The sequence below is a fragment of the Protopterus annectens genome, chromosome 17.part0, assembly GCF_019279795.1.
Source record: "Protopterus annectens isolate FY-2018-M chromosome 17.part0, PAN1.0, whole genome shotgun sequence".
Taxonomy (NCBI): domain Eukaryota; kingdom Metazoa; phylum Chordata; order Ceratodontiformes; family Protopteridae; genus Protopterus; species Protopterus annectens.
The window spans coordinates 284,656,252-284,800,430 of NC_056751.1; positions in this window are offsets into that span (position 1 = coordinate 284,656,252).

A 144,179-nucleotide genomic window follows, 5' to 3' on the forward strand; every position below is an offset into this window, starting at 1 on the left:
AAAGTAGACACTGGATCAAAGTGCAGTGTTATATCAGCACAAATGTTTGCTAAAGTAAAAGCTAGTGAGAAATTTGATTCAGAAAATGTGCAAAACTAGTTGCTTATGGTGGTGAAGAGATTCAAACTGATGGCACAGTTCTTTCATGCCATTCTGCTGGAAACAGCTATGACTTGCAGTTTCACTTAGTCAAAAGACGTGCAGTCACTGTTAGGCCTCAAAGACAATCTGAGAATGGGACTGATTTCATTTAATAAAGAGGTCCACCATGTAAGTCTGAATAACAACAATAGATTTACACAGAATATTTTTAGTGAATATGCTGGTATTATCAAAGATGAGCTTGATAAACTTCCAGTCACATGAAGTTAAACCGTGAAGTAAGCCCAGTTGTCAGACCAGCATGGAAGATTCCAGTAGCAATGCAGAGTAAAGTAAAAGCAGAACTAGACAAAATGGTGAATTTAGTTGTCCTTACTCCAGTAGAAGAACCAACATAATGGGTATCCTCCATGGTCGTAGCTCGTAAGAAAAGCTCAAATGATATTCGGTTATGTATTGATCCGAGAGACTTAAACAAAGCACTTAAGTGTCCTCATCATCTAATGCCTAGAGTAGAAGAGGAAGCCCCCCTCATGCCAAATTCTACTGTTTTTCAGTCTTAGATACAAAAAGCTCCTTTTGGCAAATTGTGCTGGATCACAAATCTTCATTGTTAACCACCTTCAGTACACCATTTGGTAGATACAGATTTTTAAGAATGCCATTTGGAATTAGTTCTGCCAGTGAGGTATTTCAATGTACCATGGAACAAATTTTTTTTCTGGTTATCCATGTGCTATTATAGGAGACAACATTATTGTTGAGGGCAATGGTGAAGACGAACATAATAGAAATCTCAGGAAAGTTCTATACCATGCACGTGAAGTAAATCTCAAACTGAATGCTCAGAAATGTAAATTCAAACTGAAAATAGTTACTTATCTGGGACATTTGTTTACCAGTTCTGGCTTACAACCAGATCCATCTAAGCAAACAGAAATTGTTGAAATGCCAGTTCCAGAGAATGTCACATCTTTACAACATTTTCTAGGTATGGTGAATTATTTAGGAAAGTTCATCTCCGACTTGAGTGAACTTTCTGCACCATTACTTGAGTTGACACGCAAAACTGCAAACTGGTCCTGGTTGGAACAATACCAAAGAGCATTTGATATTCTGAAGAAGAAAATTGCCACTCCACCCACATTGAGATATTATGATGTTCACAAACCTGTAACTCTTTCTTGTGATGCTTCAAGGTGCGGCCTTAGTGTAGCATGTCTTCAAGAAGGTGTACCGGTTAGCCTATGCATTAAGAACTTTAACTCAAACAGAGGTGCATTATGCACAAATAGAAAAAGACCTTTTGGCAGTGGTGTTCGCATGTTCGAAGTTCAATGATTATATTTATGGCAGACCTGTCCAAATAGAGACTGATCACCAACCACTAATGACAATTTTGAAAAAGACAATACATATAGCCCCAGCTTGATTGTAACGCATTGTTAAAATTGCAAAAGTACAATTTCAGTATTGTTTACAAAAAGAAAATACTTGTACCTTGCTGATGCTTTGTCACGCACACCCAGACAAATGACAGATCAGCATGAAAATGAAACAGCAGACTTTGAAGTCATGGAAGTCAGAAATATTTCATCATCACAGCTTGATGAACTAAGAAATTATACAGCTTCAGACCCAATTCTCCAGAAGCTGAAAAACGTTATCAGTCAAGGATGGCCAACACGACAAACCGATTTACCACTTGACATTCAGTAGTATTTTCATTACAGAGATGAACTCATGATGGAAGATGGAATCATCATGAAAGGTCCAAAAGTGTTAATTCCTAAACCATTACAACAATAACATATCAAAATTTTGCATCATGGTCACCCAGGTACTGATTCAACCAAAAGAAGGGCAAGAGGCACTGTATTTTGGCCTTCTATGTCTAAAAATATAGAGAAGGAAACTCTAGCATTTTCAATTTGCAATAGCATCATACCACATCAACAAAAATAACCACTTTGGCTACACCATATTCCTGAATTACCATGGTTGGCGGTTGCTATAGATATTTTTGAATGGAATAGTCAACATTACTTGGTGTTAGTAGACTCTTACTCAGACTGGTTTGAAATTGACCTACTTCCTAACTTGATGTCCAGCACAGTCATTACAAAATTGAAGAGACATTTTTATTTTTCTGTCCATGATAGTCCGTACATTCATATTCATATTACCAGTAGTCTTGAGTATCCACAAGCCAATGGTTTAGCTGAACGCAAAGTTCAGAGTGCAAAGTATTTGTTGGAGAAATCCAAAAGAGATGTTACTGATGTTTTCCTTAACTTACTCAATCTCAGAAATATTCCTGGAGACAACTTTCTTGGTTCACCTGCTCAAAAATTGATGCCCAGACAAACACGAACAACTCTTCCAATCAGCAAACAATTGTTAGCACCAGTGTGAGAATGCAAACATCCAAATGTTATGATCGTGTAGGAATTGTGAAGGACATTTGTGATGAACCGAGATCTTACATCATGCAAAGTGAAGGAGTGGCTTACAGAAGGTATCATAGATATGTGTTACCTGTCTCAGAACCAGTGCCACAGCAGATTGCCTGTGCCGGTGACTCTAACTTCCAGAGTGACTTGTCAACTGCTCAAACTCAAAAGGACAGTGTGCTTTCTTCAAACAACTCTGATGTAAACCCCAATGTATCAGTATGGAATGAATCCCTAGATACTGTCCCTGTTGCTAAACCCAGTCAGAACTTCTGTGTAACTAGATCAGGTAGAATTTGCAAACCCAGTCCTAAATATGCAGTGACTTGGACTTGAAATCAGTTATGTTTTGTTGAAATGTTGAAATAATGTCTAGCTCTTAAATATGCCATTTTTCTTGTATTTTGCAATGTCAAACAAGAGAAGATGTAGATCAATGTGTATATTGATCCTAGTCAGCCACTGTAGCTAGACAGCACATGCATATAAGTTACTGACCACGTGCAAGATCAGTCCCATTTTGTGTAGTCAGTCATTGTGAATGTAAGCTTGAATGGGGATGCACATGTATGTGTGTTAGAGGTAACAAGTCAGTCAGTAAGCATATGAAGTAAGGTATATGTACAAGTTACAGCTTCTGATGTGTGTATGTATAATAAATGACTTGAACGCATAATCAGCCTCAGTGACTCATTTGAATACACAAGACATGTGGCAAGAGCCGGAATTTGAGCCTAAATCCTCATCCTCAGCAGCAGCTTAGGTCCTCTGAGGGGTCAGCTGACTCATCCCCTGACAATCCAAAAAAACAGGACATGCAACAGGAAGCATTTAGTCTCCCCTTTAGAATCTCCTACTTAAGATTCTGACACAGAGGTTCGACGGGGCTCCCACAATCCTTCCAGAGGATGCATCCTTTGGCAAGATTTTAGAGTTAAGGCACCAGAGGGGAGATTGGCCTGTAGGCCCACTCCCATAATGAAACAGTTCTAATTGAGGCTTATGGCTTGGCACCATCTACATTCTGGATGATACCTCCAGCAAACAAATTAATTTGTCTTGCAGTCCGGAGGCTGTGGCAGGAACCAGATAACTGTGAAGCAGTCCCCAGAAAACCTGACAGGATTCTTTGCCCTGTGAAGGATAAGCAACATTGGTCCAAAACCCCAATTGGAGCAGCTAGGGCAGCCAGATTGGGCATAATGATGAGACACCACACATGGCTGCTCCTTTGTGACTTTGCAGACAATTTCAAGGCATCTTTCACAATTGCTCCCTTTGATGAATCATCCCCGTTTGGTCCCTCAGTGAAAGAAAGAAAGAATGCAGATCTGTGAACAATATGGTAAGACTGTTTCTGCTACTGCAATAAAGTATGAAGTCCCACAGAGAGTGTATGCTAGGAACCACCTTGTGCTCTCTGGTTTAGGAAGTCTTAATGTCAATAGTTTGATACACTTTCTGGCAGGGGTGGCCATGGCACAGTCAGCCCCTTTAGTGATAGCTGGTCCAGAGGCACAGGGTTCCCACAAAACCAGGGAAGCTGCAGTCCCTTTTCAGATCATAAACAACAGTACTGCTGAAGTTATGCTTGACTGCTCCACTCTGGAGGCATTTGGGAGACATCTCTGCCTCCACCCCTTCATGTGGCAGGCCGTCATGTAGGACAACTGCATAAGAGGGATAATATCCAGAAGCTGTTACATTCCCTTTTTCCTAACACCACCCAACCCACCAAGCCATTGCTGAATGTTGCACCCATTCAGTCAAAAGTGGCTCAAAGAGAGATAAACACTCTTACAGAAAAGAGAGAGAAATCCAAAAGGTCCCACCAGACCAGACATTGTCAGACTTCTGTTCAGGGTTCTTTATGGTTCCCATGAAAACTCAGGACCTAAGGCCATTCAGTTTCAGGATGGTCACAGTGCAGTCAGTTCTGCGTTGTTGAAGGGCAAATGAGTGGATGTGCTCCATATAATTCCACGGAGTCTATCTTCACATGAAGATTGCAAAGGAATCAAAGAAGTAGTTATGCTTCTGGACAGACGCCAACCACTGTTAGTTCTGGGTTCTGCAGCCCACTTAAGTCTCATGGAAACAAGATCTTTTTCATACCTGGACAGTTGGCTCCTAGCTGCTCCTCAGTTGAGTCACTTATTAAAGTCAGTATGTCCTCAATCTTTGTGTCTCCCTGGGCATAACTGTATCTCTTCAGAAATCCCACCTGTCACTTACTGAAATTATCATGTTTATATGATGCAAGCTAGACACTACCCAATCCATGATTCCTCTACCACAGAAAAGGCTTCAGTCCTTGAGAACAGCCATCCTATCACTTATGCTCTGCACTACTCCTTCTGGTACTCTAGTTCTGAGACTCCTTGGGTTCATGGTTTCTTCAATTCTAAAGATTCACTTTACATGCTTCCACATTTCCCATTTTATAGTGGCTTCTTCAAGCCCTGTGATCTTAGCACCTCCATCCTCGGTCCAAAACTATAGTCATCCCAGACTCATGCACTTGCTAAATTCACTACTGATTTTCACGGGAAAACCCTTTGTGAGCTCAGATCCAGTAGCCACAGTGACCATGGACACCTCCTCTATGGGGTGGGGTAGGGGGTGTTATCTCCAAGATATTTACGTGTGAATTGGCATGTATGTCTGACCACTGATGAACTTGCTGGAATTCTCCAGAAAATAAAAAAAAAATCAAAATATTTAAAAAGGCAATATTTCTATGTGAAAGGGACCGTGTGTGATAAAGGGAGATACTGCCAGCACAACTATCTGAAATTTTGTAAATAATCATATGTCATTTGTGACTATCAACATGGAAGAAGTGTGACAAAGGGAGATACTGCCAGCACAGCTATCTAGAATTTTGTAAATAATTATGTTATTTGTGAATATCAACATGATTCATATAAGATGCTTGTGGTACAAGTGTATTAGTATATTAGTATTAGTATAGTATATGTCATGCGTATATCAAACTTGTTTGTACAGACATGTGTGTTGAAAAGGGTATTTGCAAAATGCTTGTATTTAAAGTGGATCCACAGTGTGTCCTACTAGAAGAGAATAGAAATGTACATGCACAATTGTAACTGTTTAAATGTATATATTTTAACAGTGGAAACTAGAACACAGTAGGTTAACTTCAGTCCAGCAAAACTTCAGAAAAATATCTGAAATTAAATTACTTTATGGCAGCAAGAGATAGGATGTCTATACTAGGGAGCTCTTTGTGTTGCATTTAAGGAGAAATAATTACTAGGCTTGAGATGTGGAGGAATGTAATTGTTTTATGACTTCCAGCATCTGACAAAGATCAGAGGTCTATGTATTTTCACAAGTAGATGCTAAATACTGCTAGCTTCCAACAGTGGGGGTTTCACCTGAGATAGAGTCAGATGACAATAAATGATGTCATTCTGCAAGCTATCTCAGCAGTAATATTTGAGATATTTAATTTGAGAATTCTCTAAGGGAGACATATCATTCTGTATTTTGTCTTGGACCTGACAACAGCAACTAGAAGATCCATTCACCACATCTTCCTTGCTCTTAAGTAAGTTAACTAAGGTATAGTAACACTCTTAGATACAGTCAGGAATATAGAAAAGCTTAGTTTAGATATTTTTCTTTCTTTATTTGAGACTGTCCTGCAATGTTGTTTTTAATATTTCCTTTGGTTTTGAACTCTGATATCACTGTGAATATATATTTAGTATTGTCTTGTTCTTTTATTATTTATTATTAAATACATTCAAACCTTTCATTGTGGCTGATCTTTGTGAGAGATATTTAAGTTTTGAGAGTACTTGCATATTTATTTGGTGACACTTTAGGCCACTCCTAATAGCCTTGCTCTTGGTCAAACTACCATTTGCATTAATATTAATATTACACATTAAGATTGGGCACCTTTTGTTAAGGACCTTAAAGTAGCTGATAAGAGTTGGCTGGTAGCAGTGATAACTACCATATAGTCTGAGCAAAAGGGGGCATAGTTAGTAAACCTATGCCATCCTTTCCCAGGTGTGTGTGTGTGTGTGTGTGTGTGTGTGTGTGTGTGTGTGTGTGTGTGTGTGTGTGTGTGTGTGTCAGCTACTTGGGCAGGGACACAAAGCACTGGTTGGAGAGAGAAGGTGCTACAGGTCTTGGCTTGGCCACTCAGCTGAGATCTCACCTCTATAGCTGTGCCAGTGGGGAGTCTTACTGGGGATGTGAAGAAAGAGGGAGAAACCAGTCCTGGACTGACTGTGGTCTCTGTGTGCTCTTAAGAGAAAATGCACTTGATGCAGAGAGCTGCATCTGGAAGTACTGTGTGTGTACCTTGTCATCCTCTCAGTGTACATCCCCCAGTGCTGCCATTAGTGAGGATTGAGGCTCCATGATTACTGGTCTAGTGGTGGGTGATCACACCCTGTATGGTGACTTATCTGCTAGAAATGAAGCCTGTAGCCTACAGCTGCATTTTATATTGCAGGAACTTAAGGACCGCCTTCTTCAGAGCATGATTTCCATCCAAATGGACAACATGGCTGTAGTTTGTTAAATCAGCAAGCAAGGAGGAACCAGAATGTACCCATTATGTTAAGAAAAAATAAAGGATTGGAAATGGGTGATGGCTTCACACCACTTTCTTGTTGCAATACACATCCCAGGAGTTTCAAATTGCTTAGCAGACAGACTGAGCAGGACTGTCCTCATGTTTCACAAGTGGTCCCCAATCCAAAAGTAGCTAGACAGACCTTTCATCATTGTGGCACCCCTTGTAATCTGTTTGCCTCTCCCCAGAACACTAAGTGCAGTAAGGTCTTTGCCTTGATTCCACCACCAAGACAGTCATCAAGGGGCTCTCTGTCTATGCAGTGGTCTGTGTGGATGCTTTATGTTTATCCACCCTCTTGCTAATTTCCAGGTTCCTTCAGAAAGCAAAGAGGTGCAAAACAACAGTTGTCCTCATACCCCCTTCTAGCCCGGACAAATCTGTTTTCCCCCTTTGAAATCCTATCTGTTGGAGCCCTCTTGCCTTCTGCATCCCATTCAGTCATTCAGCTCTCTGGGAGGCCTCACCCGGACATTCTAAAACTGAAGTTAACTGTTTAGTTTCTCCAATTCTAATAATGGCCAGAGATCAAGCTCTCACCAAGGAAGTGGTAAAATCCCTAAAACTTCCAGGAAGGATTCCGCATACAAAATCTGTCATAGCAGATGGAAATGGTTGCCCCCTGGACTGACAAGCAACACACTGACCCTTTCTCCACATCTCTTTCTAATATCCTCAATTTCTCAAGAGTCTGTCTTTCAGCCTGACTCTAGTTACCTCACCATCAAGTTTCAACTAGCAGTGAGCTCTAATTTCCATCTAGGTTTTAGAGATCATTCTCATGCCTCACACAAAGTGTGCAAAGCATTTCTACAAGGAATTTTTATTCTCAGACCACCTATCATCTTGGGATTTAAATCTCATGATGGAAGCTCTTGCTAAACCTCCCTTTGAGCTTGCTTTCTCAGCAAAGCTTAAAACGTTCATCATATTGCTCACTGCTGCAATAGCTTTAGCTATATGGTTTATACCCTGACAAGTGTATAACAGCCGGCCAGCACACAAAGCTTCAGGGTTCTTTCCACACACCCCTACTGACAAGCAGCTCAAGGTGAGCTAACTAAAAGATACATTTGGGTGCCAAGCCCTACAGAGCTTTACTGCTGGTGAAGAGTACAATCCTCTAAGGCTTTTGAGAATTGACAGTCAGCTTGGTGCTGTTCCTTTCTGGACAGATGAGTTCCTTTGGGGATAAACCTTCCATTTTCTAAATTCTGTTTGTGTTTTATCACATGCTGCTTCAGGAATGTTATTTTAAAGCTAGGAGATTTGTGTTTTAACGGACTGTCATGAGACTGTGTCTTACTTTCAAATGGGAGTGCTCGTTTTTCCTGTCAGGTTAAAAGTTGTGCAAAGTAACTGAAAAACATTTTTTTCTGTGGAGAAATTGTATGTATTTTACTTTTTTGGAGGACTGGCAGTGTGTTAAAATTATTTTTACTATGTTTTTCCTGTGGAAAAAAGTGACTTTTAAAGACTTTTTACTGGCATTTCCTGCTTGTCTTCCACAGAAAAGAGGAACCATTTTTGACTTGACCATGGAACAAACTACTAGTTCCATGGTCAGTCCTTCAGGCCACAAAAGAAAAATGTAAGCAAACAACCTTTGCCACCACAGCAAGCTAGCAATTTACAGCTCAGCCGCAGATTCTCCTGTGGCTATTTGTTGAACCTCAGACACTCATCTTTTACCTCAGATCCCTCTGGTGTGGTATCTACAGCCACTATGGACCAGAGGAGAGACGCTCTTGTCATTTCTGGGAGAGAGAATAGGAAAGCCTTCCTGAAACTGCTGATGCCATTAGTAACACAGTTGACCCCATTTTTCCTGTCAAAAAGAGAGAGAACTAAGCATGTCTACTCCTCCTCAAATTTCCTTAGAGAAATGTAGTTTACTGGGTGTGACTCGAGGATTAATTCAGGTTAATGATCTTTTTTGCAAAGTTTCTGATCAAATATATACCTCTTTTCCTGAAAAGATTCAGGATTCTGAATCTAATCAGGAAGATGAATGGAAAGATGCAGGGTTTTCTCCGCAGATTTCTGATTCAAACAGAAGAGCTCAGTTTCTTATTCTCCCTGTGGGGGGTTTTCTTTCTCTTTCTCTGAGATTATTGCTAGAATGTGTCAGTGTTTTCAGTGAGAGAACAGTGAGGTTTCTCAGTCCCTCATAAAACACTGTTGAGTTATTACAGAAGAAATTTCCAGAACCTGCTCCCATTACCTCTTTCCTGTCTGCTTTAGAGGATGTGTGTGTTACTGCCTGCATTTTTCCTGATAGTCAACTTGCCATACCAGGACTTTTGGGACAAACGCTTCTTTGGGAATTGAGCTTTTACTGCTTTGTTGTTTTTAGCATTTGGAACCAACAGATTCTTACTGATTGGCAGAGTGATTCTGGTTTATCTCGACATTAACCTCTGGGCAGATGAACCAAGAAGATTGCCATGAGGTATGATGTGAAGTTGTTCTATCTCGCCGTTCATTCTCGGCTCCAACTCGGCCATCTGCAACAGCTCAAGGTCTTCAACAAGCTCGTGGCCTACTCTCTATCCAATGATGCATTGATTTCCCCAGATCTCATTTGCCGCTGCAACTAGATCGGACGATTTACAGCTCTGGCCAGTGAAAGTATTATTTTTTCTATTTTAAAAAAATTGTTAGATTTGTGTATAGGATTTTAATTAGATAGTTTAGCTATAGGCTTCAGTTACTGCTTTATATAATCATTGTGAGAGTGTTTTTTTTGCAAAATTTTTCACTAGTCTTTTCTCATGGCCGTTTTTCTTAGGCCTTTAGCACCTGTCCCCTTTTCTATACTGTGTACTGTATATTAGAGCCCTCTATGTTATAGGGCAGACATGTTTACATAGATTTACATAGTTAGATAGTTTAAAGTGTTACACATTGTACCTTTCTCTATATAATAGTGAAGTTGCTGTCTCTTCAGTGTGGACTAATCCTATGTTATTTGTGTGTATTGCCCGTTGGTTTGTTTGTTAGGGCATTTAATATACATTTCTGCAGGTTTATTCTACAATTCACTGTGGACTAAATACTAAGCTGTTCTTGTTGTGTGCATAAGATAATTGCAGCATATCTCAAAAAAAAGAAAAGACGAAATCTGTGTTTAAAAAATGCCCCAGATGTGGCCAAAAAATGGTCAGTCACAGATGGCCATGTTGATTGTGTTTATTGTTTGGGAGAATTACATCTCCAAGAGGACTGCTCTATCTGTCACTCCTTTAGCTCTAGAGTTTTACATGAGCGTAGGAGTAAGCTTTTGGCCAGGGGGTTAATAAAAACCTCCTTTCAGACTGAATTAGACATAGGCAATAGAGGTGAAAAATCTTCTTCCAAATCTTCCAAATCCTCAAAGTCCTCCAAGTCTAGTTCATAGGAACCAAGCAAAGTGACATCAACCAGCAAATCCTTGGGAGACATACAAACAACTTCAGCTCCAATAGCTTCGGGGCCTACAGTTGTGACTTTTACGAGCCGGTCCCCAGTATTGGAACCGATCTCTCCCACTTTAAAATCTCCCATCCTCCATCGGTGGCTTCCTCAATCCCTTCTTCTCGGTCCTCGAGATTATCCGATATGGACGTGGACCATGTGGTGCAGAGACTTCTGCAGGCGCCGGTTAAACTACTGTTGACTTCAATTCCTAGCGTTTCAGAACCGATACAAACCTCCTCTGTTTCTTCTGCTCCTCCCAGACACGTACGTTCGGAGCCAGAGTGTGTGGAGATGATGGTTGTGGAACCGTCAAAGCAGACACTTGTTTCGGGACCGTCGGCTCTGGCTACCCAGACGTCTTTGGTGCCAACTGAAGGGTGTAGGACTCAACGCTCTCCAGTTGGATCCAGAGGGGAGTCAAACCGACTTTTTGGTGCCGACTTTGTCTCTTGGAGCCTCGGCTAGGGTGAGTTCTGCTCCTACCTTGGGTTCGGGGGCCATAGCTCTGGTGCCAAGGGAGTCTCCCATTTCTTCAGATCCGGGGATTCTTTCTCATTGGAGCCGGGGTGCTTTCGATGCTATGAGGAGGGTATTGTCCTCACCGACAACCACACCTTCACAACCTACCACTCTTCCCCCTAAAGCACCGGTGTCTACCACTGCATTACAGGTTCCACAGAAGCGTAGAGACCCACAGCCTCAAGCGGCCTCATTGGGCGAGCCCTGTTCTTCTGAGACCTCCCCAGAAGTTCCCACTGAGGAGATTCCCAGGAAGAGGTTGTGCAAGAGGTGGCACCTGGACTCCCCACAGGAATCCCTCACATCTGATACTGATTTGGATGAATCAGAAGGGTCCCCATGGTCCCCCTCTGAAGATATCTCATTCAGAGATATCATGGAAATCTTTAAACAGAGGGGTGACTGGCAACCCACCACCCTTACTGATGATGAATCAGTATTTCTGAAGGCTTTTGGGTCTCAACCCTCCACCTCTTGGGTGACTCCGCCTTTCGATGAACTGATGGATGTTGTTTGTTGAAAGGCTTGGGAGTCCACGGACACTATGGAACAGGTCCCTCAGAGGCCTAATAAGAACATTACTGCTCCCCAAGATAAATCCTTTTTGACTAAAGGAGTACCCGTTGATGCCATGGTGGTGGCGGCGGCCACCAAGAAGGAAATGTCAGAAACTTCTACATCTATCCATCCTCCTAATAGGGATTCTAGGATCATGGACAGATATGGAAAGTGCACCTTTAGTTCAGTGTCCTTCACCCTTCGGTTGCTCAACTACCTTACACATGTCACTAGATTACAGAGAGATCTACTAAAGGAGCTGGGAGATACTCTACAGGGTGCAGTAGTTGCGGGAGTGCCAGACAAGGTATCTTCACAGCTTGCTATCCCTCGTAAACTCTTCCATGCATCTGGTCTCATATGCAGCCAGTGGAACAAGTAGAGCAGCGGCTACAGGAATTGCTCTGAGGAGACACTCCTGGATGCACTTACGTTCCTCTGTGGAGCCCTTCAAGTCTTCTTTCGTGAACACCCCTTTTGATGGTTCAGCTCTCTTCAGACCTAAAATCAAGGAAACACTTACCAAGTGTGAACAAGAAGAAAAGACTCTGTCTGCCATCAGAGTCTGTTTTTCCACCCCTATCAGACCTTACCCTAAAAGGCAGAAGGGAGGAAAAATATGGTTCCGAAAGTCCCAAGGAGCCTTTCAGGTCACATGTGGAGAACCCCCCTCCAGGGGCAGAGGAGAGGGAAATAATGGAAGATGCCGCCCACGCAGCAGAGGGGGTCTGCAAAATCAGGGCGACAGGGAACAGTTCTTTGGGTACCCTATTAGCTCTCCGGAAAGGAGACCCGACTGTCCTGCTCTGGAGGCAGTTGGGGGACGCTTATCTTTGTACCCAGATGCCTGGCTAAGAATAACAAAAGACACTTGGGTACCAAAGCATCATATCCAGAGGCTACTACATTCCCTTTTCCACATCTCCTCCTATAAGAAAAATCCTGGATGTTCCACCCAGTCAACGGGAACAAGCAACTATGGAAATTCAAAAGTTGCTCAAGAAAAGAGTCATCCAACCAGTCCCAGTAGACCAAGTAGGATCCGAAACTTAATCAAGAGTCTTTTTGGTACCAAAGAAAACAGGGGACTGGAAACCCATTTTGGATCTCAGCAGATTAAACAAATCTTTATAGAGGCCAAAGTTTCGGATGGTCACGCTACAGTCGATACTCCCGTTCTTAGGGAAAGACAACTGGATGTGCTCCATAGATCTCCAGGATGCATGCTACCATATAAAAATGGACAGAACATCCATGGATCATCAGTACTTTCAGCTGGGATCCAGCCATTACCAGTTTCGCACACTGCCCTTTGGTCTAACTACAGCCCCCAGAGTGTTCACCAAATGCATGGCAGTAGTCACGGCTCACTTGAGACAACAGGAATTCCAAGTGTTTCCATACTTAGACAACTGGCTCCTTACCACCACCACCAGCCATCAGCTAATTCTAACAAGGAACACCACCATGGACCTCTGCAATCAGCTGGGAATTACTATAAATTTGGAAAAGTCTGCCTTATAGCCATCGCAGCATACTGTCTTCATAGGAGCAGACATAGACACCACTTCTATAACTCTGAAACTTCCTGCAGAGAGAGTATCCTCCCTCTGGCTACAGGTTCAAACCCTCCTCTCAGCACGAAAGGTCCCAGCATCTGCAGTTTTGAAACTTTTGGGCACGATGGCAGTGGCAATCATTGCAATCCCATTAGGCCGCATACACATGCACATTCTACAGTGGCTCCTCTTCACCCAATGGACCTACCAGGAACTTCCAATGCCCCACAAGTTACTGATTACAGACTCCTGCAAAAAAGACCTTCGCTGGTGGCTAACATCACAATCGGTTACCCTTGGTTGCCCCTTTGTGTTACCAGTTCCAATTGCCATTGTGACCACAGACGCTTCCCTGATAGGGTGGGGGGGGCATTATTAGGGAAGACTGGCCCAAGGCACGGGGAAAGAACACGAGGTTCATCTGCATACCGATGTCCTAGCAATGAGAGTGGTACTCCTAGAGTTGCAGTCATTCCAAGACTCTCTCTCTAGGGACTATTGCAATACAGACAGACAACTTGTCAGTAGTCTGGTACATAAACAAACAAGGAGGAACCAAGTCTTACCCCCTATGTCAAGAGGCCCTGAGAGTATTGTACTGGGCAACCTCCACCCAGCGCTTTCTGATAGCACTGCACATCCTGGGGAGGTCCAACGTGATAGCAGACAAACTGAGCAGGGCAATCCCATTGCCTCACGAGTGGCCCCTGAAGAAACAAGTAGCAGAAAGGATATTCCGCAGATGGGGGCCAGCCGTGCTGCGACCTCTTTGCAACTCCAAGAAGCATGAAATGCAACAGCTATTTTGCCCTAATTACCCCTCAGAGAGATTTCCCAAGGGATGAACTCATACACAACTGGCCCCTGGGACTTCTTTATGCTTTCCCACCATTTCCTCTCATACCCAAATTTTTGCAGAAAGCCAGTGTTCTGGGAAGGACAGTCATTCTAATTGCTCCATAGTGGCCTCGTCAGATTTGGTTCCCCTTCCTTCAGCCTCATCTACTGGAAGAACCTTGGATTCTGGACCCAGTTCCAGACCTTCTGACTCATTCATTAGGGGCTCTTCATCCTGCTCTACAGTCCCTCAAATTGAAAGCTTGGCTGTTCCAATTCCATCAATAGCCAGGTTACACAATATCAAAAGATGCTCAGCATATTTTAACATCCTCCCACAAACCAGCCACCAGGAAATTATATCTCAGTAAGTGGAAGAGATTTTCCATATGGGCATCTCAAAATAAAATAGATCCCTTTTTCGCACTTATTTCATCCATTTTAGAGTTCTTGACTAAACATTTTTAATGAAGGGGCAGCTGCAGCTACGATTCGGGTTCAGTTACCTGAAATTTCGAACTTTCATGTTGGTGAACATGTAGACAATATTATGTCACGTAGATTAGCTAAAGCATTCTTAAAGGGTACTCTGCATTTAAGACCACCCATTAAAACCCCTGCATGTTAAGTTGTCAATCTCGCCTTCATTCTTGCTGGATGGGTTCGGCTAAAGCTCGAGAGCTAATTCCACCGGCTCGAGGCTCCCCTATATCCCACAATGCTAGGCGGTAACTACCCAGATCTCGTTTGCCGCTATAGCTGACGAGGTGCTTTTCTACCGGCTCAGGCAGGTGAGTTAGAGTTTTTACCATATTAGGTATTTCTTAACCCCTTTTTGTCTCATACCATAACCTTTTAGTTTAATTAAATAGTTAGATAAATCGACCCCTGTTTTTTTTGGGTCTATATTCCCTTCCTTTCTTCCCTTATCTTATAGGCCTTCGGCCCCTCCCTTCCCCAAGTCCTTTAGTGACTAAATTAGTTGTTTTTTAGTTAAGGGCTTGTGTGTGTGTGTATATTTGTGGCTTGTTAGCCTTAATAATTTAATAATTTTAATAATTTTTTCAGTAGAGGGTGTGTCTGTAGTGTGTTTGTGTTGTTGTCAGGCACTTCTTTTACGATGTCAAAAGACTCTAAGGTCTCAGGCTTCAAGAAGTGTGACTCGTGCTGTCAGAAAATGTCTCTGACAGACGGTCACACTTCTTGTGTGTATTGCCTGGGACCTTTGCACCTGCAGGACTCTTGTGCTGTTTGTCATGGTTTTAGCCCTAGAGTCCTGCAGGAATGCAAGAACAAATTAATCTTGCGGGGCTTATTAAAGCCTGAAGGCCCCGACTCAGTCTGTGTCGGGAAGCCTTCTAAAACTTCCAAACAGTGGGCTCCGGTTTCAGAGTCGACTGCTGGAAAGATTAAGTCGGCCGACATCGCTCCGCCGGAGCCGATGTTTCAAGCCTCATACTGTTACCTCGGCTCGGCTGGAGCCGAGGCTGATAAACTCCATTGGCTCCGATACTCTTATCGAGCCACAGTCTAGGAAGAGGTCCAGATCAACCTCTATTGGCTCCATGCATTCGCCAGGATCCCTCTTCTTTCTGAATGGAGCCATAAAACTCATTCCTCACGGTCTTCCAGGTTATCTGACCACGATTTGCAAAGGGTAGTGAGTAGACTTCTCAAGTCCGAGGCACTGGCCCAAATGCTGCATAGCCCGACTCACCAGTCAGTGGCTATTTCCGTTCCCCAATACATTCCTCCTCCGACTCCTTTGAGTTCGGAGCCAGGGCTTGTCGGAGCCATGACTGTCGGTGCGTCGGATCCGATACCTTCCCTTTCGGCTCCGTCGTCTGCTCCGATCTCCTCCTTGGAGGGATCTCGGCGCCGAGCTTCCCTCATCGGCTCCGAGGGGGTGAGTGGCATCGGACCCTTGTCCGACCCCGCTCTCCCTCTCGGGGCTTCGGCGAAGGTGAGTTCGGCACCGACATCGGCTTCAGAGCTGTCCCTGTCGGTGCCGGGAGAGGTCCTTGTCTCTTCGGAGCGGGGGCCTCTGGCCTTGCCTGACAGGGGTGCCTTCGAGGTCATGCGGAGCGTGCTAGAACCAGGTTCTGCCCCACAGTCGGCTCCTTCAGCCCCCCCATCTACAGTGCCTGCGGTGATTTCTACTCACCCCCTTGTCTTAGACCGCAGAGAGCCAACTCCTCAAGTTTCCCCATTGGGAATTTCCTCCTCTTCCGAGGCCTCTCCTGACCCGGTAGGAGATCCCCCAAGGAAGAGGCAGTGCAAGAGGAAGCACATTGACTCCCCTGAGTCTATCACCTCTGACACTGACTTAGAGGAATCTGAAGGTTCCCCTCGATCCCCCTCTGAGGATGTCTCCTTTGCTGACATCCTTGAGATCCTGAAACAGAGGGGGAACTGGCCAGCCCTTAACCCTTTGGAGGATGAGTCAGTGTATCTTGAGGCGTTTGGCTCTCGCCCTTCTACCTCCTGGGTGTCCCCTCCCTTTGACCCCCTTATGGAAGTGGTGGCAAGGAAGGCTTGGACGGCTCCTGATTCAGTGGAACCCACCCCGAGGAGACCATCTAAATTTATTACTGCCCCTAGAGATAAAGATTTTTTATCCAAAGGTGTCCCTGTTGATGCCATGGTGGTGGCTGCAGCCACTAAGAAGGAGTTAGCTGATCCTTCGGTTCCTGTCCATCCTCCTAATAAGGAATCTAGGACCATGGACAGGTACGGCAAGCGGATGTTCTCATCAGCGACCTTTTCAATGCGTTCGCTGAATTACTTATGCCACTTCACTTGTCTCCAGAGAGATTTACTCAAGGATATGGGTGAACTGATAAAGGATCCTACAGATGAGGGGTTCAAAGACACAATGAACTCCCAGTTGGCAACCCTGAATTCCATCGTTAACTCCTCTATGCGGCTGGTCTCATATGCTGCAGATGGGGTGAGTAGAGCCGCAGGCACAGGTGTTGCCTTACGACGTCATGCCTGGATGCGGCTATGCAACTTTGTGGACCCTTTCAAGGCGTCCTTCACCAATTCTCCCTTTGATGGATCATCCTTGTTTGGTCCACAGGTGAAGGATACATTGACCAGGTGTGAAGTAGAAGGTAAGACTCTCTCTGCCGTAGGAGTCCATTTTTCTACCCCTTCTAGACCCTATCCCAAAGGTCAGAGGGGAGGAAAGATGTGGTTCCGCAAACAATCCCAGGGAGTCTCATCTGACGCACAGGCCGATTCCCTCTAGAGGCAGAGGGGAATAATAATAGATGCGCCCTAGAGGCAGAGGAGGTCCACAAAACCAGGGTAGCAGAGAAATGTTCTCTGACAAACCCTTTCAGCATCCCTGAGGGGCTGCCCAGCTGTCCACCTTCGGAGGCAGTCGGGGGAAGGTTATCCCTGTACCCAAAAGCCTGGCTTTCCCTTACTCAAGACAAATGGGTACAGTCGATCATATCCGAAGGTTACAAAATTCCCTTTGTTCACATCCCATCCCAACCCAAAAGATCCCTTCCAGACGTTCCACCCGGTCTAAGGGAACAAGCAGCATTAGAAATTTCAAAGCTGCTATCAAAAAGAGCTATCCAATCAGTCCCAGCAGACCAGCAAGGATCCGGAATCTACTCCAAATTCTTTTTGGTACCAAAAAAAACAGGGGACTGGAGACCCATACTGGATCTCAGCTACTTAAACAAGTATGTCAGGAAAACAAAATTCCGGATGGTCTCGCTACAGTCCATTCTACCCTTCTTGGGTCAGGACAATTGGATGTGCTCGATAGATCTTAAGGACGATTACTATCACATCATGATGAACAGACGCTGCAGGAGATATCTCCGCTTCAGGCTGGGAGCCAGTCACTACCAGTTCAGGGCCCTGCCCTTTGGTCTCACTACAGCCCCCCGTGTGTTTACCAAATGCATGGCAGTGGTCGCGCTCACTTGAGACGTCAAGAATTCCAGGTGTTTCCATATTTAGACGACTGGCTCCTTTCCGCCACCACCAGACATCAGCTTCTTCTATCCAGGGACTTCACCATCCAATCTTGCCAAGCTCTAGGCATTTCGATAAATTTTGAAAAATCTGCCTTGTCGCCTTGTCAATCTATTACCTTTATAGGCGCCACCTTAGACACACTCAATCTTTCAGCCAGACTCACAGAGCAGAGAGTGTCAGACATTCGAATCAAGTTTCCTTCTCTTACAATGCAACAAAGTCAAAGCCAGACTAGTTTTGAAGGTGTTAGGATTCATGGCAGCAGCTATTCCCCTTCTCCCCTTAGCTCTCTTTCACATGAGGATCCTCCAATGGATGCTGTTTACTCAATGGTCCTTTCAACAGCTCCCGATGTCCCATACCATATTGATAACTCAATCATGCAAGAATCAACTGTCTTGGTGGATCACATCACCTCAACTTCTCCGAGGAAGACCCTTCACTCTCCCCCCCCCCAGTCACCACGTTGACAACAGACGCCTCCCTGATCGGGTGGGGGGGGCATTATCAGAGCAGGACAGTCCAAGGCACGTGGCAACCTTTCGAGTGTCACTTGCACATAAACGTCTTAGAGATGAGAGCAGTGCTTTTAGCGTTGCAAGCCCTTCACGACTCTCTTCCCACTGGGACTATTGCAATTCAAACGGACAACATGTCCGTAGTGTGGTACATTAACAAACAAGGCGGAACCAGATCATACCCTTTATGTCGAGAGGCACTCAGACTTTGGCAATGGGCGATCTCTTCTCAGCGTTTTCTGATAGCAATGCACATTCCCGGGAAATCCAACGTTATTGCAGACAAATTGAGCAGGGCAATTCTCATGCCCCACGAGTGGTCTCTAAAGAAATCAGTTCTAGAAGAAGTATTCCTAAGATGGGGCCAGCCTTGCTGCGATCTTTTTGCTACTCCCCAAAACAGCAAGTGTCACGACTTCTTCACTCTCTTCCCGTTACCAGGCCATCCCACCAGAGACGCTCTAGTCCACGATTGGCCCCGGGGACTTCTATATGCCTTTCCCCCCTTTCCACTGATATCTCAACTAATTCAGAAAGCCATCGCCTTGAGAGTGACAGTGACCCTCATTGCCCCTTACTGGCCTCGACAGATATGGTTTCCCTTTCTTCATCGTTACCTTTTGGAGCAGCCTTGGCATCTGGACCCAGTACCAGATCTGATAACCCACCAATCGGGTCAGCTGCACCAATCTCTGCCTTCTCTAAACCTCACAGCATGGTTTCTCCGATTCCAACCTTAGCCAGGCTTCCCTCAATATCTCGCTCAGTCCGAGATATCTTGATAGCCTCTCATAAATCTTCTACCCGGAAGATTTATAGTAGCAAATGGAAACGCTTCTCTTTTTGGGCAACATCAAAAAACATAGATCCCTTTACTGCACCTATCCAGTCTATTCTAGACTTTCTAGCAGAACTCTTTCATTTAGGATCATCTGCATCTACCATTAGAGTTCAATTGGCTGCCATATCAAATTTTCATGTTGGTGTTTCAGAGTCTAGCATCATGGCTCACAAACTCTGTAAAGCCTTTTTAAGGGGCATATTTCTTCTCAAACATCCGATCAAAGACCCCCCGCCTCAATGGGATTTGAACTTGGTTCTGGCATCCTTAATCCTTCCCCCCTTCGAACCGGCGGCTTCATGTTCTCTGAAGTTGCTTTCTTGGAAGACACTTTTTCTGGTAGCTATAACTTCAGTGAGAAGGGTATCTGAACTCCATGCTCTGTGCAGTCGTCCTCCTTACTTAGTTTTTCACAAAGATAGGGTATCCCTCCGTACTAATCCATCCTTTTTGCCTAAAGTTTCCTCTCAAACAAACCTAAACCAAATTATTGATCTCCCCATCTTTTTCCCTAACTATTCAAACAGGTCGGAACAAAAGCTACATTTTTTGGATGTTCATCGCCAACTTAGATATTACCTAGACAGGACTAAACAATTCAGGAAATCTAATCAATTGTTTCTGTCATATGTGGAAGGGAAATTGAGCCTTCCAGTTACTAAAGTATCCCTCTCTAGATGGCTCACCTCTACTATTACCTTCATCTATGAAATCAGACATCAAAAACTACCCTCAAGACCCAGAGCTCATTCAACTAGGGCATTAGCTACATCCGTAGCTTTTCAGGATAGGCTGCCAATAGATTCCATTTGTGCAGCAGCCACCTGGGCTTCTCCTCATACATTCATTTCACATTACAAATTGGACATGGTTTCCAGAAGCCGTGCCAATTTTGGTTCCACTGTTCTCAAGAGTCTGTTCCGATAGGCCACCCGGGATAAGGTGCTAGGGACGCGGTCCCATCCAGCAAGAATGAAGGCGAGATTGACAACTTAACATTAAGAAGTTATGTACCTACCATAACGTTCCATGTTAGTTGTCTTCTTCTCGCCTTCTTTCTTAAGGCCCCACCCTCCTTCCCCCAAGCCTGGACAGACCGACAGGAATTCAGTTTGTGTTCTTCCTCTGGAAGTCATCATTCCCACACGTTCTTCCACCTCTTTTATCCTTTCTGAGGTCTGCGATACCTTTTACGCAGATTGTTTTGAGGTGGGTTTCCCTACTCCATTCTATGGAGACTAGGGTTGCTTGGTATAGCTATCAAACGAGGTCTGAGTAGTTACCGCCTAGCATTGTGGGATATAGGGGAGCCTCGAGCCGGTGGAATTAGCTCTCGAGCTTTAGTATTGGCCGAGTCGGAGCCGAGGATCAGCTCCGAACCCATCCAGCAAGAAAGAAGGCGTGAAGAAGACAACTAACATGGAACGTTATGGTAGGTACATAACTTCTTATTTCCCATGGAATCTAAATTTGGTTCTTTCAAGAATCATTCTTCCCCCGTTTGAACCTGCCTCATCTTGTGAATTGAAGTTTTTGTCATGGAAAACCATTTTTCTAGTAGCCATCACTTCTGCAAGGAGGGTTTCAGAACTACAGGCCTTATCCTTCAAATCTCCATATTTAATTTTTCATAAAGACAGAGTCTCCCTCAGGACAAATCCTTCCATTCTACCTAAAGTCTGTTCAGTGTCAAATCTCAATCAATCTACTGAATTGCCTGTATTTTTTCCCAGTTATAATAACAGATTGGAACATATGTTACATAAGCTGGATGTGCACAGACAGCTTAGATTCTATCTTGACAGGACAAAAAAGTTTAGAAAGTCAGAACAACCTTTTGTTTCCTTTTCAGAAATTAAGAAAGGAGCTCCAATAGCAAAAACAACATTATCAAAATGGTTGTCAGATTGTATTTCCTTAACTTATAATTCAGTTCACATACCTTTACAACAAAAGGTAAAGGCTCGCTCAACCAGATCTGTCGCCACTTCATCAGCCTTTTTTAGCCAGGTTGCCTATAGATACTATCTGCATTGCAGCTACATGGTTGAGGCCACATACATGTATCACTCATTACAAAGTAGACAAGGCCTCCAGAGACACGGCCTCCTTTGGTTCTACAGTTCTGAGGAATATACTCCCATGAGCCACCCGAGAAAGATGGTGCTTGGGACACTAACCCATCTGTAAGAATGAATGGTGAGATAGAACTTCACATAAAGAAGTTATGTACTCACCATAACGTTCCATGTGAGTTGTTCATCTTGCCTTCATTCTTACGTCCATCCCTCCAACCACCATCCATCTTGGAGACCGAGAAGTTAGGATAGCTACTCTAGTTGCCTTTGTCTATTAGACTCTGATATTCATGGTAGAGATCTCTCTCTCTCTAATTTATTTTAGCTAGCAGCAAACAAGATCTGGGGAAATCACCAATGCATCATGGGATAGGGAGTAGGCCACAAGCTTGTTGAAGACCTCGAGCTGTTGCAGTTGGCCGAGTCAGAGCCGAGGATCGTCTCCGAAACCCATCAGTAAAAATGAAGGCGAGATGAACAACTCACATGGAACGTTATGGTTAATACATAACTTCTTTTTTCTGAAGTTAAGCATATTTAGAAAAACATCAGTACTGTCAAGTTTGGATTTTAAAAACAGCTGTTTTGGGCTTTGAACTGCACGTTCAGCTAGGCCGTTTGATTGTGGGTATTCAGGACTACTTGTAACATGAACAAAGTCCCATGTTTCAGCAAATCTTTAAACTGCTGACTTGTAAACTGTGCACCATTGTCAGAAAAGACTTTGTGTGGACTACCATGGACAGAAAAATGTCTCTTCTACTTCATAATGACAGTATTGGACGTCAGTTTAGGAAGTGGGTCAATCTCGAACCAATTTGAATAAGAGTCTATTAACATCAAATAATATTGGCCATTCCATTTGAAAATATCTATAGCTACTGTCGACCAAGATAGTTCAGGAATCTGGCATAGCTGAAGTGGTTCTTTTTGCTGATGCGGTTTTAGCACCATTACAAACAGAACAAGCTGAAAGTTCTTTCTCAATATCCTTTGACATAGAAGGCTAAAATAATAATCCTCTCACCCTTCCTTTGGTAGAATCAGTTCCTGGGTGGCCACAATGCAAGATTTTAATATACTCTTGTTGCGGGGATTGTGGAAAAATCACTTTTGGACTTTTCATGATGACACCATCTTCCACCAAAAGCTCGTCTCTGTAAGGAAAATACCACTGCACATCTGGTGGTAAACAAGACTGCTTTGACAGCCATCCTCGACTGATAAAGTGGTTGAGCTTCTGAAGAATTGGATCTGAAGCTGTGTGAGTTCTGAGCTCATCAAGGTGTGTGGAAGAAAAATTTCTCACTTCCATGACTTCAAAATCAGGTTTCTCATTTTCATGCTGTTCATTGTTTTTTCTGGGTGATCTGGATAGAGTATTAGCAAGATAAAAGAAGATTGCCTTTTCTGTAAACCAAGTAAAAATTGTACTTTTGCAATTTCAAAATCATGCTTTGCAGTCTCGCAGGAGTGAGAATAAGTGACCAAAGGCTGGTGGTCTGTCTCAATTTGAATAGGTCGGCCATAAATATTATCATGGAACTTCAAACATGTAAACACAGTTGCCAAGACCTCTTTCTCTATCTGAGCATACTGCATCTCAGTTTGGGCTAGAGTTCTGAATGCATAGGCTACTGGTCTGCCCTCTTGAAGAATGACTGTACCAAGACCAAATTTTGAAGTATGAAGAGAAAAAGTTACAGGTTTGTAAACATCATAATGTCTTAAAGTGGGTGGACTGGCAATTCTCTGTTTTAGGACATCAATGTTTTCCGGTGTTGTTCTGACAAGGACCAAGTTACGTCTTTGCATGTCAGCTCTCTTAGCAGTGCTGAAAGGTCACTCAAATCTGGGATGAACTTACCCAAATAGTTCTCTAAGGCCTAACAATGACTGCACGTGCCTCTTGACTACGTAAAATTATAAGTCTTAGCTGCTGCCAGCAGAGTAACATGAAAGCACTACTGAGCCTTCGGTTTGGAGGTCTTCACCACCATAAGCAACAAGCTTCGCACATTTTGCCAGATCAAGCTTCTCACTAGCTCTTACTTTGGCAAACATTTCTGCTGACATAACATTGCACTTTGAACCAGTATCAACTTTGAGCTCTACAGGTCTCCTATGAATCAGACCAGAGCAAAATACTTCATTCTTTTCTCACAAATCTACTGCATTGACTGTTTCATCAAGCACTGTCAACATAAAAAGTAGGGTCGCAGCTTTCTAGTTGAGCAACTTGCTTCTTTGAATGCTCTGTTTTAATAAAAGAATGTACCCCTTTTGATTTACAGAACCTTTTGAAATGATTCCACTTTTTTACATGTGTGGCACTGCTGACCAAAATCTAAGCACTTTTCTCTTTTGGGCTCATGGTTACCTCCACAGTTACGATAGTTGACTATGAGGCTTGCCACAGGTTTTGCTGAGTCACCCCTCTGCTTCACTGAGCATGCTCTGGATTTTACTGGAGCTGTCCTGGAATTTGCTAAAAAGGCTTAGATTTTCACTGAAGCAACCATTCCCTTAGGCCTGTATCTTTCAACCTTGTGCTACATACTATCAACAAGCTTTTCTCATTTGTAAGCCTATTTGTGTTCTTTTCTGTGAGCTTATATATCTGCCAAATCTCTATGGCCTTATTCCAAGTTAAATCACTGTCTCAAAGCAAAATCTTTCTCACTACATCATCTTTAATACCACACAGAAGCTTGTCTTTTGTCAACTCATCTCTTAAATCACCAAATCTACATGTTTTTGCCTTGTTTCTCAAGTCAGTTATATATGCTGCAAAAGTTTCACCAGGCCTTCTGATCTATTGTGCAAAATATGTGCCTTTCCATTGTAATATTCATTTGGGGGTTACACTTTTTTCTAAATTTACGTTTTCAGCAATCAGTGTCTTCCGATGTTTCAGCCGTTACCACAATATGTTGGTCTTCCCCCTCCTCTGCATACAGAGCTAGGACGTACCCAAATGAATGCTCCCTTTCAGTGGCTTCTGAACCAGCTAAATTAAGCAGAATGAATGCCTTTGTATGTGCGTCTTTGTCAGAAAAAGCAGCCTGAATGAAAATACCATACTCTTGCTCAAACACTCTCCAGTTTTCAGCAACATTATTATCAAATACAAGTGCACTAAGTCTGCAAAATCCTTCTGCCATGCCAAAAAAATGCTTTCGTAATTTTGTTCAAATGCAAACACACATACCAGGTACTCGAAAAAAATATTCAGCTGTACCACAGTCCCTTTGAAATTATTGCATTTTACGAAATAACCATAATGTAATACTGCACAAACTTGTGAACACTTTGCACACCTCGGATATCTCGAATAGCTTTAGTTAATACAAAAAAGAAGCACATAGCATAAAATACGGTTGTTTCTGTTTTTTATACATTTTATGCGATTCAGAAGTTATTTCAAGCACTTTTGTAAGCATTTTGAGTATTTTTTATCAATATATCATACTTTTGAACATTTTGTTTAATTAGAAAAATAATTTTTAATGTTTTGAATACTTTGTTTTATATTTGCTGAGTAAAAAATGATTTAAACGAGTTTTAGTACCCGGATAGTTTTAGTACCTAGATTTGTTTTTCTGACCTGTTTGCGAGTCGTTTGAGCAGGGATGATTCACTCCTGTATATTTCTCCAACTATAAATGTGCGCCTCATGGTCTTGAAGAAGAAGTTTTGCTTCGGACCCCTTTCTGGCACCACATCATTTTAGACATGCCACTTCTGACACCATGTCACTCATCTTTATTCAATAAGATGATGAGGCTGGGTGTTCATTTAAGTAGTTTATTACACACAAACACATCAGGATGGATGACTGAAACATTAAACTAAATTAACTAACTGACTGCTACACACATATATGCTTTCACTCTGACTGCTCACTCAAAATGGCACTCTTGCTTGCACGTGCTCAGTACTTATATACACTTGCTCACTGACTGGAATGGCTGTTAAAGGTACAACACACACTCTGATCTGCAGGAGGGAATCTGTTTCACATGGATGGGGAGGCTAGTCCGGACAATCAGAATTCTCTGAGATACATATCTGTGTCTCCAACATATCCTATTTATGTCACAGACAATATTTAGGTCCTTAGATCTAGTAGTTCTGATACTATTCATTTGTGGATATGCAAATGGTTCATCAGAGCTGGATCCAAAGGATGCCTTGTATGCTAGGCATAGGTCACCTCTCAATAGTCTGTAGGAAACAGAATATGGAGACAGGGCTTTGGGGCATGCTGCATAGGCCACTGTGTGTATGCCCTGTACTCTTTTTTTTAAGGAAACTTTGCAAATGTTCTGGTTGATGTATGCACCTCGTCAGATACTTACTGAAGGGGCAGTATACTTAGTGATGAGTCTGATAAGGGATGAATACAATGACATGATGACCTTCTGGACTTAGATGCCTTGCCGCTGCTTATAAACTGAGCAGGATAGAATGATTTCCTTACAACTTTGGACACAAGTTGGTCAAAGGCTAGGTTACTATCTCACTGAGTACCCAGATCCATGACTACCGGGTTTGTCAATGACGTATTTCCTGGGGTAGCCAACTTCCCAAAAGGTCTTATTATGCACTTCTTGGCATTGAGTTGTAGTCCGTGGCTTTGCCACCAGTTATTTGTCTCTGTTAGACCCTCTTGTAAGATGTTAGTGTCTTGGAGGGATTCTATGACTGCTCCTAACTTGTAACCATCTGCAAGCATAGTCAGACAGAGGCTCTTCACATTGGCCTTGACTTCCGAGAAGTATATGCCAAAGAGGAATGAGCCCCACATGGGTCCCTGAGGGACTCTGCTAGTGACTGGTCTCTTTGTGGAGTGGGTTTCACCAATCCTAACTTCCTGGGTCCAATCTGTGAGCCAACTGTCTAGGTTATGGAGGGGTTTATGCCCAGTTCCATAAGTTTGTGTACATTGCCTGAGTGTGGCATTGTATCAGATGCTTTAGCCAGGTCAAAGTAGGCAGTATGCATCATTTTACCCTCATCCATTGCCTTTTGACCTTCTCAAAGAAGTTTACCCAATTTAGGAGGCATGCCCTTCCTTTGACAAAAAACAAACTGTGTTGGGTCCAGTGTCTGAAGAATTCTTTTGTCTCTATTGATCATTTCCATCATAATTCATTCCAAGGTTTTGCATATAAGACTAGTCAGACCAATGGGTCTATAGTTTCCAGAGTCTGTTAATGGTTCACCCTTATGAAAAAGGATGATCAATGCAGTCCTCCATTCTCATGACACAAAGCTTGTTCTGAGACTTTAGTTCAACAGTGACTCCAGTAGCCTTGATCATATTTTAGGCAGTTTAGGAGACATCCTAGGATGTTATCGAGCCCCACTGCTATGTACTTGGCCTTAGTGAGCACTGCCAGAAGCTGCTCCTCTCCTTTTTCACTGGGTCTACCAGACCCTCACTGGGTCTACCTCAGTCTTGAAAGTTTTTATAAAGTATTTCCAAACCTTTCCCAACAACTCTAGCTTTTCAGTCCCACTTCTGCTAAACACGTGGTTAATTACAATACTACTCTTTCTGATCAACATGGGAAAATTATTAATAGGTATGTGGAAAACGTATACATTTCTGCAGCTTTGATTTTCAGGTTTTGAATTGTCAGGTTTGTATGTTAAAGTTTGGTCTGACTAATTGTGAAAGTATTAGTAATGTTTTATCTGCACTTTCTTCTTGTGAGGAAAATGTGATGTAAATAATTCAGTTTCTTCTATTGCACATGTCAAACTCATTGTTTACAGTATGTGTATGACTCTGTTGATACTTCTCCAGGGCTATGGCCTCTGGTATTGTTTTGATGAGGTTTGCATGGCTACATTATCAGAACCTCCCAGATGATATTAGAAATTAGATTTTAAATTCCCCTTTGGATAGTGATTTAGTCTTTGGCCATTCTGCTGCAGATGTGATCAAAAAGTGCGATGAAAGGGGTAAGCTGTTCCAAGAAATCATGAATTTGGAAAAGGATATAAGCCATACTTTTTTTTCAAATTTTCCAAGAGATTCTGCAACTCCGCATCCAGTTTTGGCAAAAAGCAGAAAAAACAGTCTCAGCAAAATACAGGGAGAAGCTTGAGAAGAAATGGCAAAATACTGCCTTTTTAAATAGTTGATGTATGTTTTGTATTTTCTGAAGAATACTGACAATTTTAGTAATATCACAAGGTTCTTGTCAGAAACTGCTGTTTTTAGAAAGGGTCTGTTTTGTGAGAAAGAATATACTGCTTTTGAGAAATTCTAACTGAAGTGTAAGTGTTTTATGAATTTAAAGCAGTGTTTGAGTGTTTTGATTCTTGCATACACTTCTAGGCAACTTATATTCATTATTTTACTGCTTGAGACATTTTGCTTGAAGGTGTTATATTTCAGCATTACAAACTGTGCTTTGGAGCTAGAAATGCATTTTATGTTAGGTGTTTATGTACATTTCTTGACATATTACCTTCATTTCTTGTTTTCTCTCAGTAAAAACGTTTCTATGAAAGGGGCTTAAAAGTTCTTAATGGATTTTTGTGTACTGCCTGTGCTTTTACCTTTGAATTTTGAGGGACTGTGTGGGGAAATGTTAGTGTGTGTGCTGCTTGTGTACACTTGTCTGACAACTAATCTTTAGACCGAATCTTCCTTGCAGCACTTACCAGCATTCAGGCTTCTTCCTTGGCTGCAGTATGAATTCTTACAACAGTCCTGCTGTTTCTTCTCCCACTGTCATACCTCTCAACTGTGTCTTTTTTCAGGGACGTCCCTGATTTTGACTCAAATTTTAGCTCTGTCCCTCCTAATCCCTCCTAAAGTTGGGGAATTTTGGAGAAAAGGTGGTAAATTACATTGAACATACAATGACAATAATTACAGTTACAGACTTCTTTTACTTCAGAAAATGGGTATCAGTTAGGATTCTGTTATTCTGTCAACATCTGAAATTAATAGTATTAATATTTTAAAAGTGTCTCTGATTGTCCCTGATTATTTCTGAATTTGTCCCTGATTTTATTGAGATTTGTCCCTGATTAGTTGAGAGCTATGCCCACTATACCTAAAAAAAAAAAACAACAGCATAAGAGCCTTCGCCTACACCATGGGCTCAGACAGTGCATCAGCTGTTGGTGAGTGACTCTGCAGTGGCCTTTTGTTGTTTCTCAAACCATTTACTGGTTTCTCCACATTCCTGTGGCATAGTCCTTTCTCCCACCATGGACAAGGTTTAGCCATGTCCTCCGTGGCTGTTCCAGTGTCCAGTCCTGGCATAGAAGATCCATCTTCCTTGGATCAGGGAGTTTCTCCAGGAGGTTCTTCTTGAAGGGGCCAGGGAAAGGGACCTCTTGGTTTGGATGAATTGCCATCTGTCATTTGGTCTCCTTCCAGGCATCCATCTAGAAAAAATAAATTGTTTAGTGATTGCTCATGTAAATACATTTTGTCTGTTTATAAGGAGGATTTTCTTACCTTAGCCAGGAGTTTATTGCAGGCTTTCTATTCTGGAGAGCTGGAATCTATCCCAGAAGATGGTACTTATGTATTATAGCAACCAGATTTCGAGTCGTATGAAACGCTAACCCACGGCTTTGATGACGGCTTTGATGACTGACTGCAATGGTCATTGACTTAAATGAATGACTGCAATGCTTGAGGATTTAGGGGAAAGAACATTGTATGAGGGACAGGAGAGGTAAAAAACGAGGAGTGTGGGGAACTTCCCTTTTCACAATCACTTTTCAAATTGTATGAAACATGGACACATGTCTTTGTTGACTGACTGCAATGCTCGTTGATTTAAATTAGTGACTGCAATGCTCGGTGATTTAGGGTTAAAAGCTATTTTTGGAGGGAGAGCAGAGGTAAAAGACGGGGAGCATGGGGAGCTTACCTTTTCACTGATATGATTTTACAGTGATACAAGCAAGCTACAGCAGAAGAATAATTGCCTAAACGCACCATCACCACTCCACGTTATGCTGAGCTGTACAAACTATCAAGCCAAAAGTTAAATAACTGACTACTATGAACTGTAAGAGTCCTGAAAGTCACAGTCCAACAACCAGGAGTACTGCTGTCTTGCTAGATGTCATTTTGATGAACGAGGACTTCTGTTATGTTCTATCAGTAAGGACATTGTTGTACTAGCAGCCATCTTCATTTTATTTCACACTAGCTCATGTTGGTAATGTGCACTAAGCAGGAAGAGGATTTTTTTCATTATTCCTGTTCCTGCTGCCTGACCAAAGTGATACAATAGTAGTTAGCACTTGGAAGACACCTTTTCAATATTACTTACACTCCTTTCCTGACAACACTGATAATTATGGCTCATTCAAAATCTGGTTGCGATAATACGTAAGTACCCAGAAGACTAACTAGGTCAGTGTAGTCCTGGGGAAAATATGTCAGAGGATTCTGACATAGACAGAGACAGGGCTTTTCCTTTGTCTGATTCTCAAGCCCAATACTTTGAGTCAGGTCCTCTCCAGCTTCATTAGAGGAGTTTTCCCTTCTGAATTTTTCTAAGTAATTTACTCAAATGAAATCATGAATGGTTGCTGCTTTGATACTTGGGGGTTTTTTGTTTTGTTTTACTATGTATTGAATATAACACACATTTATTTGGAGATTATATTGATAGTGTTTACAACTCTGATAGTTTTGAATACATGTTTCTGAAGAATATTGATTAAAAATCTGTATAGCTTTGAGGTCAATATGTTTTGTATTAACTGTAATGTGATGACATACAGGGTATACAGCATTGCTGCAAATAGAATACTAACCTTTTGCAGGTAGACACCATACTTGTACACATTAATAGTGTTTCAGTGTGGCATGGATAACTGTAGAAAGATGATTTTAGCTTCACGTACTACCTGTTAAAAGATCGTTGTTGCTATACACATTACAGTTCTTCTGTTTGCATGCTACTGCTGGTTGATGGTCGTAATATTTTTAAATTGTTTATGCAAACCACATTAATTATTTTCAAATTTGACAGTTTTTGTAGCGATATGACAGTTAACTATAGATAAAATATTTTAAACAGACACATTTACAGTTATTTTCTTTGTATGATATTGATGGCCGATTGTCTGACAGTGCATTCTGAAGTCCTATACCGATTGTTTCACCCTGCTCACTTTGTCTTTTCTTAGTCTACCTGAAGTACAGTCTTATAAGTGAATTAAGTTACTGTTCTTGTACCTTATCATCATTTTTCCTCCAGTCTACTGCTCACCATTGCTCCTCTACCTCTTTTCTCTATTTCACTACACAGATTTAAACCTGGAAACTCCATAATAGGAAAGGACAGTAAAGAGATACCAACAGAACAATTCTGATAGCATTGAACAACCTCTGGTTGTCCTACACAGTGTCATCCATGAAACAAGGGCCAGCAAATCTATCTACAGTTGTAGATTAAAAGAACAAATTTATATGCAGTTCTACTTTTTTTTAATACAGTCTAACTGCTGGAGGGCAAATAAGAGTACTTGTACAGTGTTATAGACTGCTGTCCCACCTTATAACCACTGTCCATTTTTACTCTTTGTTTGGCAACCCAGAACAGCCACAGGGGTTGAGAAGGTGGCCTAATGGTTAAGGTGTTTGCCTTATAAACACAAGGTTTAGGGTTTGAATCTCACAAGGGATAATTGTCTAGGCTTAAAATGGCTCACAAGGGCAGTTAGCTTAGTACTAATCTATGAACCTATATATAGCTACTACAGAATTTAAATACGGAATAGTGTGAATAAAATATTGGTGAGATGTCTTGACTTACTGGGGGTGTCTTGAATTCTGTAGATTGTTTTTTTTTTTAATTGCACGTTCTTCATATTAATCACTGCTGCAGTAGCCTAAGATATATATAGGTTATATCCCTCATAGGAAATGACAGCCGGCCAGCTTCCAAGGCTCCAGAGCACCTTCCAAGTGTCCAAACCATTAAACAACTTGAGCTGAGCTGACTAAAAAGACTGGTTTGGGTGCGAAGTCCTTCAGAGCTTTCCTGCAGCTGAGAAGGGCAGTCCTCTGTGGGCTTTCAAGGATTGACAGCCTGCTAACATTGTTCCATTCCATTTTTTTTTATGTTTAAGCTACATTTTTGTAAAACAATTATTTTACAATTATGGAAAATATTTTTATTGACTGTCACATTGCTTTCAATTACTTTTAAATGGAAGTAAGCTTTTTTTTCACTTTTGTGAGAAGAATTTTTTGTTAAAGTTGTTGAAAGCTACTTTTTCTGTGGATAAACTGTTTGTTTCACTTTTTTGGCTGGAGTAAGTGTTTAAAGTGCTTTTTACTGTTTTTTTTTTTTTTTTTTACTGCAAAGTGACTTTTTTGAAATGTTCCCGTTTTACTGACTATTGCTACTGAGCTTCCATTGGAAACAAGCATCTTTTTGGCTTAAACAAGGAACAGACTACTGGTCCCTTTATCAGACCTTCTTTCAGCCACAAAAAGAAAAAGTTAACAATCAGTCTTTGCCACCACAGCAGGCTAGTAATTTGCCTAAGCTACAGATGAGTGACTCTTTTGTGGCCAAAGCTGGTTTCTCAGAACACAAATCTTTTTCCTCAAATCCATATGGCATTGTCTATCCAGCCACCATGAACAAGGGTTTATCCATGTTCTCTGTGGCTGTTTGTGTCCCCTTAGTGGGCAAGGAAAGCTATTCTTGTCAGTCATGGGAGAAGGAGCAGGGAATGTGCCCTTGCTTAGCCAAAATGTTGTGCCAATCCCTGGGGTAGCTGTTGCTGGCAATACTAGGCTTGTTTGTCCCGACTTTCCTGTCAAAAAGAGACAGAAAACTAAGCATTTAACTTCTCCTTTGTCAATTTTTGTTGACAGAAGTAATTTATTGGGCTTGTACAGGCTACTGACCCTTCTTGTAAAAAAATAATTCCTCTTTCCCTGAAAAGCTTTAAAATGTTTAATCTGTAGGGGAATGTGAAGGGACAGATGTATTTTTTTTCTCTTCAGGTCTGATTCATATTTGGAGGGCCGCATGGTATCTGAATCTCCTTGTGAGGGATTCACTTTCTCTGACACTGTTTCCAGAATTTGCTAGTATTTTCATTAGGGGACCACTGAGGTTTCTCGTCCCCTCAGAAAATATTGTGAACTGCTACAGATGGAATTCCCAGAACCTTCACCCATCCCTACAGTGCTGTCAAGATTGGAGGATGCGTTTGTCACAGTCTGTGGTTTCCTGATAGCCAACTTGCTGCACATAAATAAGCAGATATAATGTACAAAGTTCATAGTTTTTCAAGTTTTTTTATACACTCATCACAGACATGACCCAACAGCTTAGTTAATCCAGTTTCTGCCTTTCATTTTGTAAATTCTAATCCTTTTCCTTCTGACAAGGATAGTAAATCTATTCGTATGTTTTGGAAAATAAGTGCATGATTCTGCAACTTTTTTTAAAATTAAGTAATTGCCAGACTCATATGCTAAAGTTTATTTTGACTAATTGTGAAAGTATGAGGAATGTTTCAGCTGCATTTTCCCATTGTAATGCTTCGTACCTACCAACTATAACATAAGAACTCCACTACACCACTCTGTCCAGCCTCTTATTTTGCAAAATATCGCAGTACCATGCCCCATAACCCCTTCATCTACAAAACACTCCAAACAATTCCTGGACATCTCTCACCCACTCTAAACAAATGGCCACCTTCTCTTCTCTGCATTGTTTCTTTCCTGAAACTTAATGGTGACATATATCCTCACCCAGGACTCACAAATACACCACATCCTAACCCAAGACCCAAAAAAACCCCTCATAAGTCCACTACTATAAGCATGTTGAACTCCACCCCACACCCTTTCCCAAATAGACAATCAAGCATACTGTTACTCAATATAAATCATCAAAGTTTCTGTAATAAGTTACATGATATTCATGCATGTATAGCTCACTACTCCCCAGATATATCAATAGCCAATGAAACTTAGCTAAAGCAAGCGACAACAGATGTACTCCATCCAGGATGCAATATCCTATGATTAGACAGACAAAAACAAGAGAAGGCAAAATAGCCATTATTTTTGAAAATATGACAGAGGTATCACTTTAACCAAATGCTATCCTATACTTCTGGAAGGCAGAACTTCTAATCTCCTACCTCAAAATAAACAATTAAAAACCTACATGCATTGCACCTACAGTAAACTCTCAGTTAACTGGCACCCATAGGGACGGGCAGATGCTGGATAAGTGCAGTTTCTGGCTGTTTGAGAGTTGCTTTTAAAAATAGACCTGACAAATACTGTTCCCTATACTATACCATACCATACCATAAACACTGTATTGATTTGATTTTAATATTGAAATACAGTAATTAAAAGCCTGGCTGGAATCATAATATTCTAAACTTATATTTCCACTAGAAAGCATGGCACATGGAGCGGTTTTCAGTGGCAAGCTGAGTGGACTAAAATTGAATGAATTGAATAGAGAAAAAGTGAGTGAATGCATGTATGAAAGCAGAAGAGCAAGTGTGTGAGAGACTGGAGAGATGTATGAAAGCAGAAGAGAGAGTGTGTGAGAGATTGGAGGGAAAATTTGCAATCTGATGCAAACTGAGTTTGAAGCAAATGACATTTTAGCGATTTGACTTGTTTGGTTTGACTTGTTCTCAGGTTGGGAAGAACAGTAATTTATTTGTATCTTCCTTTTTAAAACTCTAAAACTTTAAAAACGTAAGGTATGTTTCTGGGGGGGGGGGGGCAAAGTGCAACACATGAAAAACTGAATTATTCATACTGTACTATATTTCTTCGATTTTTGTCTGGTTGCTTGAATCACGGTGAACTGAGAGTTTACTGTATTTGCATTCCCTGGCAATAACACAGCAATAGCCAAAGGCTTCCTGTGCTGGTTCTCCAAAACCATCTCTCAACAAACGATTATATTAAGAGATCTTAGTATAGACTGGCAGCATGAAACAACACTAAACCAAATAGATCTATATGGTTTTACTCAGGTTATAAATATGCCCACTAGACTACATAGAAGCAGTGGAAGTCAGTCTGCACTAGATTGGATTCTAACTAATAATCATGATAACATCAGGAATTCTCGTTGCTTACCGAACATCCTAAGCAATCATCTGCCCAGTTATACACTTGGCACTATAACAGTATAAACGAAGAATTAGTTTACAACCAAGTACATAACCTAGTCTCTTCCAGTAAAGACTAAACAAATGTAACTGGTTCCCTGTAAAAACTCTTAACCTGGACAATGTAATCACATACTTTAATACTATCCTACTAAGCACTTTAAATGTACAGAACCCACTGAGAACAAAGAGAATAAAATCCAATCCAGCACCTTGGCTGTCAAAAGAAACAAAAAGCTTCGATAACAAGAGACAGGGCTTGTAAATTATGTTTAAAAGCAATAACTCAATCCTCTGTAGAAAAATTCAGACAGATGAAAAACCTATCCAAATGTAAGTAAAACATTTATTTTACATTTGTTTACCAGGAAAGTCTGAGTGGACAACATGTCCTTTTTCAGTGGAGACCTGGGGAGGAAAGCTCCACATTTATAAATAACCGTAAAATACATATACAACGTACAGATGCAAATATTGATTCAATCTCAGATACAAGTACATAATGAAATTACATAATTTGATATTGTCAGTTATTCATCTTATCCTTACATATGGTGCCAAATCCAATCCATCGGATCTGACTCGGCCATTACTAAGCTTGTGGCAACCACAAAGCTCATGTTTACCTCCCCTTACCCACAATACATTTCTCCCTGTTACCTCAGATCTTGTTTGCCACTTAGAGATGACGTGGTCCGATCAGCTAGCTCTTGGATTTTCAGGTCATATTATTATAATATATCCTTCTATAGTTGTATTTCTTTATCTTTTCTGTGTATTTAGCCTTTTTGTATCTCTGCCTTGTTTCTAAAAACCCTTATTTGATAGTAACCCCTTTTTTATTAGGTTACTCTCACTTTCTGTCTGCCACTCTCCCTTTTTCCCCACTAGTCACCTTTTTTTTATCGGTTACTTCCCCTCTCTTTTACTTTTTAAGGTATATTTGTGTGTGTGTGTGTGTGTGTGTGTGTGTGTGTGTGTGTGTGTGTGTATATATATATATATAGATATATATATATATATATATATATATATATATATATATATATATATATATATATATATTTATTTATTTATTTATTTAGCATTTGTTGACTGGGATGGTCCGACTGGATACATGTCCATTTTCAGGGGAGGCCCAGGGAGAAAAGCTCCAATAGTACATACAGAAAAACATTAAAATAATTGTAGTCAATCATAGTTCAAGCTAAGGTTTTCTTTAAAGTACTGCTTAGTGTACTATAGTATGGTAGGAGTTAGTCTGGATTGTGACAGGGGCATAGCCAGCGTGTCATAAAATACTGTTTCAGATTTTTCTTGAATTGGTTTAATGATAGTTCTAAAGTTAGGTCAGCTGGAAGTGAATTCCAAATTTTGCCAACAGAGTTAGAAAACAAGGAGTCACCAGCTGAGTTATTAGTTTTGAGTGTTTGAATTAGCAGTTTGTTAGAAGAACGAAGTGGCCTGGTGTTCCTGTAGGGATAGATAATGTTTTTAAGTGCAGGGTTATTATCTGGTTGGTTGAGAATTTTTTGGGCTACTATAAGTTGATTGTACTGAAGTAAGCTAGGCAATTCTATCCATCCTAGAGGTTTAAGGTTTTGACAGTGGTGTGTTCTGTAAGTAGAGCCAGTGGCAAATCTAGCAATGTGATTGTAACAGCTTGAGAGTTTGCAAAGTTCAGATTTGTTCAAGTTAGTGAATATGGAGGAGGCATAGAAAAGGGTGGAAAGAAGATGAGTGCAGACAATGGCAGTCCTAGCTAGCGGGGTAAGGAAAGGTTTAATTTTATATAGGGAGCACTTTTTTTATTAATGGTTTTAATGGTTTGATTAATATGCACGTCAAATTTAAGGTTATCAGTTGTTACCCCTAGGAGTTTAGTATGGTCATCTGGGGAAATAACAGTTCCATTATTAGAGGTTATCGTAAAGGAAAGTGGAGTGGACCTGTGAGTGGGGAAGAAAAGTAGCGTTTTCTTTTTTTTTTAGCATTCAAGAGCAAATGACATGAGAGCCAGTTCTCAACTGTGTTAAATGTTTTCTGGGATAGTGTAAACAGGTCAGATGGGGTGGAGGCTGAGCAGATCAATGTAGAATTGTCTGCATATTGGATGCATGTAGCATCTGGAATGGCAGAGTAAAGGTCATTAATAAAAACTGAAAAGAGAAGAGATCCTAAAATAGAGTCCTGGGGAACTCCAAGGGTGAGGGGTAGTAGAGTAGATAATTTTCCCTGCCATAGTACTGCCTGTTGTCTGCCATTCAGATAGGATTGAAACCATTGAACAGCATGGTTATTCAAGGAAATGGATTTCAGAGTGGCAGTGAGTAGTTGGTGGCTGACCATATCAAAGGCTTTGGATAGGTCGAGGAAAATGGCTGAGGATAGTTTGTTGTTATTTCGGTTATGATTTATGACATTGGAGAAAGAGAGGAGGGCAGAGGAGGTACTGTGGTATGGCCTAAAGCCATGTTAAGAGTTAGCCAGCAGATTGTTTTGCATGAGATAGTGCAAGAGTTGCTTATGGATACATTTTTCCATTATTTTGGCCAGTGGCGAAAGTATGGCAGTGGGTCTATAATTTGATAGTTCTATGGAAATGCCACCTTTGTGAAGTGGTATGACATGGGAAGTTTTCCAGATGGAGAGGATGGAGGCTTCTGTTATAGTTCTGTTGATCAAGATTGAGACTGGATAAGCTATGGCATCTGTGGCTTTTTGTAGGTACTCTACAGAGAGGAAATCTGCAGATAGGGATATATATATAAACTTTTCCATTTGTTTTCCCTGCCTTTTGACTTTAAGTGTGCGTGTGTAAGTGTGACTGTTTTTCTCTGTCCATATCCTTTTTTCCACATGGAGACAAGCTAGCAGGATTAAAAAAATGCCTAACGAGTGGTCATAAGATTCCTTTTAGTGACTCACCCTCCCTGCGTGTTTATTGTCTAAGGCCTCTTCATCTACAAGAAGATTGTGTGATATGCCATTCTTTCAACCACAGAGCATTGGTTGAAAGAAAAAATAAGCTCATTTTAAGGGGCATGCTGCCATCTGCTTTTGAGGAGGCCATTTCTGGTAGTCAATCAAAACCTGTGACTTCTACCAAATCTAAATCAGCTCATTTGAGCCCGGCTTCTTCCCTTTCTTCTAAAAGTAGTGACAGAGGAAAGTACGGGCCTTCCTCAGCTCTGATAGACCCTTTCAGAGCCGAAAATGAAGACTTCTAAATCTCCCAAGTCTGTTCAATCTGTGACTCGGTCGAAGACTTCAGCACCAAGCACTCCTAGTTGGATCCAGCTTCTTCGGCTCCAACATTATTGAGTAAAGATAGATCAGATCCATTGATGTTGGATCTGATAACAAGTCCATTTAAACCTATTTTGGCACTTCCCAGGACTAGGTACTCCCTGACCTTTGATCCTTTTCCTTTGAAGGTACCATCTACATTCTTAAATAGACCAAAATCTCCATCAGCGTCCTCTTTCCATTCAACCAGGAGCCTTACTGAAGAAGACGTGGAAGGGACAGTTGGTACAGAAGATCTTGTGGGTGCAGGGCATCTCTAAGTCTGCTTGGCCTTGACCCATGTGGTTCCAGGTCTATGCAATCCATCTACTAACCCCAATTTCTCCTCCTCTGACGTCAGGGCAAACTTTGGAGTCATTGGATCTAATATGACTGGTACCTTTCAGCTCTGATCCAAAGATGTCTTTTTCCTTGGATCATATATTTGCTCAGAGCTCTTTGGTCTTTTTGCAGCCAGAGAGTTCCTTTCCTGGAGCCACAGTGAACCACTTGTGCTCTCAACTCCCAAGTCCCAAGTCTTCAGAGCAGTAAATGTACCTTGGCGCTTCGACCCAGGTAAGCTCGGCTCTGGCTTCTACCCCTGGCAAGCTGTCTTCTGGAGTGGTCAGCCTTTGGGACTTTGGAGAGGGCTGTAGCTGCCACTGCATCTAGAAGGTCACCTGCCCCCTGGATCCTTGATCCCATCAACATACTCTGTGTTCTTCATCTGACCAGGATGTTCCACAGGGACAGCAGGACCTCAGGCACCATGATACCCATCTGGGTACCCCTGCCTCTTTTGATACTCCTCAGAACACCCCACTGAGGAGGTCCCTTGGAAGATACTTTGCAAGAGGAAGAATTTGAACTCCATGAAGGAGTCAGCCAAGAAAGACACCAACCTCAATGAGGGAGAAGGATCCCCACATTCACCTCCTGAGGATGTTTCCTTTGGGGAGATTTTGGAGATCCTGAAACATCGAGGCAGTTGGCAGTCTAGTAATCTTTTTCCTGAGGAGCTGGTGTACTTGGCGGCCTTTGGTTCCAGACCATCTACCTCCTGGGTGACTCCACCCACCAATGAGCTTGAGCTCATAGGTTTGATCTCTGTGCAGATGTGGAGGACCCCAGATTCCATCAAGTCCATTCCCTGGACACCGAATAAAACAATTGCTGCCCCATCTGACAAGGCCTTCTAGATGAAAGGGGTTGCAGTAGATGCCATGGTCATAGCCGTGGCAACCAAGAAGGAACTTTTGGAGGAGAGTTCAAATATTTATCCTTCTAATAAGGATCCCAGGATGATGGATAGATGTGGGAAGTTATTGCTTTCTTCAGTGACCTTTGCCTTGTGATCCCAGAATTACCTTTCTCATTTCACCAGATTGCAATGGGATCTGATCAAGGAGTTGTCAGATACCCTTGAAGGAACAGTAGCTGAGGGAGCAAGAGAAAAGGTAGCGCCCCATTTAGCAACCCTACATTCTGTAGCTAACTCTTCCATGAGGCTCACTGTGCATGCAGCCAAAGGAATGAGTAGAGTGGGGGGTTCCAGCATTTCTATGAGGAGGCATGCCTGGATGCTCCTATGCGATTTTGCAGAGCCTTTTAAGTCTTCATTCATTAATGCACCATTTGACGGCACTTCACTTTTTGGTCCCAAAGTCAAAGATATGCTATCCAGGTGTGAAAAAGAAGGTAAGACTCTTTCTGCCATGGGCATACATTTTGGCTACTCAGAGACCTTATCCTAAAGGTCAGAGAGGCAGTGGAAAAATGTGGTTCAAAAAGTCTCAGGGGTCTTACCAAAATACATGGGAGAATTTTCCCCCAGAGATAGAGGGGGCAACAATAATGGAAGATGCTGCCCTTGCTGCAGAGGAGGTATGCAGAATGAAGAGCCCTGGGAGTCTTTCTTCAGGAAACCCTTTCAGTTCTCCTGAAAGGAGGCCCAAATGTCCACCTCTGGAGGGAATCAGGGGTTGATTATACCTGCACTGGAGAGCCTGGCAAAAGATAACTTCAGATATGTGGGTGAAAAGGATAATATCCAGGGGTTACCAAATTCCCTTCTCTCAACAAGCCCCCCACATAGAAAAATCCCAGATGTTCCACACAGTCAAAGGGATCAAGCAGTCATTAAAATTCAAAAACTGCTGGAAAAAGACTTATCCAAGAGGTACCCTGAGACCAGGCAGGATTCAGAACTTACTCTCTGTTCTTTTTGGTTCTAAAGAATACAGGGGACTGGAGACCAATTCTGGATCTCAGCAGATTAAACAAGTCAGTTCGACGTTGCAAGTTCCGAATGGTTACAGTGCAGTCCGTACTTCCTTTTCTGGAACAGGATGATTGGATGTGCTCTGTAGATCTTCAGGATGTGTACTACTATATAAAAATGGACAGGCATTCCAGAAGATGTCCATGCTTCCAACTGGGAGCCAGTCATTACCAGTTCAGAGCACTGCCCTTTTGTCTCAGTGCTGCCCTCAGAGTGTTCACCAAATGCATGGCAGTGGTTCATAGGTTCATAGGTAGGTACTAGGCTATCGGCCCAAGGGCCTACGTAAGCCTAGCCAACAAGGTTCCCTGGCTTATGCCACCCAAGAAAGTTATTTTCCTGTGCCACTGTCAAGCAGAGACACAGAAGTGATCCCCGGGGTGTATTTCCTATTTCCCATCCACTCATCAAGATTTTTCTTGAAGAGTGCTAATGAAGAACTTTGCTTGACATAGATGGGTAGCCTGTTCCAGAGTATGGGAAGTCTCTGGGACAGGAATCTATCCCTCCAGCATGTTCTGTTTATTGTGGTGACAAGGTTTAGGTCCCTAGAGCATGTAGCTCAGAGGGATTGGGATTTCTTTAGGTGTAGCATGTCCAGCAGCTCTGGGTTTGACATAGCTTTATATGTTAGGCAGAGATTACCTCGGAGTAGGCGATATGCTACTGAGTAAAGCTAGAGTTTATTGAGGCTGTCAGTGTAGGACATTTGTTTGAGGCCAGTAATCCTCTTTGTGAGGTACTTCTGTGGCCTTTCCAGCTGCTGCAGATGTCTTGTGATGTACATTCCAAATGGGGCGTTGTACTCTATAATGGGTCTAATGAGTGTCGAGTAGAGGGGAACAATGACCTCTTTTTTCCTGGATGAGAACCCTTTTATGATGAGGTGTGCCACGTAGAAGGACTTCCTGACTACTGTGGTGATGTGACTATCAAAGGAGAGACTACTATCCACCTGGGTCCCAAGGTCTCTTATCACGCATTCAGTGTTAAGTAAATTGCTGCCTATGTGGTAGTTTATGGGTACAGAGTTTTTACCAAAGGGGATGACACTGCACTTTGTGGCACTGAGCTTGAGGCCATGGCTCTGACACCAGGCATCTGTCTCAGCGAGGCCCTTCTGTAGGATGTCCACATCATTTGGGGACTTGACTATGGCTCCTAGTTTGCAGTCATCTGCGAACTTCGTTAGCCAGAGGCCTTCTGTGTTAGCCTGTACTTCAGAGAAGTAGATACCAAACAGGGAGAGGTCCCAGGATGGAACCCTGTGGTACTCCACTTCTGGGTTCTGTCAGTGAGCCAGTTGGCAACCCATCTTGTGACGTAGGGATTTATACTTAGGTTAGTGAGTTTAGCTATAATTCCAGAATGGGGGATGGTGTCGAAAGCCTTGGCGAGGTCAAGATTGGCTGTGTGAACCACCTTACCCTCATCTACGGCTTTGGTGACTGCCTCAAAGAAGTCGATCAGGTTCAGGAGGCATGATCTGCCTTTCACAAACCCGAACTGGGTGGGATCCAGAGTTTGGAGGTTACCAATGTCTTTGTTTATGAGTTCCATGATGATACGTTCCATGGCCTTGCAGACCAGGCTCGTCAGGCTAATAGGTCGATAGTTCCCGGGATCAGTGGTGGCTTCCCCTTTGGGAGTGGGATAACTGTTGCTGTGCACCATTCAGTGGGCACAAAGCCTGATGTGAGGCTATTATTGAACATGGTGCTTAAGTGGGGAGCCAGTTTGTTCTGAAGTTCGTGTAAAATGCAGCCTGGGATGTTGTCCGGTCCCATGGATGCCTTGTTTTTGGCTTTAGAGAGTGCAACTTTTACCTGCGTAGTTGTGATTACAGGGACTCTGCATTCTTCCTGTATAGATATGGGCCCTTTAGGGGGTGAGGGGGGGGTAAAGTTAGCACTGAACCTATCTGCCAGGATGTTGGCAATATCAGTTGGTTCTGTAATTTTTTTGCCTTTGTGCTGTAACTCAGAGCAGATCTGGGTGTTGCCATCGAGATTCTTGACATAGCTATAGAATGTTTTGTGGTTGTCCTTGGAATTAGTGGTGATTTTGTTTTCGTAGCTAGCTTTGGAGGATCTTATAAGAAATCTCAGCTTCTTACTGAGGCTGACCAGGGAGCTCCTCTACTCATGGGATTTTACTGTCTTTTGCAACAGTTTCTTCCTTCTGTTGTACAGTTTGTTTATGGTCTGCTTACCTAAGACAACAAGGATTCTGGGTGTTTCCTTATTTAGACGACTGGCTCATATCCGCCCCGACCAGGCATCTACGTATCCATGCAAGAGATTCTGTTGTTCAAATATGCTCAGAACTGGGCATAACCATAAATTACCAAAAATCACGTCTGGACTTTTCTCAAACACTAGAGTTCATAGGAGCACTACTGGACACTACTCAGATGACTGCAAAACTTCCCCCCTCCAGAATGTTAACAATCAGGCATCAAATGCAGAGATTAATCAGAAACAAAAAGGTAGCCACTTGTTATGTTCTACAGACTTTAGGATAAATGGCAGCGGCGATAGTGCTAGTTCCATTAGCCAGATTTCACATTCAATACTTCAGTGGCTTCTATCTGCACAATGGTCAATTATCCACCACCAGTGTCTCACCAAATTCTCATAGCGGACACATGCAAAAGGGCCGTCTCATGGTGGATTCAGTCAGAGCAGTTGATGCAAGGTCAACCCTTTGTTCCCCCTCAGTCACATGCCATGGTGACCACAGAAGCTTCCCAGATTGGGGGGGGGGCATTATCTGGGGAAGACAGTCCAAGGAACTTGGTCTACAGACAAGGCCAAGCTATATAATAAACATATTGGAGATGAGAGCAGTGCTTCTAGTGTTGCAGGCATTTCAGACTGTTCTTCCTCTGGGAATGGTGGCAATTCAACCAGACAACATGTCATTGGTCTGGTACATAAACAAACAAGGAGGACCCAGATCATTACCTCTTTGTCGAGAAGCACTCAAAGTGTGGGAATGGGCGATCTCATCTAACCACTTTCTTGTTGCAATGCACATTCCCAGAAAGTCCAACATGAGCAGACAAGTCAAGCAGATCCATTATTCTCATGCCTTACAAGTGGTCCCTCAACCAGACAGTAGTGGAGGACATTTTCCGCAGATGGGGCCAGCTTTGCTGCGATCTCTTTATTTCTCCCCTAAACAATAGATGCAAAAGCTACTTCCCCCTAACCTCCCCACTGGGGGAGTACCCGAGGATGCTGTCATACACGATTGACCTGCTGGTCTATTGTACACCTTTCCCCCCATCCCCTTGATTCCCAAATTCCTTCAGAAAGCCAACAGGTTGAAGAGAACAATAATCTTTATTGCCCTGTATTGGCCTCTACAAATCTGGTTTCCATTCCTCTGGCCTCATCTACAGAAGGAACCCTGGATTCTGGATCCCTTTCCAGACCTTCTGTCACATCCGACAGGAATGCTTCATCCCAAACTTCACAACGTCAAACTGACTGCTTGGTGCCTCCAATTCCATTGATTGCCAGACAACTTATACTGTCCTCACCAGTCCATCATATTTTGATGTCTTCTCATGAGTCATACACTCAAACACTTTATAGGAGTAAATGGAAGAGGTTTGTAATTTGGGCTCAACAACATAATGTAGAGCCTCTCACAGCTCCTGTTCACTCTGTTCTAGAATTTTTAGCCCACCTTTTCACTAATGGTGCAGCTGCTTCTACAATTAAGGTGCAATTAGCAGCCATTTCAAATTTTCACATCGGTATGGATAACTTATCCCTAATTTTCCACAAGCTTTGCAAAGCCTTCTTGAAAGGGACCCTGTTGTTAAGCTTCCCCACAAGGATCCTTCTCCCTCATGGGACCTTAATTTGGTACTACTTCTTATTGTTCAGCCCCCATTTGAATTTGCAGCAACTTGTGATATTAAGTTTCTAACTTGCAAAACTATCTTTTTAGTGGCTGTCACATCTGCAAGAAGAATATCAGAAATTCAGGCACTATCTTCCCATTCCCCATATTTGATTTTCCATAAAGACAGAGTCTCTTTGCATACCAACCCCTCCTTTCTGCCCAAAGTCATTTCACAAACAAATATTAATCAGACCATACATTTGCCCGTTTTCTTTCCTAACTTTAGAAGTAAAGGCGAATATGTTTGTATTTGTTAGATGTCCATCGACAGTTACATTTCTGTTTGCATAGGATTAAACAGTTTCAGAAAGCAAGTCAATTGTTCATTGCCTTTGCAGGCCCTAGAAAAAGGCCTACCAGTATCCAAGGTTACTTTGTCAAAATGGCCCTCTGATTGCATTTCTCTTATTTACACCTCAAAAGGTATAAATCCTTCCAAACCTATTCAAGCTCACTCAACCAGGGCCATGGCCATATCCGCAGTCTTCCAGACCAATGTATCCATAGACAAGATTTGTGCAGTAGTCACATGGGCAAACCATCATACCTTTATCACTCATTACAAGTTGGATTTGGTCTCCAGGGGAAGAGCGTCCTTTGATGGTTCTGAGAAACACCCTCCCATGAGTCCACCTGGGCTAAAGGTAGCTGGGGACTTGGTTCCATATGTGAGGACAAGATGAAAAATTGACACTATCAGATTAAGAAGTTATGTACTCACAATAAAGTTCCATCTGCATTGTCATTTTTTTTTCTCTCTCCTAACATCCCCTCCCTCCAACCCCCTTCTTTTAGGTTTTCTACTAGGATAGGAAGCAAAATTCTGGTCATTTTGTATTATCTCCAATACTCCAGAAGTGGTCTCCTTAAAAATCTTTTCAACATTACAGTTAAATACTTTCTTCTATGGGAATAATTCTAGCAAACAAGATCTGAGGTAACAGGAAGAGATGCATTGTGGATAAGGGGAGGTATCCAAGAGGTTTTTGGTTACCACAAGCTTGATAACGGCTGAGTCATTTCCGATGGATTGGATCCGGACCCATATGTGAGGAGAGATGAAAAAAAATCAACAATACAGATGGAACGTTATGGTGAGTACATAACTTCTTATTATACATTTCACTGATACACTCATATAGTCTAGATAAGAGACAAAGAATAGTAGTACTGTGATTGTAGGTAAAAGAACAAGCAGTTAAGTATACATATGCTTAGTAGGGGTATACTATTCAAATACAAAAATAAAAGGTTGTTTTCCTTTAGCTGCCTTAAGACATCTATTTCCTGACCAGGATTTTTGCAAGAGCAGGTCTATGATTCTGATACATGTGATTTGAGAAGTTTTTTAAAGTTGGAAATGTTAGTAGTTCTGATATTTAATAGCAGGGAATTCCAAGTTTTGGCTATGCAGTTGCAGTAAAGGGACACTCCAGCTGCATTGTTAGGTTTGGATATATTTAGGAAGGATTTATGACTGGAACACAATACTCCGTTATTGGAGTAGTATATTAATAGATTTTGAAGTACTGGTATTTTTTCTGGCTGATTTAGTATTCAATGGGTGAAGGTGAGTTGACTATAAGCAAGTAGATTTGGTAATTTGATGCAGGATAGTTGTTTTAAAGCCAAACAATGATAGGATCTGAAAACTGTTATTGTGGAAAACTTTCCGATTTTATTATAGCAAGTTTTGAGTTTTGCTAGGTCAGATTTTTAATGTTTGTAAGAATTTGTGAGGCATATAGCAGCATAGAAATATGATGGGTTCTTGCTCCAGTGGCCTTTGAAGATTTATTTAGAAAGTGTCAGTTTCTGTACAGGGTTCCTATTTTTTTGTGAACTTTTCTATGGTCTATGATATGTGTATGTCGAATTTTATATTATGATCAATGACCACTCCAAATAATTTTGTTTGCGAAACTGGAAAAATAATTGTATGGTTTAGTGATGAGGTACTGAATGTTGGATGGGCGTCTGCAGCTCTAGTTGGATAGAACAGCATGAGTTTTGTTTGGTAGGGTTAAGTATAAGTTGTGCATTGTTTAGCCAAGATTCCACAGCATTAAATGACAGCATTAAGTTCCTGTAGTGCTGGGTGGCACAGATCAGGGTGGAATCATCCTCATACTGAACTACGGAGGCAAGTGGGGTGGCAGTATGAAGACTGTAGTAAAGATAAAAAGGAGCGGGCCCAGAATAGATCCCTGTGGAACTCCCAAGGTTACAGGCAGTAATGAAGAGAGATTTTGTTGCCATTTTCCAGCTTGCTGACATCCAGTTAGATATTGCTGGAACCAAGTAAGTACAGAATAGCTAAGTTTAAGTTCTGAGAGTGTAGTAAAGAGTTTAGAATGGGAGACTATCAAAAGTTTTGGACAGGTCAAGAAAGATGGAGGAAACTAAATTGCCATCATTGCGATGGTGGTTAATAATGTTAGTAAAGTTAACAAGAGCAGTGGTAGTGCTATTATTAGGATGGAAACCATACAGAGTGTTAGATAAAAGATTGCTGGTTATTAGATAGCTCAAGATTTGTGAATGGATGCACCTCTCAAGGTATTTTTGATAATGGTGATAGTATAGCTATTGGCTGGTAATTTGATAATTTTGTCAAGTTTCCACCTTTATGTAGCGAGATGATATGTGATTATTTCCAAATTTTAGGGGCTTGTTGTTCTGAGATGGATTGATTTATTAATATGGATACTGAATAGGATATTGATTCTGCAGCAATTTTTAGATATTCAGCAGGTAGATAGTCGGCAGCAAGTGTAGTAGGTTTAAGCCTTTTAACATATTTAACTATGATGTTTATTGGGACAGGTTGGAAGGAGAAGCTATAGGGGATATAGTGTTGGTACTATGTGAGTCTGGGTAAGGGAAGAACAGTTATTGTTTATGAGGGCTAGTACAGATTCAGTGAAATATCTGTTAAATTGTGAGGCTATATTGTCTTTAGTATCAGTGAGTGTTGGCGAGGGAGTCCTAGTTAGTCCTGGCTGTAGAATTTTTTTGATGGTAGGCCAGAATTTTTGTGGGTTTCTTGACTGGATACTGCTACAGTAATTTATTTTACCCTAATATGTTTTTAACTGTATTTCATAGTTCTAGATATGTTTGTTTGTTAGTAGTAGTTTTGTCATTGAGCCATTTCTCCCAGGCCTTATATCTAGTTTTTAACAGAGATCTTTGTTTCTTTGGTTAGCCAGGGGACATAAATGGATTTTATCCTTGTTGTTCTCGGGGGCCAAGATGTTTAGGATATTGAGGAAGTTTGAGTTAAAGTATTCCAACTGCAGTATCTAAAGGGAGATTTTTTTAAACTAGTTATGAAGTCTTGCGGGATATTTTTTTTTCTTATCTCAGATCTGGTGGTAGTGGTAAGTTTATGTGGATTTATTTTGTGTCAGAGAATGTAAGTTGGAATACAGTCACTGAGGCTGTCTGGGAGACAGACAGAGTGTAGGGATAAATTTGGCCTGTTTGTAAGGATCCAGTCTAGGACTGAATGTTTATTTAATGTATTGTCTACTCTAGTACAAGTATGGATTATTTGTGAGAAACGGTGTAGGTTAATGTGGTCAGAGGGATTTTCAGAGTTGCAGGAGAGCCGGTCCACATTAAAGTCACCCATTATACTTGTTCTTGAGGAAGGGGTGTCGCTGTCCAATTTAGGATGTGTTCTAGACAAGTCAGATTGTTTGCAGGTGGGATGTAGGCACCAACTATGCTCAAGTATTTCTTTGGATTAATTGTTAGTTTAGTAAACAGTATTTCAGTGTTGTTAAAGTTTGGGATGGTTAGATCTAGAGTTTCTAAACTGAGATTGTTTTTGTATAGAAAGGCAACACTATCACCTCTTTTTTGTTGTCTATCTAGCCTATGTACGTTGTATCCTGGGGGAAGTATTTCTTTGTTAGAGATATCTGGTTTTAGCCAGGTTTCTGTTACAAGGGCTATATCTGGAGTATACAGAGCAAGGGTGGCATGTAATTATTGAAATTTGTTCATGATAGCACCTTTAAGAATTTATTGATCATCTCTGAAATCACTGTCTTCCTGACTACCATCACTCTAGCTACTATCTTACTAATCAAAATATTACCATCACCTTCATAACTCTATCGCTCTAATAAAACAACCCCTTTAGGCAAAACATTCTTCTAATCTGTATAAGTACTGTACCCATAATTTCTTACTATTGTTCTACCTTAAACTGATTCTAGCTGTACTTTGAACCTTCTGCTTGACATAATCATACATTTCTTCTGCTTATCTCTGCTTCTAACCTTCTGTTTCTGCTTTTAACTACCTTTCTGTTTCTGTTTCTCTCCTATGACACTTTAAACCTGACAAAATACTATTATATCTATTCGTATCCTACTCAGATTGTTACACACCTAATCTGCTACTATGCTTGTATAAACTGAGACATTTTTTTTTATTTTTTCTCCTTTATCTATTGTTATAAGGCTTTTAATTATTGACCAACTTGTAAATGTTTTTTTCCCTATTTTTTATCTATTTTATGTTGGAGCTTTTCTCCCCGGGGCTCCGCTGAAAATGGTCTTACACCCAGTCAGACTTTCCTGGTAAACAAATGTAAAATAAATAAATAAATGATGCTCCTGAGATTTATATTAAGTAGTAGTAAGTCCATACCTTTTCTGAGGAGAATTAATAGTTGTTGGGGATGAGGTGGTGTGTGAAGATCTAGATGGGTTGGATTTGTTGTTGGGGCCAGGGTTGGGGTGAATGTCCCCACTAAGTATGAGTTGTGTGTGATGCAATGTGAACTATACATTTTAAGTATTTTGATATAAACTTAATGTATTTCTGTGTAAATTTAGGGTAAGATTGTTGTGTGAGTAAGGTGAATGGTGCATGGTTTGTGTTTGTGGGATTATAGATAGTTGGTGCTATTATTAAATTTGTATATTTTAATTGTAATGGGTCTGGGAAGAAGGTAGTGTACATAGATTATGTGTTGTTAAGTTCTGTATGGTAAGAGGTTATGTGAGCTGTAATAGATAGAAATAGCAGGATTGATGGGTATAAAGTTATCATATTGCTTACTACTAATGTTTCAGATATGTCTAAGTTAAAGTAATAATGTTATTGGTGGGTAGGAATAATTGTTATTTGTAACTGAGTTTTGATATACGGGAAATTTAAAACTATTCTTTTGTCTGGTTATGACTTATTGCACTAAAAGATGTAAAGTAGCAGACAGTTAAAGTAAGTGGAGTGTGATATATGAGCGTTAATACAATGCAGTTTAATTGGATAATTGGAATGATATAAATTTGGATTTATCTTAGCTATGACAGGATTGCTTTACTTCAAGGGAGTGGCTATTTGGGAATATGTTTAGGCATAGCAGGGTGAGTGGGAAATGTGGGTAAGGTATGGGAGCGGAGAGAGTCCGGTGAAGCGAGAGTGAACGGAGTGGGTACAGCCAGTCAGTGTGCTTGTGACCAGAAAAAAGCAATCAACAAAATGGTCTGGGTTTAAGGTAGGTAGGAAGTTAGAGGAACTTGGTGATCTTTATTTTTAAAGCAAGTACATTTTACTTATTTGTAAACAACACTCTGGGGGGAGTGTAAAGGACTGCAGTAATCACAAAACAGCTATAAGGTAAATTTGTTTTTCTTAGTTTTATAGACTAGCAACAGCTCTAAGGAGAAAAACTACAGCTATAGGTAATTAAGATTACTATTTTACCCAACAACAAGTAAGGGGAGCTAAACACACTTAGAGTTATTTATCAGATTTTGGATGGTAAATAAAACAGAAACTACATGCTATCGTCCCTGGTGGTGTGCTCTCCAAATACCCTAATAACAAGCTAGTTAATTAATCAGAATCTCGACCGTGACCTACGTTGATTTTTTGATGCTGTAAGTTTCTTTCTTCCATCACTTTACAGTTCCCGGTAGCTTGAGTGGGTTCACCGAGAGCAGTTAAAAGAAATTACAGCTGAAAAACTAGATATTTTCAGGGATAATTGCTAGAGTTAGTGATTTTCAGGGATAGTTGCTAGAGTTAGTGTAATTGATTTTTTGATGCTGTAAGTTTCTTCCAGCACTTTACAGTTCCCAGTCACTTGAATGGGTTCACCAAGCTCAGTTAAAAGAAATTACAGTTGAAATACTGGATATTTTCAGGGATAGTTGCTAGAATTGGTGTAATGGGGAACACACAGGACCAGCAAAGAAAGAGCAGTATCTGGTATATTTTTTAAAACATGACAAGCAATCTCATTATTACATCCTCCAACAAGCATACTAACTACAAGAATCCCAAACTTTTGAACTCCATTAATAAAATCCATTAATCCAGGTGAGTCCAACACAGAAGCTCCAAAAACTTTTTTCAACTCATGTCATTCAAACAGTACTTTCATAATCCAAAAGAAAATAACTTCCATCTCTACTGTTCTACCATTACAGCCGGAAACATAAAATGATCTATTCCATTTCCAACACATTCCAGTCTCAACTGTGAAAAACACATCTGATAAAATTAAAACCAACAACCCTTGCAGGTGACAGCCTACCAGTAGAATGCCTAACAATCACAAGAAATGCCTTAGCGTATCCCATACCCATCCCTACTAACTATTATGTCAGTGAAAGTTACAGCCCTTTCTTGTGGAAAACATCATATATTATAGCCCTATATAAAGGAGGGACAGCTATGGATTTCTGTAACTATAGACCCATAGCTATCCTATCCTCACTAGCTAAACTTTTTGAGAAATGTATACACTCCCACCTAATGGTTTACCTAACTAAAAACAACCTTATCACAAATGCACATCACAGTATTAGACCCAAACATAGTACCAACCACAGCACGTCTTAGCATCACAGATATCATCCTAAACAAAAAGAAAAACAAAGGCCATCTAGTTTCCTCCATTTTCCTAGATCTGTTCAAAGTAATTGACATGGTACCACACCAAAAACTGCTTGAAGAACTAGCTTCCCTAACTCTCTCCCACTCAATGTTCTCCTAATTCTACAGTTACCTTTCAAATAGGAAACAGGCAGTGAAATGTCAACAAACATAGTCCTCTTTTCTACCCATCTCAGTAGGTACACTTCAAGGCTCAATCCTAGGTCCCCTGTATCTATACCAACACTTCACAAAACCTTTAAACATGCATCTATTGTACAGTATTCAAATAATTCCACCCTGTTGCCTCACAATTTAACAGATACTTCACTGCCCCAACCTTCAACAAAGCAGAAAAAAAATTACTACAAAATCTTTGTCTTCTCTTGAAACCTGGCTATCAGACACCCATCTCCTTTTCAACCCAAACAAAACAAACTCATGCTTTTCACGTCAAAACACCGAACAGGTCAAAAACTCTGTTTTACCATTACCTGAAAAAGTAATACCCCACTTCAGATCATAACAAACTAAATTTCTCTGTCATAATAGATGAAAAATGAAATTTGACTAACACACTGCTCAAGCAATAAAAAAGAACCTACCAAAAAATGGAACCCTGTATAGATCCAAACCCTACCTAACAAAAACACACAAAAATAATAGCATCCACCTATCTACTGTCTCAGCGTCTGTATGCACCTTCCATACTTGCAAATCTTAGATCAGCATTAAAATCTAAATTTGATTCATATTACAATAAATTTGCTAAATTTCCAACAAACTTGCTTTCATACTTCCATTATTCCCTGACACTAAAGAAACTAAAACATCTTAAGATTCTAAATCAACTAATCTATTTACAGTTATTGAACACTTATACTCTAATCCATGAGCCTGATAACTGTCCATCCCTTCAAAATAATTTACACAGCTACCAACTAACTAGAAATGTTTGCTTCACTAACCAATATCTCCTTTTAACAACCAAGACAAAAAATTCAGCAGGTTATTCTTCATGTTTTAACTATGCTGCAAAGCTATGGGACTCCGTTCTGCTCTATCTAAAGCAAATAGAATAGCTATCCAGTTTCAAGTTACAGCTGAAAGAGCACTTCAGCTAGACATGGCTTTGCTCATTCTGCACCCCTGATTAAATATTACCAGTACAACATAATCAGATCCACATATTTCCTTCTAGAAGGTTCCTCTAGATTTTCCATTCAGGAAATTTCATTAGGTACTTACAGACTCCCTGCAGTAATGTCTTGACGCAAAAGATAACTCTATGGTATTTTTGTCTTAATACCTTATATGGTGTTGTGTAATTTTCTACACAGTTTATTCAATTAAGTCAAAATTATTTATCTTGCCATGCTTGCTCCGAATATATATAGAGAAATAACTGCTACATTAATACTGCACCAACAAGCCTGTTAAATGTTATGTCTGCACTCTGTTATTTGCTTATGTATGTATGTTGCTTTTCTTCCCAAGCCACACACTGAAAAGCAGGGAAAGCCTGCCATCCCAGTGGGACTATCTTGGTAGTGAAATGATAAATAAATAAATAAAATATATATTATGATATTCTACAAGTGTATTTACCTCATTCTGCATCTACTCCTTCTATTATGCCAACCTTGGGGATGAGTTAAATGCTGCCTGCAATAACATTGATCCTCAGTCTTCAGTCCCCAAAAACAGAGATGCAGAACACTTATTAATGCCAACCCTTCCCATGCAGACAAGAAGGTAAGGTTTTAGACAAATTTCATTAGAGAATTTCCTTCGTCCAGTTTTTTCTATTAAGTGTTCACAGCTTGAGTGATTATTCTGCAATGCGTCCTTCTGAAGGTAGTCCTGTCTGAATCCTACAATCTCTAATCTGTCTCAGGTGTCTAGACATGCTTTGAAGAGTGTGTATGATTGTGTAGATACTGTGTCGAGGGCAATTACTTCTATTTTGAGAAGATATGCCTATATACTTACTCAAGAGTTTCTGATTAGATAATGTCCGAGACTTTAAAACTCTGCTTTGGACAAGGAGGTTTTGTTTGTCCATGCTGCTATTCATGCTCTTAAATAGTTTGATAATACAGGGAAATTAATTCAGAGAATTGCTAAGATTTTCAGTCCCCTCATTGTAAATCTTACAAACTCTCTGCTTTTTTTAAAAAGTCTAAATTATCAATCTCTGTTATTTTCTGCCATAGAGGGAACAAAAAAACAGATGTCAGAAGGGAAATGATAAAAAAGGGGCCCTTTCAGAAAAAAGGGATAGACTCCGCCTTTAGAATGACTATGTCAGCATTTATGCCTCCCCTCCCCTCCTGTCCCCACATCTGTAAGTCAGTTCTGTAGACTGTCAAGGTGTCCCTTTGGTAACATTGTTTCAGACTCTTGTGCATGAATATGCACTTGTGAGGGTTACAGCTGGCACTGGGTACACATACCTCCATTCAGGGGGAATTCTTGCCTCCCACCAAACCAGAGTTTTTTCCTCAAATTCTTCAACACATGATTATGCAAGGAATCTTACTATCAGTGCCTTTAGCCCAAAGGGAGAAAGGCTTCTACACCAGAATGTTTCTTGTTTTAAAGAACAAGCTTTCTGGAGACCAGTTCTAGATCTTTCCTTTCTTGAGCAGTTTGTGAAATTACCAAAATTCAGAATGTTGACTCTTCAGAGTCTGTTACCAGTCATTCCTTTACTGAGTTTTATGATAACATTAGACCTAAACAATGTTTGCCTTCTCATTTCCATAGTCACAAGTTTCAGAAAAATTCTCAGATTGGGTGTCTGGGTCAAAGTATCAGTTTTCTACATTACCCTTTGACTTAGCTACAGCTCCTATGGTGTTTACAAAATGTGTAGCTTCAGGGCTAGCTCACTGCAGACTGCAAGGCATTCACATATTTCTTTATTTAGATGAATTACTGACATTTGCAGAGTCTTTTGTCTGGTGTCAGGAGTCCTTAACATGGGTTTCTTCACTCCTTAACAAACAATATGGGATTCCAGATAAATGTTAAAACATCCTCTTTGATTTGGTCACATATGATTGTGCTTTTAAACTGCCTTCTAGATACATCTCTTTAGAGACATCCCTAAAACAGGAAAACATTAATTTGAATTTGAAAACTTTCCCGATTTTCTCCAATCAGTCTGATAATTTAGCTAAATAATATCTCAGGATTCTGAACTCCATGGCTTCTGTGATTCTCATGATTCCTCTTGCCAGGTTATAAATAAGAAAAAAATCAATGTTTAAAAAAAAACATATGGACCCAACATATTCCTTCTCTGGGATTTTCAGTTTCCAGTTTGAGGCTTTATCAATAAGGAAATGCATTAGTGGATGCAGTAAGATAAACTTAGTTTTTGCTTGGAGAGAAGTTTCTATGGGGATAAAGGTGAAAGGCCTTGGGACAGTTCAGCCAGACCAAAGCACATAAATGTCAAAGCGATATTAGCTGTGATCCATGCTATAGAATCTCTTCATGACCTTTGTTCCCTTGGACCATTATAGGTGATTACAGACAATACCACAATGATGTGAAACATAAACAAACAGGGGCACCAGGTCTTATCCCCAGTACAGGTTGACTGTGCTGGATTAGGAATCAACTCTACAGCATTGTATAATCCTACAATTGTCTTAATAAATCAGTTGTGGGGAACACCTCAAACAGTTCTGCTTGTCTCCTTTCTAAACAGACAACTAAGTAAATTCTGCACCAGGATTCCTTACAGCAGGCCTGGAAAACAGATGCATATTCATTCTTGTTTTCAGGAGTGCTCCTGCATGCAGTTCCACATTTCCACTGATAGCTAGGGTCATTATAAAAATTCAGAAGGACTCTTCAAAAATTTCTTGTGGTTCCCTTCTGGACCAGGCAACATTGGTTCTCCCTTCTTGTGGAACTGGCCAGGGAAAATTACCACAAGCTTCCTCACTAGATGAATCTACTCAGTATGATATATCCCAGTGTCAAACAGCTTTAATTGACTGTCCGGATGATTCAATTCTAATACCTCTTTGGCACCTTTATCATGAGGACATGCAGCAGGTACTAAAGGAGGCAAGAAACCCTGCTACTAGGAAATATTATGTTAACCAGTGGAGAAAATTTTCTAGTTGTTGCTTCACCTACAACCAGGACTTATCTGTGATTATTACCCTTGTTCTCAAACATTTATTTGAGTTTCTATCCTATGATCTATTTACTCCTTTGACAAGTGGTATTTATCAGCCATTTCGGCATGTCTGCCTGTGAATTCTCCTCTTCATTTCAGACTTTGCTCAAGCTATTTTATCAAGAGATTTTTCATAAGATCACCAGTTATTCAGGTAACATTTACCTGGAATCTTTACATTTTGTGGGAAAGTTATTTCTGTTTTCATTTGCACCAGCTATTCTGGTTGTTTTTAGTTCATTTTTTTGGGTAGACTAACTAGTTTGTTGATCTGGCATCTGCAAGAAAGTATCCAAGTTGCAGCTACTCATGGTTGGTTTTGTTTTTCCATGAATATCATTTTATATGTAGAAAAAGTTCCCCAGAAATACCCTTACTATTTTCAGTGTACTTAGGGTTGCCACCCCTCCGTTATTTTTCCAGACTATCCGGAAATCAAACTGATTCTCCAGTAGTCCAGAAAACACTATACAAACTCCGGTATTCTGTTTCAAAAAGGAAACAGACTATCAGAGTTTACTATGCTTTTTTTTTTTTTTTTTACAGAAAAGCATACTAAATCAGCCGAAAGGAGGCAGCAGGAACAGAAAAAGAGGGCATTCCTCACCAAGTTATGTCATCGTGACATCACAAAATGGGCGTAACGTGGGCGGGGAAAGGGTAGGATGGGCAGGGTTACTGATGATGCATGGGTTGTGGCTTTACTCCGGTTTTAGCCATGATGAATGGTGGCAACCCTAGGCGTACTTTAAATATAGTCATCTCTTTCCCTTATTTCACTCAGAATTTGAATAATATGGAAAATAGATGTTGCAGGCACTTGTCATTCTTTTGCAATTTAGGTATTATCTTGTGAGTACCAAGTCCTTTAGATAAGCTATACAGTTGTGCAATTCCTAGTATGGGACTGGAGAAAGACAACTTGTGTCATTTCAGACCATTTCAGTTAGTTGTTCCTTATTATATCTTTTCTTGTTATTGCCTGCATGGTAAAACATTTCCACGCAGGATTAATGTACATTCCAATGGAAGATTGTTTTTTTTTGGTGGCATATTGGAAAGGGGTGGACTCTAGAAGTATTCTAGAGGCAACTACATGGTCATCTGTATATACATTTTTACAAAGCATTACATACTGGATTCCTTTCCAGGTCCAGGACTGGCTTTGATCGGGGCACTTGACTTCCTCCTCCTGGGTTGGATAAACTTTGGTAATCAATCCAAATAGCCACAGGCTACTGCAGCAGTGAGAATGATGAACATAGTGCAGCTGTGTTAGTTGCACTTAACATAACAGTAGATGTTCCGTTTCCTGACTGCTGCAGTTGCCACACCCACCTACCATGCCCATCTACTATTTATAGTTGTTTGGATAAAAAAATATATTTTTCAGGCTTCAGCACAAGTAAGCTTTTTCTTTTTGTTTGAACAAGAGAGTCCAGAAATTGTCTATACTCTGACTGCTGATTTCCCTCTAAGGGGCTAGCCAATCAGCAGTTAGAGTTTAAGCGTGTGAGGGAGACAGAGCTTTTTGAAGACTGGGTAGGATGGCAGGAATGCCATTGGCAAAGACTTTCTACTAGCACAACTTGAATACAGACTTCCACTGATTGCAGCAGCATCTGAGAAAAATTCCTCCACCATCCAAACTATCAGCAACTCTATCTGCTGTTTCAGTACCTTCTCCCCTAGAAACGGGCATCATTGTATCATGCTTAATAAAGCCAGTTGGCTACCTGTCCAACAATGTGCTTACCTGCTTCTTGGATCACAGCTCTACAGGCTTCTCAAAGAACACTCATGTCCTTCCCTTGCCCCCAACCTATTCAGATGACCCCAGTTACAATCTAAGAAGTCTCAGTAACTCTGGTCCACGTCTTCAATATCCCAGAACCAGACTTCATTGCAGTAACCTTGCCTTCTCCAGCCTAGGCTCCAAACTCTGGCATTCCCTCCCTATTAATCTTAAAGACCTTATCTCTTACCTCTCATTCCATGCCTAGCTTAAAGATCATTTCAAGTGTGAGTCAGTTTGCAAATGCTGTTTCTCTGGACACATCACCTAATCCCCCACTCTTCACTTCACCACTTAGGCACCTTTGTCTGTCATATACTATACCGCAGGTTTGTTTTTGGTTGACCTTTGTCTTCTTCACATTATTTCCATACACTGATATGTGATATCTCTTCCACATTGTACATATTGTACATAGTTAATTTTTGTGCCCTTACCTTACTTTTGCTGTCTTTTACACTTTTGGCTCTATCCCTATCCCTTCACTATTTCATTTTCTACTTCTAATTCCTTCCTTTTCTCAAACCATATCTTCCTGTGTTCCTCATACTCTGCTCCTTGCTATTATTACTGTTATTTATTCATTGCTATTTTCACACATTTTATTTGTATTCATAATACTTCTTGTTAACTTGCTTGTCTACTGTCATTTTATATTTGTGTGAGCTGAGACTGAAAAAGAAACGTTTGGATCAGTGTTCTGCCCCAGTTACCAAAGTGAATGACTGAATGAATGAATGAATGAATGAATAGCTGAAGACTATTGCAGTAGTGCAGGAATTTTGAACATCTACTCTTATATTAAGTGCAACTTACACAACTACTTTCTGACTGTCACTTCTTGTTAGGGGAAAGTTAATTGTGAATGCTTTTGTGTAAAATTAGTCTATTTTTGGATGATTTTCCTACAAGTTGTGGTAGGTTTTTGATTTACTAGGGGCATGACTTGTGTTTGTGCAAATTGTCAGAGGTTTATCTACCTCAGTACCACCTTTAGTCTGTTTGACACTTTACCAATTCCCTCATGCTATGCTTCCTGTCTTCAGTGCTTCAGCTTTGGCTGAACTTATGGAACAATTACAGTCTCCATGGTTCTTCCTTCCACTGTCTGCAAAAAGAAAAAAGTTTTCAGGGTGTGCTTTGGTGTCACTCTAGCTCCAGTTGTGGCTCAGTCACTAATGTATGGCTCTGCTGTGTCCAGCTTTGGTGTCAGTCTAGCTCCAGTTGTGGCTCAGTCACTGATGTATGGCTCTACTGTGTCCAGTACTGGCTCTTCAGACCACTCATTTTTTTTCACCCAGTCCATGTGGTGTAGCACCTTCAGACAATAAGGACTAGAGGGCAGACATGTCCTCTGTCACTGAAGGATTGCCGCCCACAAGCAAAAGGGAACCACTATTGTTGGCCTCAGGGGAAGGTGCTAGTGTTTTACCTATTAGCTGGGATAAGTAGCTTGAGTCCTGGAAAACTATGCCTGGTTTGGGGTTGGTCCTTTTCCAACATGCCCACACAGAAAATGAAAAAAAAAAAATAAAGTAAAAAATGTGGCTTCTAATGTGTCAATTTCTATGGACCGGAAAAAAAATGTTGGGGTTGCTAGGTAGTTATTTTCATCTTTTTCTGCTTACAATTCCTTTGCAGGTCAGTAAAAGAAATATTTCCTCATTTACTGACTGAATTTCAGCCAGACATAGAGGAATTAGAGGATGAAGCTTGTTCTTCAAGATTTTATATGTAGGTTGAATATTCTGAATCTGAGGAAAGTATTGATACAGAATTCCCTCCAGTGGACTTTTCCTGAAACTTTATCTAAAATGAGAGATTTTTCAGTGGTATCAGAATGAAATTCCATGAGTGCATAATAATTTGTTAGTCAGATGTTCCTTAGTCAGCAGCTGTTCCTCCTGTTTTATCTGATTTAGAGAATGTTTTTCTCACAGCTTGCAGTTTCTGACTGTCAACCTTTTGCTAGAAAGTCTGACAGGTTATACAAGGTTCCTCAAATTTACAAATTCTTGTTTTCTAATCCTAAAGCAGACCCTGCAGCGATTTCTATTTCCAAAACTTTGCTATACATATTGGTAATTCCAACCCCATTCCCTTTGCCAAGGATGGAAAAGCTTTTGACAGATTTAGAAAGAAAGAAAGAATGTTTATTCTGCTTCCACTTTGACAGTCAGAACTACCAAGCTCATATGCTGAAGTTTTTACGTCTGTCTTTGGACAACATTGAGAAACTTGCTTGTAATCCCTCTCCAGATTCAAAGAACTCTTTGAATGATTTTTTTATTTCTGTTTCTTATGCCAATCATTAGCGGACCGGAGTACCGCTGTGGCAACCCCTTACCGGGAAAAAACCGAAAGACAAACAACAACATGGTATGAAACATACCTGAAAGGTAGTCTTATGATGTGGCAGAGACTCCTCCAGAGAAGCTGCTTCTGGATCAGACATCAGAAGTGTTGCTTGGGTACATTCTCAAAATCTTCCTGAACATGTTAAAAATGGCATTTGAAATTTTCTCTTGGACAAGGAAATTCTATATGACCCTTGTTCATCTGAGATGCTTAAGAGGTTTGATGACAGGGGAATACAAGAGGCAAGCCAAATTTTCCATCCTTCCTTTTTTAAGGCAAATAAAAATTTTCCATCCACCTCAACTCCCTTTTTCAATAAGCAACTGAAGCAGCAAGTTGCCTGTAAACATGGCTTAAAAAACAACAGCATAGAAGCTCCAGAAAGAGGAAAAGCCCCTCAAAATCAGTGAAAGTCCAAAATGTCAGAATGACTATCCATTTTTTCATGTCCCCCCTAAACACACACAAATATAAATATATATATATATATATATATATATATATATATATATATATATATATATATACACACCCATACACTCTGGCAGCCACTCCCCAAGTATTTATCTTCCTTTGTGGCATCACATTCTGACATACAATTAGGTTCTGAAAATCATTCAACAGGTGTACAGTTTGCAATGGGATTCCCTCCCTCTTTTCCAAGTGAATCCTTCTTGTCCAGTAAACCAGACATTCCTTTTTCCTCCTCTTCTGGATCAAATGTTATTTCAGGGAGTAATAGAACAAGTGCCTGAAAACCAGAGGGCAAATGATTTTATTCCAGGATTTTTCTAGCACCAGAGATAAGGAACTTGAAGGCCTGTGCTAGAGAACTTCTTTCTCATTCTTTTTGTAAAGGTTCCAAAATTCAAAATGCTGTCTCTTCAGATTTTGTTACCTCTGGTTTCCTCACTAGCTTTCATGTCATTGAAAGCCAGAGTAAAAAAAAAAAAATTACCATCACATTCCCATTGGCAAGCACTTCAGACATTTTTTTTAAAAATGTTCCTGTATCTGGCTCACATCATCAGTTCTCTACCTTACGCTTTGGACACTCTGTGGCTGCAAGGGTATTTACAAACTGGTTGGCTCCAGTAACTATTTACTGCAGACTCCAAGGCATTCACATGATGATTGTCTTATATCTGCAGACCCTTTTTTTTTGTAAATTGTCAAGAGTCTTTAGTAAATGTTCAGAATTTTCTACTCAGTCCAGACTTTCAAGTGAAATTACAGAAATCTTTTCTCATCCCTTCTCACAGAATATTTTATCTGATATTGTTAATCCTCATTCATTCCTTACATATGGGTATCGGTTCCGACCTCGGAACCGAGCCAGCCATTTTCCAAGCTCGCGTCAGCTACAAATTCTTGAGCTAAACTCTTAACCATAATTCCTCTCTCCCTGTTACCTCAGATTTCGTTTGCCGCATTGCCATTCGGTCGTGTCAAGCTGCTTCTCTTGAGCTAAGTATAGTTATTTGTTGTCAGAATAGTCATTTATATAACTTTTTCTGTCAGAAAAGTTTCTATTTTGTTGTCTCTTACCCTATTGCATCTATCGAATATATTTTCTTGTGTTTTCTTCTCTTCTCTCTACACCTTTTACCGCGAGGTATTGCCCCTACCATCGTTGGTAATCTTCCTTTCTTCATACCTTCAGGTATTCTTTTGTACCATTGCTGGTACCCTTTATACTATCCCTTTTTTCTACCATGGCAGATTAGAAAGGTAGTCCGGATTTTAAAAGGTGTTCTGATTGTGGACACAAATTACCTACATCTGATGCACACTCTTTGTGTGTTTATTGCTTGGGGGTGTCCCATTTTTTTGTTGACCCGCCCTGTACTATCTGTGAAAAATTTTCTAACAGAACCTTATTAGAAAGGAAAAATAAGTTGTTGCTAAAGGGACTTCTTAAATCTCCCTTTTCAGAGGCTATTTCTGGGTCAGAGGCTTCAACCCCTCCTAGAGCCCATAAGAAAATTTTGGATGTTCCTACTATGGCCAAGTCTTTGCCTTCATCCCCGGCTGGGGACTCTCGCCAACCAAAACCTAAAAAGGCTAAAGTTTTCGCTCTGGAGCTCACTCAGTCAGCCCCAGTGCTTTCGGTGCCTAGACTTTCGGCACTGAGGCCTTCGGCTCCATTAGTGATCTCGGCTCCGTCTTCTCCTGCAGCCTTCACTATATCGGCACCGAGGGGCTCCTCGGTTCAGAATATTACGACTACTGTATCGGCACCGACCACTCAGTTGTCGCAGACCTTGACCACATCGGCTCTGACATCTTACTCGGAACTGATGCCTCAGTTATTGGCTCCAGTTTTGTCGGTTCCAGCTTCGGTACCGACAACCACTTCTGCACCAATTCGTGTGTCAGTGCAGACCGTGAGTTCGGCACCAATGATTTCCTCCGTGCAGACACCCATAGTCCAGTCTCTCTCGGCACCGTTGTTCTCGGCGCGGACTGGTGAGGTGGGCACCAAGCTTGTCTCTTCTGTGGACAGGCCTGTTTCTCCCTCAGTCTCCGTGAGGTCCACTAGAAGCCTTTCCGAACACGACGTGTTGTGTCTTGTGGATCAAGTGCTTTTGGCCAGAGGTATCCCACACCCCAGGACATATCTTTCCTTGGGAGGTGATCACCTATCTCCAAAGACCCCTTCTTATTCTCCTCCTTCATTGCCTTTGAAGTCCATTGATATAGCACAGTCTTCCCCCTCTGCGGTTCCCTTTATGGATCTCACTAAGGAACCGCAGTTGCCTTCATGGCAGGAAAGTTTTGCTACGACCCAGGATGTGACACGCGTAATTTGCTGCTCCACAGCTGTCCAGGGACTCCAAGTTGGCAGGCTAAGCCACTTTGGGGAGCGGTGACCCCTGTCCTGGACACTCACTCCTCTTCAGGTGGACCAGCCTTTTAACTGATGGAGAAGGCTTTCGCTTCTGCTGGCGATACTGGGCTGTCTATCCCTCTGCCCTCCTCTGGTACACTGGTTTCACAAGTCGCACCTAGTGGACACTAGGTGCAAGGGTCTCAGGACATATTCCCACAGGAAACCCCTTTTCTGCTGTCTTCCCCAGATTCTCCCTCTGAGGAAGTCCACCGGAAAAGTTTGTGTAAGAGGAAGCACATGGACTCTGCAGAGGAGTCCCCCACTGAAGACACAGACTTTGATGAGGGGGAAGGATCCCCTCGGTCACCCTCTGAGGTATCCTTCGGTGATATCCTCGAAATCCTTAAACAGAGGGTGACTGGCAGCCCTCTAATCTGACCTCTGAAGAATCTGTGTTCCTGCAGGCTTTTCACACCTGGCCCCCTACCTCCTGGGTTACTCCACCTGCTGATGAACTTGTCTGGCTCATCATACAGCATGTGTGGAAGGCTCCTGACACCGTTGAGGCTATTCCCCGGAGGCCAGATAAGATTTTGTCCTCTCCTGCTACGGATCCCCATTGGTCTAAAGGTCTTGTGGATACTCTGGTGGTGGCGGCCGCAACAAAAAAGGATCTGGCGGAAGAAGAAAGCCAGACTGTCCATCCGCCTAACAAAGCGTCCCGGGCCCTGGACAGGATAGGGAAGCACACCTTTGCATCATCAACCTTTACTATCAGGTCCCTGAATTATATGGCACACTTTACCAGGCTTCAAAGGGATTTGATTTCCGAGCTCTCTGAAACCTTAGCTGGTGCCGTGTCTGATGAGGTCCATGACAAAGTGGCCTGTCAGCTGGCCACCATTGAGTCAATATCTAACTCCTCTATACGACTGACATCTCACGCATCAGAAGGAGCAGCTAGAGCGGTGGGTTCAGCTGTGATCTTGAGATGACACGCCTGGATGAGCTTGTGCAATTTTGCGGAACCCTTTAAGGCTTCCTTTCTTAACGCTCCCATTGAGGCCTCTTTGTTGTTTGGACCCAAAGTTAAAAGCACACTGGCCAGATGTGGACAGGACGGTAAGATCCTTTCTGCCATAGGTGTCCGTTATTCTTCCCCTCAACATGCTTTCGCCCAAAACCAAAAGAGTAGAAAGATATGGTTCAAGAAATCTCAGGGTCCTTTCCGTGACACACAGGCCGAGTTGTCCCCTAGAGGCAGAGGGGGAAACTCACAGGGAAGACGCTCCTTTCGGGGCAGAGGGGGTCCATGTAACCAGGGTTCCAGGGACTCTTTCCCTGGCCATTCCTACCAGCGCTCCTGAAGAGCAGCCCAACTCCTTTCCTCTGGAGGTGGTTGGTGGTCATTTCTCCTTGTACCCTTCTGCCTGGCTAACCATCACCACCGATTCTTGGGTACAAAGGATTATAACCAGAGGTTATCATATCCCCTTCGATATTTGTCCTGTCCCTTCAAAACCCTTCCCGATGTTCCACCCAGTCAAAGGGAAGAAGCAGCACTAGAGATAGAAAAGCTGCTAAGAAAGAGAGTCATCCAAATAGTCCCTCCAGACCAGATAGGATCCGGATTCTACTCAAGACTATTTTTGGTGCCAAAGAAAACCGGGGACTGGAGACCAATTTTGGATCTCAGTGTATTGAAGAAGTTTGTGAGAGTACAAAAATTCCAGATGGTCACAATACAGTCTATCCTCCTGCTTTTGGAAAAAGACGATTGATGTGCTCGATAGATCTTCAAGATGCGTACTACCACATAAAAGTGGACAGGCCATCAAGAATATTTCTGTGCTTCCGTGCGGGAGCCAGTCACTACCAGTTCAGAGTGCTGCCCTTCAGACTCTCTACAGCCCCCAGAGTGTTCACAAAGTGCATGGCAGTCGTCACAGCTCACTTGTGACTTCAAGGAGTCCAGGTATTTCCATACCTAGACGACTGGCTCATTTCCGCCCCCACCAGAAATCTACTGGAAGAAGGCCTGACATACTCTCTCCTCGCTGCACAAAGGCTAGGCATAACCATAAACTGGCAAAAATCCAATCTCACCCTATCTCAGTCGACAGAATTCATAGGGGTTATCTTGGATACAAAGAACTGCAGAGCTGCCATTCCAGAGCACAGAATTTTAAGGATAAAACAACAACTGATTCCATTCCTTTCAAGGGAGAAATCCACAGCTCACTCTCTTCTACAGCTGTTGGGTTCCATGGCAGCCTCCATCACCATTGTCCCCCTGGCCAGATTTCATATGAGGCTTCTACAATGGCTACTGCTCACCCAATGGTATCCTTTTCAGCATCCTCTTTCAGCCAAGATTCGAGTAGCCCAGAGGTGCAAACAGGATTTAAATTGGTGGATGACACACAATCTGTCACAATGGTCTTGCCCCTTCTCCCCCCAGCAACTCAAGGCCACAGTGACCACAGACGCCTCCCTGATGGGGTGGGGGGGCTATGTCAGGGACAGACAGTCCAAGGCACTTGGTCCGAACTGGAGGCCCAACTGCATATAAATGTTCTGGAGCTGAGGGCGGTGCTTTTGGCGTTGCAAGCATTCCATCCCCTGCTGCCATCTGGGACGATTGCGATTCAATCAGACAACATGGCGGAGGTCTGGTACATCAACAAACAAGGTGGAACCAAATCTTACCCCCTTTGTCTAGAGGCCATGAGGATATGGCAATGGGCGTTGGCTACCAACCGTTTTCTTCTAGCAACGCACATTCCCGGGAATTTCAACGTGATAGCAGACAGACAGACTCAGCAGGTGCATTCTACAACCTCACGAGTGGTCCCTGAATCCCTTGATAGTGGCGGAGATCTTCCACCGCTGGGGCTGTCCTTGCTGCGACCTCTTTGCATCCCCGACCAACTACAAATGCAGCAACTACTTCACTTTGATTCCCCCTCCGGGACAGTTACCCAGGGATGCTCTAGTCCACAATTGGCCCTTGGGTCTCCTTTATGCATTCCCACCTTTTCCCCTCATTCCCCAGTTTCTGAAGAAAGCCCGTCGGTTGAAGAGCAAGGTGATCCTCATAGCACCGTATTGGCCTCATCAGATTTGGTTCCCCCTTCCTTTGGCCTCACCTACTAGATCGACCATGGATTCTCCATCCAACCCCGGAGTTGATCTCACATCCACAGAACCTGATTCATCCCAACTTGAACAGCCTGAAGCTCACAGTTTGGCTACTCCAATTCCCTTGATTGCCAGGCAGAATAATCTTTCTTTACCAGTACGTGACATTCTCATTGCATCTCATAAGTCTTCCACTAGAATTACTTATCTATGCAAGTGGAAAAGATTTACCTGTTGGCTGAAAGATAAACAAGTAGATCCCTTCTCATCACCAGTGTCGATAATACTAGACTATCTGACCGACCTTTTCCAATCGGGTCTATCGGCCTCTACCATTAGAGTTCATTTGGCTGCAATTTCTAATTTCCATGAGGGTATCCAAGATTTCTCTCTTATGTCTCACAAATTGTGCAAAACCTTCATAAAAGGTGTGAATCATCTGAAGCCACCTTTTAGATAACCTATTCAACCATGGGATCTATCATTAGTCCTACAGGCTCTGACAATGCCAACCTTTGAACCAGCTTCTTCTTGTGACCTCAAGTATTTGTCAAGGAAAACCTTGTTTTTGGTCACCATTACTTCTGCCAGACATATCTCTGAGCTTCAAGCTTTATGTATCAAGAGTCCATACTTGATGTTTCATAGAGATAGAGTGTCTTTGAGAACTAATCCTTCATTTCTGCCAAAAGTGATCTCTGAAATGTCTATTAATCAAACCATTGAATTACCAGTTTTCTTTCCCAATCATTCAAACAGAGGAGAGTATTGCCTACATACCCTAGATATCCACAGGCAAATCCATTTTTACCTAAACAGGACTTGTCCTTTCGTAAATCTGACCAGTTATTTTTGGCCTATTCTGGACCTAGATTAGGATCTGCTGTTGCTAAGGTCACATTAGCTAGATGGTTGAAGGACTGTGTGACCTTCATTTATACACAATGTAACAACCCATTGCCTACTACCATGAAGGCTCATTCGACAAGGTCGGTGGCAACTTCTGCTGCCTTCCATGCCAGAGCTTCTTTACATGACATCTGTGCAGCTGCAACTTGGGCTACGCCTCATACCTTCATCAATCATTACAAATTGGATTTGGCCTCCAGGGGAAGAGCATCTTTTGGTTCTATGGTGCTCAGGAATGTCCTTCCATGAGAGCCTCCCAGGAATAGAGGTAGCTGGGGACTCTGTCCCATACGTAAGGAATGAACGAGGATTAAGAATATCAGATAAAGAAGTTATGTCTTACCATAACATTCCATCTGTATTGTTGATCCTCGTTCAGTCATTACGACCCACCCTCCTTCCCCCTCCTGTGGCTTCTAGTGGATGTCTCTTAGGTCATTTGACCAGAGGTAGCCTCTACCTTCTTTTGACTTGCAAACTCAATCTGAGGTAACAGAGAGACGGGGATTATGGATAAGAGTTTAGCTCTAGAGTTTGTAGATGACGAGAGCTTGGAAAATGGCCAGCTCGGTTCCGAGGTCGGAACCGATACCCATACGTAATGACTGAACGAGGATCAACAATACAGATGGAACATTATGGTAAGACATAACTTATTTTTCTGGGATGTCTGCTGGATTCATCCCTAGTAATATCCTTTCTTCCTCCAAAGTAGAAATGTTCCATAAGTTCTTCCTGAGTTTTTCCATATAAAACCTAGTATCTGCCAGGGAATTTCTCATGATCATGAAGTACATTGTTTCTATGATCTCATGACTCCTCCAGCCAGAATTCACATGAGAAAACCTCCGTGGTACCTCAGGTCTTTCTGAACTCAGCATCTTAAACATCTGTCTTTTTAGATCCCCATTTTGGGATTTGTAAGAAGAGAGGTTCTGTGGTAGATAGAAAACTTCTCTCAAAATCCAAGTCTTCTATTTTCCTCTGAAACTTCTCTTAGGGACCAGTCTTAAAAGGGATGCAAGTGCAAGGTATGCAGAATAAACAACACAGACAGAAGCACATAAATGTCAAAGAAATGTTGGCAGTTATAAATGCTTTGAAAGATCTAAACAATCTGTAGTGTCCAGGACCTTTGCAAGTTTTCCCAGACAACACCGCAGTAATGTGGCATGTAAACAAACAGGTAGGTACCATATCTTTATTTTTAAACACCTTTATTGAATTATCACTTGTGACATAGGGAAATATACATTTATATCAAAGTCATCAAACTGCATTAACAAGTTCACAATTACAAACATTATACTTCACATATATTGCTATATACCATATAATCCAAGCAACATTACATAAATTATTAAATTCCTGCCCTTTTTTTATACAAGAAACATCCTTATTAAACCATCACTTATGACATAGGCAATCATACATTTATATAAATGAAAACAATAAAGAACAACCACACGCTGGAGCTGAGAGCTGCTGAAATTTAATGTCTTCTGGTACCTCGGCTATACAAGCCTTCACAGGAATGAATTCACAACATACAGTAGTACTTTTTTATAAGAACATCAATTACACAATTAATCAATTAACTATTTTTAAGAAAATATTTTTAAAGAACCATGATACATTACATTTCCATACATTCAATTTTATAAACTCAAATTCATTTCTAAATTCATGCCCCTAGGAGCAAGTGTACCAAAATTCAGTATGAATCTACTTTCCAAGTTTAATAACTTTTGAAAATAATTACCACCACTTGCAGAATCAGGTTTAGCCAATACACAGAAAAAAAGAGATTCAGTGACTCCCCCATGAACTTTATGAAAATGTTCAGAAATAGAGTTATTCAACCTACAATTCCTAACATTCCCTCAAGTCAAGAATACGTATTTTCACTTTCCATCTAGTTTGACCACTGTACCATCTTGGGGGTATACAGCCACAACCCACAATGTATACTACCCCACAAGATAGACAACTGAATCTGTCTGTAGCCACATATTTCACACCATTTATCACACTCCCTGATATATTCTTCACCTTCGAACATACTTTACACATACCGCACGTAAACATACCCACATTTTTTCCCTTAGAACCAATGTTATATCTCAGACTAAGTAATTCTTTCAAATTTGGGAACCTCCCATATGAAAAGGTCACTTTCTTAGGAAATAAATGGCCTACTTCATCATTAAAACAGACAATAGGTCATAAATTATCCACCACTCTTTTCAAAACTTCAAAGAAAGGTGAAAATTTAGTTACAAAAAAGATTTTTTTGGTCATCATCATCACCATGATGGCTCATCACAGATCTATAAGATCTTTGAGCATACCTAACATCACCTTGACCAATATTCTTATCTAACTTACTTTTACCTCTATCAATAGAAGTTTCAGAGTACACACGAGCAATAAGTCTTGCCTTGACATCACAAAATTCTTGTTCCAAAAGATAATTCTCAGAGGTATGCTCAAAAATATGCTTTAACTCACCATATGGAAGTGCCTCAATAAGATGAGGTGGGTGTGCACTACTAGCATACAAAAAGTTATTAGTGGCTGTCTTTTTCCTAAAAGGTTTATACTGAACTTTATTATAAATATCTATGTACAATTCAATATCCAAAAATTGTATAACACTCATGTTAACATCAAATGTAAATTCCAAACCGAACCTATTTTGGTTTAGTAAATGAATGAATCTACCAAATTCAAGAGTGTTTCCTTTACATACAAAAATCAAATCATCTATATATCTATGATATAGGATGACTGATTTATGAAAAAATTCTAGAGTGTACATAAATGTAGTTTCAAAGTAAGACATAAACAGAATGGCATAAGTGGGGGCGAAATTCTCCCCCATTGCTGTACCTTCTTAATGTAGGAAAACTTTATTGTCACATAGGAAGTAATTATGGGTAAGAGCAAATTCAAGCAGCAGTATCAGGAAGGATGAAGGTGGTCCTTCCCCTAAAATTTTACTAACTGCTTCTAAGCCCCAAGAAGTCTTAATGCTCATATACAGAGCCTTAATGTCAACTGTAGCCCAGTAAAAGTCTTCACCCCATTCCAAATTTTTCACTAATTTACAAAGGTCATTCATGTTGTAAATATGTGAAATAACATTTCCCAACTCTTTCTTCAAAAGACTATCCAACAAAATCCCAACATGTTCCAAAAAGCAACCACAGCTGGAAACAATTGGTCGACCAGGAGGATCTAATATATTTTTATGAATTTAAGCAAGTGCATAGAAAAATGGGTCTCTAGGAGAAGTAATATACAAATTCTTCACATATTTCTGAGTTAAAAAAACCAGTCTCTCACCCCTTTCCAGTAATTCTAGAAGTGCTTCATTAAAGTCAGAGACTGGATTATAAGATAACTCAGTATACATACGTTCATCAGATAACAGATCAAAAACCATTTTATAATAATGTAACTTCCCCATGATCACCCAATTTCTCCCGTTATCAGCCTGGGTGAACACATAACTATCAGTTGCACTTTTCATTTCCTTAATGGCTAACCATTCTGATTTTTCTAAATTAAACTTTTTGTATTGTTTCATGAATTCAGCATATTCAAATTCAACTTTTTTACACAATGCATTTTCAAAAACAACCAAAGAGAAAGATTTTTTAGGTGGATTAAATTTACTTTTAATAGGCAGCATAGGTAAACTAAGTTTCCCATAACCAGTAAAAAAAAAACGGCTTTCATCAGGATCAGCAGAATCCACATTAACAGCTTCATTTTCAAGACTCTCATAGTCATATATAGAAAGTCTGTTTTAATGATGAAGTAGGTCATTTGTTTCCTAAGAAAGTGACCTTTTCATATGGGAAGTTCCCAAATTTGAAAGAATTACTTAGTCTAACATTGGTTCTAAGGGAAAACATGTGGGTATGTTTAAGTGCAGTAAGTGTAAAATATGTTCGAAAGTGAAGAATATATCAGGGAGTGTGATAAATGGTGTGAAATAAGAGGCTACAGATATATTCAGTTGTCTATCTTGTGGGGTAGTATACATTGTGGGTTGTGGCTGTATACCCCCAAGATGGTACATTGGTCAAACTAGACAGAAAGTGAAAACACGTATTCTTGAACACTTGGGGGATGTTAGGAACTGTAGGTTGGATAACCCTATTTCTGAACATTTTCATAAAGTTCATGGGGGAGTCACTGAATCTCTTTTTTTCTGTGTATTGGCTAAACCTGATTCTGCAAGTTGTGGTAATTATGTTCAAAAGTTATTAAACTTGGAAAGTAGATTCATACTGAATTTTGGTACACTTGCTCCTAAGGGCATGAATTTAGAAATGAATTTGAGTTTATAAAATTTAATGTATGGAAATGTAATGTATCATGGTTCTTTAAAAATATTTTCTTAAAAATAGTTAATTGATTAATTGTGTAATTGATGTTCTTATAAAAAGTACTGTTGTATGTCGTGAATTCATTCCTGTGAAGGCTTGTATAGCCGAGGTACCAGAAGACATTAAATTTCAGCAGCTCTTAGCTCCAGCATGTGGTTGTTCTTTATTGATACTGCTTTTATGGTTTTTAAATACAAATGAAAACAAACCACACCAACACAAAACTAGTTGCAAGCATTTTACATCACAAACCATACTGACACACTCCCAGCTGCAAACATTATACATCACTTATAATCTACCCAATCATTTTCAGTCCTGCATAGCTCATTTAAGTCCTACCTTCTTTTAAACCTCATTCTTCCCCGTATGTATTGTTCCCACAATTCCCATTTTTCCCTATGTAGTTTGCACCTACTCTTTTCTAAAGATCTCAGTTCCAGTTGTTTTATTTTTGTTACTATGTTCACTACTTCTAGTATAGTTGGTTTAGATGTTGATTTACATTTTCTGGTAATTGCTTTTTTTGGCAGCCACCATAATTAGACACAGCAAGGTCTTACCATGTCTAAGCAATTCCAATTCTGTATCATAGCTCAGAAAAATCATCTTCCTCATCACACCAATCTGCCCACTCAGCATCCCCAAAAGTGCATCTGGCAAGGAATCCTTAAAACATCTTATCTCCTTTGCGGACTTGCTATGATAGCTTGGAAGGTAGCAACTGAGCTCAGTTCAACTCTTCAGGCTACATACATTCCATGAGAACAAACCATCACAGAATGCAAGCTAAGCAAGACCAGAACATACCCCCACAAATGGAAGCTGCACCCCAGGGTCTTCCAAGAAGTGATCCATCTATGGAGAACACCTCAAGAAAATCTGTTTTCCTCCTCTCAGAACATACAAATAACAAACAAACAAAAAAAAAAACATTCTGCTCCACAATTCCTTGCAAACAGGCCTGAAAGACTGATGCCTTTTCATTCCCATGGATGAGAATGTTTCTTTATGCTTTTTCACTTTTCCTTTTTTGATGTCAATGGTTCTTCTAAATATTCAGGACTCCCTGAGGACCAGGTGGTGACCTCTTTTTTGTCCAATTTGTCCAAGCAACAGTGATTCTCCTTTCTTTTTAGGTTGGCAAAAGGCAATTACCAAAAGCTTCTCCACAGACAGGATGTACTCACACAAGACAATGGTTGTTTGATGCATCCCAGCTTGAAAACTCTTCAGCTGACTGCCTGTAAAAGCTAAAGTTTCTAAAATTCTAACCTACCTGGAGTCACTACAGATCTGTAGTTCAGGGTCATAGGACTAAGAGAACTGTGACTTGCTACAGTTTCTGAACTGACAGAGTTCTAATATTGGCTTTATTCGATTGGATCCGTTATCTAGCTAGTCTGCTTCTTGCAGCTTGAATTGTTTCCTAACCTTCCCACCCTTTTCCTGTTGTGGTTTTAAATGCCTGTGTCTAAGGCTTCTACCCCTTATGGTAATCTGACTTCAGATGACCTTTCCTCCTCTCTTTCATGGCTATTGTCAATTGAGTAAGCTAATTAAGTACTTTTCCCAACTATTGTTTTCCATAGAGCCATAATACTGCGTGCCCACCCAGCAAACCAATATTCCTCTTGAGTGAACCTCCCTTACTACAAATTGTCTCCTGCTCACTTTTCCACAACTCCTGTCTGCTTGGCATCCCTGCCACACTCTGAGATGGCCCTGAATTAATCCTGCTCCATCCTTCACAGATACGTGATTTATTTTATTGGTTTATACTTCAGTTAACCATATTAGAGTGCTACTACTTTATTTGTTGATTTGGCTCTAGGTGATTTGGTCGTGTTGACTGATGTCACCAAGTGGGTATGGATATTTGCTGGTGATAAGTGGGTAGAGGGCCCGGCTACTCTGACCTATGCTAGGGACCCATGCTAACTGTGGGAGGGGTATATGTGCCTCAGGTGGCTAGTGTGTGCCCAACAAAAAGCTCAGCAGCCATGAGTCAGTAAGCTACTGGCTGCCTGGTGTTCATTTGCCCAGCTTGGGTTACCTAGGATAGCTGTGTTGATTGAAAACTGGATGGAAAATCAATCAGCCTGCCAGTCATGAACTACGAATTGCTACACTCAGTGTAGTTTTACTGACAGGATGCAGCTCTGAAGTGAATAACATGATGGTAAAAAGGAGTCTGGAATGTTATGCATCCAGGACACAAGATGGAAGGGCAGTACATCAAAGCCACTTGGCTTGGGGTCCAACGTCTTCTACACAGGAAGGGAAGGATAAACTAGAAATGGTGTAGGAATTGTGTTGAGGGAGAGGCTTCAGAAGACATTGACGGATGTCACCTGAATTAGTGACAGACTCATGGCAATCAGACTACAGTGTAAAGAGGGTTCCTATTACATGAACGAACTTTTCAAAGAGTGAATGTCATATGGTCAACACCATATGATCAAATTTGAAAAGTTCGAAGGTTAAATGTAACGGCGCCGTACGGTGCAGAATGGGAGAATTTCCCTTTTCTGCACTGAAGTGCAATCATGGAGTTGGTGTATTTAAGTAGGGGGGGTGTGGGGGTGCAGGGGGCTTGCCCCCCTGCTCGGAGCATTAAGGTAGGTTTTATTTTTTTTTATGTTTTATTATATATTCGAAGTTTCAAACTTTGATCATATGTTGTCGAACATATGGGATTTGAAGTTCTGAAACTTCAAATATATAATATAGACCCTGTAAAGATAGGCCACTATTCATAATCTGAACCAATGTCCCACAGCAGGGTTGTGATAGTGAAGAAAAGAGTGCATTCACACAGCAGTTGAAGGACCTACTACATAAAACGGGACAACATGAATTGGTGTTGATAATGGTGACCTGCATGCACATATCAGGACAGAGAGAACACAATATGAGCATGCCTTGGTCCATGTGGGTGGGGCAACAGGAATAAATAAGGAGAAGCCACTATAGACTTCTGTCTGGCAAATGGCTTGATGCTGGCCAAGATATGGTTCAACAACAGAGACAGTCACAATATCAGATACAAGAGTGGCCAACAAGCAACTCAGGTAGACTTCATACTAATAAAGAAAGGCCACTGGGGTAGAATCAACAGTTACAAAGTCATCCTCAGTGAAACAGTTGGCCCACAGTATAAACCACTGGTCGCCACAGTCAGCAGCAAGCAGTGGTCAGAGAAGTCTCAAAGGTCAGCACAGACTAGGCCTGGAAGTTGACTGGACAGGAAGAACAAGAGTTCAAGGAATTACTCAGTGCTCTAACACCTCAAGAAGAAGAAGAGAAAGTAGGTGACGTTGAAGAAGAATGTTGGCGCCTCAGAAAAGCATGTGTGAAGACTACAGAACAGGTATGTGGCTGAGCCAGATATGGAAATAAGGTACATAAGGAAAGCTAGTGATGGAATGCAGAAGTCCATGAAGTCAACAAAAGAAAGAAGGAGTGCAAGAAAAAGTGGCAGACAGAAAAGACCAGGTTAAGAAGGAATATTGCTTGGCTAACAAAGAGGCAAAGAGAAGAGTAGCAATAGCAAAAAACAAGGCATCAGAGGTACTCTACCAGTTTCTGGAAAGTGACTTTGTAGATGGCACGAAGTAACTCTGTCAGGGTGAAAGGCAAAGACAGAAAGATACAAAATATAGTCAGACACCCTTTGAAAGGAATGCCAGCCACAACCTGCTCACCAGCCCACAAGAAATCAAAGGCAGATGGAAGGAGTACTTTCAGCAGCTTCTGAATGAAGAAAACCCTACAGAAGCTGTACTACTCCAGACACAGCCTACAATGAAAGTGGAGGAGGTACCCACCCTAGAAGAAGTAAGAACAGCACTAAAGAAAATGAAGTCAGGGAACGCAGCAAGTTCAGATGAGGTCACAGCAGATATGATCAAGATGTTGGGTGAGATAAGGGAGAAATGGCTCCTGAGGGTATTCATAGCAATATGGAGAGAAAAGCATATCCCATATCACTAGAGAATAAGCATACTAGTGGCGGTGTACAAGAACAAGGGGGACTCTGCCACTTGTATGCCAGTGTACAAGAACAAAGGGGACATCCACAAAAGTAGCCAGCACAAAGGTATCAAACTCCTATCACACTGCATGAATCTTCTGGATAGGGTGATTGATAAACAAATATGCAGAACAGTAGAAAATAAGATGGGAGATGAGCAGTTTGGATTCAGATCAGGATGCAGCACAACTGACTCAATGTTTGCAGTGAGACAGATGGTTAAGAATAAGCTAGAGATGATGAAAACATCCAGCTGGGCATTCCTAGATTTGAGTAAAGTATATGACAAGGTCTCAAGAAAGCTGCTGTGGTTCAAAGTCCCAGAAACATTAGTAGAATCAGTGAAAGCTGTTTACAAAGATCCAATGACTCGAGTATGAACAGTGTTCGGTATCAAAAAGAGGTGTTCCCAGTGGGAGTGAATGTGCATCAGGTTTCATCTCTGAGCTGACTGCTGTGCATACTGATGATGAACTACATCAGTAAACAGGTTGGAGGGGCCAGATCAACAGGATCTAAATCAGAACATTGAAGTATTAAAACTTTGAATGTTCTAATATCGAACACTATTCAGCGAACGCTAATAACGAAGCTGCAGAACAGCAAATTTTTTCCTTGGGAAAGAATTCGGTTGGCCGTTTCTGTGGCTTCGCTATTCTTAGCACTGTGGTGGAAAGTTACAGGTTGGGTTCAGGTAAGTGTGCAATTGTTTGTACATTAGGGTTAGGGGCAGGTTAATTGAGTTAAGGTTAGGGCGCGGGTTAGGCATGTGTGCGATAGTGACAGACTTTAGGGTTAGGGGCGGTTTAAGTGAGTTAGGGTTAGGGCGCAGGTTAGGTGAGTGTGCGATAGTGACAGACCTTAGGGTTAGGGTTTGGGTTAAGGTAAGTGGGTAGATAGTAGTGCATGTTTAGTTTAGTGTAGCGTTAGATGTAGGAATTTAAGTGTATGTGTGTGGTTGCTGTTTGTTTGATGTGCTTATGTTGTGTGTATGTGTTCCGGAACAGTGAATTTTTTCCATGGGAAAAAATTTGCTGTTCTGAATGTTCGATATTTTCATGTTTAGATGTTTTGGGGCCGATGAAATAGCGTTCGCTATTTTCATCTTTCGATAACGTGATATAAACGCGATCAACAAACTTGCTGTATGCAGATGATGTAGCATTGCAGGCAGACTCTAAGCAAGAACTTCATCAAAGATAGGGGAATGGAATGCAATACTGATGGCACATGGGATGAAACTGAGTACAGATAACACAGATGTAATGGTAGCAAATGAGGAAAATTGGAAGAAGCTGAGAATTGAAAGAGAGGGGGAAATAGTGAACAGGTTAACAGCTTCAAGTGTCTGGGAGGGACGGCTGAGGAGAAGGGAAGTCTGGATGAAGAGGTTAAAGCTAGATTCAGAGGGGCTGCAGATAACTGGCACAGAGTGTCAGGGGTAGTATATTTCAAAGAATGGCAAAGAAGCTGAAAAGTGAGATGTAAAAACAGTGGTGTGACAAGTACTATTGTATGGTACAGAAACCTGAGCAGTAAAGGCAGAGCAGTTGAGGAAGCTGGAGATGACGGGGATGAAGTTGTTGAGATGGGTGGTAGGATGCATACTATGGGATAGATGAAGAAATGAGGACATCAGAGCAGAAGCCAAAGTAGCTCCAATTGCAGGGAAGGTCAAAAGAACAGATTATAGTGGTTTGGGTACATGAGCAGAAAAGCAGAAGACAATCTGGTGAAGTAGAGGTAGAAGGTAGAAGGCAAGAGGAAACAAAGGCATCCAGGAAAGTGATCGATGGATTATGTGACAGAAGACCTGTTACAGGCATGACTGTTGATGAAGGTGGGAGAGTAGCATGAATCGATGGCAGTAGTTGACACAACACCCCGATCCCATGTTGAAAATGGGAAAAAGGGTGTTGATGACGATGATGATGATGTTGATTTTGCACTTTAAATCATTTTAAAGGCCCTTAATATTATATTGTTTGCTGATTGCTGAGATCTGCACTTTTGAGAAATGTTTAAGACAGCATTGCTGTGTAATTTGCTACTTTGTATTTGTTGCTGCTGATACTTAATTGTTGCATTCCTGCACTTTTGGCCTGGGAAGACTGCCCTTATACTCAGTTGCATGAAAAGAAACTAGTTCGGGCAGGGGCAAGCTGTACCCCACATGCTTAGGAGTCAACTACTACTCTCCACTCCTGCAACAACTTACTGACTACCAAATAGGGCAGGAAACCATGGACATGAACTTTCCTGCTATTTCCACAGCCAGCTTGGTGGATATGGGCATCCTGAGGCAAAGTAGGAGTTGCCTTATGTTTGGTGGCAACCAGCTTATTCTCAAAGAAATTCATAAGGTATGTGAGAGGGATGTATCTACACAATGTCACTGGAGGGAAGCTCCCACATACAAGCACACATAAACATTAACCAGGTTGTCAGAAATGCACACACACAGTATGGATCAGACACATAGGCCTACATATGATGAGGCTCTTAAAAGTAAGCTTCCGAACTGTATTTTACTATATTTTTGCTGTTTCCTGCACTTTTAGCCTAGCATAGACGGTTCAGATTTTCTGAACCCAGTCTGTTTTTAAAGTTTCTGAGCACTAACCCAGCTTTCCTCCACAAAAGAGGGCCACCCCCTACACCCTAGTGAGAGTAGAGTGTAGCTAAGGATCTATCTGAGTGGTGATTGTTGGCCCAGGGCCTAGTCTAGTATGCTACTATTGGTTAGAGTGTTTGAAATCAGTTTAATTTTGTTGCTAATTGTTGCCAGCGTTAGCATGGGTTTGAATGGCATGCACTATCATGCAGTGAAGGATACCATTGTCATTTATAGATGCAAACTCTTAGATAGATAGTTTTCCCTTAGTTAAGTGCTTGTGCTCCATCTGAGATTTTTGCTGTTGTGCTTCAATGCCCGGTTAGACACTCAGCTGAGCCTCTGAGATTCCTCCACAAGTCTTAACTGTTAATCCCCTCGCAGTTTAGAACTTCTTCTTGTCCGTTAGCCATACCTGGTCCTTCTAGTCCCCTCCCTGTTACTGACCACAGTACTTCACCTAGCATCATGAATGGACAATTTCCCACCATTTATCCACCCACCTGATTGACATGGGCATCCTGAGGCAATGTAGCAATTGCCTCAGTACACTGCCAACCCACTTCTTCTAATTCATACAAATTTGATGTGCGAGAGATGTATATATTAAGAATCTAGAATCTAGGCTGTGCCACTCACAAATCAGTACATCAGATGCTAAGCAGGTCGTTAGCTCACACACTTCACCTCCTGTACCATCCATGCGTACAACACCTAAACCTCCATATTTAGAGGTTCTCACTAGAAGCCTACCTAAAGATCAGAGACCTGACAAACATACACACACTTCACTTAATACATTCCCAGCAAATCATGGTACACATACAGACACATGCATCAGTGTCTCACCAAACATGCCCCTATGGCAAAACATAAAATCAAATGTTTTAGTTATTGGTGACTCCATTGTGAGGCGCACAGTGCCCTACTCACCAGGCTGGATAAGGAAAAGGTCACAGTCAGCTGTCTGTCAGGTGCCAGAATCTGCCATATCACACATTCAAGCCTCTTAACAACAGGCACTGTTATGACTCTTTCATAGTCTATGTTGGTGTGAACAACTTGAGACATACCTCACTGGACTATATAAAGAGACATGACTGAGCTCTCTGATTATGTGTCCCAGGTGGGTATGTTCTTAGCCTTAAGCAACATTCTACCTTCACCTAGGATGATGCTTCAATACAGACAAAAACTGATTGACTTCAGTAACAGCTTAATTTCTGGTGTCATTCTAAGGGGATCCAGTACCTGTCAGCCTGGGATGATATGTTTGCTAGAACACAATGCTTTGCCAGAGATGGTCTCCACCTGTCACATCTGGAATTTTGTCTACTGGCTAAAGCTCTTGCCTCCCCATAGTGCCTTTTTTAGGCAATGTCACAAAAACAAAATTCTCAACGTAGAAATATCATCAAAAGACAACCTTAAGGTTATGCTGCTAAACACTAGGAGTCTAAATCTGAAACTGCACTCACTGGAAGCACTCTTTACCTTGTAAGATCCAGACATCTGTGCATTCACAGAGACCTGGTTCAAGGCTATGGAGAGCACCCAGGTCATACCGGGATATAACGCCTTCCACACGTACAGACCACAAAATGAACACATGAAAACTAAAGGAGAAGTATCAATATTCATCAAAAATAAATACACCTCCAGAATGGTTAAACAGAGTTACTACATGTGCAGATAACTATAGGAAAGACCCCTCTCCAAGTTATCATCGGCTATAGATGCCCCCTCCATGAAACATGATATCTACACTGCCTACTTGGATCTACTTGAGTCGCTCAAAATACAGCCAAACACCCTGGTTATGGGTGACTTTTACTACCCATCCATAGATTGCGTAAATTATATGTGTACAAATACACTCGCCCAAAGGTTCTTGGACTTCATTAACTCAAATGCCTTGGAGCAGATAGTTGGCACCCCCACAAGGGGCCCATACTTTCTGGATTTACTACCAACATGGTAGAACTGTGCAATACCACAAGTGTGTGGCCCTCCCTGGTGAAGTCTGATCATAAATCAGTGTCTTTCTAAGTAATAATAGCATCAGCCCCCCCCCCCGGAGAAATTAGGCTAAAAAACTTCTCCAAAGCCAACTACAGCCTCTTACAAGAAGTCATTAATAGCTTCAAAGCTCCTGTTCCCACTGATGGTAAGGCCACCTATACTGGGATATATATATATATATATATATATATATCTATATATATATATATATATATATATATATATATATATATATATATATATATACACATACATACATATATACATATATATACATACATATATATACATACATCTATACAATTGTACTGACTCAGCCGTTCTTGATAGGACCAAAGCAAGATCCTCAAGAAAAAATAAGCCTGCGTGGTGGACATCCACCATAATCAGGTTATATAATAAGAGGAAGAAATTGCTGTCTGGTTGGTGTAATGGTTAAGATGCTTACCTCAGAAACACAAGGGGCAGGGTTTGAGTCTCATATGGGGTAATTGGCTAGGCTTAAAATGGCCCCCCGAGGACAGTTAGCCTGGTACTATGAATCTATGAATCTAATCTAAACAACAAGAAGGAATGATACAGAATTGGAAGCACACCCTTCTCAGCTTGAACAAGCAAGTAAGACATCTTGTAAAGTCCTATAAAGCTAACTATGAATCTAGATTAGCATCCGTAGCTAAGGATAACCATAAGGCATTCTTTAGCTACATCCAAAACCTTAAAGGAAAAGCCCAGATTTGCACTGAACTTTTAGTGGATGGTACCACATTTACTGAACCAGTGGAAATAGTCACCCTGCTAGCAGACAGATTCAGTGAAACTTTTCTCCCCTCCTGTCCCCACCACATATACCCCAAAACATTCATATCGCCTACTCTCCACCTAGTATCACTAAGGAGCAGGTCTTAACTGCTCTTTCCAGGGCCAAAAACACAGCCTGTATGAGACATGATAACATCCCAGACTGCGTTCTCAATGGTTTAAAACAGGAGTTAGCAACACCATTGGGTACTCTTTTCAACCATAGCCTAAGCACTGGCTTTGTCCTTGCTGAATGGAAGACAGCTACCGTCATCCCCTTGCACAAAGGGGAGGGTGCATCCACCAAACCTGGGAACTCTAGACCCATTAGCCTAAAAAGCCTTATCTGCAAGGCCATGGAGAGAATCATCATGGACCTTATCACCTACAGTGTCCTGCGCACAGAGAGACACAAAGTTATAAAATATCAGGATTTGTAAGCAAAAACTAGAGCAATATGGAAGAAGGATACCCAAATAGTTCCTATAGTAGAAGGAGCAATGGGTCTTATAAAAAAGAGTCTAAAATCTTATTTAGGTATGCCACCAATACATGTAACTCCATACAAATTATAGAAGGAGTTATTACTGAGCACACTGCGGGTACTGCGAAGAGCACTTTTGGCTGACAACAAAGAGTGAAAGAATACTAATTTTATGAACTTTAACCATACTTTGACTTAGGAATGGGGTCCATTCCCATCATGGTATTAGAAACCCAAAAGATTTGGAGAAATTAAAAAGGGAGAGACCTTATCAACAAGGATATAGGAGACCTTCAAACACTTAACCCAACCCAGTTTGGTTTTGTTAAAGGGAGATCCTGCCTGTTGAACCTGGTGGACTTCTTCAAGACTGTCACTAAAGCCCTGGACGAAGGTAAATCTATGCATATGGCCTACTTAGACTTGGCCAAGGCCTTTGACACAATCCCCCACTCAGGCATCATTGAAAAACTCACCCAGCTGGTGGTCAACCCATATACTGTGAGGTGGGTTGGAAACTGTCTCACTGACTGAACACATACAGTCAAAATAGGGGACTCCACCTCCACCAGCAGACCCGTTACCAGTGGTGTTCCACAGGGATCAGTGCTGGGGCCCCTATTGTTTGGAATCTACTTCTCAGAATTACAGCCAAAAACAAAATGTCTGTGTCTGACAAAGTTTGCTGATGACTGCAAACTGGGAGCAGTCACTGAGTCCCCAAATGATGTCAGCATTCTACAAGAAGGCTTTACACAAACCAATGACTGGTGCCAAAGTCATGGTCTTAAACTCAGTGCAAAAAATGCATTATCATCCCCTTTTGCAAAGGCAATGTCCCTGCTAATTACCATATTAATAACAACACCCTAAGTTCGAAATCAGTGATGAGAGACTTGGGCACACAGGTTGACAGCAACATTACTTTTGATCACCATGTCTCTCCAGGGTGGTAAGAAGGCCTTCTACATTGCTCATCTCATATTATTGATGATGGTTGAAAAAAAAGGAACAGGCTTTAAGCAGTGTGATCAGTGCAGCAGAAAAATGCTGAATTCAGATAGTCACTGCACCTGAAAGTTGAACCCCCATGCGACATATGTAAGGGGTTTAGTGCCCGTACCTTGACTGAAAGAAAAAATAAATTAATACTCAAGGGTCTTCTAAAAACCCCTTTCTCAGGGTCTGTTCCTGAGATGAAGGGCTCAACCCCCTCCTAAAAGGGAACACAAAAAGAGGAGCCAATCTGTACCTTCTTCTCCACATTTTAGTGACTCAAAATCGGTTTACTCTATGGCACCTAAAGCAAAACTTCCTAAATTGACACCAGCAATCTCGGCACTGTGGCCTCAAACCCCTTCTACCGTGCCGTCTTTAGTACAAGGGCCTCAACCATCGACTATGGTACCGTCCTCGGCAGCAATGCCTCAAGCTCCCACTACGGTACTGCTCTTGACTACTGAACCACCCAAAATGTTATTATGGTACAAACTACTGCTACAGTACAGATGCCCCTTTTGGCACCAAACATAGTTTTCCCAACTCCGGTCACTACCCTCCCTCCTATACATCTTACTGGTCCTTTGACCACAGTGTCGAAAGGTGAAATATTGCCTCGGACCCGATACTCCCTGTCGGCAGATCCCTTTTTTGGACAACAGTGCAGTCCATTTCTAGAACGCCCTGATTCTCCGTCGGAAATGTCAACCCGCTCCTCCAGGAGCCTTTCTGAATTCGACGTAGTGAGACTTGTGGATCAGCTATTAGCAGCCAGAGGAATTCTAACTCCTTCCAAATCCTCCCTCCCACCGGATGCCAAGGAATTTTCTCCACAGACTCTGGCATATATTCCTCCTTCGACCTTCTTGGAGGTATCGGAGCCCCAACACCAATACCTATTCCAGTACCAGCTTCTTCGGTTCCATTGGTAGACCTTACCATGTCTCCAGAGCCTACTCTATGGCCATCAACTCACTTGGAGCTGAGCCATCCTCAGGATCGCGACTGGCCTGTTGGCACCATGATCCCAAGTATGGCACCTATTTTTTCTACGGTGCCATCTACTACTGTGCTGGTGGTCTTTGTGGCACCAAGTCCTCTTGTGGCTCCTTCCCTGGGGGTGGGCTCATCGGAGCAGGGTGTGACCCCGGTCCCAAGGTTGTCTTTGTCTGTTCGGGGCTCCCACCTTTCTTCAGGTGGGCCTGCTTTCCAGGTGATAGAGAGGGCAATTGCCTCTGCAGGCTCACAGCTGGCACCTTCGGCACTGGAGACCCATATATATATATCTGTCCTCTGAACTGCAGCTGACACAGTCCATTACTCTACGGCATCGAGCACAGGAACCTCAAGATACCCTTCCACAAGGTACCCACTCTTCAGAGTCCTCCTCGGATGTCCTCGCTGAGGAGGTACCAAGTAAGAGATTGTGCCAGAGTAAGCACGTGGATTCCCCCGAAGAAGCACCTGGATTCCCCCAAGGAATCCCTTACCGAAGATACAGACTATGATGAAGGGGAAGGGTCCTCACGGTCACCCCCTGAGGATGTCTCTTTGGAGACATACTGGAAATTTTAAAGCAGTGTGGAGACTGGAATCTCACCAACCTTTCCTCTGAGGAGTCTATATTTTTGCAGGCTTTCCATGCTCGACCCTCTACTTCTTTGGTGACCCCGGCTGCAGATGACCTAGTTCAGCTTATCGTGTAGTGCACTTGGAGGAATCCTGACACCGTTGATCCTATCCCCCTGAAGACCAGACAAAATTCTTTCTCCACCAGAGGAAAACCCACATTGGTCCAAAGGCCTACAAGTAGACGCAATGGTGGTGGCGGCGGCCACTAAGAAAGAGCTCGCCGAGGACAGCTGTACTGTCCATCCCCCAAACAGGGAGTCTCGGACTATAAACTGGTTAGGGAAGCATGTGTATTCTTCTTTGACCTTTGCCATTTGGTCCTTAAATTACTAGGCACATTTTACCCAGCTCCAGAGAGACCTAATCTTGGAACTCTTGGGCACCTTAGCAAGAGCAGTTTATGATGAGGTACGCGACAAAGTTGCCTCACAGCTTGTCACCCTGGAATCTATATCTAACTTGTCCATGCAGTTGATTTCTCATACTACCGAAGGGGAGGCTAGAGTAGCAGGTGCAGGCATTGCCATGAGATGTCACAGCTGGATGCGCCTATGCAATTTTGCGGACCCTTTTAATTCTTCCTTTCTCAATGCTCCTGTGGAGGTCTCTTCTCTTTTTGGCCCAAAGGTAAAAGACACTTTAGCCAGGTGTGAAAAGAATGGTAAGACCCTGTCTGCCATGGGCATGTGTTTTTCCACCCCCCCCAACGATCCTACTCTAGGAATCAGAGGAGTGGAAAGATGGGGTACAAGAAATCCCAGGGTCCTTTCCATGACACACGTGATGAATTTATCCCCCCCCCGGGCAGAGGGGGAAACTCATCTGGAAGATGCCCCTACAGAGCCACAGGGGGTCTGCATAATCAGGGATCCAGAGATTCTTTCTCTGGACAGCCATATCAGTGCTCCTGAAGTGCAGCCCAATTGCTTACATCTGGAAGCAGTCAGGGAACAATTTTCTCTGTACCACTTTGCCTGGCAAATGATAACCACATATTTTTGGGTGCAGACGATAACTACCAGAGATTATCACATACGTTTCAATCTTTACCCAAGGCCGCTAAGGCATATTCCTGACATTCCACCCAGTCAAAGGGAAGCAGCAGCTCAAGAAATACAAAAGCTGCTCCTAAAAAGAGTCATCCAAGCAGTCCCACCAGACCACATAGGATCCGGATTTTACTTAAGGTTCTTTTTAGTGCCAGAAAAGACAGGGGACTGGAGGCCAATCTTGGACCTCAGCATCCTAAACAAATTTGTCAAACAAACAAAATTCCAGATGGTCATAGTTCAGTCTGTCCTACCTTTTCTAGAGAAAGATAATTGGAGGTGCTTGATAGATCTTCAGGATGCGTATTACCACATAAAAATGAACAGATGCTCCAGAAGATTCCTCCGCTTATGGCTGGGAGCCAATCACTACCAATTCTGAGAGCTGCCCTTTGGTCTCTCTATGGCCCCCAGAGTGTTCACCAAATGCATGGCAGTGGTAACAGCTCATTTGAGACTGCAGGGATTCCGGGTGTTTCCGTATTTAGACGAATGGCTTCCTTACCGCCCCCCCAAGTCACCAAGTGTCTACTGGCTACAGCCTTACATTACACCCTTAAGCTAGCAAAATCCTTAGGGATCTCAATAAATGAAGAGAAATGCAAATTAACTCCTTCTCAAACTCTGGAATTCATAGAGGCAACTTTCAGTACTCAATTTTGCTTAGTCTCCCTCCCACTTTACAGATTAGAAAGACTAAGGTCTCAACTCCGGATGATACTCTCTCAGGACAAAGTTTCAGCTTGGTCAATCCTTCAACTACTAGGATCAATGGCAGTATCAATTACAACAGTTCTCCTGACAAGACTACACGTGAGGCTTCTACAGTGGCTTGTACTAATACAGTGGTCCCCTTTGACTCATCTTATGTCCTTTCAGATCCGCATAACAAAATGATGCAAACAAGATTTATTGTGGTGGATGAAGCCAGAAAAAGACCTATGGAGTCATCCTTTCTCCCCCTGTCAGCCCAAGGCCATAGTGACCATGGACACTTCCCTGATGGGGTGGGGAGGGCACTTCCAGGGAAAGACAGTCCAAGACACTTGGTCACCTGTGGAGGCCAACCTGTATATCAGTATTCTAGAACTTAAGGCAGTGCTTCTAGCACTGCAAGCATTCCAATCTGTCCTCCCATCAGGGACAATTGCTTCCAGTCTGACAACATGTCAGTAGTCTGGTATATCAACAAACAAGGGGGAACCAAGTCCATTGTGTCAAGAACCCATGAGAATTTGGCAATGGGTGATAGCTTCCAACTGCTTTCTGATAACAATGCACATTCCTGGGGATTCCAACGTAATTGCAGACAAACTGAGCAAATGCATTCTCCTGTCTCATGAGTGGTCCCTCAATCCTATCACAGCGGTGAAGATCTTCAGTCGCTGGGGCCAGCTTTGCTATGATCCATTCGCATCCCCGAAAACCACAAATGAAGCAGCTACTTTGCCCTAATTCCCCCACAGGGTGAGTTCCTGAGGGATGCCGTAGTACACGACTGGCCCACAGGACTTCTTTATCCTTTCCCTCCCCTCCCTCTGATCCCACAATTTCTAGAGAAGGCTCTTCAGTTGAGAAGCAGAGTAATCCTCATTGCACCCTATTGGCCCCTACAAGTTTGGTTGGCCTCACCTAGTACATAAACCATGGATTCTGAATCCAACTCCGGAATTGCTGTCACACCCCCAAGGGTTGATACATCCAAACATATTGAACCTCAAGCTGAAAGCTTGGTTACTCCACTTCCAGTAACTGTCAGGCAAAATAACCTATCCTCCCCTGTACATCACATTCTTCTGGCTTCACATAAACCATCCACCAGGAAACTTTATCTTAGCAAGTGGAGAAGATTCATAATATGGTCTCGAGAGAAGGGAATAGACCCATTTTCAGCTCTGCTTACTTTGGTACTAGACTATTTATCAAACCTCTTCCATTTGGGAACGGCAGCTTCAACTACTTGAGTACACCTGGCGGCTATCTCTAACTTCCACACTGGCGTCCAGGACTCATCCTTGACTTCTCACCATCTTTGTAAAACCTTTTTGAAAGGTGTCACACACATTAGGCCACCCTTCAAAGAGTCAATCGAGCCCTGAAATTTGACACTAGTTCTACAATCCTTGACTCGTCCTCCTTTCAAACCTGCTGCCACTTGTAATATAAAACTTTATTCTTGGTAGCTATTACCTCAGCAAGACAAATATCTGAACTACAAGCCTTGTGCATAAACCATCCTTACATGGTTTTCCGTAAAGACAGAGCATCACTCCGGACTAATCCCACTTTCTTACCCAAAGTTATTTCCAATTTGACTATTAATCAAACAATTGATCTGCCAGTTTTCTTTCCAAATTTTTCTAACAAAGGAGAATATTCACTACATTTACTTGATGTGCATAGACAATTGCAATTCTACTTGGACAGGACTAAATCACTACGAAAATCTGACCAATTATTCGTATCTTTCTCAGGACCAAAACTGGGAAGATCTCTTCCCAAAGTGACTCTATCTAAATGATTGAGAGATTGCATTTGCTTTATCTATCAACAAAACAAAGCTCTTCTACCATCTAAGGTCAAAGCGTATTCAACCATATCAGTCACAACGTCTGTTGCCTTCCATGCAAGAGCTTCCATGGATGACATGCGTGCAGCAGCAACATGGGCCACCTCTCATTCCTTTATCATGCATTACAAATTGGATTTAGTCTGCAGGGGTAGAGCTTCCTTTGCTTCAATGGTGCTCAGGAATTATCCTTCCATAGGGCCTCCCAGGAAATAAAGTAGCTAGGGACTCTGTCCTATCAGTAAGGCATGAATGAAGATTAACAACATCAGATAAAGAATTTATGTTCTTACCATAATGTTCCATATACATTGTTGATCTTCATTCATTCATTACAACCCACCCGCCATCACCCTCTGTAAGACTCCTGGAGGTTCGGATTTGGTCCTACCTTATGATAGGGAAGTTGTCAGATAAAGTCTCAGCTTTCTCTCATTTTTTCTTACGGGCAAACTCGATCTGAGGTGATAGAGAGAGGGGCACTATGGGTGAGCTTAGCTCAAGAGTTTTTTGGCTGGCGCAAGTTTATTATTACAGCTGACTCTGTTCCAAGGATGGAACCGATACCCGTCAGTAATGAATGAATGAAGATCAGCAACACAGATGGAATGTTATGGTAAGAACATAACTTCTTTTTTGACTGTTTCTCCCACATGTTCAATGTTTGTAAACCAATGGGTACGTAGTCCACTGTCTTGGGCCACCAATATTAACCTTTTGTCTTTTGGTTTAAATTCGGTTTTCTTTAACCATTTATATGTTTGATTCTGATCAACATGAGGTTGTTCCAAGAGTTTTCAATACTTGCAACTGTATTTTTGCATTTTCCACATTTTTTTGCCTTCTCATCTGATCATTCACCTTATATTCTTTCTTTTGTTTTTTGGCACATTCAGTTGCTACCTGATTTTTATCTACTTCTAGTTTAATTTCCATTTCCGCTTGACACCAATATGCTTCTGCTAAACCAAGCAGGGAAGTCATATTAGACTTATTCTCCTCATGTTTTAAAACTTTCACTGTGTGGGTCTTGTGAGGTAAGCAGATATGTATGCAGTCCCAATATTGCAGATCTATACATGTAATCAACTTCAAGGAGACCCATAACTCCATCAGAACAAGGAATGTATAGTCTAGGGATACAATGATTTGTATAAATCATTTGATGAGCATGAAGCATCCTTCTTGTTTTCCTGTCCAACTGATCCAACACCTTTTGGGGCCAATCAGTCACTCCAAAACTGTAAGCTAAGACAGGAAAAGCAAATTGGTTTATAGCTTGCACTTTATTCCTAGATGTCAGCATTGTTTTCAGTATTAATTTTAGTCTTCTAAAATATTCTTTACTAAGTCTTATTCACATTTGTTAATGTTTTATTGTTGATCCTTCATCAATTCCCAGATATTTATACACTCCTTGCTCAAGTTCTTTTATATCACATTCCTGTCCCAAACTGATGATCTGATGTTGTCAATCTTCAGTCATTCTTGATCGATGGGTTCGGTTCTGAATCCGCGGAACCGACTCGGCCGTTATTCAATGCTTGCTCCAGCCGAAAACTTTCGAGCCAAGGCTCTACCCATACTGCCTCTCTTCCCTTTACACTAGATCTCGTTTGCCGCATAGAAAATTGGACACGTCAGCCGTTGCTCTCAGCTAAGTGCTCAATTTTTTGCTATTTAACTATTTTTCACTTCTTCTGTAGTTTTTTTGTCTGTAGTATTTCAGCTATATAGTTCTTTTTGTGGTGTGAGTGACACCCTTTGAATCTTTATTCCATTTTTTTATCTCAAAGGTATCTCTTTTATAGCATTGTTGGTATAGGCCTCTCCTCCCTCCTTACTGCTGGTAATTCTTTGATACCATTATTGGTATCCCCCCCTTCTGTCTTCCTTTTCTCTTTACCCTTTTTTGGGTAGTCTTTAGATATCATTGTTGGTATAATTAAAAAAAAAAGCTTTATCTTTATCTTTGCAACTGATTTTTTATGTGTGTGTGTGTGTGTGTGTGTGTCTGTGCGCGCGCGTGCGTGCCATTTACTTATAGACAAAATGGCAGAAAAACAAAAAGGAAACTCCAGGCTCAAACAATGTAAAGACTGGCAGAAAAATGCCCAATTCAGATGGGCATCTTTCATGGGTCTATTGTTTGGCTGTCTCTCATTTGGAAAGTCAATCTCCATGCAAACTCTGCAAGGATTTTAATGCTCAAATTCTTGCAGAAAGGCATAATAAGTTGATTCTTAAGGGCTTACTGAAATGTCCTTTTGGTGATACTCTCTCTGAGGCAGAGACTTCAAAATCTCCAAAAATGTACTCTAAAAAAACAAAGCCATTCAGTTTCATCTTCCCCTAAGGTACACGAATCCAAGACTCAAAATTCTCAGGTTCTGACTCCTTCCTCGGAATCGAAACAAAAAGTTCCTAAGACTGCTTTGACTTCTGCGCCAGCACCGAAACCGATACAATCTTCTTTGGTGACGTCAACCATTGAAAGTATTCAGTTCACATCTTCAGAACAGACCATGTCTTCGGCACCACTGACCTCAATGGCACCGATAATTGCCACCTCTAATATTTCGGTTCCATCTTCATCTGCCAAACAATAGTCTATGGTGCTGAAGGTCGAGATCCTAAGTACCCCCAGGACTAGATACTCCCCTTCAATAGACCCCTTCTTGGGTCAGCAGCTGAGTCCCTTTGTGGAAAGACCTGAATCTCCTTCGGGAATGTCCATCCATTCCTCCAGGAGTCTACCAGAATTGAATGTAGTTAGACTGGTGGATCAGCTCTTGGAAACCAGAGGTCTTCCTGCTCCCTCTCAGACCTCCCTGCCTCCTGGAGCTGAGGCTTACTGTCACAGGACTCCCACATATAGTCCTCCTCCAACCTCTCCACAGGACTTGGAGCCCACTACTTAGACAATCCCGGTGCCAGCTACTTCAGTAATGATGGTGGATCTCACCTCGGTACCAGAACCTGCTTTGTGGTCTTCGATTCCATCAGAACCATCGCACCCATGGGACTGAGATTTGTCTGCCAGCTCTGAGATCCCTGGATCAGCTCAGATTTTTTCCATGGCACCGTCTATGGTGGCTCTCGGTGCCTTGGTAGTTTCAAGTCCTCTCTCAGCTCCTACTCTGCATGGTGGCTCATTGGAGTGGGGTGTAACCGTAGTTCCGAGGTTGTCTTTCTTGGTTCTGGGCTCTCATTCCTCTTTGGTGGGCCTGCCTTCCAGATTATGGAGAGAGCTCTAGCCTCAGCAGACTCCCAGTTGGTACCATCCCCATTGGAGTGCCAAATTTCTGTTCCCTCTGGTTTGTAGCTGCCACAATCTGCTACTTCAGGACAGAGGGTACAAGAGAAGCAAGATACCCTAGTGCAGGGTCCCCTCTCTTGGAGTCCTACTCAGATCTTCCCCCTGAGGAGCCACCCCATAAGTGATCATGCAAGAGGAAGCATTTGGATTCTCCAGAAGAATCAGTCACTGAGGATGCAGATTACAATGAAGGGGAAGGGTCTCCACGGTCACCCCCTGAAGATGTTTCCTTTGGCGACATCTTGCAGATTTTAAAACAGAGGGGTTACTGGAAGCCCTCAAACCCATCCTCTGAGGAATGTGTCTTCTTGCAAGCTTTTTGTGCCTGGCCATCTACTTCTTGGGTGACCCCGCCTGCTGATGAACTAATTAAACTAATTGTACAGCATGTGTGGAGTGCTCCTGACACCATAGAGCCTGTTCCCTGGAGACAGGACAAAATTCTTCCAGCCTTGGAGGATCAGCCCCATTAGTCTAAGGGTTTAGCTGTGGATAAAATGGTGGTGGCTGCAGCCACAAAGAAGGAACTTGCCGAAGAGAGCTCAGCTGTCCATCCTCCTAACTGAAAGTCCCGGGCAATGAACAGATTTAGAAAGTGGGTCTTTGCTCCATCGACTTTCGCTATTCGGGCCTTGAATCTTTTTGGCGCACTTCACTAGACTCCAAAGGGATCTGATAACTGAGCTGCCAGATACCCTGTCATGAGCAGTGCCTGATGAGGTTCGAGATAAGGTTGCCTCCCAGCTTGCCACCCTGCAGTCTATCTGTAATTCGTCTATGCGCCTTACTGTACATACAGCCGAAGGGACGTCTAGAGCAGCAGGTACAGGCATTGCCATCAGGCGTCACACCTGGATGCACTTGTGTGATTTTGCAGACGCCTTTAAGTTTTTCTTTGTCAACACTCCTGCTGACGCTACTTCATTCTTTGGCCCAAAGGTTAGAGACATGTTAGCCAGGTGTAAGAAAGCCCTGCTGTGGGCATATGTTTTTCCACTCTGCAACAAACTATAGGACTCCGAGGAGTGGAAAGAATTTTTTCAAGAAAACCCAAGGGCCTTTTCGGGACATACGTGGTGAGTTTTCCCCCCGGGGCGGAGGAGAGAACTCATCTGGAAGACGCCCCTCCCTTGGCCGAGGGGGTACATGCAGTCAAGGCTCCAGAGATCCCTTTTCTGGACAACCCTACCAGCACTCCTGAGCAGCGGCCCGATTGCTTACCTCTGGGACCATTCAGGGGAAGATTTTCTCTGCACCACTCAGCCTGGCTCACAATAACATCAGATTCTTGGATGCAGACAATAGTTACCAGAGGTTACCACATTCCCTTCAATCTGTTTCCCAAACCACAAAAGCGAATCCATGATGTTCCACCCAGTCAGAGGGATATAGCAGCATTAGAAATTCAAAAGCTGCTTCAAAAAAGAGTCATTCAAGCAGTCTCACCAGACCAGATAGGATCTGGATTCTACTCAAGATTCTTTTTAGTGCCAAAAAAGACAGGGGACTGGAGGCCAATCTTGGATCTCAGTGTTGAACAAATATGTACAACAAACAAAATTCCGGATGGTCACGTTTCAGTTTATCCTTCCTTTCTTAGAGAAGGGTGACTGGATGTGCTCTATAGATCTTCAGGATGCGTATTATCACATAAAGATGGACAAATGCTCCAGAAGATATCTCCACTTCCAGCTAGGAGCCAGTCATTACCAATTTTGAGAACTGCCCTTTGGTCTCACCATAGTCCCCAGGGTGTTCACCAAATGCATGGCAGTCAGAGCAGCTCACTTAAGGCTAAAAGGATTCCGTGTGGTACCATATCTAGATGACTGGCTCCTCACTACCTCCACCAGGCATCTACTGCTTTGTGCCACATAGTCTTTTCTACTCCTTGCCGAGTTCTTAGGCATTTCAATCAACAAAGAAAAAAATCACAGCTATCTCCCACACAGGACCTGGAGTTCATAGGAGCAAAACTAAATACAAAATCTTGTGTGGCCTCCCTTCCTCATCACAGATTGTTAAAGTTGAGATCCCAACTACAAGTAATTCTCTCTCAAGACAACGTTCTGGCTTGTCTGGTTCTGCAACTTCTCGGATCCATGGCAGCAACAATTACTTTAGTCCCCCTGGTGAGGTACCACATGAGCCTGCTTCACTGGCTCCTAGCATCACAATGGTCACTTCTAACTCACCCCATGTCTCATCCAATCTTAATAACAAACCGGTGCAAGAAGGATTTATCTTGGTGGATGAAGACAGAAGAGAATTTATGGAGTTGTCCCTTCTGCCCCTCTCAGCCCAAGGCCGTAGTGACCATGGATGCTTCCCTGATAGGGTGGGGGGTCATTTTCAGGGAAAGACCATCCAAGGCACTTGGTCCCCTCAGGAGGCCAATCTGCACATCAGTGTTCTAGAATTGAGGGCAGTGCTTTTAGTGTTGCAAGAATTCCAGGCTGCTCTTCCTTCAGGGGCAATTGCTATCCGGTCAGACAACATGTCAGTAGTCTGGTACATCAACAAACAGAGGGGAACCAGATCCTACCCACTATGTCGGGAAGCCCTAAGAGTTTGGCAGTGGGCAACCACCTCCAACCGCTTTCTAATAGCAATGCATATTCTGGGGAATTCCAACGTGATTGTGGACAAACTAAGCAGGTGTATCCTTCTACCTCATGAGTGGTCTCTCAATCTCTACGGAGCAACGAGAATTGCTCATCGATGGGGTCAGCCTTGCTGCAACCTGTTCACCTGTCCCATAAACCACAAATGTAGCAGCTACTTTGCCCTAGTCCCTCCTTGCGGGGAGTCCCCGAGAGATACACTTCTCCACAATTGGCCTCTGGGACTTCTGTATGTCTTACTACCAATTCCTCTAATTCCCCAATTTCTGTGGAAAGCCCAACGGTTGAGAAGCAAAGTGATTCTCATTGCATCTTATTGGCCCCATCAAGTCTGGCTTCCCTTTCTCTGGCCTCACCTGGATCTTCCCCATGGACTCTGGATCCAAATCTGGACCTGTTATTTCACCCTCAGAACTTGGTCCATCCCAACCTTCAACATCTCAAGCTGATAGCTTGGCTTCTCCACTTTCAGTAATTGCCAGGCAAAACAATTTGTCCTCCCCAGTACAAAAGATTCTTCTGGCTTCTCATAAACCATTCACCAGAAAGATTTACCTTAGCAAATGGAAAAGATTTTCTATTTTGTTAGATACAAACAGCTTTGATCCTTTCTCAGCTCCAGCCGATAAGGTGCTTGAATATTTAGCCACCTTATTTCATTTAGGGGCCTCAACTTCTACCATTAGAGTTTATTTAGCTGCCATTTCGAATTTCCATAATGGATATGATGATCATTCTTTGATGTCTCACCATCTTTGCAAAATTTTTCTTAAGGGCGCTCAACATTTGAAGCCACTTTTCAAAGATCCCACAGCACCTTGAGATTTAACCTTAGTCTTGCAATCTCTGGTTTGTCAGTCCTTTGAGCCAGCAGCCACTTGTGATCTCAACTTTTTATCTTGGAAGACCCTCTTCCTAGTAACTGTCACATCTGCTAGAAGAATTTCAGAGTTACAAGCTCTGTGTGTGAAACATCCATATGTCATCATCCACAAAGAAAGAGTATCTCTCAGAACTAATCCCTCCTTCTTTCCTAAAGTGGTGTCAGACTCCAATATCAACCAGACCATAGACTTACTAGTTTTCTTTCCAAATTTTTCAAACAAAGGAGAGTACTGCTTGCATATGTTAGACATTCACAGACAATTACGTTTTTACTTGGACAAACAAAATCCTCTAGAAAATCAGACCAACTTTTCCTATCCTTTTCAGGTACCAGATTGGGCAAACCAGTTTAAAGGTCACCATGTCAAAATGGTTAAGAGACTTCATTACATTTATATATAATCAGAATGAACTCAATCTACCAACAAAAGTTAGAGCTCATTTGACAAGATCTGTTTCTACTTCGGTGGTCTTCCATTCCAGAGCTTCTATAGAAGACATATACGCAGCTGCAACTTGGGCTACCCCACATACCTTTATCACTCATTACAAATTGGACATGGTCTCCAGGGGAAGAACATCCTTCAACTCTATGGGTCTCAGGAATATCCTTCCTTAGGGCCACCCAAGATCTAAAGTAGCTGGGGACTCTGTCCCATCAGTCAAGGATGAACGAAGATTGACAGCATCAGATAAAGATGTTATGTTCTTACCATAACGTTCCATCTGTCATAGGTTCATAGGTAGGTACTAGGCTATCGGCCCTAGGACCCATACAAACCTAGCCAAAAAATGTACCCTGGCTTTCGCCACCCAAGAAAATTATTTTCCTGTGCCCCTGTCGACTAGAGCCACAGAAGTGATCTCCAGGGTGAATTTCCCATTTCCCATCCAATCATCAAGATTTTTCTTGAAGAGTGCTAATGAGGAGCTCTGTTTGACATAGATAGGTAGTCTGTTCCAGAGTATGGGAAGTCTCTGGGACAGGAATCTATCCCTCCAGCATGTTCTGTTTATTGTGGTGACAAGGTTTAGGTCCCTAGAGCGTGTAGCTCGGAAGGATTGGGATTTCTTTAAGTGGAGCATGTCCAACAGCTCTGGGTTTGACATAGCTTTGTATGTTAGGCAGAGATCGCCCCTGAGTAGACGATATGCGATGGAGTAAAGCTGTAGTTTTTTGAGACAGTCTGCATAGGGCATCTGTTTGAGGCCAGTAATCCTCTTTGTGAGGTATTTCTGTGGTCTTTCCAGTTGTTGTAGATGTCTTGTGAGGTACATACCAAAAGGGGCATTGTACTCTATAATGGGTCTAATGAGTGATGAGTAGAGGGGAACAATGACCTCTTTTTTTCTGGATGAGAATCCTTTTGTGATGAGATGAGCCACATAGAAGGATTTTCTGACCACTGTGACGATGTGATTATCAAAGGAGAGACTACTGTCTACCTGTGTCCCAAGGTCTCTTATCTTGTCAATCTTCATTCATTCTTGACATCCCACCCTCCTGCCACCCACCTTGAAACTCCTGGAGCTTTGGATCTAGTTCTGGGGTTGTTATAAGGTTGTTGCTCAAACAGAGCTTCAATTTTTCTTAATGATAGGCAAACTCAATCTGAGGTAAAGGGAAGAGAGGCAGTATAGGTAGAGCCTTGGCTCAATAGATTTTGGCTGGCATGTGCTTTGTCTAACGTCTGAGTCAGTTCCGAGGATTCTGAACCAAACCCATCAGTCAAGAATGAATGAAGATCAACAACACAGATAGAATGTTAAGGTAAGAACCTAACTTCTTTTTTCCTTGGTGCTGCAGCTTTTCTGCTTTAAAGGTTGCTTTTGCACATTTGTGAAGACCAAATGACATTCTTACATCACATGAAAAAGTTCTGACCACTTGCAGCTGTGCTTTCAGTTCTTCATCTGATGAACTAACTATAAAGTTTTAAATAATCCATAAAAAGAAGATGAGAAGTCTTTACACTTTGTTGTTTTCTGGGAGCCAAATTGTAGCCATGACCTAAACTGTTAAACAGATAGCTTAGCAGGTTAAGGGCAAGATTAAAGAGCAGCAGTGACAGAGTTACCCTGGAATATCTCACTTTGAATTTTTATCCCTGGAATAATAATTTGTCCTTTCTAATGGTTTAACTGCAGAGTGGTTTGCCACTGTTTTATGGTCGCTGTAATGTAATCAGTCAGTGTAGGGTGTATCTTATACATTAAGCACTCTTTTATCCATCAGTGTAGAATACTATCAAATGCTTTTTTATAGTCTACCCATGCCACACTTAATTTTTTCTCCTTTTTACAGTTCTCCATTATGACTTTTTAACAACAAATGATACTTTGTTCCGTATGACTTTCTTTTGTTACCCATTTGTTCTATTGGCATGAATGAGTTTTCTTCTAAATGACTTAAAACTCTGTTGGCATCAGTTCCAGTGTATAGTTTATATGTTGTCAGAAGGCAAGTTACTGGCCTATAGTTTTTAGGATAGCTTGTAGGTTCACTCTTAAGTAAGAGTTTAATTTTTCCTGTTGTTGACCAGGTTGTTGACTGTTTGGAGTGCGCATATAAATAGATCTGAAGTAGTTAACTTCATTTGATCAGTAACCTGTGGGTTATGGATCCGATATGGATCCGAGCTGGCAGCATACTAAGCTAAAGATCCGAGCTCCAAGCTCCACCCCCTTACCCATACTACCCTGCAACCTCCTTCCAATCCTCAGATCTCGTTTTCCGCGGCTTTGCCAAGCATGGGATTCCTCGAGCTCCAGGCGAGTTAAGTATTTTACAGTTTTATAGAAAAACTTTGGGTACTTAATTGTGTGTGTGTGTGGTATTTTTCTCTTGGGATAGATATTCTTTTTTATTACTTTACTCTATATCCCTCTTATCCTTCTATTCTCTATCACCAATAGGCCCCAGGTATGCGTGTGAGTGTGTGGTATGGCTGATAGCCAAAAACTTACTTTTTCTAAGTGTACTGAGTGTGGCCCTAAGCTGTTGTCAGCAGATGGTCACACTCAGTGTGTTCTTTGCTTGGGGGTGGCCCATCTTTCCACAGGCTGCCAAATTTGTGCAGCCTTTAACCCCTGGGCTTTGAGAGACAGGAAGAATAAGCTGATTCTGGCGGGCCTTCTACCTGCAGAATCGGCTTCTTCTTCCTCCTCTCCCTCTGTAGCGACAACCGCGGCTGCGGTTGCCCAACCATCTAGCCCTCCTCCCCTGGCTGGGAGTCACCCTCTCACCTCGTCCCAGGGAGATCAAGAGGCGAAAAAAGACAGGAAAGAGAGAAGGGAGAGAGAGAGAAAGAGAGAGAAAGGGACAGAGAGAGAAGCCACAAATGGCAGGCCGAATTGGACACCTCGGCCCCTCCCACCAAGGTTCTCCCTTCCCCATCAAGAACTTCCAAGCCTTCCTCCCCACGGCTCCGTTCTCCACGCTTTTCTCTGTAGCCGGAGGCCCGACCATCTTCGAGGTCGTCGCATCGGTCCTCCTGACCGGCTTCGGCGGCCTCATCCAGATCTACTAGAAGCCTCTCGGAGGCAGATATGGACCGGATGATGCATCGCTTTTTACAGACTCAGCTGCAGATGGGAATGTTGCTGCCCCCCCCCGGGGGGGGATTTCAGCTCCACTGTTTTCCCCGATAGCTCCTTCTCTGATCCACTACTGGGTTTCGGAGTCTTCGGATCAGAGGAGCCTCGAAGTCAGGGAGTCTGCGCCGATGGTTATCGCTACCTCGACGCCAGCCATGCCCTCGAGCCTATTGGATCGCCGAGAGACGGGCATCGGATCCGAGGGGGTGAGTGTATTTTCAGCTCCGTTGCGGTCGGAGCACACTGTCCACTCGGATCCGAGCTCTTCGGCTCCAACTCCGATCCCTTCGTTGGATCCGAGGGTGCCTGCCACCTGTCTTAGAGAGGCCAGTTCCCCTTCAGCATTCCATGTTGTGGAGAGGGTTCTCTCTAGAGGATCGAGACCCCTCGCTCTGTCCTCAGGATCCACCCCGTTCCCTCGCAGCTCGGTTTGTCCTCCATCACCCAGTCCCAGGGACAGCCTGTGTCACTGACGCCCCAGCCAGTTCCCCTGGAGGAACACGAATCCGTTGGTGAGCCCCCCTCAGACAGTCCCCCCGAGGAGATTCCTCACAAACACCTGTGCAAAAGGAGGCACTTGGACTCCTCTGAGTCCCTTACTGAGGATACCGATTTGGAGGAAGGGGAAGGTTCCCCCAAGTCACCCTCGACGACGTCTCTTTCGGAGACATTATGGAAATGCTCCGCCAAAGGGGGGGGGTGGTCCGCCAAAAAGCCTCCCACGGACGAGTCGGTATTCCTGGAGGTGTTTGACACAGGCCCATCTACCTCTTGGGTGTCCCCCCTGGCCGACCCTCTGGTCGACCTGATTACTAACAGGACGTGGAAGGAACCAGACACTGTAGAGCCTATCCCCAGGAGGCCCAACAAGATTTTGAGCCCCCCTACAGACAAAGCTTTATGGAGCAAGGGTTCCCCTGTAGATGCCATGGTGGTAGCAGCAGCCACCAAAAAGGAACTAGCTCAGGACAGTTCCTCAGTCCATCCCACACGGAGTCACGGGCAATGGACCGTATTGGAAAGCGGATGTTTGCTTCAGCTACCTTCTCTATTAGGGCGCTGAATTACTTGGCCCATGTTATTAGACTGCAGCGGGACCAGGTTAAAGAGTATGCTGAGTCTCCCCCAGAGTCCATGTCGGCCGAGGATAAACGGACTTTCTCGGCAAGTATGGCCACTCTCAAATCAGTGTCAAATACATCTATGTGGCTAGTCTCCCACGCCATGGATGGAGCTGCTAGAGCTAGCAGGTCTGGTTGCGCCTTAAGGCGTCATGCCTGGCTTCGGCTTTGTGATTTCTCGTAACCTTTCAAGGCGTCCTTCGCGATGCAGCAGCCCTGAGGGGTTGCCCGACAGCTCCCCTCTGGAGGCAGTCGGGAGACGTTTCTCGTGGCCCCTTGCTCAATGGGAGTCCATCACGACAGATCGCTGGGTGCTTCAGATAATATCCAGAGGCTATTCAATCCCCTTCATAAACAAGCCCTCTTACTCAAGGCACCTCCCAGATGTTCCACCCACTCAAAGGGAGGCCGCGGCTTTGGAAATAAAAAAGCTGTTAGAAAAAAGAGCCATCTAGCATGTGTCCCCAGACCAGTCTGGATCAGGCATCTACTCCAGGTTCTTTCTGGTGCCAAAAAAGACGGGGGACTTAAGGCCGATTCTCAACCTGTCAACAATGAACCTTTTCATTGCCAAGGATAAATTTCGGATGGTCACACTCCAATCCATCCTGCCCCTCTTAGAGGAGGAGGACTGGATATGCTCCATAGACCTCAAGGATGAGTACTACCATATACTCATGGACAGATGGTCCAGGAGGTTTCTCCACTTTTGGCTAGGGGCCAGTCATTACCAGTTGAGGGTCCTACCATTCGGTCTCACCACAGCCCCCAGGGTGTTCACCAAGGTCATGGCAGTTGTAGCGGCCCACCTGAGGCTCCAGGGCATACAGGTCTTCCCGTACCTAGACAACTTGCTCCTCACCGCCCCCACCAGGCATCTACTCTCTCTAGCCAGGAATTTCTTCCTCCATTTATCATCCCAGTTGGGGATCACTATAAATGTCAAGAAGTCGTTCCTCCAACCTGTTCAGGTTATAGACTTTATAGGGGCCAGGATAGATTCCCTTCAGGTCAAAACTTTCCTAACACCAGACAGACTTCACAGCATGACTCTACATGTACTAGCTCTTCTTCAGTCTCCTGCTCCTCCAGCAGAGTTAGTCCTGAGAGCTTTGGGGTCTATGGCAACAGCAATCAATTTGATCTCTTACGCTTGCCTGCACATGAGGGTTTTACAGTGGACTTTGCAAGTCCAGTGGTCCATTCTACATCATCCACTAAACTTGCCGATCCCCCTCAGCAGGGTTTGCAGGAACTCCCACATGTGGTGGCTCCAATCCCGAGACCTTCGGGAAGGATGACTGTATGTTATGCCCCTACCCCAGGCCACAGTGACCACGGACGCCTCCCACCTAGGGTGGGAGGGCATTGTGCGGGCAGGACTGTTCAAGGCACGTGGACTCATACAGAGACCGTTCTGCATATAAATGTACTGGAGATGAGGGCAGTCCTTTTAGCATTGCAGGCCCTTCATGACTTCCTTCCTCCGGGGACTATTGCAATCCAGTCAGATATGTCAGTGGTCTGATATATCAACAAACAGGGGGGAACCAGGTCCTACCTTCTCTGCCGATAGGCCATGAGAGTTTGGGAATGGGCAATCTCCATCAACCGCTTTCTGTTAGCAACGCAGATTCTGGGTCGGTCCAACATTCTGGCGGACAAATTGAGCAGAACTATTCTCTCCCCTTACGAGTGGTCTCTGAACTCTTCCATAGCAGAACAGATCTTCCTCAAGTGGGGTCAGCCTTGCTGCAATCTCTTCGCATCACCTTCCAAAGCAAAGTGCAGCAAGTTTTTTCCTCTAATTCCTCCTTTAGGGGAAACCCCCAGAGATGCTCTGGTCCATGCTTGGCCGCCCGGTCTTCTTTATGCGTATCCACCACTTCCGCTGATGACAAAATCTTTGCAGAAAGCTCATCATTTGGGGAGCAAGATTATCCTCATAGCCCCATTCTGGCCTCAAGTCTGGTTCTCCTGCCTAGGGTCTCATCTCATAGCTCCTCTCTGGATCTTGGATCCCATTCCAGATCTGATCTCTCACCCCTCAGGAATGACCCCTCTGAATCTGGTCGAGCTCAAGCTCGCAGCTTGGCTGATCCAGTTCCCTTAATTGCCAGGACTCCCGGTATCTCTTCCCTAGTCAAGTCCATTTTGGTGGCGGCACATAAGCCCTCTACCAGGAAGATTTACAATAGTAAATGGAAACGTTTTTCCATTTGGGCTTCACATAAGAACTTGGATCCTTTTACTGCTCCTATTCCAGCGGTTCTAGAATTCTTGTCTCATATTTTTCAGCAGGGGGCCAGTTCATCTACTGTAAAAGTTCAGCTGGCTGCTATTTCCCATTTTCATATTGGGGACAACTTTGGTTCTCTTGCTGCTACCAGAATTTGTAAGGCCTTTCTAAAAGGTACCTTTCTTTTGAGACTTCCTATCAGAAATTCATCCCCACCGTGGGACCTGACCTTAGTTCTTCAGGTGTTAGTATTGCCTCCATTTGAACCTGCAGCTTCCATTGATCTGAAGTTCTTGTCATGGAAGACAGCCTTTTTGGTAGCCATTACCTCAGCCAGGAGAGTCTTCAGGCTCTTTCTATCAAACCTCCATACCTTGTATTTCACAAGGACAGGGTATCTCTCAGGACTAATCCCTCTTTTCTTCCCAAAGTGGCTTCCGAGACGAACATTAATCAGTCCATTAATTTGCCAGTTTTTTTACCCAATTACCAGAACAAGGGGGAGTATAAACTTCATTTACTGGATGTTCACAGACAGTTATGTTTTTATTTACACAGGACAGCTGTCTTTCGTAAATCTGACCAACTTTTCGTCTCCTTTGTAAAACCCTTTCTAGGGAAACCAATTTCTAAAGTAACTCTCGCCAGATGGATTTCGAGTTATATTCTCTTAGCTTATAGAGAATTTGGCTTGCCAGAACCAATGGGAGTTCATGCTCATTCTACGCGTTCTATGGCAATGTCTGCTGCTTTCTGGTCTAGAGTTTCCCTGGATGACATTTGTTCAGCGGCTACCTAGGCGTCCTCTCACATCTTTATTTCTCATTATAAGCTAGATTTGGTGTCTAGAGGAAGGGCTGCTTTTGGCTCTGCAGTGCTCCGGAATGTTCTTCCTTGAGGACCTCCAAAGATTTCGGGTAGCTGGGGACTCTGTCCCACAGGTTGCTGATCAAATGAAGTTACTTCAGATAAAGAAGTTATGTACTCACCATAACGTTCCATCTCAGTAGGTAACTTCATTTGTCAGCAACCGTCCCTCCCTCCTTCCCCCTAACCGGAATAGTTATTTCGCTGAACTCGAGGTATGGATGCTCGAGTTTTGTTTGTCTCTGAGTCAGGTTTTCTCAGCTTGTTAGTTTGTTTTGTTGTTTGTGCAGGTGGCAAACGTGATCTGATGATTGGAAGGAGATTGCAGGGTAGTATGGGTAAGAGGGTGGAGCTTGGAGCTCGGATCTTTAGCTTGGTATGCTGCCGGCTCGGATCCGTATCGGATACGTAACCCACAGGTTGCTGACAAATGAAGTTACCTACTCAGATGGAACGTTATGGTGAGTACATAACTTCTTTTTCTTACACATGGCTAAATCTTCATTTAAAGATGTTAATACTTGTAGCCACAAGACAGGCACTGCATCTAGACCTTAGGTTTTTCCAGTTAGGAGTTTGTCTTAACTTTGTTTCAATCTCTTTGGCCGTTACTTCATCCCATTTCATATCCTGAACATTTGAACTTCTTTTGTTCTTTTACTTCTTCTTTCCATTTAGCATCTTTGTTATGTTCCACAGGATCTTTATAGATATTTCTCCAAAATGTATCCATTTCTTTTTTTTTTTTTGGTGTTTCAGTTCCTTTTGCCTTGTTTCCCAAGTCTCTATAAAACTTTTTTGGGTCATCCATAAATTGCTTATTTTGTACTTTTCCGTTATATTTATCTGCATATCTTCCAAGTTTTTTCTGCCTGTGCTAATATTTTTAGTTTATTATTTGAGATAGTGTATGACAGATCCTGATCTGTTCTGATACTGTGCATTGCTTTTACCACGTCTATCTTTCTGAGTGTTTTTGTTTATCTGTTCCCTCTTCTATAATCTTCTAACAGTGACACTTCTTGCCTTAACTGTGTTATAGTTTTTTTTATTTGATACTTCCATGACTGCATTTGATTTCTCCCCTTTCTTTCCTTTACTGCCCTGTGGTTTTGTGGTAAGAATTTGTAATTAATTTAGCTGTACAGTAATTTATTTACTTCTGTTATATCGCATGAATCTGTATGAACAGTTCTAATTACTGGGTTCATTTGTTTTTTAGACTTCTAGCTTTTGGGGTTTTATTAACTTTCTGTAGTCTATTTCTTTCATTGATCTTATAATGTCTGTCCCTCTCTATTAAATCAACCAACTCTTCTCTTAGATCATTTTCTTCGAAAGTGTTCTCCATTTCCTACGGGCATTTTATAGAAAGTTTCAGAGCGTCTTCTTGTGCTAATTCTCTTCAGTTTCATCCTGTGTTCTGTTGCTCTTTCATATAGGAACTCACTGGCCTATCACTCCACAATACTGACTGTGTCAGAGTTGCCACAGGTTCCTGTTCCTTTCCTTGCTGTGCAGCTCCAGCTGAACTTTTGTACTAGTTTCCTAAGGAAGACTCCAGAATATTTTCAAATGGCAAGTGAGCAGATGTTTCTCGCTCCATTGGTTTCTCCTTAATTTGGGGATCCATTGCTGTATCCTGCTGTGATGTTATCAGAGTTACTATCTACACTAAATCCTTCACTTTGCAGGTAATCCATAACCTCAGTTTCTATTTCTTTAATCATTACTAAACTTCTTTTCTACTTTTCTTCTTTGTTTTTTTATTTTTTGTATTGTAAGATTTTTCATATCTGGATGTCTTTGCCTGTATTTCTCTTCAAATGTATTCGGTGATGCTCTTTTTGTATTGATTAGTTTTGCTTTCTCATTTGTATAAATATTGCAGCATATTAAACCTCTTTTTCTTTCCCATATCTGTATTCTTCAGATGTCTCCTGCTCCTCCTGCTTCTCTTTACTTGGAGGACTCATTGTTCCACCATGCTGTTTCTACACTAAATCCTTCACTTTGCAGGTATTCCATCACTTCAACTTCTATTTTTTCAACTTCTTTTCTACATTCCCTCTTTGTGATCTTATTTTTTTATTGTGAAATTTTCCACATCTGGATGCCTTTGCATGTATTACTCTTCAAATATCTTTGGAGTTGCTTTTTTTTGTATTGATTAATTTGGCTTTCTCCTTTGCATAAATATTGTACCATATCAAATCTCTCTCTTTCCCATGTCCATATCTCTTTTTTATACCTTTCAAAAATAGCTAGATTTTGTTCATTTTATTTTCGCACTTACTCAATCACTTCTTTTTCCAAACGGCCCAAGGTTTCTTGGTCTGTATAATGTTTTTCATAAATCTGTTGTATTAATGAACACAATTTTTTATTTGAAGTTCCTAACAGTTTTTCTTGTGCAAGTATTTTCGAATCCTCTAATTTCTCTCGTAATCTTTTTGTATAACTTCTGCCTGCAAATTCCAAGCTTCTTGCAACTATATGTCCCCCTCTATGATCCAGGAAATGGATAAGTCATACTTAAATTTATTGGAGGAAGTTACCATTCAACCCTATACCATATTCATTGGCACCTTTAACTACCCTACTACAAATTGGGAATCATACATGACCTGCATGCTTAGAGATTCCTGGATTTTGTAAACACTAACAGCTTGAAGCAGACAGCCTACATGCTCACTTAAAGAACAAAGATACAGGACCTGGTCCTCCATAAAATGAGGGACACTGCACCTCTCCCAGGGTAATGTCCTTTCCAGTAAGGCTGGATCATAAAGCTGTCGCCTTTGAAATATCACTAACACATTGACCACAGCTAACCTTGTAGCATTTAGAAACTATTGTAAAGCAAGCTTCCTATTATTGAATAACAACCTGATAAAAGTCCCCTCAAACACTGAAAACACATTTGTCAATGTGGAATTGTTCACAGATACTCTATATAATCATGTTAATAAATGCATAGAGACAGTTGGCCTGCCAGAAATAAGATAAGAACAGACTCAAAGAAAAAACAAGCCACCATGGTGGAATCCAAACATTAAAAGGGTGTACAACATAAAGGAGAATGTCATAGCAAAAGTCAAGAAATATAATGCCCAGCAGGATAAAAAAACTTTCTCATAAATCTAAACAAGCAACTTAGTGGGCAAATCAGGTCTACCAAAGCCAATTTTGAGGTATAAAAATAGCCTCCCAGAGCAAGGACAACCACAGGACTTTCTTTAGCCATGCAAGCATGTACCCTCAAAGGCTGAAAAAAAATGTGCAGAGCTAATTGTGAATGCAGCCACCTATATGGAACTGGAAAATATAGCAAACCTACTGAATGACAAATTCAGCTCCGATTTTACCCTCCACTCCCCCCACCAGTCAGCACTCTAGCAACACCACCGAACATAATCCCCCAACCATCACTAGGGAACAGGTCCTAAATGCACCCTCCGAGGTTAAGAAAACCACACTGATGGGCCCTGATAATATCCCAGGATACCTCCTAAAGAGCATGAAACACTACCTATCAGGACCACTTTAGTCACTATTTAACCATAGCATCTAGTCGGACTTTGTGCCACTTGAATGGAGAACTGCAACAGTCATCCCTGTGCACAAGGGTGGGCTTTCTGTGGATCCCAAATATTACAGACCCATTTGTCTGCTAATGAAAGAAGATGTGGAGAGATTAGTGAGAAGAATTCTCTCAGTGCAGAGCCTGATAGGTGTCCCTTTGGCTTCTACCCTTTGGGTCAGGAGGTCTAATCTTTCATTACCTCTCCTTACCAGTTCCTTCTCTGACTCCTTCCATGGGCTAAGAGTCCTTAGATCTGTGCCATCTGGCTCCGTCCGCCTTGGATCTGAGATGTTGGAGTTGATTCTGAAGTTTCTGGGGCTTTCTCTGCAACTCGGGGCCACGGCACAGGTTAGTTTGGCTCTGACTTCTGCCTTGGGGGGATTGTTCTTGGAGCAGGGAGGGACTACTGTCCAAAAGCTTGCCTTTTTGGATCCGGGGTCCTATCCCTCTCTGGGGAGGTCTGCCTTTGAGGTTATTGAGAGTGCCTTGTCTGCCTTGGCAACACAGACTGTTCCTTCCTCCTCAGATCCTCAATCCACAGCCTTGGCATCTCTGCTGTTGAGTCTCACCTCTCTTCTCCACAGGGACAGCTGGTACCGATACCCCAGGCTTCCCAACAGGGTGGCCTGACTTCTCTTGATACCTCCTCAGAGCATCCCACTGAGGAGGTCCCTAAGAAGAAGAAAAAGTGCAAGAGGAAGCACTTGGATTCCCTAGAGGAATCTTTCACAGAAGATACAGAATCTAATGAAGGTGAAGTGCCCTCATGATCACCTCCTGATGATATCTCATTTGGAGATATCCTTGAAATCCTGAAACAGAGAGGTGGCTGGAAGACCAGCAACACTTCTTCCGAAGAGACTGTATTCCTGGAGATGTTTGATACTGGCCTGTCTACCTCCTGGGTGACTCCACCCGCCAATGAACTCATTGAGTTGATCTCTCGGTGGGCATGGAAGGATCCCAACACTATTGAACCAATACCTTGGAGACCTGAGAAAATTATGTCAGCACTGGAGGACAAGCAGTTTTGGGGAAAAAGAGTGCCTGTTGGTGCCACAGTCATGGCGGCAGCCACTAAGAAGGAACTTACTGAGGAGAGTTCCACTGTTCATCCCCAACAAGAAGTCTCGGGTGATGGACAGGCTTAGGAAGCATGTCTATGCTTCAGCAACCTTCGTCTTAAGGTCAGTGAATTATCTGTCTCATTTCACCAGGTTACAGAGAGACCTGATTAAGGAACTTTCTGACACCCTCTCAGGATCTGTTTCTGAAGAAGTACAAACATCTGTGACTTCTCAGTCGGCTACCCTGCAAATGATTTCCAATTTTTCCATGAGGCTCATTTCTCACATGGCTGAAAGAACCTCAAGGGCAGTGGGTTCACACAGTTCCATAAGGAGACACACCTGGATGTGCTTATGTGATTTTGTGGATCCCTTCAAGTCTTCATTCATCAGTGCTTCTTTTGATGGCACGTCTTTGTTTAGCCTCAAGGTAAAAGAGACATTAACCAGGTGTGAAAAGTACAAAAAGACCCTGTCTGCCATGGGAGTACATTTTTCCACCCCTCAAAGACCCGTTTCCAAGAATCAACAACGTAGTGGAAAAATGTGGTTCAAAAAGTCCCAGGGACCTTTCCCGAACACCAGTGGAGGAGATTCCCCAGGGATAGATGGGGAACTCCAATGGTACACACTGCCTCCGTGGCAGAGGTGGCCCACAAAACCAAGGGTCCAGAGATTATTTATTTGGCAGACCCTTCCAGCACTCCTGAATGGAGGCCTGATTATCCCCCCTATAAAGGCAATGAGGGGTCGATTATCCTTGCACTGGAGAGCCTGGGTAGAGATAACAGATACTTGGGTGCAGAGGATCATTTCCAGAAGTTATATAATGCCTTTTTCCCTTCTTCCTCCTCCTTCCAAAAACATCCTCGATATTCCACTTAGTCAGAGGGAAGGGGCAGCAATTCAGGTACTAAAGCTGCTAGAAAAAAATTGATATCCAAGAGGTTCCCCCCAGACCAGACAGACTCTGGAACTTACTCAAGATTCTTTTAAGTGCCAAAGAAAACAGGGAACTGGTGACTAATTCTGGATCTCAGCAATTTAAGTCAGTTCGACACACCAAATTCTGGATGGTCACAGTTCAGTCCATTCTTCCCTTTTTGGAAAAGGATGACTGGATGTGCTTGATAGACCTTCAGGATGCGTACTGTCACATAAAGATAAACAGATGATCCAGAAGGTTTTACGGTTCTGGCTGGGAGCCAGTCATTACCCGTTCAGGCTGTAGGGATTCTGGGTGTTTCCATATCTAGACTGGCTCATTTCTGTCCTGACCAAGCATCAATTGATAATAACAAGAGAAAAGGTTCTCCTAACATGCAGTCTTTTGGGGATAACCATAAACTACAAAAAGTCTCATCTAGTACCAGGTCAAAGAGAGTTCACAGGAGCACTTCTCAACATAAAATCAACCATAGCTTCACTTCTCCCCTATAGAGTTCAGATAATAAAATCACAACAGCAAAAAAAACAGAGTGTACCTGAACCACAAGTAGTAGTAAATCTGCTTATTCCACTTTACTTTTAGTAGTAAATCTGTTTATTCCACTAGTAAAAACTTTTGTGTAGAACTGCTTCCTCAGGCATGAAGTAACAGAATAAAACGCAAGTAAAAAACTCATCTTTATATAATAAAACTAAGACAAATAGAGCATATCACAGGATCAATTAAACCATTATACAATTAAAACATTTAAATGCCTAGGTATTTTAAAATATACTTAAAAACTATCTGTTTGGAAATATATACAATCATGTACTATATGCATGCAAATAGCACTTTGTACATATACTAAAAGCTTCAAGTATATTCATATACATGAATATATACATATATAAAACTGTACTATCTAATTTTATTTCTAACATCTATTAACTCTGGATTGAGAGTATTAGCATCATTCAGGCTAGGTGGATATTGAGCTCTAAATCTTAGTATCCTTTTTTTTTTCTTGTCTTTCTGTAAAAATTTTCAGCATATCAGATATTAAATTCACATCAATATTTCTTAATACGGTTTGTCTCAAAATATAGTCTCAAACCTTTCTTACACCTTCATCATTAGGGATACAAATAAAAAAGTGAGTCAACATCTAAGATAGCCATATAACAAGTAACACTGGTATGATCTAATGTCCACTTGTATAACTGTTGCAAAAAGTCAGTACTCTCTTTAATAATGGTATATGATATACTTAACACCTGCTTAAGTTGATTTTCCAAGAATTTAGAGATGGGCTTTGTCACCCACACCCTTACTGACACTGCAGGGTGTAATGGAGGGTCACTAAGGCATTTATGCACCTTAGGAATACCATAAATAAAAGGAATTATGGGTGTTTCAGCATGTAAATAATTCAAAATATCTTGTGCTATACACCCCTGCTTTAACATATTAGTAACCTGCATTTTTACATATTTGCTTTTTTGCCTCTTCAAAATTGATATACTTATAGTCTACAGTATCTAACATTGAATACTTACATACTTAGCTTTATCCAATACTACAACACCCCCTCCCTTATCAGCAGGTTTAACCACAATATTCTCATTACTACATAGAGACTGTATTGCTTGATACTCTTCTTTATTTAAGTTATGAAAACCTTTTTTACTGTCAGTACTACATAAATCATACATTTCTTTTTTTTACAAGCTTCTTAAAAACAGTGGCAATAGAATCTGAAAACGGCATTAAAATATTATTTCTATGATTTTGAACAATTCCAGTTTCATTACAGTTTGTTTGCTGAAACAACACTTTTGAATTTGGCTTTCTTACAAACAATTTTAGTTTAGTTAAAGCTTGCGCTGTACTATCAGCAAGCATAAAGTACAAACCTTTGTTTAGAACTTTAATTTCAGGTTCAGTTAGGTGGTGTTTTGATATGGTAAAAATGATATTTACTGCTTCTGAACCTGATAAGTTATTTAATTTACCTCCATGGTGTTGCTCCATTTCCTTCCTTGTTGCCTGAAGCTTCTCTTCCATTTGGGAGGCAGTGGAAAAGTTTCCATTTGGTTGAATAAAAAACAATGTTGAAAGACTAGATCTTCTACTGGATCCAGTGCTGTAATGTCATTTGCATCCACAGTAGTACTAGAATTATTAGTAGAACTTGTAGATAATTCCACAGGCCTAGTAGTATGTTGTTCATGAGCACCAAACACACTGTTAGACTGCTTGGTTACCAATAACGTCACAGATTGGGAACTCAGTGTGTTGGCTGGATCTTTTATCAATTTCTGATTGATTAGCTGTGGAGATGTAACCTGTTGCTTAGTAACTCATTTTGGATTTGGCCAGGAAAAATACCTCCCATTTTAAAATCAATAAAGTCACATCTCAACTTTCTATTCTTTTCTGCTATAAGTTTCTGTTCAAAAACAATAGCATCAATATTTTGAATCAGCAGAACTGAATGAACATTATTTTCCACAGTATACAGGTAGTTTTCTAAGTATATTTAAAATTACCTAGGCATTTAAATGTTTTAATTGTATAATGCTTTAATTGATCATGTGATTTGCACTATTTGTCTTAGTTTTATTATATACAGAAACATTTTTTACTTGCGTTTTATTCTGTTACTTCATGCCTGAGGAAGTAGTTCTACTGCAAAAGTTTTTACTAGCGGAATAAACAGATTTACTACTAAAAGTGGAATAAACATATTTACTTCTACTCATGGTTCGGGTACACTCTGTTTTTCGCTGTTGTTACTACGTTTGTGGAAAGGCCAGATTTGCTGCCAGTTTCTTTATCTTTGCTGTATAATATGATCACAAGTCAGAAAGATAATCTGCAGTACAAAGATTTCAGATTGCTTGGTCCTTCAGGCTCTGGGATCAATTGCGGTGGCAATAACATTAGTATTATTACTCAGATTTTACATGAAAACTCTTCAGTGGATGCTTGCCACACAATGGTCATTACTTTGTCAATCCATGTCTACTCCAATTCAAATCACCCACGTATGCAAGAGAGATCTCATGTGGTGGATTCAATGAGATCAAGTTCTACAACGCTGTTTATTTGTTCCTCCACAACCCAAGGCCATAGTGACCACAGACGCTTCCCAGCTGGGTTGGGGGAGGCATTATCTGGGCTAGAATGTCCAAGACAATTGGCGCCCCAAGAGGCCAATTTGCATATCAATGTCCTATAGATGAGAGCAGTGCTATTAGCTATGCAGGCACTTTAGGATGCTCTCCCATCAGGGACAAATGCAATTCAAATGGGCAACATGTCAGTAGTTTGGTATATCAACAAACAAGGAGGTACCAGATCTTACCTCTTGTGTCAAGAACTCAGGGTGTGGCAATGAGTGATCTTTGTTATAACAATGCACATTCCGGGGAAGTCCAGCATAATAGCAGACAAACTAAGCAGGTGCATTATTCTACCTCACGAGTGGTGCCACAACAAGAACATGCCAGAACTGATTTTTCATCAGTGGGACCAGCCTTGCTGAGATCTTTTTGCCTCTCACCTAAACAAGAAATGCATCAGCTACTTTGCCCTCATCCCCCCCACAGGGGGTAATCACCAAGGGATGCTCGTCTCCATGACTGGCCCCTTGGTCGTCTTTATGTGTATCCTTCAATTCCACTGATTCCAAAATTCCTGCAGAAAGCCCCCAGGTTGAAGAGCAAAGTAATCCTCATTGCACCTTACTGGCCTCAACAGATTTGGTTCCCCTTACTTTGGCCTCACTTACTTCACCAACCTTGGATTCTGGATCCAACTCCAGACCTCCTGTCTCACCCAATGGGCATGATCCATTCAGATATACCAAACCTCGGGCTTATGGCTTAATTTCGCCAGTTTCATTAATAAACAGACAACCTATGCTCTCTTCGCCTGTCTGACAAATACTGTTATCTCCCCATAAACCATCTATTAGGAAACTTTATGCCAGTAAATGGAAAAGCTTTGCTTACTGGGCACTTCAAAATAATACTGACCCCTTTACTGCTCTGTTACATGGCATTCTCTAATTTTTGGCTTCACTTTTTAATGAAGGAGCTAGCTCATCAACAACTAAGGTGTGGTTAGCAGCAATTTCGAATTTTCACAGTGGATTTGATGGTTCTTCAGCCTCTTCTCATAAACTTTGCAAAGCCTTTTTACAAGGCACACTTCTCTTAAAACCTCCCTTCAAAGATCCTACTCTCCCATGGGATTTGAATCTGGTACTGCAAGCACTTACCCTCTCCCCTTTGAACATGCAGCTAAATGTGATCTTAAATATCTTTCTTGGAGGACTATATTTTAGTAGTCATTACTTCTGCTAGACAAATTTTGGAAATTCAGGCCTTATGTTCAAAACCACCATATTTGATCTTTCACAAGGTTAGAGTCACATTAAAGACTAATGCTTCCCTCCTTCCTAATGTAGTCTCAGAATCTAATATCAATCAGTCCATTAGCTTGCCAGTGTTCTTTCCAAAATTTGCAAACAAGGCCAAATACTTGCTTCATTTACTAGATGTTCACAGGCAATTACATTTCTACTCACAAAGAACAAAAGACATCAGAAAATGTGCCCAATTATTTGTTTATTTTGCGGATGTCAGATTGGGAAAACGAGTAACCAAAGTAACCCTAGCCAGATGGCTTACCAATTGCATTTCATTTATTTATAACAAATTGGGGGTCACCTTACCAAAACCATTATGAGTTCACTCAACCAGGTCCATGGTGACTTCCTCAGTTTTTCATGCTAGAGTGTCCATGGATGACATATGTAAAACAGGAACTTGGGCTGCTCCACACACCTTTGTTACTCATTAAAAATTGGATTTGGTCTTCAGAGGAAGAGCATCATTTGGTTCAGTGATGCTCAGGAATATCCTTCTTTGAGTCCACCCAGGATCTTAGGTAGCTGGGGACTCTGTCCCATTAGTTGAGGACAGAATGAAAATTGACAACATCAGATAAAGAAGTTATGTACTCACCATAATATTCCATCTGTGTTGTCCATTTTCATTCTTCCTCAACTCCCCACCCACCAACCCCGATCATGAAAACTTCTGGAAGAATGAGGTGTTAGGAAACATCACTGTTCTTTATACTGGGCTCCAGATAAGGTCTTCTTCCTTGTTGGCTAAAAATATTTCTTTCTAGTAAAATCAGCAAACAACATCTAAGGTAATTAGAGTTGGTGCATTATGGGTAAGGGAGAAGCTCGAGAGTTCAAAGTTGCCATGAGCTTTTGCAATGACCAAGTCGGATCTGAGGGATTGGATCTGAACCCATTAGTTGAGGAAGAATGAAAATGGAAAACACAGGTGGAACGTTACTGTAAGTACATAACTTCTTTTTTTCTGCTTGTGCTATGTATAGGAACCGTAACTGTGTTGCTCTGAAATACCCCTTCAGCTTGGGTAATCCCAATCCACTCTGTTCTATTGGAAAAATAAGCTTATCCCACTTGACTCTTGCCATCTTCCCCTCCCAGGTAAAATCCTTCAGCTCTTTATTAATTGGTATCCACAACTTTTCCTCTGGTTGATAAAAATATGCCTGACCAGTATATAAGACTAAAGGAACTAAAAACATTTTAACTGCTTGTATCTTACTACTAACATCCATATAACAGAGCTTCCACTTTCTCAGTTTTGAATTATCTTTTCTTTGGTCTCTTCACACATGTCCTTAGCTGCCACACTGATATTTTTAATCTATACTCCTAAATACTTCAATGTGAAGTTGTTCTATCTCGCCGATCATTCTTTACTGATGGGTTCGGAGACGATCCTCGGCTCCGACTCGGCCAACTGCAAAAGCTCAGGGTCTTCAACCAGCTCGAGGCCAGCTCCCTATCCCATGATGCAACCTGATCCTCCCTCATATCTCGTTTCCACTGAAACAAGAACAGACGTTCACCAGCTCTGGCCAGTGTAAAACTTTTCTTCTTGAATATTATAGCTATAGTTTTAGTAAAAAATTAATAACTTAGTATTAATATTGTAGTTAGTGTGTGTAGCTTCTTCTTATAGTTGGTTTTAGATTAGATAATTAGCCTTTAAGGCTGTTTTTTGTACTTAGGCCTTCTATTCTCTCTGTCTCTCTTGAATTAGTATAGTTAGTGTGTTTAGCAGAAATTAGTGGCCGCGTTTTTTATTAGGACCTTTATTTCTCCTTTATCCTTAGCTTAAAGTCTGTGTTAGCTCTTTCTTAGAGCATATAAATATATATTCTAACATAGTGTGCTTAATAGTTTTAGCCCGTAATTTTCATAGGGCACAGAGTTTCTTCCTTTTTAGAGTGTGTATTTAGCCCTCCTTTTTTACAGGACGTATACTTACCTTTACTTCCTGTTTAATGAAGTTAGTGGCCATTTTTTCTAGGCCATTGGGTTTCTATTTCTTATTAGTGTTAGTATTCTGTGTGTACTGATTTGTTTAAGACTTGAATAGTTGTGTTGTGAATATTGTTTTTGCTGTTCTGGAAGATGTCACACCAGGAAAAAGAGAAAGCCAAGTCTGGCTTCAAGAAGTGCCCTAGATGTGGGCAAAAGATGTCCATTACTGATGGACACATTGAATGTGTTTACTGCTTGGGTGAGGTTCACCTGCAGGAAAGCTGCTCTATATGTCACTCCTTCAGCTCAAGAGTGTTACATGAGAGGAAGAGAAAATTGATGGATGAAGGTCTGCTTAAATCATCATTTCAAGAATCGTTGGATAAGCCAAACACTCAGAGAAGACGGAGTCATCAAAATCTCCATCAGCATCGACATCGGTTCCACAGCCTTCGGAACCGACTGTTGTTATGGTTCGGAACCAGTCCCCAACCTTGGAGCCGGTATCTGTGGCCTTGTCACATTCCTCATGGGCCTCAAGTAGACTGTCTGATCTGGATTTGGACCATGTGGTGAAGAAGCTCCTGCAGATACCAGCGCTAGCAAAAATTTTATCGGCACCGACCCATGGGGCTTCGGAGTTGATCTTAGTTCCTCCTACATTTTCTGTTCCTCCTCCGACTCACATGGATGTTTCAGAGCCAGAGAGCACAGAAATGATGATCGTAGACCCTTCAGGTCTGACACCTTCTATAGGTTTTTTGGCCCCAACTGCCCTGATACCCTCGGCACCAACCGAAGAATCTCGGGGCCGACACTCACCGGTCGGGTCCGGGGAGGACAGTCAGACCGACTTGTCATTGCCGACTTCACCTCTCAGGGCTTCGGCTCGAGTGAGCTTGGCCCTGACCTCTAGCTTGGAGCCCTCTGTATCAGCGCAGATGATTTCCATCGTTTTTTCGGATCCGAGGGAATCTTCTCGTCAGGACCGAGGGGCCTTCGAAGCTATGAGGAGGGCTTTGTCCGCCCCGACAACCACTCCATCAGTTCGAGCAACTCCCTCCCTGAAAGCACCGGTGTCTGCCTCTTCATCACATGCTCCTTCGAAGCGTAGAGATCCTGAACCTCAGGAAGCTCCACTGGGTGAGCCATGTTCTTCTGAGACCTCTCCAGAAGCCCCCACTGAAGAAGTGCCTAGGAAGAGACTCTGCAAGAGGAAGCATTTGGACTCCCCACAGGAGTCAGTCACTTTGGATACTGACTTGGATGAGTCAGAAGGGTCCCCTTCAGAAGATATCTCCTTTGCAGATATCTTAGAGATTCTTAAACAGAGGGGTGGCTGGAAATCCCTTAACCCTTCTGATGATGAGTCAGTTCTCCTGAAGGCTTTCGGATCTCAACCCTCCACCTCTTGGGTGTCTCCACCTTTCGATGAGTTGCTGGAATTGCTCACTCGAAGGGCGTGAGAGTTCCCAGACACTATAGAGCCTGTCCCTAGGAGGCCCAACAAATTTATTACCAGCCCATAAGACAGACTTTACCTTACCAAAGGAGTACCGGTTGATGCTATGGTGGTGGTGGCAGCCACCAAGAAGGAAATATCGGAGACTTCTTCATCTGTTCATCCTCCTAACAGAGAATTTAGGATTATGGACAGATACGGGATGCGTATGTTCAGTTCAACAGCCTTCATTCTTCGATCGCTGAACTACTTTACACATTTTACTTGGTTACAAAGGGATCTCTTGAATGAGCTAGTAGATACCTTACAGGGTTCAGTAGCTACGGGAGTTTCGGACAAGGTAACTTCCCAGCTCTCCACTCTTAATTCGATAGTGAACTCTTCCATGTGTCTGTTGTCTTATGCAGCTGATGGTACGAGCAGGGCAGCGGTACAGGAATCGCTCTTTGGTGACATTCCTGGATGCGCTTATGTTCCTTTGCGGAACCCTTTAAGTCTTCCTTCATTAACACCCCTTTTGATGGTTTGTCCCTTTTCAGACCTAAGGTTAAGGAAACGCTTACTAGGAGTGAGAAAGACGGAAAGACCTTGTCTTCCGTCGGTGTACATTTTTCTACCCCGAACAGACCCTACCCCAAAGGGAGGGGAGGTGGAAAGATATGGTTCCATAATTCTCAAGGATCTTTCCAAAGCACTCGTGGTGACATCCCCTCTAGAGGCAGAGGAGGGGGTAATAATGGAAGACGCAGTCCACGCGGCAGGTGGGGTCCACAGAACCAGGGCAACAGAGGGCAGTTCTTTGGCAAGCCCTATCAGCGCTCCTGAGAGAAGGCCTGACTGTCCATCTCTGGAGGCAGTCAGGGACATCTATCTTTGTACCTAGATGCCTGGCTAAAAATAAAAAACAGCTGGGTACAAAGTATAATATCCACTGGATACTCTATTCCCTTTGCCACCTCACCCCCTCTAGTAAAGAAAATCCCAAATGTTCCACCTAGCCACAGGGACCTAGTAGCCTCAGAGGTCCAAAGTTTGCTGGACAAAAGAGTCATCCAGCCATTCCCAGCAGACCAAAGAGGATCCGGAACTTACTCAAGGTTATTTTTAGTTCCAAAGAAAACAGAGGACTGGCGACCTATTCTGGACCTAAGCAGACTAAACAACTCAGTGAAAAAGACGAAGTTCCGGATGGTCACACTTCAGTCAATACTTCCCTTTCTGGGAAAAGACAATTGGATGTGCTCTATAGATCTTCCGGATGTGTACTACCACATAAAGATGGGCAGACCATCCAGGGATCATCTGCACTTCTGGCTGGGAGCCAGCCATTATCAATTTTGCGCTCTGCCCTTTGGTCTCACTACAGCCCCCAGAGTGTTCACCAAATGTATGGCAGTGGTTACCTTTCACCTGAGATGGTAGGGATTCCAGGTGTTTCCTTATCTAGATGACTGGCTCCTCACTGCCACCACCAAGCATCAACTCATTCAAGCGAGGGACACAACCTTACACCTATTAAATCAATTTGTGATTACCATCAACTCAGGAAAATCTGCCTTATCACCATCAAAACAGACCGTCTTCATAGGAGCAAAACTAAACAGAGTATCTGAAGTAGTTAACTTCATTTTTTCTCCAACCTGCGGGTATTCGGATCCATATCGGATCCGAGCCGGCAACTTTACAAGCATCTGCTCCGAGCTCCAAGCTCCTACCTATACCCATAACACACCACCATCTCCTACCTTCCCTCAGATCTCATTTGCCGCTTTGTGCATCAGCACTGTGATCTCCGTAGCTCTGAGCCTTAGGGTTATTGTAAGTACTTTTGGGGGTTTTTTTGTGTTGAGAGAGTTTCTCAGTTAGTTCCCTTTTCCTCCCCCTAACACTTGTTTGTCAGTTGTTACAAAAAAAAAAGTTTATAGTTTTGTGAGGTAGTTGTTGTGTAGGCCCTTCCCTTCCCTATAGCCTGTGCGTCGTCAGTAGGTGTGGCTCCTATTGTGGAGAAATGTCTGAACAGCCAAAACTGACTTTTAAAAAATGCACAGAGTGTGGTCATAAGCTTTCACCAGCGGATAGTCACACTCTGTGTGTTGTTTGCCTGGGCGTAGCTCATTTATCCGCCCAATGCAGTGTTTGCGTAGGGTTTAATTTGAGGGCCCTGAAAGATAGGAAGGCCAAACTGGTGGCAAAATGTCTGCTTCCAGCTTCCACTTTGGATACTTCAGCCTCGGCCTCGGCTTCTACAGCTCCCGCCCAACCACCCCCTCAGGCTGGGACTTACCCTCCCGCTAGACCTGCAGAAAGGGATGCCAAAGGGAGAGACAAGAAACATAGGATGCAGACAGAGAGAAGAAAGGGGATAGGCCCTATAAACAGTCTCCAGATCGGGAGTCCTTCCCTAGCCTGACTTCCAAGATCTCAAGAACTTATTCGGACCCAAATTCAGATGGGAGTCTTGCCAGGCCCCTGTCCCTCTGGAGGAGGGACCTCCATGCCATTCTTTCATCCAATTTCTTCTTCCCCGATCCAGCCTGCGGTTTCGGGGTTTATGGATCCAAGGTTCTTTGGAGCTGGGGATTCTGCGCCGATGGTTCCTCCAACCTTGACACCGGCGATTACCTTGAGTTCCTCAGATATGACCAGCTCAGATCCAAGCAGCTCTCAGGGCCGAGGACGGGGAGTTGGACCCGAAGGGATGGATGTGTCTTCGGCTCTGACCTTGTTGGATCCGAGCCGTTTCTTTGGAGCTCCGGCTATCCTAACCTCGGCCCTGATCCTCACGGTGGACCCGAGGAGAACTTCCTCCTTTTTAGGTTCTAAGGAGGTGCGCTCTCCATTGGTACTTGACGTAGTGGAGAGGGTTCTCTCCCAAGGATCGAGACCCCAGCCTATTTCCTTGGATTCCACCCAGACTCCCTCGGATTTGGTTATGACTCCCTTCAGCTTGTCTCAGGGACAGACCGTGCTAGAGGAGCCCCAGGCGGTTTCCCTGGAGGAACCCCCCACGGCTCACAAGCCCTCTTCAGAGAGTCCCACTGAAGAGGTTCATTGTAAGCACACATGCAAAAGAGGCACTTGGACTGCCCTGAGTCCCTCACAGAAGACACTGATTTAGATGAAGGAGAAGGTTCCCCCAGGTAACCTCCCGAGGATGTCTCCCTTGGAGACATCATGGAGTTCCTCCCCCAGAGGGGAGGTTGGTCAGCCCCAAAACTTGCTATGGATGAATCAGTGTTCCTGGAGGCTTCTGGCATGGACCCATCCTGCGTCCTGGGTGTCCCCGCCGGTGGATCCCTTAGTGGATCTTATCACCACGTGGGCATGGAAGGATCCTGACACCATAGAGCCGATACCTAAGCGCCCGGACAAAATTCTGTCTCCACCAGCGGACAGACAGGCATGGTATAAGGGCTCCCCTGTGGACGCTATGGTGGTTGCAGCAGCCACCAAGAGGAAACTGGCTCAAGAAAGCTACTCAGTCCACCCTCCGGATAAGGAGTCCAGGACAGTGGATCAATTTGGGAAGAGAGTATATTCTTTAGCGACATTTTCCATCCGAGCTCAGAAGTATTTGGCACACGTTATACGACTGCAGCAGACCTAGTCATGGAATTAGCTGAGTCCCCCCAGAGTCTTTGTCGCAGGAGGACAAGCATCTGTTCTCTGTGAAAATGTCGACTCTGAAATCAGTATCAAACACGTCCATGCACCTCTTTTCTCATGCTACGGAAGGAGCAGCTAGGGCGGCTGGGACCGGCGTAGCTATGAGGCGACACACTTGGCTCAGACTGTGTCAGTTTGCAGACCCCTTCAAGGCATCTTTTACGAATGCTCCCTTCGATGGTTCTTCTCTTTTTGGGAAGACTGTACGTGACACCCTTGTCCAGAGTGAAAAAGATGGGAAGACTTTGTCTGCCGTCGGAATCCGCTTCTCCATTCCTCAAAGATCCTTTTCCAGGAATCAGAGAGGGCAAAAGAAGATGTGGTTCCTGAAATCGCAGTTTTCCTGGGACTCTCAGGACAACTTGTCCCCTAGAGGCAGAGGGGGACATGACAGACACTGTCCCAGAGGCAGAGGGGGTACGAGGAACTTTGGGTCTAGGGAGCCCTTCTCGTACAGACCCGCATAGCAGCCCTGAGGGGTTGCCTGACTGTCTTACTCTGGAGGCAGTCGGGGGAAGATTATCATTGCACTCAAAGGCATGGGGGTCCATAACTGCAGATCGTTGGGTGCTTCAAATAATATCCAGAGGTTACACCATTCCGTTTGTTACCCCTCCTATCCAATCAAATCACCTCCGAGATGTTCCACCCACTCAAAGAGAGATGGCAGCGCTGGAGGTTTCCAAGCTGCTTCAAAAACATGCCATCAAACCGGTCCCCCCGATCAGTCCAAGTCAGGTGTTTACTGCAGGTTTTTTTTTAGTGTCAAAAAAGACGGGGGACCTCAGACCCATTTTGGACCTGTCAACCTTAAACCTGGCTGTCGCCAAACAGAAATTCCAGATGGTCACCCTACAGTCCATTCTACTTTATCTTCGAGAACGCGACTGGATATGCTTGATAGACTTCCAGGACGTTTACTACCATATCAAGATTCACAGAAGCTCCAGGAGATTCCTTCGCTTCCGGCTGGGAGCCAGTCATTTCCAGTTCTGAGCCCTACCTTTCGGTCTCACCACAGCCCCCAGGGTGTTTACCAAGGTAATGGCAGTCATAGCGGCTCACCTGAGGCTTCAGGGGATTTAGGTATTCCCTTACCTAGAGGATTCAGGTATTCCCTTACCTAGATGATTGGCTCCTCGCTGCTTCCACCAAGCATCTTCTTTGCCAAGCCAGAGACTCCTTCCTTCATCTTCCAGACCTGTCAGGGATTACAATCAGTGTTCGCAAGTCCCTCTTGAATCCAGTACAGATCTTGGACTTTATTGGGGCACGGCTGGACACCCTTCAACTGAAAGTCTTTCTAACTCCAGACAGGGTCCAGATTCTAAGGGCTCATGTATCAATAATTCTTGGCCCCAGGTTACTGAAGGTGGTGGACGTTCTCAGAGCCCTGGGCTGTATGGCTGCAGCAATTTCTATCCTCCCCTGTGCGCATCTTCACATGCGTGTTCTACAATGGACTCTAGCCGTACAGTGGCCTTGGCTAGATCTCCCCATGGAATACCCAATTCAAATCAGCAAAGCCTGCAGGGCGTCGCTTCTCTGGTGGGTCCAGTCTCCAGAGATTGCAGAGGGACCCCCATTTATTCCATCCATAGCCCAAGCCACAGTGACCACGGACACCTCCCAGCTCAGGTGGGGGGGCATTATCTGGGGAGGACGGTTCAAGGCACATGGTCCCAGATAGAGGCCAGATTGCACATCAATGTTCTGGAGATGAGAGCAGCGCTTTTAGCGCTGCAGGACTTCCACACTGTTCTTCCTCCAGGGACTATTGCATTTCAGTCAGATAACATGTCGGTTGTCTGGTACATCAACAAACAAAGAGGAACCAGCTCTTACCCTCTGTGTCATGAGGCCATGAGAGTTTGGGAGTGGGTGATCTCCACCAGTCAGTTTCTGATTGCAATGCACATCCTGGGACACTCCAACATTTTAGCGGACAGACAGAGTCGGGCTATTCTAATGCCATATGAGTGTCTCTGAAACAGTTCTATAGCAGAGGAGATCTTCCTTGCATGGGGACAGCCTTGCTGTGATCTCATCGCATCTCCTTTCAACATGAAGTGCAACAAATTCTTCGCTCTGATCCCCTCACCAGGGGACCCCCCCCCCAGAGGCGGTCTAGTCCATGCTTGGTCTCCCGGGCTACTGTACACTTATCCCCTGTTACCACTCATTCTGAAGTTTCTTCAGAAGGCTTGCTGACTGGGGTGTAAGGTGATCCTCATTGCCCCGTTCTGGCCTCATCAGGTTTGGCTTCCCTTCCTCTGGTCTCATGTTCTAGCTCCTCCTTGGATTCTAGATCCCTGTCCGGATCTCATTTCTCATCCTTTGGGCGCCTGTCTGCCCAACCTGGACAGCCTCACGCTGACAGCTTGGTTGCTCCAGTTCCCTTGATTGCCAGGACTCCCGGTCTTTTGTCTTCAGTGAAAACTATTCTAGTGGCAGCTCATAAGTCCTCCACTAGGAAGATTTACCGTAGTAAATGGAAATGATTTTCTATTTGGGCTTCTCAGAGAAAGCTGGATTCTTTTATGGCTCCTGTCTCTGCGGTACTGGATTTCTTAGCCAGCATTTTTCAGCAAGGGGCCAGTTCTTCCACTGTGAAAGTGCAGCTGGCAGCTATTTCAAATTTACATGTCGGTGAAAACAGGAATGCCCTGGCCTCGACTAGATTGTGTAAGGCTTTTCTTAACTCATTCACTCCAGAGCAGCTCAGGAAGAGCTGCCTGCTGAATTCCACCATAGGAACAACAGAGCAGCCTGAGCTCATTTTCAGAAAATCCATTTGTAATACTATACAGAAAACAAATGCTCATAACTCTTTAACTATAAGAGCTACACTAAAAATGTAAACACGAAAGTTGTTCAGCAGACACTGACCTTTCCAACAGTGTAAATGTTGATAGTGCATATCAAAGTCATAATGAAATATTTGCCAAGGAATGCTGATATTGTGCAATTTTTTTATTTTTTTGGAAAAGCAAAGCACAATATCTTGGTCTATGTACCATGCAGACCCATACAATTTGAATTTAATTTGTTAGTATGAATGTCAGCTTTAAAATGATACTTTAACCATAACTGTGTGACACTCCTTTCATGAGATATTCACAAAAATATGATTAGTATATTATTTCTCATAACTGATAAATAAACAAAGCATAATATCTCATCACCTGTAACAGACAGAGCCTACATATCAGTGTAGAAGTTGTGCATCTGAATGTCAGCTTCAAAATGACGCATCATTTGTGTAATTACCATGCTAAGATATGGGCATAATAATGAGAAGTATTGTAAATGTATAATTTTCATATTTGTACAAGACTAAACAAACTGTGATATCTGTACGTGTGTACAGTGCAGAGACACAGTTCTTTTACCATGTTGTAAGGAGTAACACTGCCTTCAAACCGAGGTATTACTTCACACAATGCGGTGCTCCCTTGCAAAGTTATTTACCAAAATATGAAAAAAATCATAATTTCCATAACCTAAGTTGGAAACAAACTTTGATATCTGCCTATGCGTGCAACATACAGATACCATTCTTTTACTATGTTAGAACTATAAATAATCTTTTTAAAATGAGGTATTACTTAGCACATTCAGATGCTCCCTTGCAATATGCCAAGGACAGGCATGGGGCTCCAGATGTTGGTTATCTGTAGTGTCCCATAGCTGTGCCGGCTGCCCACTCAGACTGCTGATACCACTATGGTCTCATGACCTCCTTCAGTGTCAGCAGTCTGCCTTACCTCTGCCTTTTCTCTTTACATGTGCCCATTCAGCAATGGACCTAAGGGATAAGGGACTGAAGTAACTCACTAATTGCTGTCCTGACCTTCATACATTTACTACTCTCACCTACATACGCTGACTACACCTGAAGGCAGGGAGAGCTACATCAAGGCAACATGTCAAAAGGCCAAGACTGACCCAGGCTGTGTCTTTTTGCATGTTTTTGCATTACATCACAGTGGCACACCCAAGCCCATGCTTACCGAGGACAGCAGCACTATGGGACTGTGCTGTAGAGTCTCCAGGTTCCCAACTGCGATCCCGGTGGTTCACAAGATCCATGCTGGCTGGGTATGCCCCCTGTGATGCACCCACCAACCTAAGAGCAGTTGGCAAAACAAAAGTGAAGAGGGACCTTCCTGGCATTGGTGCTGAAGGGCTTGGCTGCTAACTGACATGGGGGCACAGAAAGAGCACATGTACACTGAAAAAGCAGGTGAGGCACTCTGCTTTACCTCTGCCTTTTCCATTTACATGTGTCCTTTCTGCAATGAGTAGAATGGAGTAGGTAATGTAAGCCCTGCTGTCCTGACCTACATACGCTGACTACACCTGAAGGCAGGGAGACTGAGGGGAGAGCTACATCAAGGCAACATGTCAAAAGACCAAGACTGACCCAGGCTGTGTCCTTTTGCATGTTTTTGCATTACATCACAGTGGCACACCCAAGCCCATGCTTACCAAGGACAGCAGCACTATGGGACTGTGCTGTAGAGTCTCCAGATTCCCAAATGCCATCCTGGTGGTTCACAAGATCCATGCTGGCTGGGTATGCCCCCTGTGATGCACCCAGCAACACAATATTTGGCAATGGGACAGCGTAAGGTTTTTGGCTGCTCCCTTTCCAGTGACTCCCAGAACAGCAGAAGACAGTCTTATCTGAAATAAAGCATGGGTGGACACTGACAAGGGTGCACAGCCAGGGCACATGTAAAGAGAAAAAGCAGGGTAAGGACTGCCGCTCCACTAATATGCCAAGGACAGGCATGGGGCTCCAGATGTTGGTTATCTGTAGTGTCCCATAGCTGTGCCGGCTGCCCACTCAGACTGCTGATACCACTATGGTCTCATGACCTCCTTCAGTGTCAGCAGTCTGCCTTACCTCTGCCTTTTCTCTTTACATGTGCCCATTCAGCAGTGGACCCAACAGCCTGGTCACAACTTTGATGTATAGTGTGCTCTGCACATCTTACTGCTGTCAGCAGTCTGCTAGACTCTTATGGCCATGGTACTCACCAAAGCATTCCATGCATAGGTTAATCTTGCAGGTCGGGCATCCCCATGATGGTTCAGCACGTTTACCCTTGATGGCACAGTTTTTGCATCGTGCCTTCCGCCATTTCACTGGAAAGTGTGAGCCTTCTTCAAATCGTGTCATGGACTCTGGGATGGTAATCTCTATGCATCGTTTCCTCTTCTTGTAGGTGGTCAGGAGGTGCATGCCTAGGTGTCTTCTAAACTGTAACTGGCTTGCCGCAATAAAACGGTCAGAACATGAAAGCTGCCGGTGGCTAGCACTCTCACAGAATAAAATGTAAGCATTCACTATGGCCACATCCCATAGGAACCAGAACAAGTACAGCCACCACTTCCTTGCCTTTCGAGCAGTTGGATACTGCGTCCTGAGCTGATCTGCTCGGTCCACCTCATTCATATATGTGTTGTACATGTTTACAACTGGTGGACATGGCACTGCAGCTTTTGTTCCATCGTGCTGTCTCCTGCGTATGCTGGAGACTGCCAACGTTGGGTTACTATTAGTTGACAGCAGAAATACTGGGTTGCTATCCTTCCATTCAGTTGCAAGCAATGGTCCACTCTGCAGCTGCTTGTAGAACCCTCGAGGCGCTTTACCAATGGCTTGTCGGTTGAATGTTACAGGCCATCCAGACCTATTGGTGCGCATGGTTCCACAGCAGTACAGACCGTCCTGCAGAAGTTGCTGTGCCAGAGGGACAGATGAGAAGAAGTTGTCAAAGTAAATGTGATGCTTCTTTCCAATCAGCCCCCGTGTTAGGTCGACCACAACTCTGTGTGCCAGTCCAGCCTCTGTGGTCTGCTCTGCCTTTCCAGTGTATACCTGGAATTCATGCACATAACCATTATGTGAGTCAGCTAGCACCCATACCTTAATGCCATACCTCTCCGGCTTGCCAGGCATAAACTGTCTAAATGTCAGACGTCCACGGAAGCCAACCATGGCTTCATCTACTGCCACCTCACGATGCACATTATACTGTGTCCTACATGCATGATGTACGGCATCCAGTATTGGCTGTACATGATGGAGCTTGTCATGACCCACACAGCCCTGTGGTCGTCTGAGGTTTTTGTCATTGCAGTGAAAATACTGCTGAATTTTTTCAAACCTCTCCCAGGTCATGTACTCGGCTATTGGGAAATGACCATACAGATGGTGCGTTTTTCAGTACTGCCTGTATTTTGGAACATGTACAATAGACATGTATATTCTGACACCTAGAAATGTGCGTATGTCTCCAGGACAAACTGGACTCCACCGCTTATCAACCTTGCCTGCTGCAGCCTGCCTCTGTGCAGCATAGCGGTTAGTTTCATCAGCAATAATACAGTTCCTCTGGGAACATCAAATTGAGGAAGTCCACCTCTGTGCTGTCCGAGTCCAGGTTGGTAACTGGGCCGACTGGACACACAAAATCATCGATGTGAACTGGTGTTAGGCATTTCTCCCATGATAAGTTTCATGGTGGGCATGATCGCCGTGCCTTTTTCATTAGCCTCCCAGAGTTTTGAATGCAAGGTACCCTGTGATCAGTTATATTACCCACTGGTTTGTACTGACTACTGACTGGAGTACTCGCACAAATTCCATATTGCGGCACACTCAGATCCTTGCTTGACAAGGAGCTACTTCGGCTCAGATCCAGTGGACTTTCTCCATCTGAATAAACCTGCTGTAGACTACGCCTGAACTCATGTATAGTAGGAAGCATATCCGCTTCCTCTTCAGCACTAGGCCTGGCTTGGGACTGCAAAGGTCTGTCACTCTGGCCATGTCCGTGCCATAACTCAGATAGAGGCAATTCATCCTCTGTGTCAAAATCTGATTCAAGTTGCTGACCACTATTGTGTGTGCCATCATACCTTAGCTGGGCTAGTGGCATGTCATCCTCACTGTCGTGGTCAGTTACATCAAGAGTAGTGAGCTCGGGGTTAGAGGGTAGGGGTCTGTCAGGAATCGCTGGGACAGGGGCATCTTTATCAGCAGTAATAGCCTTCTCACGCACAGTGGAATATGATCATCGGCATCATAATCGTCATCCTCACTCTGGTTTGGCTTATGCTGTGCATCAAGATCCAATTCCATTTCGGACCCACTGGTATTACTGTCAGAATCAGTATCCTCGCCCACATAAACATCGGTTAACTTCTTAACAGATGGCATCTTCACTGAGGGGTGTGATGTCGGGTGAATGCAAAGCTGAAAAACACAATTGTATAGAATATAATGTTACTCACCTGCACAGAGGCAGCTGAAAAGCAACACAACACGCAGTATGTAGTGATAGTTTGACACATTCAACTGTTTCATTATATGTGGTTCAGTTACATTAATTCACAAAGATGTGAACTACGTTAATAAAATGGATACTTATATATGTATGTTATAAGTGAAAATACAGATATATATATGTCTGTGTGTGTATATAGATTATATATTACATATATATATATATATATATATATATATATATATATATACACACACACATTATATATATATATATATATATATATATATATATATATATACACACACACACACACACACACACTATATATATATATATATATATATATATATATATATATATACACACACATACATATAGATAGATATTATATATAAAATAAGGGGTTTCAGAGGCTAGGTAGTTGAAGAATGGAGGGGGTGGCTTGCAATGACTAGAAGCAGAGAATAAAAACACAATCTGCCTTGTGCATTCATCAATGTGATAACGAGTTGTACTTATATAAATAACAGTGACAGCTCCTGATAGTTTTACCTGAAAAGTGATAATGACTTATATTGTAAATGACTTATTGCTAAGGTGATAATGACCTGCCTTTCATTACTGGAAAGGTATGCATGCTCTGACACAGGTGATAATTGCTGCACATCACCTGTTGAGTAGGTAATCATTATCTCCTTGTGCAGCTGTTATGTAATACAGTAACTCAGTAAAATAGTATAACACTTAGCCCTTCCTCCCACACAAGTTACACACATTACTGACAAAGGCCATAAAAATTCCCCAAAACATAACATAGCTCCATGCAGGTAGTAGTCAGCAAGTAATAACATGGGTAACTTCTAGGCAAAACTAAATCATTCAGAATATCTGGAGCAATTGTTTATTTCTTGTGATGGTAGGAATGGACAGTCTGTTTCAAAACGGATCATTTTCAAATGAGTGTCCAAGACCATTACCTTTTGTTATAATCACAAAAAATCTATTCAAGTCAGGGTGAAGGCCCTCTCTCCAAAATGCATAGAGGAAATCTAGGTTCTGTTACAGGGTTGGATTCTAGAAAGAAAAGTTGCTTTTCTCTATGCACTTCTATGCTGTTTGATAGATAAAGCTTATGAGAGATGCTATGGAAAGCAAATAAACCAGCAGTTCAAGGTATGGAATTTGGTTAGAAATGTGAATGTCTGTGACAATACAAAGCAGTCACAGTTCAGCAAGCAAACTGTAAACATTTCAATATCTCCTTCCATACCTTTCAACTGTGCCTCGTGAGCTCAGTCCTCCCTCCTAAAACTGTTAAGTTTGGAAAAAAAGTGGTATGTTACACTTTAGAAAATAAAGACCGTTCACATTATCACATGTGGGAAAGTGGGTTGTACTCTGGTGAGACCTGCATGGCTTTGTATAGTGTGCCTCGATAAACTATGTTTGGGGTGGTTGCAAATGAAATAAGATAAATGTAGTACCTAAGACTGCATCACCAATGTACATTTATCTCCCTTCCGCTTCCTCTCTCCCTCTCAGATTACTTCTTTCTCCAAGAACAAACAAAAGGGGAGAAATAACAGATCAGTATAGCCTTTAGTAATTTAATTTAATTGAATATTAAAATTTTTTGCACTACATGCATCTAAGCTTTAGTTCTGATGTTCGTATCTAAACAAATGATAAATGTATTACAACTGCACCAGGAGTTTAAGTTCTGCTCACTCAGATCAGCAACACTAGAAGTCACAATAGAAGTCACAATACTTTTAGGTGAGCTGGCTTTCTCTAAATTCAGGTAAAATCTATTAAAAAAAAGATTAAAAAAGATGCCCTGGTAAGATACTAACCAGCAACCAGGATGCTCGGACTTTATTCACATTTCAGGGAGTCTAGAAATGAGCGTGTTTCTCTTGCAGCACAGAGTAGACTCATGTCCAGTATAAATGCATAATTGTTTTCAATCATGACATGAAGCAATACGTCTAAGTACAGTTAATCACGAACTTACTAACTAACACCCTAGCCCAAAGATTCCTGGAATTCATAAATTCAAATGCAATGGAACAGCTAGTCACCTCTCCAAAAACGGGGAGATATTATAGTAGACCTGATCATCACAAACATGAAGACAAAGTGCACCACATTGAAGTCTACCCCTCACTAGTGAGATCTGACCACAAACTAATCACCCTGGATATACACATCCCACCTCCACCCCCAACACAAAAGACTACAATGAAAAACTTCTCAAAAGCTGACTTTACACTTCCTACAACTGAGACGGTATCCTTTAATCCCACTAGGCCACTGGAAATCACATCCCACAAGGCAGAATCCTTCACAAATGCTTTCTATGTACATCTCCAAGAATGCATGGATCATGGCGTACAGCAACAGTAGTCTCAGTCCAAGAGGGCAAAGCAGTCCATAAAGCCTACCTGGACTTGGCTAAAGCTTTTGTCACAATACCCCACTCTGGCATCATGGACAAGCTCAACAGCTTAAATGTAAATCCTGGATTTTCTGGGCACTTGTGTGTGCACACAACAGCTATACAGTTACTATAACTTGATTACTCAAGCAGTAGTAGCATGGCACAAAGCAGTAAAGTTGCACTGTAAACATCAAAACCATGTCACAGTATCTAGTACATGTCAGAGCCATGCCAGTTGATCTTCCTCTGTAATATTCCCTCTTTATTAATATAAATAAACCATTTATTTTATGACAGGGTGCCTAAAGAGGAGTTGTGGTATTGTATGAGGAAGTCGGGAGTGTAAAAGTGGTGCAGGATATGTACAAGGGTAGTGTGACAGCAGTGAGTCGGTGTGAGTGACAGATGCGGTGGAGGTGGGATTACATCAAGGATCAGCTTTTGTCAAACTTCTAACATTTTGGGTCTTATTGACTTTCTACAAGTAACAAAACTTGATCACACAGTAAGCCAACCAGAAAATATACTCATTTCCATACATTTTACTCGGGAAAAGTGAATATGACTTAGCGTTTCAACAATAATAAACAGCAAACATTGAGTGAGGTCTCCATAAGCAAATTTTAAACACTAATTATAACTTTAGGATGGAAAGTAACAAAATATATACTGCTAGACTCGTCCTCATTAGTTATACAACCAACTTTGTTCATGGCATTCCTCAGCAGCCCTATGTACTTACTTATCTTGATTTACATTGTAAACTAGTTTCCAAACATGCACAATCTCTGCATAGGTAGAAGTCATCTGAATAATTTCACAGATATCTGTAACTACTGAAGAGGTTGCTGCTAGCAAAGAACTTTATATTTCAATGTGTATCTACCAATTCAGAGGTTCTAGCTGCTTTATGGAAGCTTTCTAGTTCAAATGTTTTTTATAGTTTTACATAATCACACACATTTACATCTAATTTCTATACCAGAATGCAAAAATCAAAGCTAAAATTGAAACAGCTGGCAGCAACTATTCAGACACTCCATTTCTATTACTGAACCAAAGGTTACCAAGTCATTCAGTGCTTTGAAGGTAAAGAACAGGATTTCCAACTACAAAATCAGCTACCAATAAATTGCTCTAAATTACCACAAAGTGAATGGGCCATACATATATCATTAGATATAAACATACTCAAATGTTAGAACTATACCAGTTCAAAATCAGGAAGTCAAAAAAGGGAAGATTCAATATGAACAGGACCATGTAGGAGTCAGACCATCAGACTGGTTCCACCACCAAGCCACAGGTTTCCTTTACCTAGTTGGACTATCAGATCCAGGCTTTATTTAATTTGGGTCACAAGACAGTAAATTAAAACAATGAATTCCTTCACTATGCACAGTAATTATTTTGTATGAACCACCTACTCATTGACTCAGAAGCTAACGTAATCTAGAATAAACAAGTTTGAGTAACACAACACCATGCGAATGAGGTAGCATGCGAACTCTTGTAGCAATGCCCTTTCATAGGTGGCTAAATGTTGATAAAGAAAACACTACAGTTTGTTCCTACACCCACTGCATATCTGAAATAGTTAGTTTACCTACTAGAAATCTGGGCTGCCTTCACCCAGGATTTAAAACAAACAGCTATCCTCTGATACTATCATCTTTCTGTCATGTACTACTGTGCAGCTCCCCGCTGATGAATTCCTTCTTCACCTATGAAATTTCAGCTCTCTATTTCTTAATCTTCCTTATATTGTCTTACCCGACTATATCATGTATATACAACCAGTTTCTCTTACACTGTCAGTGCCGCCTTCCCATCCCAAAGAGGTGTGCTTCTGTGTCAACGTGAAAATCAACAACTCGAGCTTGATAAAGGAGTAACCGGTAACTGTGCCCAAAGTATTAGTCGCTCCATGGTATTCACATGGCAAAGACGACTCAGTAATGTGTAGTGTAAACATACTGAAACATTACTTTGTTCCAAACTCCACTCAGAAACCCTATAAATGGAACGCCAACCACTGGTCTGAGAATAGCTACTTTTTAGTGGAAGCCGGGAGAAAAGCTCATTGTGCAATTAATGTTCACGTACTAGTCAAGTGCTAAGGCATTGTATGCACATAACAATAGGTTCATAGGTTCATAGGTTTATACGAGGCTATCTGCCCTAAGGCATTTATAAGCCTAGCCCCTGATATGAAAAATACTGTGCCCATTAGTTTGTTGTGCCTCTGTCCAGCAGTGACACAGAGATGATTCCATCTCCCATCCACAGGTCAAGATTTCTCTTGAACAGAGCCAGTGCTCTGCCTCACATGGACTGGGATTTTATTCCACAGCATAGGGAGTCTCTGAGTGATAAATCTTGCTCTAGTGGTTTTGGTGGATTTGGATTTTTGAGGTGGAGCATGTCCATTAATTCCGGGTTGGACATGGCCTTGTATGTCAGGCACATGTCACCTCTGAGCAGACGGTATTGAATAGAGCTGGAGTTTCTTCAATCTGGCAGCATATGACAGATTTTGGAGTCCCTTTATCCTTTTGGTGAGGAACTTTGGGGTCTCTCCAATTACTGCAGATGTCGGGTGAGATACATCCCGGGCATTGTACTCGATCATTGGTCTGATAAGTGAAGAGTACAGGGAACAATTACCTCACTAGATCTGGATGTGAATTCCTTCATGATCAGGTGGGCAATGTAGAAGGTCTTTCGAGCTTAATAATATCAGCTTTCTCCACATCTTACCTTGAATTTATTCTTCTCATTTAGCAAAACTATCTTTGTCCTATTCTGTCTTGACCCTTTCTTCTCCATTGAACAGCCTGAACAACCACATCCCTTAACAACCTACCCTTCTTTCAACAATATCTACTTTACCCCCAATACTTGTATCCTAAATATCATCTCCACCCTACAAGGAAAATATGTAGTCAAAAAGCCTCAATGAACAGCACAAACACAAACCAGTTACCAGCACCAGGTCAGTGTTAGCATAATTAAAAATGCATTTTAATGGAAACTTCCTGTTAGAATGACCATATCATTACAGGAAAGAAGGAATAAATAAAAATGCATGACAATCATCATAAAATGCAAATCATTAAACACATACCCAAGTATCTACTACTTTTACAGCCAGTGAAGAAACACATATTTTTGACTACCAATCCACAATCATGACACATTAGATAATTAGACCTGGGAAGAGTTGTTTTACTTCCTCTGCTTGACAGAGGAAAAAAAAAGAGACCTAGCTAGTTCTTACTTTTTTCCACTAGCCTTGAAAACACGAGGTGCAGTTCTATACCTTACAACAAAGCAGCAGCAGGTTAAGCTGACCCACAGTTCCGTTTACAGTCTCAACAGTATGTTCCCAAAGGTCTACAATTAACACAAACTAAAATTATGACTCAAAATACAGATACTTTTATTATTGTTTTAGCAGAAAAATCTTAACATTAGTAAGCTAAGACATGAACTGAACTTGTGAATCATACTTTGTTGAAATGGGAGGCATATCTCTCATTTCTTTGTTCAACATTCTGGACAAAGAGGCAAGATCAGGGACATAAGTGAAATCTTACAAGGTTAGAAAGCTGCTAGAACAACATACATTGATTGCAGGGCAATTCCTGAAGGATACAAAGAATCAAATGTCTTGTCATTATTTAGCTACTGCAGTCCTTAATGATTTGCCAGAAAACTACACATTTTTACAAAGAAAAGACCACAAATATGATAAAGAAATCCAGAGATCGTAAATTCTAAACAGTTGAGAGGCACAAAAAAAACCGTGTGTGTCTGTTACAATACAGGTGTCTTTTGCAAAATGAAGATTATGGAAAGAGTGCATCATGATGACATCGGTGTTGTCAATCGTATCTGGGGTAGGTGCCTTTCAATTAGTGAATCATACACAAAGGCACTTGTGATGTCAGGAGGCCCCCATAGCTCTTAGTTTAAAATAATGTCTACTATTTGGAGAGAAGCAAATAAATAAATAAATAAAAATAAATGCATCTTGAAGAAGCGTTTAAAATGACATTTAGCTTAAATGTGCACATATATCCCATGAGCAATAACCTGCTCATCAAACATTTCTAAACTGCTCTTATAAGACTTACAATCCACAGCCTTAGCAGCCTGGCATTGTTTACCATACAGACATCATTTTCAACACGCCAAGATCTTTTCTCAAGCCAGCATTCTCTCGAGACAAATAATGAAGTACAAGGGCGGCAGGATTTATAGAGCAAAGTCTCACATAAGCTCCCCATAGCCTATAAGACTTGGTTCAGCTGAGTACCAACACAGACTGCTAGGACAAGCGGAATGATGCCGACCTTATGAGGACAGTTTTGGGAAGCACCTACTGGCGGGCTACCTACTAAAATGGACTCAAGCTGCTGCCATCTATTATTAGAACCAGGTACAACCAGACCATCCCCACCACACTGCTAGCGGCAGGCACTACAAGTTTCACCTTCCTGAAGAGCAACTAGAAAAACAACTTTTCATGTTGCCAAAAGCTACGATGTTTCTAGCGGATTGCCAGGACTGCAGCACATGCAAAAAAAAAAACAAAAAAAAAAAAATTAACTTAGGCAAGTGCAAACCAAATGAATTACCAACTTAGGGTCATACCTCTCCAGAGTACCTCATTATGAGGAATGCATCTCATTTGGGGTCTTAAAACATTCATGCTCCTCGAAGTTGAAAGGGTCTGTCACAAATTCAGTAATGCAGAAGACATTGTACATGCATAATACCAAGACATTCAAAAGTCTCACAAAACACCGAATGCCATATAGGGGGGTTACCTTTCAAATTTTACCTTATAAACAGCGGCAAAGCTGAATGGTAAATCGAAGCAGGAAAGCTGAACCGCAAACTTTCTAGCTCCAGCGATGTGTGAAAAATAACTTTTGAGGGATCCAGCAGCAGGTAAAATCGACAAATATTTGCAGAAGAAAAGGACAGACCTGCTGCTGGACCCTCTATTTATCTGGGGAAAACAAAAGAAATTCACGTTGGGGTGGAGATGTGATGCAAGTGGTGGCTTGGAATGCAAGATTCCGATTGGCTGCCACCACTTGCTTTAGCGACTACTTTCTAAGTAGATTTTCTAATTAAAGTTAAATGTAAGACAAATGTAAAAACACACTGAATCGTAGCTGCATAAGATAAATTACAAGTTCAGTTACGATTTCAGTGTGTTTCATCTACAAATGTACAATATAGTTTCCAACACTTGTGGAAGGCACTCGGGCATAAAAGCTGTATTGTATCTTCTCATGGCAGATGCACCATGAGAAGGTACTCGGGGTTAATGAGTTAAAGGCACCTTTCTTTTACATCCTCCAGTTAAGAACCCTGTTCCTCCTTGGGACCTTACCTTGGTTCTGCAGGCCTTAGTTGCTCCCCTCTTTGAACCTGCAGCATCAGCAGATTTGAAGTTCTTATCCTGGAAGACAGCCTTCCTAGTGGCCATTACGTCGGCTAGGAGGGTTTCTGGGCTTAAAGCCTTGTCTGCCGTGCCCCCTTACTTGATCTTCCACAAGGACAGGGTTTCTCTTCGTACAAACCCTTCTTTCTTATCAAAAGTTGCATCTTAATTAAACATTAGTCAAACAATTAACCTGCCCATTTTCTTCCCAAAATTTCAGAACAAGAGTGAATATAAACTGCATTAGCTAGATGTTCCTAGACAACTTCATTTTTACTTACACAGAACAAAGCCTTTCCGTAAGTCTGACCAGATATTTGTGTCCTTTTCTAAGCCCTTTTTGGGTAAGGCCATCTCCAAAGTTTCCTTAGCTAGATGGATTACACTATGTATTTTGCAAATTTACAAAGACAGAAGCTTGTCTCCACCTGGTCCTGTTAAAACTCATTCTACCACATCTATGGCGACGTCTGCTGCTTTCTGGTCTAGGGTATCATTTGATGATATTTGTAAGGCAGCAACTTGGGCTAAGTCACATACCATCATTTCTCATTATAAGTTGGATTTAATCTCCAGAGGGAGAGCATCCTTTGGCTCTGCGGTGCTCAGGAATATCCTTCCATGAGGGCCTCTCAGGAGTTTGAGTAGCTGGGGACTCTGTCTCACAGGCTGCAGATAAAATGAAGTGAACTACTTCAGATAAAGAAGTTATGTACTCACCATAACGTTCCATCTGAGTAGTTATACTTCATTTTTCCGCAACCTTCCCACCTTCCTTCCCCCGAACCTTCTCATGTGATTAGCATGGGCGGTTTACTCTAGTTTGAGTTGCTGATTGGTTTGAGTTGCGGCAAACTTGATCTGAGGGAAGGTAGGAGATGACGGTGTGTTATAGGTAAGGGGGAGGAGCTTGGAGCTCAGAGCAGATGCTTGTAAAGTTGCCGGCTCGGATCTGATATGGATCCAAATACCTACAGGTTGCAGAAAAATGAAGTATAACTACTCAGATGGAACATTATGGTGAGTACATAACTTATTTTTCTATGACATTAAGTCTTTCCCAGAAAGAATGTCTCACTTACGAGAACAAGTATCAGACGTGCTTCCAAGAAAAAAAGCCCCAGTCTCAATGGTACTCAAATCGCTAGGATCGATGGCAGCAGCAATCATTGCCAGTCCCCTCACATGAATGCATATGCAAATTCTACAATGGCTCCTATTCTCTCAATGGTCCTTTCAGGAACTTGCAATGTCACTTCAAATTGTCATAACAAATGCGTGCAAGAAGGACCTTCAGTGGTGGCTGACGTCTCAGCATGTATTTCAGGGACGTCCATTCATTCTACCCAATCCCATAGCCACGGTGACTATGGGTGCTTCCTTGATTGGGTGGCGGTGGGTATTTTCAGGGAAGAACAGCCAAGGCACATGGAAGAAACATGCAGCTCATCTGCATATAAATGTCCTGGGAATGAGAGTGGTACTTCTAGCATTGCAGTCCTTTCAAGACTCCCTACCGCTGGGAACAATTGCTATTCAGACAGACAACATGTCAGTAGTCTGGTACATCAACAGACAAGGAGGAACCAAATCTTACCCCCTGTGTCGAGAGGCCATGAGAATATGGCAGTGGGCAATCTCCTCCCAGCACTTTCTGTTAGCAACGCACATCCTGGGAAAATCCAATGTGATGGCAGACAAGCTGAGCAGAGCAATCTTACTGCCTCATGAGTGGTCCCTGAAGCAACAAGTAGCGAAAAGAATTTTCCGCAGGTGGGGCCAGCCTTGCTGCAATCTGTTTGCCACACCAACAAACACGAAATGCAGCAGTTACTTTGCCCTAATCCCCCAACCGGGGGAAGCTACAAGGGATGTACTGGTGCACAATTGGCCCCTGGGTCTCCTTTATGCATTTTCACCCTTCCCTCTGATTCCCAATGTATTACAAAAAGCAAAACTTCTGGGAAGGACCATGATATTAATAGTCCCTTACTGGCCTCAGCAAATTTGGTTTCCCTTTCTCCAGCCTCATCTTTTGGAAGAACCCTGGATCCTGGACCCAGTTCCGGATCTGTTGACCCATTCATCGAGGGCTCTTCACCCTTCCCTTCATTCCCTAAAGCTGACAGCTTGACTGCTCCAATTCCCACAATAGCCAGGATTTACACCCTCTCAACTGAGGCCCAACATATTATAGCATCCTCTCATAAATCATCTACCAGAAAGTTATATCTTAGCAAATGGAAGAGATTTTCTTTATGGGCTTCTCAGTATGATGCTGATCCTTATTTAGCTCCGATCCCATATATATATTGGAATTCCTAACTAAACTTTTCAAGGAAGTAGCGGCTGCAGCTACCATTCAAGTTCAATTAGCAGCAATATCAAACTTTCATTTTGGTTTCCAAGGCTCTAATGTCATGTTGCATCAACTTGCTAAAGCCTTTCTTAAAGGTGCAATTCATTTGAGGCCTCCAGTCAGACCTCCAGTCATGCCATGGCATCTAAATTTTGTTTTATCCAGAATCATACTACCTCCTTTTGAACCAGCCTCATCCTGTTATTTAAAATTCCTTTCATGGAAGGCTATTTTTCTGATAGCCATTACTTCTACTCAATGGATTTCTGAGCTGCAAGCCTTAACCATCAAACCTCCTTATCTGATTTTCCATTATAGGTTCATAGGTAGGTACTAGGCTATTGGCCCTAGGGCCTATATAAGCCTAGCCAAAAAAATGTACCCTGGCTTTCGCCACCCAAGAATTTTTTTTTCCTGTGCCCCTGTCGAGCAGAGCCACAGAAGTGATCCCTGGGGTGAATTTCCCATTTCCCATCCAATCATCAAGATTTTTCTTGAAGAGTGCTAATGAGGAGCTCTGTCTGACATAGATAGGTAGTCTGTTCCAGAGTATGGGAAGTCTCTGGGACAGGAATCTATCCCTCCAGCATGTTCTGTTTATTGTGGTGACAAGGTTTAGGTCCCTAGAGCGTGTAGCTTGGAGGGATTGGGATTTCTTTAAGTGGAGCATGTCCAACAGCTCTGGGTTTGACATAGCTTTGTATGTTAGGCAGAGATCGCCCCTGAGTAGGCAATATGCGATGGAGTAAAGCTGTAGTTATTTGAAACGGTCTGCGTAGGGCATCTGTTTGAGGCCAGTAATCCTCTTTGTGAGGTATTTCTGTGGTCTTTCCAGTTGTTGTAGATGTCTTGTGAGGTACATACCAAAAGGGGCATTGTACTCTATAATGGGTCTAATGAGTGATGAGTAGAGGAGAACAATGACCTCTTTTTTTCTGGATGAGAATCCTTTTGTCATGAGGAATTATGACACGGTTTCGCTCAGAACTAATCAGTCGTTTTTACCAAAAGTTTCTTCAGAGGCAAATCTTAACCAGTCTATTGAGTTGCCAGTTTTCTTTCCCCAATACATAAATAGGATGGAACACATGCTGCACATGCTGCGCAAATGAAGTTCATAGACAACTCCGATTTTACCTAGACAGAACAAAACAATTTAGGTCAACAGATCAACTTTTTGTTTCCTTTTCAGAGTCAAAGAAGGGTACCTCAGTGACAAAAGTAACCTTGTCAAGATGGGTATCAGATTGTATTTCCTTCATTTATAATTCACAAAATGCCGCCTTGTAACAAAAAGTAAAGGCCCACTCTACTAGAGGTGTTACAACCTCATTAGCTTTTTCTGCGAGGTTACCATTAGACTCTATTTGTGCAGCAGCTACCTGGTCAACACCTCATACCTTTATCACCCATTACAAAGTAGACAAGGTCTCCAGGGACAGGACCTCCTTTGGTTCTACATTTCTGAGGAATATACTCCCGTGAGCCACCCGAGAAGATGGTGCTTGGGACGCTAACCATCAGTAAAGAATGAATGGCGAGATAGAACAACTTCACATAAAGAAGTTATGTACTTACCATAACGTTTTTATTTTTTATTTTTTTATTTTATTTTATTTTATTTTACATTTGATGACCGGGAAAGTCCGACTAGACACAGGTCCATTTTCAGCGGAGGCCCGGGGAGAAAAGCTCCAGTTAATACAATGCTACAATACATACATTTAAACATTTAGAAGGCATAATTAAGATTTTGGTATAGAGCATAAACAATCAGTAGCATCACAATAAACCATTCAGCATTTCTTCACAGTCATTTAGATCAATACCATGTAATGGACTATTTTTTTGTTAAGAATAAGTATTCAGAGGTTACAGGTTTCTAGTAAGCATAGGTATTCTGAGGTTAGAAACTTATAGGTGATCCTTGGTGGAAACCTTGTAACTTTGCAATATAGTGGCTTAGCCTGGAGAGTCGCATGTGCATAGTCAGTTGTTAGTATATTGGGTTTTGAGTAATTTCTTAAATAGTGGAGCAGAGCTTCTAGAAGTTAAATGGATTGGGAGTGAGTTCCAGATTTTTGCTAAAGTACAGCCAAAAAGAGCTTTACCTGCTTCATTTTTTATGTTTGATGACCTTTATCAGATTTTGGTCTGTTGACCTTAAGGTTCAGGTGGTGGTGTAGGGCTGTATTAGATCCTTTGACAGAGAGGTAGAACAGTCTGTGAGCTATACAGAGTTGAGTAGTAAGAAGTAGTTGGGGCAGCTGAAGCCAGCTAAGGTCTTTGAGGGAAAGACAGTGATGGAATCTACTAGAGGAACCTGTAGTAAACTTGGCAATCTTGTTATAGCAGGATGCCATTGTGTTTAGTTCACCTTGGCGAAGATTAGTCAGGATAGGGGAGGCATATTGTAGGGTGGATAATAGGTGTGTTCTAGCAATAGTGGCTTTGGTATAGTTGGTCATGAATTGCTTGTTCTGATACAGGAGACCAAGTTTTTTGTTCACTTTTTTGATTGTTTGGGCTATATGTATGTCAAACTTTAGGTTGTTATCAATTACTACTCCTAAGAGTTTTGTGTCAGTTGTTGAGGTGATAGAGGTGTTATCCTTGGAGTTTATGGTGAAATCATTGTTTAGTGCAGAAGCTCTAGCAGGACTGAAGAGAAGTAGTTTTGTTTTTTTTTAGGATTGAGTATAAGTTTAATGCCAGAAAGCCATGATTCAGCCAGAGTAAAGTTCTGCTGTGTTATTGTTTGAAGCTCGCTTAAGGTTGGGGTGGCACATATGATAGTAGTGTCGTCTGCATATTGTACTATAGAGGCAGAGGGGGATGTGGCAGCTATCTGATTTGTAAATATGGAGAACAGTAAAGGACCAAGTATGGAGCCCTGAGGGACTCCAATGGATACTGGTAGAAGGGAGGATAGCTGGTCCTGCCAAATAACTGCTTGTTGGCAGCCTGATAAATAGCTGTTGAACCATGATATTGTGAGGGAGTTAATGTTAAGGGTAGATAGAGTTTTGAGAAGCAGGGTGTCGTTAACCATATCAAAGGCTTTAGATAAGTCTAAGAATATAGAGGAAACAAAAAGTCTGTTGTTTCTATGGGTATTGACTATGTTGGTATATGAGATATATATATGGTATATGGTGGTACTATGGGAGGTCGGAAGCCATGTTGAGATGTAGATATAAGGTTATTTTTAGGAGGTATTGCATTAGTTGTGTATGCACTACTCTTTCTAGTATTTTTGATAAAGGAGATAAAATTGCAATTGGGCAGTAGTTGGTGAGCTCAAGGGAGTTTCCACCTTTGTGGAGTGGAATAATATGAGATATTTTCCACAGGTAAGGTATTTTGCATTCTGCTATGGATCTATTTATGAGGATAGACACAGGGTAGGATACAGTTTTGGCTGTTAGTTGAAGGAAATCGGCAGGAAGTTTGTCAGTAGCTAATGTGGTAGGTTTTAGCTTTTTGAGGAGTTTAGTAATAAGTTGGGTAGGAGCTGGAGTTAAGGAAAAGTTAGAGGGAGTCTATTGTGTGGGAGGGTTAGTTGGGGCTGGAGATGGAGTAGGGCTGGTGGTGTTATTTAGGGTGTTAGATAGAGCTAGGACTGTTTCTGTAAAGAATTTGTTGAATTGTGTAGGGGTGTCCTCTTTGTTGGTTGGACGTATGGGTGTGGGAGAACCGGTTTTACCTGGATGCAGTAATTTTCTTATTGAGGCCCAGAATTTCTGGGGGTTATGAGCGTTTTTCTCTTGTAAGGTTTTGTAGTAATTGATTTTATCGAGTCGTATAAGTTGTTTGGACTTGTTCCGTAGTGCTAAGTAGTTTTGTTTTGAGGTAGAGGTTTTAAGTTTATGATATTGAGCTCAGGCTCTGTCTCTGACCTTCATTATGGTTTTAGTTCCTTTTATTAACCAAGGGGCATAGTTTTTCTTAGTTCATAGTTCATAGTTTTTCTTAACTCTGATGGTTTGGGCTGGTGCGTGATGGTTTAGGATTGAGAGAAAGGTTGTATTAAAGTAATCTACTGCTTCATCTAGGGGTAGGTATTTTAGGGGAGTCCAGTTACAGTATTTTAGTTCATTGTTTAGGTCCTTGACTTGGAAGTTCGTTTTATTGTAGACGGTTCTAAGGATGGGTTGTTTACTATGGTGGGATTTATGTCTAATAAGGTAGATTGGTTGGTGATTGCTCAAATTGTCTGGTAGGCAGCCTGATTGGTGTGCTAAGGTGGGGTCAGACAGAAGTATCCAATCTAAGATAGATTGACATTTGGATTTCTTATCGACTCTTGTGGGGTTATCTATGATTTGGGTGAAACCATGAAGATTAATATGTGTAGAGGGATTAAATTTGGTACAGTCAGACCAGTCAATGTTAAAGTCTCCTATGAGAATGGTCTCTTGTGGATGGGAGGTAGACATCCAGTGTAGCAGGTTTTCCATAGTGGCAATGTTATTTCCTGATAGGATGTAGGCAACTGCTATGACTATATGTTTGGCAGAGTTTAATTTTAATTTAGCAAGAATGAGTTATATATCAATTACTTCCTGGGAGTTGTAGCTAATCTGTTCCACTGTAAGATGATTATTGTACAGTATGGCTATGTCTCCTCCTTTTTCCCTATCCTATCTTTCTGCATAATATTATAGCCAGGGGGAGTAATCTCATTATCATGGTGTTCTGGTCTCAGCCAAGATTCAGTTAGTATGGCTAATTCTGGTTTATATAAAGTCAATAGGGCATGGAGGTCCTGAACTTTGTTAAGTATACTTCTTATATTAATGTTTAAGAGAAGTAGAGAGGAGGTCGCCCTTCTATAAAGAGGGTTAGTTTGGTTTAGATTTGTATGGATTGAAGAGTTGGGTCCTGGGTTAGGGTGCATATCTCCATAACAAGTTAGTTTTTGAGTTAGATATAGATAGAATTTAAGTAGTTTCTGTAGTATTTTCACGTGTTTTTGGGATAAGTAGGGGTTTATTTTGCTTGGTGGTTTATTATTTATGTAGGGATAGTGATGGGTTGGTGATAGGTCACATGGAGATACTGGGGAACAAATTAGTTTTAGTGAATTGGGTATGGTATCTGTTTGCCACTTGGTTGGTTTGGCGAGATGAAGTTGTGTGTGGTAGGATGTGAGGATAGAAAAAAGGAGGAGAACAAAAATAGTCATTGTGTAATATGCTAAGTGTAGGTGAGGGAAACACATTTTATTTATTTCCTATCCTCTTCCTTATGCTACCTGTTGCAGTAGAGAAAGGTGAATGAGAGTAGGGGCTGTAAAGCTAGATGGTAGAGAAGCTATCAAAGGGTTTAGCAACAAGGGAGTGGTGTATTATGATTGAGTGGAGGATTGAAGGTGTGAAGTGAATGATTGAGTGGGTGTGTAAGTTAAGATGGGAGTGGCCAGCAACTATAAGTCTAATTGAAATGGGGGTGAGTGGGAATGGGGATAGGGTAGAGAAGCAGAGTGAGCCTGGAGCGGAGGGAGAACGGTGCGGGTAGCACCCACCCTTGGAATTGAGTGCCCCTAGAGACACTAGCAAAATAAACTATCTCGAAAGATACTAAATGAAGGTAGGTGAGAGGAATGGCTGCTATATCTTGGGATTGAAGAGATATCAAAAGTAAGGTAATGGTATTGAAGAAGGTGGATATAACAGAGAGAGTAGGTCAAAGAGGAGGGGAGAAGCTTACAGGGAATTAACAGAGAAAGAACTATCAGGTGAAGGAGTGGGGTAGAAAGAAAGAAGGGTGGCAAGAGACTGAGGTGTCCTAGCTCCCCAATTAGGGCAGATAAATATGTATATCCAAAAGGAGTAGAGACATACACTAGTTGCACTTTAGAAGCTGCTCTGAATCACCAGAGCTGTGCTTGGAGGTGCCCATTCGCAGTGTACTTCTGTAATACTGTGGATGTGCTGTTAAGCAAGGCATGGGAGCTAGGAAGAGAATAATAACCTTAAGTAAGAAAAAAGTTTGAGCTTACCAACAGTGTTTAGTCAACAGAGAACCGTACTATCTTATTGTTTTATGTTCCATGTGAGTTGTTCATCTCACCTTCATTCTTACATCCCACTCTCCAACTCCAGTCTACTTGAGGTCCATATAGTGTGCTTTGTCTATTATCCAAGTCTCTGAGTGGTATATTTTATACTACTAAGTAGTCACGCAGCAAAAAAGATCTGAGGGAAGATCAGGGTGCGTCATGGGATAGGGAGTTGGCCTTGAGCTGGTTGGCCCCGAACCCATCAGTAAAGAATGAAGGAGAGACAAAAAACTCACATGGAACATTATGGTAAGTACATAACTTCTTTTTTTACCATGTCCCCATAAATATAGATATTGCTGAACCAATTCTTATGTGGGCACATAATTTGCCACTATTGCTTTTGTTTTAGCTTTACTGATTTTGTATCTCGAAAAGGTTTTAAACTGTTTTGGTATGTTCCACAGCACTGTAATGTCCCTTTCTGGTTTTGTCAGGTATAAAATAATGTCATCTGCAAATAGAGCCAACTTTTCTTGGCTACTATACCAATTATATCCTTGAATTTCTGAGTCCCTTATTTAAATTGCCAGTGGTTGTAAATATAATGCAAATAACAAAGGGGAGAGAGGACACCCCTGCCTGGTTCCTCTACTCAAGCAGAGATTGTCAGAGAGGACCCGCCCACTTTAATTTTCACCACTGATCCTTCATATATCTTCCTAATCAACCTTATAATTTTACCAGGGAATGCAAATGCTTCCATTGCTTTGTTCATAAAATCCAAGCTTACTTTGTCAGATGCTTTCTCTGCATCAAGACCCACCAGCAACAGTGGTATTTTCTTACATTCTGCTTCCCTCTGGATCATCACTGTTCTATTTATGTTGTCAAATGTTTGACTGTCCTCCAGAAAACCACACTGATCCATATCTGTCAATTTTGGCATCACGTTTCCCATTCTTTTAGCCATTATAGACATAAACACTTTATAATCATGATTTAGTATTGAAACGAGCCTGTATGAAGCTGGATGTGATAGATCTTTACCCTCTTTAGGTATTACAGCTACTACGCTTTCTTCCAGGATGTTGGTATTTCTCCTCATCTTAACATACTGTTAAACAAAACCTTCCAGATCTTTACCAGTTTTTCCCTCCTAGCTTCCAAACTTACATGGGAATATCATCTGTTCTTGGGAACTTTCTTCGACATTGGTTCTACGTTACCCATTTTAGCTCATCTCCTCCTATCCTGTTAGTAATTGAGCCTCTTCTCCCTCTAGCCTTGGCATATTTAATTCTTCCATAAACAGTTCCATTTTTACCTTCTCTTGACTTCCATATTTCTCTGCTTTATACAGATTTTCAAAGAATTGTCAATTTTTGTTTTAATATTTCTACAGGATCCCTTGTTATCTTCCTTGTTATAGGCTCTCTAAGCTTGGTGACAGCCCTTTCTACTTTCTGTTGACTGAGTCATTGTGCTAAAAGTTTTTGTGATCTAGAGCTATTAACAAAAAAGTGTTGCTTAATAGCGATCTTTCTAAACTCATGCATATTATTGAGGTAAGCCCATATTTTCTGTTAAGCATTGTATAGTTGTCCCTCTTTTTGTTCTGTGATATTCCCCCATTTTGCAGTACTTTAATATTTGTCAGTCCCGCTAAATAATTCTTGTTACTTCTTAACTATATCTCTCTTACATTTATTTCTACCCTATTTTTAAATTCCGCTTTAATTTTATCCTACTTCCTATCTATATTTTTAGATGTTTCTATCTAATAGCTCCAGAATAATTTCCACTACACATTCCTTAAATTCATCTCTTTTCAGTAGATATGTGGGAAAATGCCAGTGTCTCATTTTTATTTCATTACCCTGTGTTTTTATTTTAGTTATTATTGGCGCATGATCTG